This window comes from Festucalex cinctus, chromosome 3 (assembly GCF_051991245.1).
Source record: "Festucalex cinctus isolate MCC-2025b chromosome 3, RoL_Fcin_1.0, whole genome shotgun sequence".
Taxonomy (NCBI): domain Eukaryota; kingdom Metazoa; phylum Chordata; class Actinopteri; order Syngnathiformes; family Syngnathidae; genus Festucalex; species Festucalex cinctus.
Genome location: NC_135413.1, coordinates 16341177 through 16447769, shown reverse-complemented (window position 1 = coordinate 16447769; position 106593 = coordinate 16341177). Strand labels below are relative to the sequence as shown.

Sequence of the window (106593 nt, the reverse complement as noted above, 5' to 3'; positions counted from 1 at the left end):
TGTAAAGAATTGATTTTTGGCTTGACTTCCCCTTTAAAAAGGGGTCTCGAGTTGAGACCAAGACTGAACTGGAGAACTACATCACTAGTTCTGACGGTTCAAATCTGAGATTCATCTCACCTGCAACCCTGCTTGTTTCACTTTGTTGAAACGACTGGAGTGACATTAAACCAACAGCAGCATTGTGGATTGAAGGGATGGACAAGCTTGGTAACAATTGGTTGTCAGTTCCAATAGGCTTTGGTGCTTACAACTTCACAGAATTGGGACTGAATGGACAACAATGACTCTACAAAACCTCCAACCACTGATTGATGCTTTCATTCCATTTGATCTGCCAAACAGGGCGATTGAGCCCACATGTATTGATGTATTTATAATCTAACGTTTTGAACAGTGTTTAGTTTACATCTAAGACCATATTACTTAGAAACAGGACTATTAAAGAATATTAGTGTATGTTGTCCGAATGTGGAGAGCCCCATTACTTTAATTTACTCTTTTAAAGAATAGAATTGAGAAGAGACGCTATTACTGAGTATAGGTTTAGACTGACCAGATTTTCCAGATTAAAAACCGGGACACTACGATTTCCTTTTAAAAACAAATACACAATCAATTCTGACCAGGAATTATAAATAAAAAATTTAATAGACCCTTCCAGCTGACGTCACCGCTTAGCTCCAGCAGCGCCTCACGGGGGGCAAACGTCCCATAAGAAATGTAGAGAGCTTGATTTTCGGCAAGCGTTTTCGTTAAAGGAGGGAAATATGCAGTGTTTTAAGTGGAAAGAAATAAGTGCCGGTACTCCCCTACCTCATATACATACATACATACATACATACATACATATATATATATATATATATATATATATATATATATATATATATATATATATATATATATATATATATATATATATATATATATATATATATATATATATATTATTATTATTATATTGAATTTACAATCAGAGGTTAATGTTATGACCAACTGTATATGAAAAATAGAAAAACTACCTACTATAAAATGATCTGAGCATATCCTCGTACTTTTTGTGGGTGCAAAGCAGTTGCGTCGTAGTTTCGCTCGCAGTCGCACTCACCATCGTGCTTGTCTTTCACTCCTCACTGTCTTCCGTCTGGTTTAGAATCGCTGCCGGCAGCCGAAAGAATGATCTCATCTCTCTTTGAGCCATTAGAGCATCCATCGGCCGCGCACAAGTTCACCATAGCGTTGGTCGCTGATTTATCAACTGTTTGACCTATTTTCTAGCTCACACTGATTGTTTTCTAATTCACTCGCATTGACGTGCTAACCCCCACCGCTAGGGGCGCAATTCAACGTGACGTCACTCTAAAAGGGTCGATTGCGAGTCAGTCTGGTGGTGAGTGCTAAATGCTATCACTAAACAAATCAGTGTACTCACCATTATCCAACCTTTTTTGCTCAGTCCTGGCAGATATTGAAAGCTGCCTGTCTCGATTACCTCGAGTTGGTTCCACCTGGTAACATTGGAAATATGTCACCAGAAAAGCTCTGTTTGTGTTGCCTACCAACAACACTTGGCCATGCTAGGCTAATAGAACTCCCATAATTCTTAGACACGGAAGCTGGATGTAGTTGTATGCTGCCTTCATGTGCTATCGAAATTATGGTAATTACCACTTGTCGAATAGAAAATTGCACGTGAATGCCCCCTCGTGTCGTATTTCCCACTGGACAACTAGGTATTTATTTTGATACGCGAGTTGAGAGACCTATTCAAGTTTCAACATGGTGGAGAGCGCATAAGGATTCGTGAATGGCAAGAAATATGAATACTTAATAAGGGCGTTATCGTCCACTAGCTGGTTATTTTAGTATCTAAACAATGATGTAGCTTACACAATTCAATGTCCTTTTACAACTCAATATTTACTGTAAGTGTTCAGTTTTACGAGCAAAGAGTACGTCAGCTTCCATGTGTATTTTTTTTTCCCAACAAACGCACATAAACAGAAACAGTTAGGTGTTCCCAGTGGTAAGGTCCATCTTTCCCATAGCACGTGAATGCATATGCATACTGTCACCGCTGGAGCGCTCCATTGCAAGCCGGCGAGACTTCCTTGTTCACCGAGCTGCTCACTCGACCAATGACAGGCAGTTTACAACGGCGGAGTCCAACCCAAGACACGCTTAGGACCGCCCCCTCATTTGAATAACATTTAGCTGTACGGCCCAAGACTGCCAAAATTTTAACTAAATAAAAATACATAAATAAATGACGAAATAAATAAATAAATTACTAAATAAATAGATAAATAGTGACTAAATAAATAAATGACTAAATAATTAAATAAATGTCTAAATGTCTCAATAAATAAATAAATACATACATAAATTACGAAAAGTGAAAATAAAAACGGATTTATTTCCATTTATAGTTATTTTTTCAGATATAATTTTGGAATTATATTTTTTTATATTCATTTTTATTTTCACTTTTAGACATTTATTTATTTATTTAGTCATATATTTATTTCGAATTTTGGCAGTTTTGGTCCTCCATAGTTTTAGAATTTAACAGTTGAAAACTATAATCATCAGACCAACTGCTGATTCCCTCTTAAGAACAATTTATTATAAAGATTTGGACCCCCTTGCCGCTCTTCACTCCAGAGCCACACGTTGTCTCTCTTCTGGTCAATATGCTTTCAATTATGATGTTCGTGAATACGGGGGTGCTGCAAAGTATCGCTATGATTTATTGGTCACTTATGTCTTGCCGTGTTTGGCGCATTTGCTCAAGAAGCCCGCCTGCTGCAGAGCTCAAAAGGTCAAAAATATACAAACAGTCGACCTTTGGCAAACTGCACAATGATTGACAGGCAGAAATGAAAACTTGGCCGTGAGGGCCACAGTGAGAGAAAATTGAGTCAGATGTGTCGCTAAAATGATGCTTTAGCTCCCACCTGCGAAGAAAAAGTTGATGACATACAAACTGTTGGAAACATTGCATGAGCAGGAAACTAAGAGAGAACTAATGGAGATAGAACCTGTTTGCAACCACTATCATTTGGAAATCAACTGCATGCTAAAGATGATTTGTTTGTAAGCATGCAACATTATGCGGCCGTCACACATGGGATCATTTATTTGTTGTCAGCTGAATCCAAAATCCCAAAAGACTCATTTCCTGGCCTTCCCAGCTCACTTCCTGTTTTATATCGACTCATGGGCACCACATTGTGTGTCATGAATAGGCTGCCATGGGACAATTTATGAAGAATTTAGCTGACAAACTTTTGCGGTAAAGGGCCACAGAAGCTTGATATTTAAAACAACACTTGTGAATTTTTTTGAATGACAATTCATTCCTTTCTCCAATTTGTTTTATAATTAGTTACTTTTTATTTGATGATGATAATTATCCTTCAATATCATTATTATGTATTTGATATTCTACTGCTTTTTTTTTGGTAAATTTTAAAATACTGGCCAAAATAATATTTTTCTCCTTTAATTTCTACTTCCTTTTGACCGATTCAAACTGCTCCAACTTTAAACTATTGTTCTTATCACTACCGCATTTTTTCCAATTGAAGCCAAAAATCAAGGTTTTCTTGTTTATCCCCTGTAACTTCTACATTTTTTGACCAATTAAACTGTTCCACCATTAAACTGTTCAGCTTATAACTCCTGCAATTTTTTTTTAAAAATTAAAGCAAAAAAAAATAAATATTTTTTTTTAGTTTCTCTTTTCTTTTTTTTCTTCTTCTTTTTTTTTTTTTTTTTTTTTTAGCTTTTGAGCTCTATATAGTGTAGAGCGTTACATAAATACACTCCATTTGACATTGTATCCTCAACGCTGTTTAAAAAAAAAAAAAAAAAAATTATGATTTTTTTTTTGTTTTGTTTTGTTTTTCCTCCTCTAATTTCGATATTTTTTTAGCGATTCATACTGCTCCAACTTCAAATGTTTAACTTTTGAGCAATAGAGTAGAGCGCTAGAAATGCACTCCATCTGACAATATCTATTTTTTTGCGCAAAATTTAAAAAAAAAAGGCAAAATATTTGCTATTTTTTTTCCCCGCCTGTAATTTCTAGACGTTTTTTGCCTGATTCAAACATTCCAACTTTAAACTGTTCAACTTATCCCTACCACAATTTTTTTTTCAAAATTGTATAAATAGATGCCAAAGTTAATTTTTTTTTTGTTTTTGTTCTCTAATTTCTACATTTTTGACTGATTCAAATGGTCCCATTTGAACGAATTCCAACCGCAATTTGCTTTTGAAATAAAAGCCAAAATGAAGATTTTTGTTGTTGTTTTTTTCTAATTTCTACATTGTTTTATTGATCGATACAAACTGTTCAAACTTTAATTAATCCTTTGTTCATTTAACTGTGTTCCAAGCCGCAGGGTTCACCAATTCCGGTCCTCGAGGTCCGGAGTCCTGCAGGTTTTAGATTTTTCCGCATAACAACACACCTGATACAAAAGATTAGGATCGTTATCAGGCATGCTGATGAGCTAATTATATGAATCAGGTTTGCTAGTTGGCGGAAACATCTAAAACCTGCAGGACTTTGAATTGGTGATGCCTGGTTTAGCTTATCCATATCGACATTTTTTCAAAATTTCAAAAGCCAAAAATATGATATATATTTTGGTTTTCCTGCTTTAATTTCTTTATTTTTGACCGGTTCAAACCATTCCAACTTCAGCATGTTCAGCTCATTCCAGGTCATATCACAGAGGATAAAAAATATGTTGTAATAGTTTTTCCAATAAAAAAAAAATTGAGCAAATTATATTGAGCATTGAGTGGTGAACAGGAAACAAACTCTTTGGACGTGTGTTTTATGTTATGTTTGTTTTGTTGTGTTTCTGTAAAGCGCTTTGTGACAGCTAAGGCTGTTTGAAAGCGCTCTCTAAATAAAGATAACTTGACTTCCAAAGCAATTTCTCCAGAAATTGCATCCTCTAGTTGATAGGAAATTAACCAATGATCTAGACACAGCATTAAGTAGCCCCTTTTGTTCCGTGTACTGTCGCACATGCTGAATACTTACACTTTCATGTCGGCTTCTAACAATCTCAACAAAAACGATGGGAGTCGTCTTGTCTTCGGGGGCTTATCCGGGATGGCCAACACCTAACACCTTTCACACAGGATAAATTGCGCAATGAAGAGCGGTAAGTTTTATGTCAAATACATTCAGGAAACAGAACTTGTTCTAGTTCTCGTGGGAGTCCATTCGGTCGTAAATCATCAAGCAATGAAAGTTTCCTCTCCAAACAGGGGGCTAAAACAAACTGCCCCTCCTCTGCTCTCTCATCCGTTTTTTTCCTCTACTTGGAATTTTTATGAGGAAAGAAGAGATCTAGTGCGACAAGACTTCTCTGGAGCAAAGAGGTACACAAGTGGACATAAATCTTCTGTGTAAGGAAACAAAGTTAAACATTTTGACGACTGTTATAAAAAGGTCTTTTTAATCGGAAGAATTGTAGAAATGCTGTGTGAATCCATAAAATACATCCAATTGGGATGAGAAGCTTGTACTAGAGTTCCATGAGCATCAACTACAATACTTAAAATTAGTGTTAAATGAAGAGCATGAGCTCAAGATGAAAATCATGCTGAAAGTGATGGAGAAGGCCCGGAAGCAGCAGCGGCAGCAGCAGCAGCAATTATCCAGCAATGCCCTCGTTGACCTTGTGACTTTTGATCATTAACTCATTTGCTCCCAATAACGTATAAATACTTTTTTTTTTATGTTTTAAGTGTGCGAAAGACATATTTATTTTATTTTTTTGTTTTGTTTTGTTTTTTATGCTAGAGCATACAGAAGGCTTTGATGTAGCCTCTCAACTGCAAAGAACAGTTGCAGAGATGGTAGTTATAACACAAATGGCCAGCAGGAGGCAGCAGAGCAAAGGAAATCAAACAGGACATGTTGAAAAAAAGCTCAATTACTCACAATTTTAAATAGATTTGTGAAAATTGATTAAACTTAACTATATTCTAATGCTAATTGCTGCAAAACGGAAACAGATAGAAATATACTTTTGATGAAAGATGAGACTTTAATCTTTCTTTTGATAGGTTCCATGTTTTTATAGCAATAGAACACAATATTCTGTGGGCCTTGCAAAATCAGTCAAAATCCAGTAAAACAACCAACCGAGAGCGAACGGGATTACTTCTGTGAAAATGGCTGGGAGCGAATGAGTTGAAAATGTTCAAATGTGATACTTTTTGACCAACATTTATTCAGATATTAACCATCGTCAACATGTAATTCTACATATGAACGGGGGCGTCATTTCGACAAGCTAGGGTTACTTTAAATATATTTTCGGAGACGTTACTAACTTGTTTTAAAAATAAATAAATATAAACACACAAAAGAAGTCAATGCGACTTTTGGTTAATACAATTAAAACTTATTGACCCTTCCAGCTGACGTCACTTTACCCAGAATGCTTAGCGACCGCTTACCCCCTTATTGGTGGTCAAGCAAACCATAGAAAGACACGGAGCTCCCAGCCCACAACACGCACAAACACTTCAACATATGATGTAGCACTGACTGACCAACCAACCCCCCTCCCAATGTTGTAACAGTGCATGTGCAAAAAACAAACAAACTTGGTAACAGACTCAAAAGCGTGCACAGAAAATATGCCATTGAAGACATCCATGTTACATTCCTTCTTCTAAACAGCTGACGTACAAGTGTCACAATCGATACATTGACACTTGATCATCTCCATTTTGATCATCTTTAAATTCAAAATGTCAGCCTCCTGACATTTAACATTCTCATTTCTGAAGTCCTTAATGCAAGCAGCAGCTTTTACTTTGGAAACCTAACATTTTTTGCATTCAATTTTAAACAGTCTCAAACTAATCAAGTGTGCCGCCATCTTGTGGTCTATCGTGGAAATACACAAATGACGGCGACAATTATCCATCCACCCACCTACCTACCAATGTTCCTCTAATTTTCCGTGTGACTGTGCATTCACGCAAACTTCTTGAGCATTCCATGGATTACGGTGAGCGAAATCCACGGACAGACTCACAATGCCACTTAATCACCATAGTGAGAAGTGAAGCCACCGGCAGCCATCTTACATTGCCACCCACTAAACCGACCAAACTTGAAAATATTCGTTTTTATTTTTGGGACAGTGTGATTACGTACAGGAGACTGACTTTGAAAGTGAAATCTTGACTTGGTGTCATTTGTATTTTATGTTAATTAAAAAAACAAACAAACTCAACCAGTGCCGAACTGTCAAAGTTGTCCTGATTTTTTTATTTTATTTTTATTTTAAGTTGAAGTCAAGTCATCTTTATTTATATAGCACTTTCATTCAAGTTCACATAAATGTCATCTGAACCTCAAGATAATTCAGCAAGCTGGAAAAATGCGAAATGGCTCATCTTTTAATTTGATATCTATCTATCTATCTATCTATCTATCTATCTATGTATGTTTATCTTTGTTTCCATCCATCCATCCGTCCGTCCGTCCGTCCATCCGTCCGTCCGTCCATCCATCCATCCATCCACTCCAAAATATTGTTTTGACCACCTGGTCGATGTGACGGACCAGGAGGGAGATGCTGCCCCCAAGTGGTGAAAGAAACATTTTCTTACGTTAGCATTGATGAGGGGTTGTATTTTGAAAGTTAAACCAGTATCATGGCCTCCGCTCCCAGCGGACAATCTCTGCAAATAACATCATTTTGTTTCATGCTTTGTAAATGCCAAGCTTCATCACAGTAAACTTTTGTTTTCAGCAAAACAGTGCAACTCATTGCATTCTGTCCCTATCATAACAATCACAAGGCATGTACTCATTTACTTACAGAAAAAAACAATGTACGAGAAATGGTTAGATCTAATGCCATTTATTGGGATCAAATGCATACATAAGCATTTCAATGCCTAAAATCACAGCAGTAAGAGTATCAATATAGACAAATTACGTTAAGTCCGTGAGTGTCCTTAAAGGTGCACGATGCAAGATTAGACTCAAATTTCAGTGTTCAAAAAAACATATTTTTCACCCGCACGTTTTAAGAATTGTATTATGTTTGGAGGCACGACTGTGGCACAATGACTGTTGCCCCTATTTTTCTGTAAAAGGAAAAAATGAGGGAGCGTTTGGGCCGGAAACTTTAAATGTGGCTCTGAGCATGACTAAGCTATTGTCCCTGTTCTCGCGATTGTTCACGCAACTTTACGGACAGGACAGCTAATTCAAGATGGACTTGAACAGACCTGCTCCCGATACGTCTCAATCCCTTATGGCGACTCCACGGAAGACAAAGAGAAGTAAAAAACCTCCAAACCAGAATCACGGGAGGGCGCGGATAAATATAGGAGCAGCGTTCGTCAGGTGGAGAGAGCTAAGAGCTATCCTGGGGATGAAACGGGACCCACAGCTTGCTGACTTTTTGCTAAAAAGGTAAGACTTCGTAACAAAAATACGATAGGGTCTATTTATGATTAGCAGTGCAGAATAAAAGTACCACACGGCCGCTTACTAATGTCGCCGCACTTGGGCATATTAGCAACGCACTGCTATCCTCAATGTCATCGGATTGCACTATTTACGTTTGGAAGGTTGTAATTAAGTCAGCTGCTTCGTGCCCCTTTAAAGAGCAATAAGCTCACAAAATAGTTCACACACATTTGAAAAGTGCAGTCACTATATAGACACACTCAGGTTATACAATAAAATACATCATAATAGAACTATGGCTGTGAAAAAAATATGAGCATTTGGAAGGTTTGAGTTACTATATACAACAATAAATGGAAAGGGTAGCAGCCAGTGTACATAAGACATATCCTTAAAGGTGCCCAATATAAAATATTCTTCACTCATAGGTCAAGGAGAGTGCTTTCTGCTAAAGATTCATCTGATTCTTATGTCCAGTCTACTTTACACTAGAGCTGAGCAATTAATCGAAATGTTATTGAGGGCGATTTCGATTTTTGGCTTCTCACCATCTTTAAAACATTTGATCAAAGAATGAAGATTAACATGCATAACGGCGTGGCACTTTTGCAGGTTACCGACATTGAGAACGCACCAGGTTACTTGTGTAGCAAAGTGTCACGTTCTGCGATCCCGCCGTCCCGTACCCGGGATTACACCGGATGCGTGTGCGGTGGGGCTGCGGTGCGTCTTGACTGCGTGCTCCGGACACGTCAATTTTTTGGCCAATCACACCGGCTGCGCACAGCTGCGGTCCGGCAGCTCCGTCGCCGACCACTTCCCGCCGTATCGCGCGTGATAATGTGGCATTAAAAACGACAAACACACAGAAAGTCTGTGCTCAACAGAGAAGCGGAAAGAGAGGTGGACTTTTATTATTTTGTGGCTTTCTACCTCCAATATAAACCTCTCCTCGTCCATGTTCGCTGGTGTCTAAACCGTAAATGAGCACCTCGCACGTTAACTACAGGCCCGGCTACGCCCACATCACGTTTTGCTAACATGCTTGCCAAATAGGAGCTGGCGAGTCTTTTATTCTGAAAGGTAACCGGAAATTTATTTTGAAACTGTGTCTGTCTTCCTGTCCCGCTCGATGTGTTTTGTGCTAGCTTGCGTCATCCGTCAAAAATAGAAAATAGGTCTATCCGTGCGGGAGGGTTGCGGTACGCAGCAGCTGAGACACAGTCGATACGTAACGCACACGCACCCGGTGTAATTTGCACCATTCGAATGAATGGAATCTAATTGGTTGCGTCGCCGGAACGCACCGCAGCCGCATTCAGTGTGAATCCCGGGTGAGCGTGCTTTCAGCTGTTTAATCAACACCCCAGGTGGCGTTTACTGCAAAACTAAACACACAACAAAAATGTAATCCTTTTTTGTTGTGATTAGTTGTTAAATAATAAATGTCGCATTTAAAAACATTGCTTGTGCCAATGCTAAATCATTACATAATCCTACTGGCATGCTAATGGTGAATTAGCATTGATCTCCAGGAGTGATTCCTTCAAATACTGAATATTCACAAAGGCTGCAGGAGCCCATACACGTACAGGCAACATAATATTCAAAGGCAAATAATAATATACAAAGTTAGAGCTCAATGGCTCAAACTTTCTTCTACTCTGAACGCATTGTGTGAATTCCATGCATGCACGGTACCACACTGCCTCCAAGTGCCCAACATGTGCACAGCAGGAACAGCCGGTATTTATTTTTATGCTTTTCTTTTTTTTTTTTTTTTTTTTTCCCCAGTATATTCATATTTTACTTTGCTCCTATTTTATTTTGTGGTTTGTTCTTTCAAGTTATATTAAATGTTGCATTTTCAAGGATTCAAGTAATACAATCGAGGTCCCAGGTCAGCCCAGTCATGGGCGCAACACACGAGAAGTAATGTCACTCTCTCGCAATTCATTTCCTATGGAACAAGAGCAACAAGGCAAAAAAATAAAAAATAAATCGCCTGCCATTGGTGAATGTGAAATTTCACGCTCATTAACATAGACGTGAGGCCTTTTGTTGTCGTCGCTGGGAGCTACAACCAATCACTAAGATTTCATTGATGAGCCACTGAATACACAGCGCACGACCCAGCAAAATGGAGGAGCTAATTTTAGCAGAATCACATTTTTGTTCGATACTTCATGCAAAGATTTCTGTGACGTCAACAAAAAGGCCGCTGCATGGGCGCTTGTTGGTTCCAGAGTTTATTTGTCCTATAAGTTTTCTTTAGCGTTTTTGTAACAGTTAAAATAATAATACTCTCATGATAATAATATATTCTGAATCTTTATACTGGAATTATGTACTTCCAAGGAAAACGTTTTTCCCTCTGATTTAATCGCCAATCAAATCTGTTGAAAAAAATTGGGCGATGGCTGTCGCTGCCGTCGTGTGCCGAGTTTGACCTGGGATGTGATGCGGGACGTATTACGCTGACGTTTGTTGCCTCACATGTGTCAAGCCTTTAAATCCCAAGGCTTGCACAAATAAAAAATAATAATAATAAAAAATAAAAACAATGAAAATATTCCCAATTTAAATGTGAGCTAAACTACAAGACAGCAAAGGTATGTAGCAGAATAAAAATGGGATGAATGGCCAGCAGGGTGATGGTAGTTTTGAGGAGTTTTAGTAGGCCTAGTTGAATAAATGCTAAGTGGAATAATCATCACCCTGACAGTCGGAGCAAGACATGATCAACAAATGAACACACAGACTCCTTTTACATTAGCTTGTCCCCAATATCCCATTTCTTATTGTGTGCCAGTATGTCTCATACTTCCAGCAGTAGGTGTGTTCCTTCAGCCCAGTACATTACCGTATTTTCTGCACTATAAGGCGCACCTAAAAGCCTTTAATTGTCTCAAAAACCGACAGTGCGCCTTATAATCAGGTGGGCCTTATATGTGGCTCAATATTGGTTAAGTATGGCTACCATAGTCAGGGAGCGTCACCGAAATAACAGCAGTTAGAACGGTAGTACCACACCTGAACAAGGCTGGGAAATATTGTACATATGGATAGTAACGTTTGAACAATATTGAGTTATTGTTATATTGTTAATACGGAACCATATTTTGACTGCACTACCGGTAACTTGTTTTGGGAGTGAACAAAGTTGTCAGAATGCCGGTTCGTATTCAATTACCGGTCATAAATATTGACTGACTCATCTGTTTTGTTCAGATTCCCTTTAGCACAGCTCCATCTATTACAGGGGTGGCAAACTGTGGTCCTCGAGGGCCGGAGTCCTGCAGGTTTTATAGATTTCCCTACTCGAAGTACAGCTGATTCCAATTAACAGGCTCGTTATCAGGCTTCTGCAGAGCTTGCTGATGAGCTGATCATGAATCAGCTGTGTTGAAGAAGAGAAATATCCAAAACCTGCAGGACTGCAGCCCTTGAGGACCGGATCTACCACCCCTGATCTATTGTATGCTTAATGCAACCCCAGCCACTGCAGTAGCTTCTACTCTATGCGCCTTATGATGCGGTGCACCTTATATTATGGAAAAACGTTTTCATATAGGCCATTCACTGAAGGTGCGCCTTATATATGGAAAAAGTTTTAAAATATGTCATTCATTGAAGGTGCGCCTTATAATGCGGTGCGCCTTATAGTGCGGAAAATACGGTACCTCGAAAGTTCAGCTGTGAACATTTTTTTGATGTTTATTTTTTTTACCCCGACCAAACAAAATGAGTTCAATCAATTTACAAGTCTTGATTTTCTTCGTTCCTCACATATTCCCTATTTTGTTCTTGGGAATAAAACAGTCCAAACCAACTAGGCAGTCCGGAGTCCCCTGAAGAAGCATATGGACACGGATACAGCGAGAAGCTGAGGAAAAGAACGGATGCATTAGAACATGGGGATCAATTCATACACAAACATCATGAAATGACAGCTGGACTTAACCAAGTGAACTTTCCACACAAAAGTGAAAATTCATGCTGTCGACATTTTATCATTTGGAACTTTTCCACCGTGCATAGCAAGAGACAGACAAAAATAGCTCCATACCTGCAACATCATCACCAGAATTACCAAGGCTCCCACTCCGTAAACATAATATTTTTTATTTTCCACCACTCTCGAAGCACAACCCTGTGAACACACAATGAAGGACAGCATAGTCAAGTATCAAACTATGAATTGGCAGAATTGCTTTATTAGTGCAGTTTAATTTTAATTAGGAATATTTTGGCTACTGTGGCAGTTATCACTCTCATAAATCAGTCATATAAAGCAATTATTTTTTTCAACATCTGTCAAAAAAAAAACATTACTTTTTACCCGCTTCAGCCGAACACATCATTGTGAAATATACATTATTGTACTTTTTCCCCTCCAATGATGCCCATTTTTTTCTGAAACGTCTTCCAATTAGTATTGTAATAATTATTGTATCACAAGGTTCACATCGTGATATTGATTGCATTGTGACTGAATGCATAAGGTGGACATTTCTACTAGTGCTGTCAAACAATTAAAATTTTTCATCTGATTAATCACACTTTTTAATTTTGATTAATCACGACTAATCAGCTAAATTACTTGCGTATTCACGTAATATAAAATACAAAATACCGTAATATTTTGACATTAGCGCATTTTATTATCTGAATGTCATTTGCAAACATTGATTAAATGCATGTACACAATTGCATGCATGCGTGCATTGCTCAAAACGTAACAGCACCATATCAATTGGGTGCAATTCAGCAATTAGTAATTAATTAAACGCAAATTAGTTTTGTTTTATCTAAAGTCCCGTCGGGGTGTTTTTTAAAGCGAAATTTACCACCGAGCACACCAACCGGAGTCATCCCGCTCATTTTGGAACAACAGGCGTAGGAAATGCCGTGCATTGACCTGCGCAGCCTTCAATACCATCCGCGGTTACCTTCTAGGCTCAAGTGCGGTCCAAAAAAATAGTGCGATTAAAAAGCGTTAATACGTGATTAATGCGACATTTTTCTCTGATTAATTAATCTATTAACACTTTAACTTTGACAGCCCTAATTTCTACGTAACCACCAAAGGCGTGATGAGTTGAAGTCCGAGGGTGGCCCTAATTTGTGGCAAACTGCAGTCCTTGAGGGCCGGAGTCCTGCAGGTTTTATATATTTCCCTACTCGAAGTGCAGCTGATTTCAATTAACAGGCTCGTTATCAGGCTTCTGCAGAACTTGCTGATGAGGTGATCATGAATCAGCTGTGTTGAAGAAGGGAAATATCCAAAACCTGCAGGACTGCGGCCCTCCACTGCATAGACCTTCTTTTGCTTTAAAAAAAAAAATGCTTTTAATAAATCCAATCAAGTATGGTGCACCTTGATTTCATGGACCTGACACAGTGTTTATGGAGGTAAATATGGTCGCGCGTGTAGCGGCCCAGCTCAGATTAACAGACGGCTTAATCCAGGCTGGAGGAGGTCAAAATAGTTTTGAGAAATGAAACGTCACTCATTTCATGGAGTTGGAAACGTTTACAAAAGATGACGCCATTGTGCTCAATTACTCTGTCACCCCCAATGTCCATGTCATGCTTCATGTTTCAAGCGGGATTCAAATGATCATAGAAGTATTACTGTAAATTTTTCAGATGTCCCGCAAGGACTCTCCCTCACGGAAAGCATATTGAGCGTTTCATGACATATAGGTCAGATTTGTAAGGATGAGTACGACCTGATCATTCAATAACACTGCAGACGCATCAAATACAAATCCAACTGAGATGGAACATACGAAACAGGCACGGAAGTGTACTTTACACATTGCATGAAGGAAAAAAAAAAAAAAGGAGATGTATGTCGCATATTACGGAGCCCCTAAGGTGACATGGTAGAAAAAAAAACAACTTTGCGTTCCCTCGCAATCACGCAAAGATTGCGTGCCCTCGCAAAAAACTTTGCGTTCTCTCGCAAAGATTGCGAGGGAACGCAAAGATTGCGTTCTCTCGCAAAAAACTTTGCGTTCTCTCGCAAAGATTGCGAGGGAACGCAAAGATTGCGTGCCCTCGCAAAAAACTTTGCGTTCTCTTGCAAAGTTGTTTTGCGAGGGAACGCAAAGTTGTTTTTTTCGCCTACCATGTCACCTTCGCTGCGCCGTAAACACTTCCGGGTCATCTTCCATGTGAACAAAAGCGACGAGGATGGAACGTTTGTAAGCATGAAACAAAACAGTGGGAAAGCTTTCCCAAAGCAACTAGGATGGAGCATGTATTTTTCCACTGCTTTGTTTACACGTTGTTTTTGTTCACATGGAAGATGACCAACAACTTTGCGTTCGAACGCAAAGATTGCGTTCCCTCGCAAACTTTGCGAGGGAACGCAAAGTTGTTTTGCGAGGGAACGCAGTTTTGTTTTTTTTCCTACCATGTCACCTTAGGGGCTCCGTAGCATATGGAGAAAAGAATTGGAATTTACCTCAATTTCGGTCCCTTGTTGGTAATCGTTACATTCTGCTATCTTCTCGAGCCTGTTTTCCACTTTCTGATCATTATGCATCTCTCTGCAGCAAATTTCTAGAAGCCCAGTTTCTTGGAGTTTGTCTTTTTGGAGGGTTTCCATAGCACAGCATTTATGCTGAAATGAGACAAGAAGAGTTCTGTTTTAGAAGCATGCGTTGCTGAATTGTTGTCTTGTAATCTGGTTTGTAATCTTTGAAATACAGTACGAGTTCTCGTGGCGGTCAGTATGCAAGCACTGTCACATGCGCGATGTACTTACGCTTCTCATCACATCATCCCACGTTCCTCTGTTGGCTTCCGTGCTCGTTGGTGACCTATAGACTTTATCAAAGTCTTTATTTGACTGAAAAGAGACACATGTGAAGGATAAGGCACAGACACAGTCAGTATCACCATTTTATTAAAAAAAATAAAATAAAATAAAAAAACAACAAGTGATAGCGTCACCAGATACTGGAGCTTACCACATTAATACTGGTGAAGGCCCAAATCCCAAGAGACAGCTCTGCTATGAAGAGGATGCTGATGGACACGAAGAACTGCAACAACACGAAAGAACACAGCATCGGATCAAGACATTGATAGGATCATTTGAACTGAACTAACAAATCTGCTCTGACAATTATCTTCTTCACTCCACACTACAGCAACTACGGATGGCCAAAGACCCATTTCAGCATCGTGCGTATTTAAAAAAATTTTCAGAGAAAGAATTTTTGAAATATGAACAAACAGTGCATTGGAGTTTACATTTAAATCAACAATTCCAATAGATCTCTATAAGTGCAAATTTTTAAGTATAATCACAAGACATTGTCAAATAAACATGCCTCAAAACTACTACCAATAGTTGTTGTTTTTAACCAATTATGCCATGCCAATTTTGTAATCATGGAGTGTAATAAAAATCAGAATTGAATTTCACTTAGTTGCAGAGCCCTACATAGATAGTATTATGTAAAAGCTGATTTTTTAACATTGCCTTTAATTTTTAACAACAAATTCAATTCACAAAATTTACAAACCCAATTCCAAAGAAGTTGTTGTTGGATGTTGTGTTAAACAAATAAACACAGAATACATCCATCCATCCATCCATTTTCTTGACCGCTTATTCCTCACAAGGGTCGCGGGGGCTGCTGGCGCCTATCTCAGCTGGCTTGGGCAGTAGGCGGGGGACACCCTGGACTGGTTGCCAACCAATCGCAGGGCACACAGAGACGAACAACCATCCACACTCACACTCATACCTAGGGACAATTCGGAGCGCCCAATTAACCTGCCATGCATGTCTTTGGAATGTGGGAGGAGACCGGAGTACCCGGAGAAGACCCACGCGGGCACGGGGAGAACATGCAAACTCCACCCAGGAAGGTCCGAGCCTGGACTCGAACCGGAGACCTCAGAACTGGGAAGCGGACGTGCTAACCACTCGACTACCGTGCCGCCCACACAGAATACAATGATTTGCAAATCATTTTCGATAGGGCCCAGTGCAACCGATATGCATTTTTTTTTTTTTAGGCCGATGTTGATTCCGATTTTTGGCAGAAAAAAATACAGATTAACGAGTAATCTGGAAATTATTAAAAAAAAAAATATATGAATGTAGTTCCTTTTCAATGGGTGTCACTTACACTTTTTTTTTTTGGTATTAAAATACAAAGGCTGCGGTTTGGGGAGAGGGCTAAAACTGGTCTTGGGAGGATCCCCCATACTGCATTAAAACAGTGGTATCGGCACATTGGCAAGTACTAACAAGTAACATGCCGATGCCATTATTCTTAACGCTAATATAGGACTTTGGATGCAGCCATCTTGTGTCTTGCTCGCGCTGACATTCACTGACGTGTTCACTGCATGCTGAGCGAAGACATCCTATTGGCCCTCTGAACCAATAGCAGGTCAACTTTTTTATGTTGAGAAAAAAAAACAAAAAAAAAACGACTAGGTATAGGTAAACTGGGTATTGGAATCAGTATCAGGAGCCAAAAACGGTATCAGAACAACATTAGTTATCAGATCAAGCTGTTACTGTCAGTTCCTCCCCTTGCATTTCTTTCTCAATCACACTTCTCCCCTGTTATAGATTCAATGGAATTGGCACTAGCTACTGTTTAAGGTTAATCTTTTGGAGTAGCACTAGCAATAAAGCTTACGTGCATAATACATATTCTGTATGAATGCATATATGCCCGTCGGTGGCTCATTCATCCAAGTCATGTCTAAAAGCATGCTCGAGTCTTCACATGCACATAAACACAACTGAACAGGTTTAAAAATAAACTAATCAGTCACTTATCAAAACACCATATTGAGGAAGAAAAATCACAATTATTTCCCCCAAATCGTTCAGCACATAGCTACACGTCAGCAATATCAGTGTACTTACAATGACGATCATGCACCTATTTCCTCGGCTGGTTCCACAGCCGCCCAGGGTGCCCAAAATGAAGAGAATGCCTCCACCGAGTAACACAGCGTAGAGGATAAATCTGAGGGTCGGGTCGGCATGTATCACAGCACTCATGTCTAGGTCACCCGCAGCCACCAAGGATGCAAGACAAATGAATATTAACCCTACCCCCTAGAATAGGGAGACAAAAAATTTTTATACATTAGAAACTTTTGTAAAGTGGACAAAATATACAATGTACAACATAATATAGCTGGTGAAGAGAGTAAAAAGTTGGCCAGATGGTTGCTGTCCAGGTTGGGGACTGTCCACAAATGACATATTCCAGGGTGACGACAATGCAAAATGAATTCACAGGAACCCATGGTGTTCCGCAGGGTTCAATTCTAGGCCCTCTGCAGTTACTAATTTCAATGATCCGCTGTGACACATTAGCTGTAGTGCAATGCCTTTTGACATAAGTGATGACATCGTCATCGGTCCTACACACCCAGTGGTAGAAACGCAAGGCTGTGCCGTTCAGAGGTGCACATTTTGAAAGTTCAGTGACCACGAAAACGACTCTTATGCTCACTGACTGTGAAAGGTCCACAGGGGAAACACAAAGGAATGGACATCTCCATTGCAGAGGGCTGTTTGCCAGACTTTTACACAAGCGAGTCTCTAAGGCTTGATTGTGCCTAATAATTCATGAAAGCGGACAATCGTCTTAACTCTGCCCTCCTTCAGACTCACTTTCGTATGTTAACGTTGCAACCTGTTGTAATAATGTGTCCGAAAGGGAACAAACAAACAGACAGACAGTTTAATCAAATCAAGATTGTCCCAATGTAATTAAAATACAAATGTGGTCAATCTGTCACCACCATAATTGTCAGAATTCATATCAATGACACCAACTTTATGCAAGGCCACATAGAGAGATGAAGTACTTACAGCAAAGATGCAGGAGAATATCATCATGAGGGACCTGATGCAATGTAGACTGTCACCCGCCATGGCTGTTGGTTTGCCTCGCCCTTTATACCCTCCTAGTCCTCCTGCTCCTCCTCCTTCATGATCCTGTCAAACAAACAATGTGCTTAGTGTATCCAGAAATCACCTCCCAGTTGCAGGGATTTACTTTATTTTGTGCACTCCAAGTAATGAGACTACAAAGAAGATATTTACATCCATTAAAAAAAAATAAAAAATCTATCCGCTTTGATTTGATTTTTATTCATCTCAAACAAGCACGACAATAAATAAAAAAAAGAGGAAAGAAAAAAAGCACAATATAAGATGCAAGTTTGACAAATGCAGAAGGAAGCAAGCTTATCAAGTTTAGCCCCCCCCCCCCCCTTTTTTTTACATAATTTCAAATCCCTTTGTTTAATACGACAATTTCCAAATATCATATACGTTTTATTAAGGTTTAATGATAATTTATTTACCTCAAACCAACTTTTTAGTTTCAACAATTCCCTTTTGAACATGGATAATAGTTAGTGTTGTTCCGATACCAGTATCGGGAGAGGCGTCGATACTGCATTAAAACGTTGGCATCGGCAAGTACTACTAACATAATAGAACGATACTAGTATAGAAATTTCAAAGTGGCGCGCTCACTGATGAGTGATCATGTGTTCAGTGCATGCTTTTCCTGTTTCACAAAGGTTTTTAAGCAGTGCCTGAGCAAGCCATGATAGTAATGATTTGACATCCAAGTGAGTATGCAGTTTTTCAGGACTTAAAATAATAATAAAAAAATAAAAAATATCCAAATTATGTGGTATCGGTAGCTGGGAATCGAAATCAGACACAAGATGTGGTAATGGAACAACCTTAATCAATGCAAATCTCTTTTTTTTTTTTTTTTAAATATTAGACACTTTCCAAATATGTATAAAATAAAAATCTTGGGTCCCAAGTCAACCATCTTTGTTGTTTGCATTTGCCGCACACACTTTGAGGGCGGAACTTGAAACCTTCCTCAAATGCAGCATAAAACCGCCATTTTGACTCGTGAATTGTCAACTGATTGTCAAACAAGGCTGAAATCTAATTCTGGTTTGCTTAGAACATACCGAAGCCCAACGGAATGGATGACTTCGAGACATGCACTGCGGTTTGTTTGAAAACGTCTTACAGTAATCGTGAGGGTTTGTTTGTAGGTTTCATATGCGTTCTTACCCTTCTGTATTGCCGTGAGGGTGGGTATTGTGGTTCTGTGTAGTGAGACTCTGGCCGGCTTCCATAAGGGGCAGGCTCTACGCGGGTGCGCATCTTCTGTTGTTGGAAAGAGCCTTCCTCAGCAACCTTAAGTGCACTCTACTTTTCCTAATGTGAAAGTAACAATGGCATTTGGTCATTGGTGAGATTTTGGTTGGTCATTCATAGGCATGAGCTGATAATCGGATTGACGATTTACTGTGGTTTTAAAGAAGCCAAGGTTTCAATAACTGCTAATACTATCTCACCGGTAACCTCTGGTGAGTCTAACGCACGGAGCAGGAGGAGAGACGACGGGAGGAAGGGGTAAAACAAAAAATACACAACAAAACATGTACATGTGTATGTAGGTGCCTGCGTTCTAAAAATAGCTCACCAGTGATGGGACGCTGTCACTTGCTAAGGAGAATCCAAACATAAGAATAATGTTAACATTTGTTTATTTATTTATTTAGACTTAACATGGTACACGTTTTCTAATCGGGATGTAATGATAACAGCAATATCGCGATATGAAAATTTCCACAATATCGTCATGGCACAATATTAAAAGTAGCACATCTGTTCAAAAGGTGAGGTTGTATTACATTTGTGCATTTCTAGCACCCTCTGACGGTCAGCTTATTGCTGCAGTTTAATTTTAATTAGGCATGTTTTGGCCACTGCAGCAATTATCACCATAAATCAGTAGTACCAGTAGATAATTTTCATAATCTCTGTCAAAAAGTGACTTTTTGCCCTTTAGCTGAGCACAGCATTGTAATTACATAGACCTTGACACTTTGTGCAGCTCCAGTGGGAGCACATGACAGTAAAATGACTGGCCAAGCACATTTCTTTGTCACTGCTGTTATGTATAAATACATAAATGGGTGTTTTTTTCCCCCAATGTGTTTTATTTAACAATATTAGGACATTATTGGGATATTATACAGTATGGTATCCTGTATTTTGTGAAAAATAAAATGGATTGTAGTCAATGACAAAAAAAAACCCAAAAAACAAAAAAACAAAACAAAAAACAAAACGCCTTTTTGTTAAAAAAAAAAAGAAAAAGAAAAAAAAAGGACATTTTAGAGTTGTAATATTAATACTGTAGTACCATGATGTGTTTTCTCACGGTTATCATATCGTCAGACTCTAATATCGGCCCATGCCCAGTTATTCACAATTACACAACTTACTTAGAGCTGCGGTAGTTATGAAAGCACAATTGTAAAATAGAGTTGTATGACTGAAACGTCGGCTTGCCACCAACGAGCTACCTTAAGCTGCTCCCCCAAACACAGAAATCTTCAAACAAGGGTGTCATAATTCAGTGACATCAAAAACCTCTCACGTCAACGCGGAATCAAACGTCAGTGATTTACATTTCATGATGCCAATAGAAAACCACTTCACAATCACATATAATTTTTTGGGTGTGAGGGTATGATGTTGCCACCCTGGTTGTGCGAATTGTTCGCACCTGCATCAGCAGCCAGTCATCAAAAACATGATACGGAGCTCAAACAATGCTACGACTTTCTGCACTCACAGTGAGTTTAGTACAGGGCTGGACTGACGGGGAAAAAATAAAATAAAAATGGCCCTGGCATCTTGACCCGGCCCAGCCCCCGACTCTTGCCTAGAATGTAGGTCTACCAATGATGTTTATTGACAGTTTGCTATCTATATTCAAAACTGATTAACACTCATTCGCTCGCAGCCATTTTCACAGAAGCAATCCTGTTCGCTCCCGGCTGTTTTACTGAATTTTGACTGATTTTGCAAGGCCCACAGAATAGTGTGTTCAATTGCTATAAAAGCATGGAACCTATCAAAAGAAAGATTAAAGTATCTTCTTTCATCAGGAAAAAAAAGTATGTTTCTATCTGTTTCCGTTTTAAAGCAATTAGCATTAGAAGAGAGCTAAGTTTCATCAGTTTTCACAAATTATTTAAAATTAGTAATTTAGCTTTTTTCTAGAAGAAAAAATAAATAAATAAAAAACTTATTTACACATTATTGGGAACAAATGAGTTAACGGACGACTGGTCCCTCCAAATTGTGGGCCAGTCTCTTGGGGTAAAATGTAGGAAAATAATTAAAACGCACTGCATCTGCCCCAAAAGAGGCCGGCCCACCAGGCATCTGCCCTATATGCCAGATGGCCAGTCCAGCCCTGGTTTAGTAGCAAACAGAGCTGCCCTATATCTGACAATACAGTATAAGCGGCATCCTTGTCTGGAAGTCTTCTCATCATATTGAAGAGAAAGTCAACCCAGAGTATTAATTTTTTTTTTAACAATATTTTCAATGCAACCCCCACAAGTCAAAACACGGCTTTCTGATCAGTATCGCATTTGTGGAATTTGAGTTAAGCAGCAAAATCTACTCATTGTTAACCATCTCAGGGGGCGGCCATTTTGCCACTTGCTGTTGACTGAAAATAGCATCAGTTGCTCAGGGCTCAGGGAATGACCAATTACGACTCAGCTTGTGAACGTCACATGACCAAACTCAAAACAGGTGAGCCGTGATTGGTCGTTACGCTGTATTCGAGGAAGGTGGAAGTTGAACTTTTCCAACTTCACAAAGTATTAACTCGGACCTCCGACCGGATTCAATCTGACATAACTTAACAATGGTGACCCGTTCAACCCCCATAGAGACAAAGACCATCAATGGTAAACCATAGGATTAGAAATATATTTATCTATTTTTTTATTATAACATTAGTGTTTCTAAATAAGTAACAATACGCAACCCAAAGTGATTTGGACCTATTGCGTTAACCTGAACAATACATTTTTTTTAATAGAAATCAGCCATCTTTGTTGTTTACATTTGCCTCAAACGCTTTGATTTCGGAACAGGGAAAATCCAAGTGCAATGACTTCACGCCTTCCTCGAATGCAGAATGAGCCCTGAGCAACTGTGATGTCATTTTCAGTTGATAGCAAGTAGCAAAATGGCCGTCCCCTGAGATGGATGAAGACAAGTAGATATTGCAGCTTTACTCATAGTCCACACGTTAAGAGTGCTGTGATTGTACTAGTGGAGCAGCATAGGCCTACAAAATATTGTCAAGAAAATTTTGAGGTTGATTTCCTCTCGAAGGCTGCATAATTTTGACCAAAACAATAATCGCGATTATGTCTAGTTGCCTACCAATATTATAATCATCTATTTGCATTTTTGTCGCACAGCTTTTCAGCCAACATTGTGAAAAGTTTTCAGTTGATATTGAAACTCGCTTTCATATAGCATGTGATGGGAATTTGAGTTTCTCTATCAACTGTCTGTAATGCTTCAACTCAAGATCAACATTCAACGGTGAATCAACTGCTCGCAACTTTAGCAAAATTGAGAACAAGATTACTTACGAACAGGTCCAAACTCTGTCTGCAAACGTGCTGGCGTGTCGTACGCGTTAAAAGTCAAACACAATGTAACAACAGCTTATAAAAAATACTTTTCAACCGTTGGGTGCTACAAAAGACGTTTTACGCAAAGTATTTCAGAGGAACAGCAGATGCGGTCAATTCCATACAAGTATTGGCTCGGCCGGAGGACGTGGCGGCGTGTGACAAACGTCAGCTTTTGTGCTCACCTTTGTCGGCTTGGGGGCATTGGAAAAAACGCCCAATGTGCGTGACCACATCGTCCTTTCATCCATTCGACGTTCACAGCTCGTGTTCGCTTTGCTTGCTCGAATAATGGGTGGAAATACAGTCAACACGCACGTGCGTTTTTTTTTCTTTTGGGAGGGGAGAACGCGAACGTGCCAATTACGTCACCTGAACACCCATTTGTTTGTTTGTTTGTTTGTCGGTTTATTTGTTTTTGCTAGTTTCAGTTGTTTATTTTTTCCTCGATCGCCCATTTAAGTAGTCCAGAAAAAGGTCAAAACGGTGATATGTAAGAACAATTCACTATTTCTAGTTTCTCACAATATTAAAATTATTATGACATGAATATGTGAAGTTTGTAGTTATTACTGGTTACAGAAGAATTCCGAATGAATGCAAAATATATTTAGCAGGAGAAAAATAGCCTTCAAAATAATAAGTTATAAAACAATATTTAGTAAACAATGAACAAAAAGAGTTGTAGAAAAATAGGTCTTGTTAGATCTCAATATTGTCTCGGCCAAATCTTAAACTTGTTTCTTTATCTTGTGTTATAAAATTACCGACAAATTACTCCTTTAAACATGAATATAAGCCTAAAACTAAATAGATCACATTCACCAAGTCGGGACTCAAACCCACACTCTCCAGTTTAGGAGTGCAAATTGCTTACTGTGAGCTAAAATTCCAGGCCGCCGTTTCATAATTGTCCACCAACTCAGCTCAGCACCATAGTTTTACATAAAAAATAAATAAGATGACCCACTTTTTTTCTTTGGATTATTATTATTATTATTTATTTATTTATTTTTAACAATGCATGAGACTATGAGATTGTACATAGAAAAACACTAAAAGTGATCTCTTACAATTTAACCAATGTGACCAATCAAATGTGTGTTTAACAATGCAGTTTGTCACTCAAACCTCTCCAGACTGGGCAAGCACATGTGCCATGTCACCCTTCAGCCCACCTTCGGAATTCAGGCGCAGCAGGTACATGCAAGCCTAAAAACTGGAATGAAGATGGGCTCTTGTGGCGGTAAACAAGGCTCCAGTCTCCGGAGGCATATCACGTTGCTTAGTCAACCTCCAAGGCAGAGAGTCCGAGGCTAAGAAGCTTTGAAACGTAGTCAATGCTAAGCAGCAATAAGGGCATAAAGCCTGAAAACAACAGAGAATCACTAGGAGGAATATAGAGTAAGAGAGGTTTACAGAGAAGAAGAGTTATAACTAATGCTAATTCTCAACTCCTGTCCTCAATGTTGTGGAAGAGCCCAACTGGGGACTGGAGTTGAGGATTAGCACAATTGGCACTGTCTAATAACGATTTTTTATTATTATAATTATTATTATTATTATTAAGTTTTTTTATTATTATTATTATTATTATTATTATTATTATATGTACAAATGTATGTCTGTCTATGTGTGAGTAACGCATTCAAACGTTTCGCTGGGCATCTCATCAACTAATACCAAAGTTATTACAGTTCACAAAAACTAAAACAAAAATTGGAAAAAACAATGTAGCGAAATAAAATGAAAACAACGCTTTCACAAAAACAAAAGCCTACTGAAATGTAATCTTGCTTTTGGGGGGTTGAAGAGCATGCAAAAATGTCATTCATTTTTATCTTTGTCGATTTATATAGTACGTGATCTTGCAGGGTTCATTTTAATGTATTTTGTTGAGTATTGCTGTACAAAAAAATAAAATAAAAATAACCTAAAACTAATGAAAACTCCTAAAACATAACATTAAATTTTAAAAAATTAACAAACTCACTCTAAAAACAAATTTAAACTAACATACAGGGCCTGTCAAGTCAAACACTTTCTTTACAGTAAGTTCCATGCTGTCCTTTTAGTCTGAAATTTAATGAATTGGTGGAATGCAACTGCCTCAAAATTATGTCTTAAAGCCCATCGCCAAATTTTACCAACTAACTTGCAAAACAGATTTCAAAAGAGAGAAAGTAGTGAGTACAAATTACCAATACCAGCCAATACCAGCCAATACCTTGCTGTCATTCTGTTAATCGGTGCAGATGTTAAAAGTTTTACTTCTTTCTGCTCCTTTCATCTCTCTTTCTGCATTCTGATTAATGTTTGTGGAATATAAATTAAACATAAAATCCACCCATTTTTAATAATCTCAGGGCAGCCATTTTGCCACTTGTTGTTGACTGACAATGACGTCACAATTGCTGAGGGGTTAGGTATTGACCAAACACGGCTCAGCTTGCTAACGTGACATGACCAAACTCAGAAAACAGGTGAGTTCTGATTACTCACAACAAGAGCCTGAGTAACCATGATGTCATTTTCAGTCAACTGCAAGTAACAAAATAGCAGCCCCTGGAGATGGATAAAAAAGAGGTGGATTTTGCTGCATAGCTCATATTATACAAACGCAATATTAATCAGAATGCTACAGACTGGTGTCGGCATACAACATATTTTTGTAAAGAACATTTTTGGGTTGAGTTCTTTAACAATGTAAGGAGTACGAATAAGAAGTAGGATGATTAAAGATGCAAGTAAACGAAAGATGCCCCCAAATTTGTACTTTAGGTAACATTACTTGACATCTCTGAGACATGTAACTTTGAGTGACCCCTTTTTCAAAATTATATCGTAGAAAGAAAAATTGAATTGTAATGTTTGGTGAACTTAAAAGCTTGAGGAGTTAAGTGTGGTTATTTATTTATTTATTTTTTTTAATAAAACGTAGTATATTGGTGACGTTTTAAACAGCAGTAACAACTGTTCACCACTAGATGGCAGACATCGCTTAATAGATCTTCGCCGGGGTCTCCTCCATAGGGAAAAGGTGCAAATTTGTACAGTACATATATGGACTGCTTTTTATATAGCGCTTTAATAGGTGATTCGGTGGCCATTGAAGACGAGGGTTGCCAACTTTCTCATCCCGCAATAAGGGACAGGTGCACGGCACAGTGTCATGGTGGTGTGAGCTTGACGTGTGAAATCAGTGTATATTCTGATTAGATTCGAAATGCACAGTTTGTACATTCCCTTTAATCCTTACTGCAGGCCATCATTATGTAACCTCATACTAAACTTCAAAGAAACCACAATTTGTCTCTTTCCTTAAAAAAAAAAAAAAAAGGTGCAAAAAAAATGAAATGCAAAAGAGAGTCGTGACTCACCAAATTTATTTTTTCCATGGATACTTGTAACAGCACAGTCTTTTCTTTCTTACTTGTTTATCCATTCTCTCTAGTTGCCTCTCTTACCTTGCAAGATCTCCACTTAACGTCACACCCAGCGACTCATTTTATTGGCTACAAGTAACTTCCTTGTCCCTTGTCAACCTACGGGAGCAGCCGTGGTCCAAAAATAGCAAAGATGCCATTTGCTGCCTTTCGTGTAAGAATTATTGATAAATATTTTTAATTGACTTTTGAGGTCCCGTATTATTACATAACAATTTAGCCCAAAATACGGAGCGTCCTGGCTAATAGACCTACATCTGAAACTCATTGCACTCTACTGGTGAGAAGTGTACTGAATCTGCTCGCATGGCTGACCTCAAACCAAAAGTACACCAACAGCAATTTTTTGTTCATAAAGAACCGTTGCGTTTGTTTTAAGTGCATGAGGGTCACATCCTCATTAGGTTGACAGGTGAGCTGGAGCCTAATCCAGTAAATGTTAGTTTAGATGTGGCACATTGACTGCTCGTCCGCCAATCAAGGCAAGTTCACAGAAAAGCATACGAACCAAATGATAAAGAAGCACAATAGGTTATTTCGAATGCCATTTATTAAAGATCAAATGCATACAGAAACACCTCAACGCCTAAAATCACATGACAGTAAAAGAGTAGCCATAAAAAGAGAAATATAAATCACGACGTTCAAGTCCGGGAGGGTCCTTGGAGAGCTTTAAGTTCACATGCTCACAAAATAGTTCACACATCCAACCAAGTATGTACATTGTACACACACTCACCAACAGAGCTTATACAGTATAATACAGCATAATAGAAAGGTGGCTGTGAAAAGGGCATGTGGAAGGATTGTGTAACATCTTTAACACTTAAGCAAGGTTTACTTAATATAAATATTCTTCATCCAAAAGTCAGTGCAGTGCCTTCTGCTTTGGGTTCATCTGGGTCTCGTGTCCAGTCTACTGTGTGCAAGACCTGGTCCACAAACGACACGTTCCACTGAACATATCAAATCGTTTTACATCAGCTTTGTCTCCGATATGCCGCTTTCTCTGTTGTGCGCCAGTACGTGTATTACTTTGTAACCCGGTACCTCAAAAGTCCAGCTGTGAAGTACAACCATTTTAGCAAACAATTCAAAATAGAAAATGAGTTCAATGACAATTTCAGACTGTTGGTCTTCTTCTTTCTTCACCTATTCCCTATTTTTCCTTGGAAAACAAAAGGTCCGACTTCTAACAACCTACATAGACTGGAGTCCCCTGAAGAGGCACATGGCCACGGACATGGCAAGAAGCTGAAGAAAAGAACAGATTCACTTTAACATGGACACGTGGATCATTTCATACACAATATAATGAAATGGCAGCTGGACTGTTAATTAAACAAGTGAGCATCATCAAACGTGTTTGTGTACCACAACCACCACCAGGTGGCGAGCTTTCCACATAACAGACTGCTCAAGAGACATTTTATCGTTTTTTTTTTGTTTTTTTAAACTTTTCTCCAAGAGTCATTATAACAGAGAAAAAGACAAACGAAATATCTCCATACCTCAAAGGTCAGCACCAGAATGAACAAGGCTCCCGCTAAATAGAGGTAAACTTCATAGGTTTTGAAGCCTGCTCTATAACAACCCTGTGGACACGACAGACAACAACGCATCAAACTTGCAGAATTGACAGTTTGTTATCTTAAATGAAGAGCATCTACGGACAGAGGCAAAGGCCTGCATTGATGACTTTTCACATTGTCAGCTTTCATTATGGAAACCCATTAACATTTGTGCTTAGACACAAAGATGTGAATCAATGATTTGATTATTCTACTGATTAATCAAATAATTGGATACAATTTATGTTGCAATTTCAAAATATTTTTTTCCAATTACTGTTGTTTATTTGGAATTGCTTAATGATTAGAGATACTTTTTTGGGTACTGATTCATATGAAGAGTAATACAGTGTGGTACTACACATCAATTGCAGATTATTCATAATGCTGCGACAAAAAGCGATTACTTTCACAGCTTCTAAAAACTTGGGTCAAAAGTAACCCAATTATGGATCAAAACTGGACCGATCCTCTTTATCGGTCAATTGGACCCAATTTTCTTTTTTTTTTTCTTTTTTTTTTCTTTTTTTAAATACAAAATGACCCAATTTTTAACCCAATTTGAAGCAATTTTTAAAACGATTACTTTTTTTTTTTTTTTTTTTTTTTTTTTTTAAGTTGTTGAAAGTTGAGTGAAATTGACTCAAACAGAGGATATGACCCAACTTTGTTTTATACAAAACGACCCATTTATTTATTTATTTAATCCCAAGGTTGTGTCAAATGAACCTATAAGTAGAGGATCTTTTTTTTTTTTTTTTTTTTTTTTTTTTTATTTATTTATTTTTTTTTCTAAAGAGCTCAGAATTGTTCATTCGGTAGTCTTACCGATTCAACGTCTTGTCATCATTGCTCTTTTTTTTTTTTTTTTTTTTTTTTTGTGTGTATGTGTGCGTGCGTTTGCGTGCGTGCGTTTGCGTGCGTGCGTGCGTTTGCGTGTGTGCGTTTGCGTGCGTGCGCGTGCGTGCGTGTGCGTGCGTGCAAATACGTATAAATTTATACTCATTCATTCACCTAAAACCTTATAAATATCCCATTACCCTTCGCCTTAACCAGGTACTTCAGAATCTTGCCAGAGTCGTGAGATTTAAATGGTCAGGAGACCAGAGAAAAGGTCAGAAAAAAAAGAAATAAAGAGAAAAGAAAGGTAAATCAAAGTGAAATCCAGCACCGACCAAACACTTCCTGCCTTCCCCATGATTACAAGTAATAAGTAGAGGATCTGATCCAACTTTATGGGTTGCGATATACATTTTTTAAATACAATTTTATTATTATTATTACAATTATTATTATTATTATTATTGTGGGATGCTGAAGTATTCCCACATATGTTATTGTGATTTTTATTCTCCACACTTTTTGTTTGCCATGTAACAACTCCCACATAATACTTGTGATTTACACTGTTCGAATTTCAACTCGCTTCAAAAACTCACGTCTCCCAGGGTATATATCGTCTGATTCCACATTACTTACATGTTCGCACTATTCAACATTAAATATCAATGTTTCCCCATTTATTTTCAATGGGATAGACATTGAACTATTTCTAAGTGTCACTTTCCACGCCAACTTTCACACATATAACTTATCATCATTACCAGATGTTTGATACTGCTCGTTGGCAGAGTTTGGAAAGTGCATTGTCCAGTAACCAGCAGGTCATCATTTCATAATTTATTTCTCAATTGATAAGCATTCTACATGCATTCAAATCTTAGCATTAACCTATTAGCATTCAGCTGTCAGCATTCCCATGCAATTTCTGAAGAAATTGCACTTAGTCTAATTATTATTGTTGTTATTATCCATCCATCCATTTTCTTGACCGCTTATTCCTCACAAGGGTAGCGGGGGGTGCTGGAGCCTATCTCAGCTGGCTTTGGGTAGTAGGCGGGTTACACTGGGACTGGTTGCCAGCCAATCGCAGGGCACACAGAGACGAACAACCATTCACACGCACAAGCACACCTAGGGACAATTCGGAGCGCCCAATTAACCTGCCATGTATGTCTTTGGAATGTGGGAGGAGACCGGAGTACCCGGAGGAGACCCACGCAGGAACGGGGAGAACATGCAAACTCCACCCAGGAAGGCCGGATTCTGGACTCGAACCGGAGTCCTCAGAACTGGGAGACGGACGTGCTAACCAGTCAGCCCATCATCATCATCATCATTATTATTATTATTATTATTATTATTATTATTATTATTATTATTATTATTATTATTATTATTATTATTATTATTATTATTATTATTATTGTTGTTGTTGTTGTTGGTGCAAAACAACCAAGAAAGTTGGGTCAGATTGACCCAAATGGAACATCTGACCCAACTTATTTATTCACTGATGTAAAATGTATTTACTTATTAAAAAAAAAAAAAACCTGTATTCGCACTTCAAAATGTTTACTTTGTTCTTGTTTACTGCAAAACTGATGTTAATGTACAGCACTTAGTATACAGCAACGCCTGTTCTATAAATAAAGTTGAGTTGAGTTGAGAGGATCTGTCCATTTGTTTACCCATAATTGGGTTATTTTTGACCCAACTGTTTTTAGAGTACAATGTATTAAACTAACTTTTCTTTTATATGGCTCAGTTGATAAATCGTAAACCTGATGTGCCATCATTAAGGTGATATTAATGTGATGATTGAAATCTGGAGGGCAGGCATCAGACAGTACCTGTACGTTGATATGATCGTGTGAGCCTTTAAGGCATTTATCCCTGTCAGCATGCTCCAAATTCCCAGTCTGGCTGCGCTGCAGGCAGCAGGCTGTTGGAACCGTGTGATTGTATTTCCTCCGAAACAGACTGCCCTCAAAATCTTCGAAGCCATTTATGCCACAGCACTCATGCTGAAATGAGACAAGAAGAGTACAACACAAGCATTTATTACTGTATTGGTCTGGGTTGTAATCTACGACATATGAAGTCTCGTTGCACCATACACATGTATACACGTGAGCTTTGGACTTACCTGAACCATCCATTTGTTCCATATTGTTGTGTACTTATCATCAGGGGCGTATCCCTGATACTTTTCTCGCATCTCTTTTTGTAAATCTTCAACAAAGAACTAAAGCAGGCAGAGAACATGTACAGGATCAACCAAAGACAAACATTAGCAATATTTTACTTAAGAGAAAAAAAACAAAAACAAAACCTGATTTATATAGATAGTACTGTCGCTTACTTTTTGACGCTGTGTGTAGGCCCAAACCCCAGCAGCCAGCTCGGCTATGAAGACAACGAAGATGAGCATGAAGAACTGCAACAAGACGAGAGAGCACAGTGGCAAGTCACAATAGTGGTAGAAAAAAAAATTACAATTGAACTTCAGTAACACACACACACACACAAAAAAAAAACCTGTTCTGACCATATCTCCTTTACTCAGTGTCAACTATCCATGGCCTAACGCAAAACATCTTATCTGAAATCTGGTTAGGTTCAGATACCAGGTGTTATGCTTCAAAATTTTCCCAGTGAACCTGATTGGAGGTTGTGGGTGTTATGAATTGGTGGTGACTTGAATCAAGGTGCAAACTGGCAGAAAAATGAACACCGAATCAGAATTTTTGGGTTCAAATCAGAACGGAACAGAATATTGAAGGCAGTTTGCCAAATTGTATCCCAATAAATTAAATAAATAACACAATGTAAAAATAATTAAGTCTTTTACTGCCACACATTTTCAAAAAAAAAAAACACAAAAAAAAAAACACACGCCAGCCGATTTCGAGCATTTTAACTCATCTTTCAAATGAAAGATCGCCTTCCATTCTTCCATTAGAAAAAAAAAGTATGTTTCTACCTTAGTCCGTTCTTTATTAATTACCATTTGAAAATAGGTTATTTGAGTGACATTGAATGAAAACTGAAAATGAGAAAACAAGCTTTTTGTGAAGATACATTTTCTTCACAAAAGTGAATTTGACACTAATATTTTTTGTTTAGTGACGCTCTGTGAATTAGGTTTAATGCGACAACGCCTTTGATCATTCACGTCATCCTTGAAAACGTTCTATCGCATCAAATTTCATCAGATTCGGTCATGTTTCATTGTAATTCCATACACCGGCACCCCATTGAAAAGAGACACAATGCTGCCATCTGCTGGCCATAGTTAGTGGGCGTTTTTGATTCCACATTCCATTGACCAGAGAAGCACTGCACTTAGACGTTGCACTAACCCCCCCCCCCCCCCCCCAAAAAAAAAACCCTCAAAAAACGTAGATGACGTCATTTAACGTTTATGGCGGCATACATCGTGATTTTACTAACGTTATTAAATGTTTTTGGCAGTCAAAGAGTTAATAAATAGAAGTAGGTCAGTGATTAATAAATTACCTAAATAATAAATGAATAACACAAACTGCAGCAACATACAGCAGACACCATAAAACCGAAAAAAAATCTGGCTTTGTTTGTAAGCAAGACATCTTCAAAACTGAAAATGTGAAACGAGCACATGACAGTAATATCCGTAATATCAATGTACTTACGAAGAAGAGCAGACACCTATTTTCACGGAGGGCTCCGCAGCAGCCCACGAAGCCCAGAAGGAAGAGCAAGGATCCAATGCCCAGCACAGCGAAGACGGTTTTTGAGAGCACCGGATGTTGCATCAACATTTCACTCAACACTGCTGTGCCAAACAACACCAACAATCCCACACCAAGAAGGAAACATCCTGCCATCTGACAAAGAGATGTGAGACAGGGGCAGAAAATTGTAGCATTAGCAACTCATTGAAGATTTGATGTGAGTGGTGGATAAAAGAACAACAATAGAGGCTGTGTATTGGCCTCTGTTTTTTTTCTTTTCCATTTTGGTGGTGTCAATCTGCTCTGTTCCGGAAAAATGGCTATTCAGACCGTGGTTATGGAGGACCAAAACTGCCAAAATTCAAAAGAAATACATGACTAAATAAATAAATAAATGACAAAAAGTGAAAATAAAAATGAATATAAAATGGACAGGTCAGGAAATAGGCTTCTGACTCTGCCCCCAGACTCACACTTAACAGGATTATCCTGGATTGTATGATCAAGACTGATAAACTGGTAAACCTTGAACGTGTGTCAACACACCGGAATCTCATGAAAGTGGAGTTTAATAAAATCAAGATTGTCCCAATGTAATAAAAAGCAAACGTGGCTACTGACTGCCAGTCACCGGGGTCTTAAGTCACTAGACCAGGGGTCTGCAACCTATGGCTTTGGAGCCATATGTGGCTCTTTAGTCCCTCTCCTCTGGCTGCCCGTGGAGCTCTAAAAAAAAAAAAAAAAAAAACTACTAGAATTTTTTTTTTTTACCACATTTTTATTTTTTTTACATAAAATATTCTTTAAATTAATTAATAATTTAGATTTAAAAAATAATTATCCATCCATGGGCGGCATGGTGGGTGAGTGGTTAGTACGTCCACCTCCCAGTACTGAGGACGGGAGATCGAGTCCAGGCTTTGGCCTTCCTGGGTGGAGTTTGCATGTCCTCCCCGTGCCCGCGTGGGACTTCTCCGGTACTCCGGTCTCCTCCCACATTCCAAAGACATTAATGGCAGGTTAATTGAGCGCTCCGAATCGTCCCTAGGTGTGCTTGTGTGTGTGGATGGTTGTTCGTCTCTGTGTGCCCTGCGATTGGCTGGCAACCAATTCAGGGTGTACCCGGCCTACTGCCCAAAGTCAGCTGAGATAGGCTCCAGCACCCCCGCGACCCTTGTGAGGAATAAATGCTGAAGAAAATGGATGGATAATCCATCCATCCATTTTCTTGACCAAGTAAGCGGTAAAGGAATGGATGGATGATGGATGGATTATTTAAAATTTAAAATGTCCAATAAGTGGCCATAAAATGTCCAAAAAGGAAAAACAAAATTTGAATAAAGAAGAATTGAATAAAAAAGGCAGAAACGAACACATTTGAAAATGTAAAATTAAAAAAAACAAAAGAAGAAATCCTGAAAATTACCATTTAATGTCAGCGAATTGCCAAAATAGTCCGAAAATTGATTTAAGAAAACGCAAGAAGGAAAACATTCAAAAAGGAACCATAAAATGTCCAAAAACAAAAGATGGAATCCCCCAAATTACCAAAAATTATCCACAGAATTGGCAAAAATTGATAGCAAAAAAAGACAGAAAAAAGTCAAACAATAGACATAACATTTCCAAAAATGGAAGAAAGGCAGAACATTACCATATTATGTCCATAAAATTACCAAAAAATGACATAAATTTGACTGAAAGGCAGAAAATCTAAAAATGAATGAAAAACAAGTCATGAAAACGAAAGGTAGAAGAAAATGAATCTCTACGTATTGGATGCTGCATGATGCAGCTGTTATAGTGCATCTCTAATTAGCCCTCAGTACATTAGACTGACACTAAACAAACTGTGTCCTTCATCACAAATGTTTTGCGGCTCCAGACATATTTTTGAAAATGTCTCTTTTGACAGGAAAGGTTGCTGCCCCCTGCACGTGACTTCACTGAAGGCCACATGAAGGGAGATTAGAATACTTACAACAAGGAACGTGTTGAAGATCAACATGAGGTACTTGACGCACGATACACAGTCACCAGCCATGACTGTTGTTCCCCGCGCTGAAGCCTCGCCGTGTCCCTGTCAATCACAGAAACATGCCTCTATCATTTAGTTTATTGATACAGTCGTCACACTCAATATTACAGAAGTTATGAGAGTCGAGTGCTGATGTACAGATTGAGAGAAACTTGAAGGCTTACGACTTACTCTGAGGAAAGAGCTGCCGTTAAACGACACCTCTAAATCATAATGATATGCTCAGGTATTGATCACCTTCCTGGCGTTTCTCTGAGCGCAACCAACAGCCTCATTGCATGAGTTGGGTTTTAATTAACCCCTCTTGGTCCTAAGCCCAGCTGAAAAGCATAATGGGGGCACATAGGGGCTAAACTGAGATTTGCATACATTACACATTCGCACACAAAAGGTGTCAAAAGAGGGGCTTCTTTTATCCTTCCTGCTTTCCACTGTCAGTTTCAAGTGTGACTGTATTCGTTGTAGCAGGGGACGAGGGAGAGAGGAGGGGCTTTAATTGTACTTTCTGCCATCCATTGGAAGAGCATTTGATTGTTCTGTCACTACACGTCGCCGGCGTGGATAGACGAAGAATGATACATTATTTGTTAATTAGAAAATGTTTTCACTCCCAGACATTTTTCACTGAAGCAACCCCCTTCTCTCACGGCTGTTTTACTGGCTTTTGAGTGGTTTTGTAACCTTGCTCTCGCAAGATGAATTCTCGTATTTGTGAGTTCACAAACCCGGGAGAATACATCTTGTACCGCTCCCGCCGATAACCGCCATTCCTGAACCACTGCTGGTTCGGACCAATCACAAAGTGACATTGTGTTTGGGGGCGGGATCTGCAACTGTGACGAAACCAGGGGCTAACAACCAAATCCAACATGGACGAATGGATGCGACAATTAATTCTGTTCTCGCAGAATTACTCACCGTTTCCTTGTAGAATGTTGAAGAGCGAGAGGCACTTTGTGCATTTCGAGTTGGTAAGATATTCGTGCTTTTCCCCCCTTCGACAAGAACGAAGACGAAATTTTCACCAATGGCCATGATTGGTTAAAACAAACGTGTAGAATGTAGCGTCGTCCAATCAGCTCGAATTATTGCACTGAATGTCCCGCCTTTTCACGACGAAATTACTGTGGAGACGTACCAGATGGATCCATCTGGGTATTGCCAGGTTACTGATTTTGCATGGGCCACAGAATATTGTGTTCTTTTGGTATAAAACACGGAACCCACCAAAAGAAAAAAATAGAGTCTCTGCTTTCATCAGGAAAAAAAAAGTATATTTGCATCTGTTTTCATTTTGCAGCAATTAGCATTAAAATATAGCTAAGTTTCATCATTCTTCACAAACCTGTTGAAAACATTGTCAAAAAGAGCTTGCTGCAACATGGTCCTGGCTGATCTCTTATACTCTGCTGCCACCTCCTGGCCGTTTGTTGTTGTTGTTGTTGTTGTTGTAATAACTATCATTGCTTTATGCAACCTCTTCAAGTCAGAAGCTGCATCAAAGCCTTCTGTATGCTCCAGCATAAAAAAACAAAAAACAAAACTGTTTGGGGAGTGAAGGACAAAGTATTAAAAAACATAATACGTTTTTGGGGTTGAATGAGTTAAAGATAGTGTGTGGTCCATATCGCCATCTAGTGGTCAAAGAATAGCATTAGAAGCACGCAGGAACACGCACACTACGGTGGCTCAGAGAGACCACATTCGCAAGCCTACCACCAATTTTTATTTTGCGCTAGTTGTTCTTTGGGCATCCGTAGCAAGAAGATGGCGGCGAAACATGGCAGTTCTAGTCAGGTGAGACTACAGCCCTGTAATATAAGTGATTACAAGACCTATTTTATATATTGTAAAAAATATGTTTATGCGACAACATACTTTTTTTGCATTCTATTGTGTCATAAACAGTTTCTAAAGTGAATGAATTATTAGATCACCACTAGATGGCACTAGGGATCACTGAATGTCTCTTTAATTGTGTGGACGCCATGATTTGCTTCACGAAGAATACAAGCAACGCGTGAGGCCCTGGGTCAAAAACAAGATGCAGTTTTACCCTGGAGCTCCTGCTCTCAATCTGCTGCTTGTCCACCAAGTGCAGGCACGTGCTCCAATCAGACAATGAACACACAAATACTTGTGCCATTTGGTCTGGCTGCACTCAGTTTGGGCATTTCCCACAGTCTCTAGCGAGGACGCTGTCGGGGCTTTCCAGATAAATGAGTTAGTTAGAAGTCAATTGAAAATGAATGCCGAATGCTGTGATGCGTCATGACAACAAAGGGAATATTTGTCTGCACTTTGGCTTCTGCTTACTCCTTTATTTTTGTTTTTCTGAAAGTTCTGCATGGCCGCCCGCTATCCTGCTCTTATGCCATATACCGGCAGCCTGTCGGAGTCAATCAGGATACCAGAACTTCAACTCTTCAAACATAACTCACTGTTTTCCTGTCATTGTTTTTTTCTGAAGGAAAATACCATTTTACTCCTCAAAGTCAATGCGTCAAAATTACTGTGATGTCAAACATTATCACTTGTCCTAAAAACTTAAATAGCACAAATGTAACATAATTGGTGAGAAGATGTCTTGGGTGTACAACATAGATGGATGGTGGGCAGGAGGCGGAAAAAAAAAGACTTTGGGTTTGAATATAAAAGGTCAGTTAGGAACCCTGGACATGCTGAAGAGGGCAAACTACACACAAGCGCCCAAACGGGCTGGAAAGAGGCCATCTGCAGACAACACAATGTGACCACTGCCCTGGACTCTTACACAATTTTGTGAATTCCATCTACAATTTATTTTTAGGACATGTGAGAAACTATCCAGCTCGCTGTTAAAGAGGCTGGTCTCCACGGCAACCCGGATACGGCGTAAGAGTGGCCTTTGTCTGCAGTGCAGCGTTTGGCATCTCCACTTAGCACTAGTTCCTGTTGGAAAACAAAGGCGGGCCGAGTCAAACACGTTCCGACAGCTTCGGCAGCCACTTGTTCGCCTCCATGAAATCTTTAAAACATCACATAACATCTGAAACGTCACGTGTACAGCTGAAGTTCAAGGGAAGAAAAAGGAAGATGAACCATCAAAACAAAGCCTTAAAAGGAGAAAAGATTTAAACGTGTGCTTGTCTGTTCCTCAGGTTAAACTACTGAACAACTTTTAACCTTCCTGTTAGGTTGTCTTTTTTTAGTATAACATCAATAATGTTCCTGTGTCAATTTGACCCAGATGTTTAATGATTAAAAAACAATCAAACTAACAAGCCAATAAAAATATGCATCCCAATAAACATTAGCCTCTTTCTTTGCAAATATTTAAATGAATCGTTTTTAACAAGTTTCATCAAATACTACTATTTGTACTTCTTTAACTCTGAAATGGGTCGGTTTGACCCAGGCTATGTTTAATGTTACAAAAGTGTCCTCATAATGAATTGCATCATGATTAACTGTTTTCAATGCAAATGTTGAAATGAACCATACTAATTGTCTGCTGATGAAAAGTTGTGAAAAACTCATTTGCAGTTCATAAACATTGAAATGTTTCAATTTGACCTGGACTATGTTCAAGTTACATTCCAAAACAATTCTCATAAACATTACTAATCATTTTAATTGAATATGTCAAAGTGAACCATTTTTATTGTCTGTCGTGATAAAAATAAAAAATAAATCACCGTGACACTAGTCCTTGCTTTAAGCTAACTGACTAGTAAGAAACAATGAAACACTAAGGGGCATATTCACTTAAAACGCGCTGCGTCCGGTAATAGCACGAAATATTGCACTACAACTGCACCCACCTATTCACTATAAGGATATTGCTCTAATCATATACCGAAGCAAACACGACCACAAAATTGACAGCTTGGAGCAAATTTGCACCTGATTTACACACATGGCAATGGATTTGCGCCAAGAACATGGTTGTTATAGCAACAGTTGCGAGAAAGATGACATTATCAGAAAGCGAGGTTGGACCAAGAGTAAGCGTTTATAGAGCCATTAAGCTGTACAGAGCAGAGAGGACGACAACGACGACGTCATTCATTCATAAAGTACAAATTATTGGTGCAATCGTTTTTTTTAAATATATTTTCAGAGGTTGGAGTGGGCTACAGTAAGCATCTGGCACGTAAAAATGATTGGAAAATGCCTCCCCGCCATTGCCGATCAGTTATGTTGTCCTAAACCAGTGCTTTTCAAATAGTGGGGCGGGCCCCCCCAGGAAGGCGCGAGGGTCCATCAAGGGGGGTGCGTTTGACCTCAGGGAACATGCTTTTTTATTTTTTTATTTTGATTTTTTTTTAACTGTCCTAGAAAAAGTGCAATTGCACCTCCACTACATAAGGGGGCAGTGGCACTCTCATTATTGGCAGAGTGTGCGCAGGGAGCATTCGCTCGGTGGTGTAGGGGTTTTGTTTGCACTGAGCATGCGCGCTTTGCACACAGCAAGAAAAATCAGCATAAATTATTTTATATATTTGAATATACATATATATATATATATATATATATATGTATATATATATATATATATATATATATATATATATATATATATATATATATATATATATATATATATGTTTTCTTCTTACTGGGGGGCATGACAGAAAATAATTGAGAAGCACTGTCCTAAACCAACACGGGAAAATTCTCCTCTCTCTCTCCCTCACTGCTGCCATGATCCTGTTGCGTCAGGTTAATACATGCTTTCCAAAAACGTTATTTGCGTCACGCAAACGCAGTGTGGCTATTTGCGCTGGCGTTAGTGAATTAGACGCTGTATATCAATGAGTCTCATTTGCATTGGGGTGGGCATATTTTGCGTCAAATGTATGCAAATTACCTAATTTACATACGTGCAAATAACACCGGCACACTGTGACGCAATCTGTTTGGCAGGGCATTTAGTGACGAATTTCCCCATCTGCGCGTGTTTAATGAATTAGGCGCTCCCAGATTGCTCCATTTTTGCCTGTTAAAGGCAAAAGCGACGCAAACTTTTAGTGAATAGGCCCCTCATTGTATTGAATAAAGTGGAATAATACCAAAAGTTGAATATTAATGTGAATTTCATGGCACGGATCGGTGCAGCGTCTGCAGTGATGCGGACTCTGTATCGGTCCGTCTTGGTAAAGAAAGTGTCACGCCGCCACCAGAGTGGCGGGTCAAGCTTTTATTTGTCACAGTCAGGTTCCTGTTTTATTTTGAAATTACTAACTCTCATCTCATCCCAGGTCACTTACCCTTCCTGCAGCTCACTGATTACCGGTCCACGCCCATGATCACCACCACCTGTTCCCAATCAACCCGGACATAAAAGCCACCTGCATTCTCCCCTCCGTTGCCGAAGTGTCACATCTCAGTGCATGGAAGCGTCCTCACAGTCCTTGTTTCACAGTCCTTGTTCGATGTCTTGCCTTGCCTTGTCTTGCGCCCTTAGTTTGCCCCTTGTTTTCCTCCCTAGCGGAGCGCCTTTAGTTGTCCCTGTTTTTGAGTGCCCTTGTTTATTCTCCAGTTTGGAGCTCTTTTTGTTCTGCCTTTTTTCCCTCCTTGAGAGGTGTTTTTGGTTCGAATTGATTAAAGCTGCAGCCTTGTTGGCCAACTGTCACTCTGCGTCTGAGTCCTACCTCCTCGCTTCGTGTCAGTACACTTCGGCCAGCATGGACCCAGCGGAGAAGTTGGAGGCTGCACTTCGACGACAGGCCGCCCGCCTGTCGCAGACAGAGGAGCTCCAGCAGGCGATGGTCACCCGGATGGGAGAGCTCGCTGGACAGGTGCAGGAGCTAATGAGCCACCTGCGACACTCCACGCCGGCCATCACGAAACCAGAGACCGCAGAACCACCGAACCCAACTCCAGCCTTGACCGGGGCGGGGTTGAGACTGGCTTCCCCGGAGCGATACTCGGGAGACCAAGGACAATGTCAGGCATTCCTGACCGAATGCGACTTACATTTTGAACTTTCGCCACAGGCTTTCCCCACCGACCGTTCCCGTGTGGCCTTCATGATTTCACATCTGACTGGACGAGCCAGAGACTGGGCCACCACGGAATGGGCACGGCACTCCCCGACTTGCTCAACTGCAGCCGGGTTTAGCAGGGCACTTCGTCTTGTTTTCGATTCCACCAACATGGATCGGGAAAAGACTCGAGAGCTAAGTAATCTCAGACAAGGCCGAGAATCGGTTAATGACTATGCGATCCGATTCCGAACTCTAGCGGCCAAGAGTGGCTGGAATGAGACAGCCCTCTTTGATCATTTTTTGAAGGGGCTCTCCGCCGCTATGCAAGAACTCCTACTACCCGTGGACTTACCTAGCGACTTGGACTCGTTGATCTCGCTGGCCATCCGCATCGATCACCGACGGCGAGATCTCATGCACACCAGCGGTCACCATCGAAGGACCGGCTCCGAATTCTTTCGGCACCCCGCAGCAATGGAGTCACCACAAGGGGCGCCTCTCCAGTCGTCCACCATGGGGAGGTCCAGCGAGATTGGCGAGGAGCCGATGCAGCTGGACCGCGCCCGACTGACTCACCATGAACGCCAGCGACGTCGTCAAGAGGGGCGGTGCTACTATTGTGGAGAAAGAGGACATTTGGTGGTAGCTTGTCCTACCAAGCGAGGCCCTCCGGTGACTTCCGAGACTCCCAAACAGGTCAAGAACCGAAAACTCACGCAAGTCACGATTTCCGGCAATGCCATTTCCACAGACCTACTAGCTCTCATCGACTCTGGAGCGGACGAGAGCCTCATGGATTGGGGTCTGGTGGAAAGATTGCAGGCAGGCACGGAGCCACTTTCCACCCATATGAGGGCCAGGGCGCTCAATGGGAAAGACTTATTTCTCATCACGCATGTCACAGAGCCACTCGAGATTCACATTGGGCAGCACAGAGAACTCCTTCGTTTTCATGTCTTCCGCTCCCCATCACACACACTGGTCCTGGGACACCCCTGGTTGCAGTTGCACAACCCCCGCATCGACTGGCGATCGGGGCAAGTCCTGGACTGGGGAAAGGACTGTGAACACCATGGGTTGGAGCGGCCAGCGGCAGAGGCACCTCCCGCTGCCGTCCGACAGGTGACTCTTGTGAATGACCAGGAATACCCGGACCTGAACACCGTTCCCACCTGCTATCATCCTCTCAGGGAGGTGTTCAGCAAAACCAAGGCCATGTCACTTCCCCCACATCGATCCTATGACTGTGCAATTGAGCTGATTCCTGGGTCTTCCATTCCGAAGGGGAGATTGTACTCGGTTTCGGGCCCCGAACGCAAAGCCTTGAATGAGTACATCGACACGTCTTTGAAAGCAGGACTTATACGGCCATCGTCATCGCCAGCTGGAGCTGGTTTTTTCTTCGTGGGCAAGAAGGATGGTTCGTTACGTCCTTGTATTGACTACAGCCCTTTGAATGAAATCACAGTCAAGAACCGTTATCCTCTGCCTCTGATGTCCTCAGTATTTGACCAGCTCCAGCAAGCCAAGGTGTTCACCAAATTAGATCTTCGAAACGCCTATCATCTCGTCCGTATTCGTGCAGGGGATGAATGGAAGACCGGCTTTAATACTCCCAGAGGCCACTATGAATACTTAGTCATGCCCTTTGGACTCACGAATGCGCCAGCAGTTTTCCAGGCCATGATTAATGACGTGCTCAAGGACTTCATCGACCAGTTCGTATATGTTTATTTGGACGACATTTTGATCTACTCACCGGACTTGAAGACCCACCAGCACCACGTTACCCAAGTCCTGAAACGCCTGCTTGACCATCAACTCTATGTAAAGGCTGAGAAGAGCCTTTTTCACACCGACACCATCTCATTTCTGGGATTCGTGGTATCCCCGGGCAAGGTCGAGATGGAGTCGGAGAAGGTCAGCGCTGTCAGGGACTGGCCCACACCTGAATCCAGGAAGAAGGTGCAACAATTCCTGGGATTCGCCAACTTTTACAGACGCTTTATCCGCAACTTCAGCTCCATCGCAGCTCCACTCCATGCCTTGACCTCTCCACAGCAACGCTTTGCCTGGACCCCGGAAGCCAATACCGCATTCAACCAACTCAAGAAACGTTTCACAGAGACTCCAATACTCAGAGTGCCCGATCCTACCCGCCAGTTCATTGTCGAGGTAGATGCCTCAAATCTGGGCGTCGGAGCCGTCCTATCCCAAAGGAACCAGGAGGATGGAAAAGTGCACCCCTGCGCCTTCTTGTCTCGGAAACTCTCAAAGGCCGAGCGCAACTACAGCGTTGGAGACCGAGAATTGCTGGCTGTAAAGGTCGCCCTAGAAGAGTGGAGGCACTGGCTGGAGGGCGCGGAACACCCTTTCATTATATGGACAGATCACCGCAACCTGGAGTACCTGCGCCAAGCAAAAAGACTAAACCCCCGACAGGCCAGGTGGTCCTTGTTTTTTAACAGATTTTCTTTTTCTCTGACCTACAGACCCGGAAGCAAGAATATCAAAGCCGACGCACTATCACGAATTCATGATCCTGATACCACTGTGACCGAACCTGAACCCATCCTTCCCAAAGACTGCGTAATAGGCACGATGTCCTGGCAAATCGAGGAGGAGGTCAAGGAGGCCCTCAAAGACACGAGCCCTCCCAAGGAGTGTCCACCACGACGGCTCTATGTACCAGAAACCCTGCGAGCTCAGGTGATCCATTGGGCACACACCGCTCGTTTGTCTTGCCACCCAGGAACCCGCAGGACTCTGTTTGCCGTCGCCCGGAGGTTCTGGTGGCCTTCCATGGAGGCCTCGGTGCAGGAGTACGTCAAAGCCTGCCCAGTATGTGCCAGAAACAAAACATCGACACAACCACGGATGGGCCTTCTTCAACCGCTCCCTGTACCTTCAAGACCCTGGGCCGAAATATCATTAGACTTTGTCACTGGACTTCCCGTTTCACACGGTAAAACCACCATTCTCACTGTTGTCGACCGCTTTTCAAAAATGGTCCGTTTCATCCCACTCTCCAAGCTACCCTCAGCCAAACGTACTGCAGAAGTCATGATTGACCAGGTGTTCCGGGTCCATGGATTCCCTCGACACATTGTGTCAGACCGCGGACCTCAATTCGTGTCAAGATTCTGGAGAGAGTTTTGCAAAGCTCTAGGGGCCAAGGCAAACCTGACCTCCGGGTACCACCCGGAGGCCAACGGACAAGCGGAACGCCTCAACCAGCAGCTAGAGACAGGACTCCGGTGCCTGGTTTCCCAAAACCCATCATCATGGAGCGAAAATCTGGTATGGGTCGAACTCGCGCACAATTCTCTCCCCACATCTGCTACAGGTATCACGCCCTTCAAGTGTGTTCACGGCTACGATCCTCCCTACTTCGCGGACCTGGAAGAGGAAGCTTCAGTGCCCTCGGTCCACGCAATGGTCCGCAGGTGTCGCCGAATCTGGTCAGCAGCTCGACTGGCACTACAGCGTCAAGGGGACAGAATGAAAAGAGCTGCTGACCGGAAGAGGAGGCCCGCGCCACAGTACCAGCCAGGTCAAAGAGTCTGGCTGTCCACAAAGAACCTACACCTCAAGGTACCATGTCCAAAGTTGGCCCCTAGATTCGTGGGGCCTTTCCCGATTGCCAAGACCATAGGTCCTGCCGCCGTGCGCCTTCGCCTGCCTCGATCCCTCCGCGCCCACCCCACCTTCCACGTGAGTCAGGTCAAGCCAGTCCAGGACAGTTCCCTGGTCCCGCCCGAGCCTGCGCCGCCCCCTCCGGAGATGGTGGAGGGGGGCCCGGTGTATAAAGTGAGAAAGTTGTTGGACGTCAGAAAGCGGGGCCGGGGACACCAATACCTGGTGGATTGGGAGGGTTACGGGCCAGAAGAGAGGCAGTGGGTGCCCGCCCGGTTCATCGTGGACCCCTCCCTCATCGATGAATTCTATGATGAACACCCCGAGATTCCTGGGCCGTCGAGAGCCGGCCGTTGAGGGGGGGGTACTGTCACGCCGCCACCAGAGTGGCGGGTCAAGCTTTTATTTGTCACAGTCAGGTTCCTGTTTTATTTTGAAATTACTAACTCTCATCTCATCCCAGGTCACTTACCCTTCCTGCAGCTCACTGATTACCGGTCCACGCCCATGATCACCACCACCTGTTCCCAATCAACCCGGACATAAAAGCCACCTGCATTCTCCCCTCCGTTGCCGAAGTGTCACATCTCAGTGCATGGAAGCGTCCTCACAGTCCTTGTTTCACAGTCCTTGTTCGATGTCTTGCCTTGCCTTGTCTTGCGCCCTTAGTTTGCCCCTTGTTTTCCTCCCTAGCGGAGCGCCTTTAGTTGTCCCTGTTTTTGAGTGCCCTTGTTTATTCTCCAGTTTGGAGCTCTTTTTGTTCTGCCTTTTTTCCCTCCTTGAGAGGTGTTTTTGGTTCGAATTGATTAAAGCTGCAGCCTTGTTGGCCAACTGTCACTCTGCGTCTGAGTCCTACCTCCTCGCTTCGTGTCAGAAAGAACTGGTTGATCTCCTTTTGCTGTGCTGCCACCTGTTGGCCGTTTGTGTAATAACTACCATTTTTTTCAACAGTTCTTTGCAATTGAGAGGCTGCATCAAAGCCTGTATCCTCTAGCATAAAAATAACCTAAAAACGTATAAATACGTCTTTGGGACACTTAAAACATTTAAAATAGAATGTATTTATACATTTTTGAGAGCAAATGAGTTAAGCTCAGCAAAACATTGCTTTTTACTTTGATTTGTTGCTGCTATAAACCAAACCTCTCCGAGGGTGTAATGAAGGAAAGGTTTTTGATTCAGTAGGACTAAAATTGTCAAAGTTTGGTAGACATATAGCAGCGTACCATGTCTGTCTCTTGGTGCCTTGTCTTTGTTCAGGTGAAGTTGCCGCCTTCTCTTGGAGATCGCTGCTGCTCCTGTTTTCATGGACTGTTGGAAGCACAAAGAAAGAAGCAGAGGTCAGCACCATGAGATGAGATGAACAAGAAGAGACGAGAGCGAGACGAAAAGCGACACATTTGTAGACTGTGTAATTTGATTTGAAGTACAGCCAGAATGGGGGCTTGAGAAAACATAGAATCAAATACTGGGACACTTCAAATGATCGAGAATGCATTTATAATAGATGAAGGCTCTCACTGCCAGCACAGAGCTAATGTGGGACTGCAATGCTGTTTTATCTCGGGAAATAATTCACTCCTGGGCTGGAAGGCAAATTTACAATGGGATGTTATAATAGCACTAATCCAGACCTGCACAGGTGGAAGTTTCATATTGCGTCTTAAGGTGGATAATTACAGTTATTAAAAGACCCAGGTTACGTAGCTTCTGACGTGACCTTGATGTGAGTCTGAGCTCATGCATTATTCACCACAAGTAGACTGTCGTACTTTCTTCACACAAACCGCTCACTTGAACTGTCACTGTAATGCCACGTCTTCAACCGAGCGTCCCTAATGAGCATAAATGCTTTAAACCGTTCCCTGTTTCCAAACTGGGGGGCCACAAGTGTCTCCCAGAAGAAAATAACGATCTTGTGATGATAGTCAAGTTGCCTGCTGCTATTCCAGTCTCGTCGTGCAAAAAATAGTCAGCACCAAACGTCGCTTTCAAAGCATGGAGCTGTTGTCAGATTAGATGCCGAGATGCACTTATTCTCACACAGATTTTGGATGGAGTACATCTCAGGAGTATTCCGGTGCACGGTTTCTGCCACAGCATTCCGCCAATATCCTAACCGGTTCACCAGGACGCTGGACCTAACTGATCTTGGCAGCAGAGTACGCAGCTCTGATTACATCGAGAAAGAAAGCAATCAAAGCTGGGAATGAAAATATATCGGATGAACCAAATTCTCAGTGGCATGGGGACACAATAATTTATTTAAAAATATTCCCCATGCCATAGCTACCACACAAAAATTAGATACAATAATATGACCACTTGGACAATTTAATGAGATCCAATACAAGCGTAAATCAAACTAGAAAGGTATAATTGTACGAGACATTCAATATTTTTACAGTTGATTATGAAGAAAAATGTATTTCACATGAACGTGTAATGCAAAACAATTTCCCCCAATTACTGTTTATTCACCATTTTTTGCTACAGTTCCAAAAAAACAAACAAAAAAAACTAAACAATATCACATAATAGGGATTGACGTCGTAATCAACTGAAAATTCAAAGTACAGTAAAATCTAATGTTTCCATTTTCCAAATATTGATTTTGAGTAGAAACAAAAGAATAATGGGTCTGCTTTCACGAATCACAAGAGAATTCACAATAATTACTGTTGAGAGGCTGAAATCAGAGGAGTTGAACTATTTTTAGTTAAACAATGACTGTAAACGATTACTTGATTATTAAAATAGTTGTCAATTAATTTGGTAATCGATTAGTTTCCGACTAATTGATTAAAATTTGACATGCAATGTATTCACCAATTGCTTATGACACTGTAGAATTACCATCTAAAGTTCCATCCATCCATCCATTTTCTTGACCGCTTATTCCTCACAAGGGTCGTGGGTGGTGCTGGAGCCTATCTCAGCTGGCTTTGAGCAGTAGGCAGGGTACACCCTGGACTGCTTGCCAGCCAATCGCAGGGCACACAGAGACGAACAACCATCCACAATCACAAGCACACCTAGGGACAATTCGGAGCGCCCAATTAACCTGCCATGCATGTCTTTGGAATGTGGGAGGAGACCGGAGAAGACCCACGCGGGCACAGGGAGAACATGCAAACTCCACCCAGGAAGGCCGGAGCCTGGACTCGAACCTGAGTCCTCAGAACTGGGAGGCGGATGTGCTAACCAGGCTTCCACCGTGCCGCCCCCATCAAAAGTTGTTCAACAAAAGTTTCAGGTTGGAATACTAACATTTTATTTTCAACTTTATCAATCTTAGAAGTTTGGCCCATGTTGACATGTGACGTACAGCACAAAACACTTGAACAACATCCAAATAAAATGGACAGTAGGGCTGCACAATATATTGCAATATGTATATCGCAAAGGCACGCAATAAGTTTTATATTGAATTTTATGCTTTTTATATAAATTTGACCAGTCAGATGCTAACTAAAATGTGCATCGCCATTCAATAGTTGAAAATTATCAAGACATAATTACAATTAATTAGCTAAGATTACATTAAGGTTGCTTATTTTGCCCCATGAAAAAATGTTTTTCTTTCATTAGGTAATAAAAATGTAATTTCTTTAGGTACATGTTAAATATCGCAATAATATCGATATCGCATATATCGCATATCGCATGTTTTTCCAATATCATGCAGCCCTAATGGAAAGGGTTCAATAATCCACTGCTTCAACCTGTCAGCCCTTCTTTTTTTCGGATGTTGTTGATATAATAGCATGTCCGAAAGTAAAACACAAAACATTTTTTATGAATACAGATATCAATCTGTCGAAATCTGGAACAAAACATCACTATGAATCAAATTACTGCCTTCTAACAGTCGCCACTGAAAACTACAACCAGAATAATTAAAATCTCGAACCGTGTCAGTGGGTATTATATTCTATTTTCAAAAGCGTTTATTTTTTTTAATACAGCTTTTGTATTGAATCTCGTTTGATTGTGCAGCTGTTCATGATGTTGCAGCTGGTCCATTTATACTTAACCAATACAGCATGTAAGATTCCTTCCCATTCCGTGTTGGATTATGAGAAAAGCAGATAGTATGTAAATAATGATCATGATGTGCATAATCCAGATGCAAGCGCGAGTGCGGCCAAATGGCACCCTGAAGCCTGTTGTCGCGCTTCGTCTCTCCTCTGCGCCTTTTAGGACGGCTATTAGCTAGAGGAGAGCAACACTGGAGAGGGTCTGCATTATTTGTTGGTTCCCATGGAAACCTTTTTCACGGGAAAGTGGAGCACCAATCAGATGGCGGGCGCTTCATTGAATCAGTTATGGGGGCGAGAAGAAAGATCAGCGCAGACGGCTGGAAAAGCACAACAATAGGACGAGCCCCTCGAGGAAGACGATAAAGGCCAAGCTGAGGAGGGTCCGGCAAAGCGGCGTACGAAAAGGCTTCCTCTCCAAACGGCTTTTCTTTTCAATGAATCCCTCTCACCAAAGCTTCGCCTCACATCAGAAGCGCTTTGAGGAATTTAATCATCAAGGCGGTCGCTAATTGATTTCACTCTGGTGTTATTTCAAGCTCTGACATTACTATTACATCACCAACATCTGGTTTATGTATAAAACAGCGTCACGTTAGGCATCAGGATCTGTAGGGACGTGTATGGAGTCATATTATATACAGTTTGTGTCCTAATAAAAATCATCTGACATGCAAAGCGCAACAGAGTATATGATCAAAGCCACATGAATATACACTACATTCTGGCTTCATTCACTTTTTCTATATCCAAATTTGAACATTTCTCAAGCACATTCAATATTATTCAAGACTGTATTTCAAGGCTGTGACTATTAAATATTTCGGCATTATTCAGATATCCAACTGAAAATTCTATAACATAATCAGGTATTCGGATAAAAAAAACAGTTTGCATGGTTAATTAAAGAACAACTGTAAATAAATGTTTAAAAACAAACCTTGGCATTTTTTTTTTTTTTTGAAAACCCAGAAAACATTTACAAGCAAAATGTACACTCAAGTATAAACAAAAGACTACTAAAAGAGAACAGAAGTCAGTCTGTAATTGTGGTAATGCTTCAGCATTCCCACATATGTTATTGTGATTTTTACTCCCCACACTTTATTTGCCGGGTAATAACTCCCACATAATACTTCCAATTTACACTGTTCAAATTTCAACTAGCTGCAAAAATTGACAACTCCCGGGGTATATATCGTCTGAATCCACATTACTTACAGTACTCGCACAATTTAATGTTAAAGATCAACTTTTCCCCATTCATTTTCAATGGGACAGACGTTGAAATTTTTCCAAGTTTCACTTTTCACACCCACTTCCATGCATAAAACTTATCATCATTAATGATAAAGTGCATTGCCCAGTAACCAGGAGATCATAATTTCATAATTTACCTCTCAATTGAATTCATAAGCACTCCACATGCATTCAAATCTTAGCATTCAGCATTCCCACGCAATTTCTCCAGAAATTGCATTTAGTCTAGTTGTAAAAATGTATTGTGACATCATACTGTGACCCGAAGTCGAGCATTCTGCATTTCAACATTTTTAGAGCTGACAATATTTACCGATTAATCGACAATTAATCAATGATCAAATTAATCGACAACTATTTTAATAACTGTTGATCAATAAACAGTAATTGGGGAAAATTTTTTGTAATACACTAATGCAAAATTAAAATTAATCCAATTAGTAGATTAATCGATTAAGAAATTGATAGGCTTATCAATTAAAAAAATATTTGATAGTGACAGCAAAAATGCAAAATGTTGGGACACATATCCATGAAACTCATGCATGAACCTTTGTGCACTGGGCACGCAACCATTCTTGCAACAGTAAAAGGGCATTTTACAAGCTATTCCCACAAAGTTAGAAGCATACATAAAATTGTCTGAAATGTCATGATAAGATGAAGAATTAAGATTCTGGCAAAAATAAGTGGTCTCAGCCACATAACCCGTGATTGACTAATCAGTTTATGAGCATACCAAGACTTGGGTCCAAAAAGTGTATTTGCCAATCATTCCCCCACAGAGGAAGTTGAACAAGATTATGTGAATCACAGTCCGCATTGTATTTGTCACTGGCAGTCCCATCAGGGCACCAGTGTTTTCCCTTTGTCTTCATTCAACACATCCTCCTCTCAATTTGGCAGTCAACCTTGACAGTCATATCAGAGGTTAGAGAACAGCAAGTATTTGGATCCGCGACTCTTCCTCCGCGGGAAGGAAGTGGACAAAATGTAGATGACGCGAAAAGGAAGCTCATTTTCCCATCAATGCCTAACACATGACCTCACCTCCGGTGTTGACAAGTCTTTCAAATAAAAGCAATAATTACTGATGTAAGAAACCTCTGTTTAATGTAATTTGAAGTGATAGTACAAAGGAGAAGTGTCGGCTCTTCCCGATGATCTCCAGTGGCCTCCTGACACAGTTTCATATACATCATGCTCTCATTAGAGGAATAAAGAGAGCACATGCCAACAGCCATATATCTTCAGCCCGCTTAATTTAATGAGATTGATCACGATGCCGAATCATCGCCCTTCCCTGGAGGGAGTCAACTACTAAAGAGAAACCACCAAGCTAACAATTATAGCTCACTGTTAAGTATATGGAAACAGTAAATGTAGTTGATTTGTTTGTCCTATATTTGGAGGTTGCTGTGGTGGTTTCATCATGTTGATAACATGACACGTTTTGGAATGACAAGTGTTATTCCGATTCTTTATTTCACCTCTTCTCCTCACTTTTTTGACGCCTTTCAACTTCCATACACATCATCCGATTTACGATGTTCCAATTTCAACTTACTCCAAAAATTCACACCAACTGGGCTCATTTTTTGTGTGTAACATTGCAAAAGTAAGTAAATGAATACAATTACTTAAATATTATATCCAATTTAATCAATATTCCTCAGAAATGGTGTGCTTCAAAAGTCGAAAACAAAATTTGTTTTAACATGTTAAAGTTGAAGATATATATATATATATATATAGAAACGTATGCAAAACTGAGTCAGTTTCTGGCCTAGACAAATGTCTTACACAAGTAAAAGTAAGATCCTGAGTCTTCTTCGCCTTAAGATTTCCGTATAATTCCCCGCCAATCTTATGAGGGGCTCCCCCTAGTGGCCCGTCAAGTAATTGCTCAATAAGTAATGAACACTGAGGCCGTTATAGTGGCTGTATATCAGGGGTGTTAAAAAAAATCGATTCGGCGATATATCGCGATACTACGTCGCGCGATTCTCGAATCGATTCAATAATCGGCAGAATCGATTTTTTTCAGATTTTTTTTTTTTTTTTTTTTTTTTTTTTTTTTTTTTTTTTTTTTTAGGATTCACACCTTGAGCATGGAAGAATGTTATATGAACGGCACATTAAGCCTTAATATTTTTATTTTAATGCTGTTCAGATGTGAAACAGATTGCAAACTGTTTGTGTACAGTGGCTCACGGTTATAAGCCTCAAGTTTTAGATAAATATATTCATACAAATCTTACAGTGTACATGTACAAATTTACTGATAGTATTTTCTAAATTTGAATGGAAAAAAATCGCAACAATCGACTTATAAATTCGTATCGGGATTAATCGGTATCGAATCGTGACCATTCGTATCGGGATTAATCGGTATCGAATCGTGACCTGTGAATCGTGATACGAATCGAATCGTCAGGTACTAGGCAATTCACACCCCTACTGTATATTAACTACAAATATCGCGATACTTGCGTAGGCGTATCGATAATCTATCGGGAGACAAAGCATCACGTTTTATTGCGATATCGATATATTATCACACTCCTATTCCCAGGTGTTTCATACTGCTTCGGTGGAGCAGTTGGTAAAGTGTACTGTACAAATGTGTCCATTCACACAAGGCTCTAAATGATTATGCATATATACTAAATACCACAAATGTAGCGTAAACCCATAAAATATGCATTTACCTTCAACACCAGCTTTCAACAGCTTTAGTTTCAGGGAGTTCTACTCAAACAACAAGACGGAAAGTAGGGATGGGCGAGTACAGATACCAGGTATCGGTATCGGGCCAATACCAGCCTTTTTTCAAGTACTCGAGTACTTGTGACGGAGACAAGTACAAGCGACCGATGGCAGAGGGGGAAGACGTTAAGTGAGTCCTCCTTGCCTGTAACTGGCGCTAGCTTGCAGCAGTTTTTCACCAACACTTCACCGGTTTGGAAATACTTCAAAATTGTGAATCTTAAACTAAAAGAGCATTTTTGTGTTTTATTTTGAGCGTTAAGACTATTGAAGAGTGACTGTGCTGTTTTTTTTTGGTCAAAATTAAAGGAAATATATTTGTTTAAAAATATCTTTTTATGAGTTTTTTTATTTGTCAAAATGTACTACTGGTATTGGCAGTTGGTATCGGTACCGGTGAGTACTGAGGGTCTGAGTATCGGTATTGTATCGGTCTGAAAAAAGTGGTATCGAACATCCCTAGCGGAAAGTTAAGTTCTCTTCAATATCATTTTCCTCATCAAATTTTTGAATCCAGTACATTTTATTAAAGAGGGGATTAAGGGCATTAAGAAAGTGGACTGCTGCAGCAAAGTGGAGACTGTGGAGAACAATACTGTAGCATTCGGAGCACAACAACAGGCTAGGCTAACTTTAGCAGTTAGTATGTTTACTATTTAGTGTCTATTTTACAGGATAATTTTGCTAACCTCCTTCAACCTTTACCAAACTTGTCGAGCCCACAAGTTTAGCCTCTTGTCTGAGAGGAACCAGGAGCCTGAGGAAGGAACTGAGAACCACACACTGAATCTGAGTAAAGGGGAAAGACCTGTTGAATTGGGGAGGATGGGGTTAAGGCTAAAGGAAGGGGTAGCATCAGCGAGAGGGACAGGAAAGGTTGTGAAAACTGCAAGCTGGGGGCCCGTGGGACACAATTAAGAGCAAGGCTTTTTAGTGAGGGTTACAAAAACACTACAAGGATACCAGCGGTGCAGCCTTGCAAACCAAGGTAGGAGTTCGTTCTTGCATACCCAAAGGGGGGATGGGGGTGTAAACTCCCAACAGTTTGTTCACGGACTTCCCCCGCTCGCAGCCCTACCAGCTGACGTGCAGCCACACAGCAACTATTTCCATCAGCATTACATCTTGAAAGGCCTGGAAGGCTCAAGACTCAGGCAACGCTCATCCAGGTTCCCTGCTTAATGACGTTAACAGACGATCTTCCCTCGGGATGTTATTCACTGCCAGTGTAGAGAAAATAACACGGCGGTGGCGTAGAGCTTTGAAATGAGGAGACTCGTAGTAATTGTTTCTTTCTGTAGTGTTTTCATGTAGCCAAAATGTTTGGTGCACCCAACACTAACAATATTGCACAAAACATATCGTTAAATTATATACCGACACCGTCAATCAAAACTAAGTTTTTTTGTTGACTCTTTAATGTACAGTACACATTTTTAAATTTAATTCTGATGCATCATTATTATTTTTAATGCCAATTCAGACTCAAAGATCCAGCAAGTATGTAGTATCCAGTAAGTGTCAGTAGGTTCTTGTTTTTACCTGTACGTTGTCATGAAAATCTAAATGACGACATGTATCACAGGGTTAGGCGATTACATAATCACGATGTCTAATCACAAACAATTTTAGGTTGATCGTGGTGCTCAGCTTTGAGCATGTTTACTCGAGGTGCGTCACAATAGGCAATCAGTCGACAATCTCCTGCTCCACCATAGGAATTGTCTCACTTTTTAATTTAAAGCGACTATATGGAGGATTTCCCCAAAAAATATCTTAATAGGCTTTTTATTTGACCATTTATGACTCAAACATATTCTAATTAGTAGATTAACATCTTAGCTGTTCACAATAGATACTCCTACAAGCCTCTGGCCAATATTTTTCAGGAAGCAGTCAGGTTCGATTCGTTTGAATTTCCCGCCCTCCGTCTGCGGATGTGACGTCAAGCGCGTTCTCGTTCATTGTTTCCTGGAGTTGCGAAGTCGCCGACTTCGAGTTGGGTCTAGTACAGCATTTTGCTGCAATGGAGTCTCCTGAGAAGAGACCACCATCTGCATCTCGCGTGCCCCAGACACCGGCAGTTACTCCGCGGAAGGGTAAATAAATGAAAACAATGCCAAGTGCCACGAAAAAAAATCCCAACTTGATAGTGACCGACGCCGGGCAAGAATGAGAGTGAACATCGGTTTGGCATTTCAGCTGTGGAGAGAGTTGAGATCGGACTTGGATTAGAAAAGTGAAGCACAACTGGCTTTCTTCCTACTTGAAAGGTAAGAAGCAAATATCTTGACATTTAGAAAAAAAATGTGTTGTGTTCGATTAGCAGTAACTTCAAGATCGATCGCTTCTCTGTTGTAACTTGGGGTGAAAGTGAGTTGGATGGCAACGTTTAGCGGGTTCCATTCCATTCCATTCCACGGCGTTTCAATCTGGCTAAATGTTGCATTATTTTCCTCTGTCACGTTAGCCTATTGTAGCTACATCATGCTAGCGGAATGTGAGCGAGTGCTACTACTGAATGACGATAACATTCACAGCCGTATCACACTAAGCAGTGAATGGGTCTATATGTTTTACTCAATAGTCAATTTCCATAAATGATGGCCCACCTTTCGGCTAATGCACAATGACACTAGCCTCGGAGCGACTAATAATGACTTGAATCAGGTTCACGTCCGTCAAACCGGGGTGGCTACAATATGTAACTGCATATTGACGTCGGAATGAGGTCCAGTTAATTGGCGTAATTTAGACGTCGTTTTGGAGTACAGTACAGAACCGGTCTTTGACCGACCAATGCAATATGATCTGCATGTCCTGTGGACATCAATTGTTTAGTGGCGAGAGTCTCATTCCGTGAATTGATGACTGACAGAAGTGGCCAGCTTTGTATAACTTTAGAAATCATTTTACCTCTGAAAATACCTCTGAAAACTGGGGTCTGCCAAAAAATCGATTCATAAAAGAATCGAGATTCTCATTTATTAATCAAATCGATATTTAATATCCAAAAATCGATTTTATTTAAATTAGCCCACATGCTGTTTTTGTGGAAAAGGCACTTTCAATACGAAATGAATAAATGTTTAAACAAATAAAAAAATACACTTTAATGTCTCTATTTGTCATTTTGTCTTGCAAAGCAGACTGGAGTAGATCATGACAATGTTGTGCATATCTGTAAATTGAAGCAGAAATAATTTGTCAATCAAATAATTTTAAATCGAAAATCATTTGAATCGAGACTCGAAAATCAATTCTGAATCGAATCGTAGACCCAAAAATCGTAATCGAATCGAATTGTGAGTCAGTCAAAGATTCCAAGCTCTACTGAAAACATAGTTAATTGGATAGTAATGAGGTCGTGCGTGCGGTTTGTTTTCGGCCACAGGTGGTAGTACCGATTAAAAATTTAAAAACTTCTCTATAGATGCTTTAAATTGTAAAACACAAAACTAATGTTTATAACGGTTGCGGTGACTCGTCTTCACTTTCAGAACGAGAGTCTCTCGTAAGACAGTGAACGCTGTCCTCTGCTGGTCGGAGTTAAGAAATTGCACACTATTATACGTTCAGCCCACCCCCCCCCCCCCCCACCCCCCACCCCTTTGTCTTATAAAATATGCTTCTACATTTGTTGGAATATTAAGTAATAACATCTCCATATACTGTAAGCCACAGGAATCTGCAATACTGGCCAATAACAGTTGAGTTCAAGTATTTATCACACATCAACATTTCTGGTCATAAGCCTGCAAATGTCAATACGTGCATTACGTTATATCTTTATGATCTGATCATAAACACAATGTGCTGTGCAGAAAAAGTGCTAGAACAAGTAGACAACAGTACAAGCAAGATAAATGGCTTGTGTACAGAGGCATGTTTTGCGCATTGTGCAAGAGTGGGCAGTCGAAGGGGGGGGGGGGGGGGGGCTGCACAGGAGCAGACAGCAGGTGTCCCACTGGGGTATGAGAGCCAGAAGCTTCGCATCTGGATCATTTCCTCAACCCAGAGGGGGCTCCAGACTGCCACTTCCTCATAAAGCAACACAAACCAGACCACTTATGTCAGCTTGTTTGTGGTGTTGATGGTGATAGCAGCTAACCAAGTGTGACAAACTCATCAGACACAGCAGTACAAATAAGTCTTAAGCATTGTCAAATATATGACCTAAATGGGTCACAGTGACCCATATTTCAGATACTCAAAAAGAGAAGGATGTACTTGTAGGTTTCCAACGATATATCAACCATTGTGCTACGTTATTTATTCAATTATTACTACAGATATGAACAGCCATTTTTAATACAGTCTCAGTTTTAGTCATGCTTCTTTTTATCATAGTTTTTCAACCTCACCCCGTTTTTATTTAGTCTATTTTTAGTCAACTATAAATCTAGCATTTTAGTCCATCAAAACATTTTCTTCGTCCAGATTTAGTCAACAAAAACTGTCAACATTTTAGTCTCATTTTAGTCAGGACAATCATTTATTTATTTATTTTGTCAGTAGATTATGCTGGACATTTCGGATCTAATACTATTTCACATAAAATTTTCGCTCATCTTTTTGATGCAAAACAACAACGCACAATTACAGTATATCAACAAGTGGCTACTATGGTGCCATGCTATAAGATAGTAAATTAGCTAGCATTAGCTAGTGGTCATATTAACGTTATTGTTGGAACATTATAGCTGTTATCTTACTTAATGAACTATAATTTCCTTTTTTTTTTTTTTATCTTTCACCGTGAATCCACCTCCTCTGTCGCATGTGTTTGTACATGTTGCACTCACTAGCTGCAGATTTGAAAGGGGGTGTCACATGACATCATATTTTTCGTCTCGTTTTCGTTCCTGAACTAAAATGTCCATAAATTTTAGTCCAGTTTTTATTAAGTGAAGTACATTTTTATCTCATCTCCATTAGTCGACGAAAATGTATACTGATTTAGTCCCAGTTACTGATTATTAATGAGGGTTTCAGTCTAGTCTAATCTAGTTTTAGTCCGGTGGAAAATGTGTGTTGACGAAATTATTTTTGTTTAGTTTTCGTTGACGAAATAGTAGACATGACATGTGCCTACGACGACGCTAAGCTAGTTGGTAATGAGCTGTTCACTCCAAAAATAACCTCCGTTGCAATGTCTCTCTCAAAATGAACTGCACCCTGGACAAAGAGCTCAAAGATATTCTCTGACGAGATACCATGGAGTCCCGGGAGAAAGCCAGACGGAAAGAAATGCAATGGGACATTTTCCATTGTACAAACTTGCTAAAACGCAGTGCATCAGGCGAGCAGGGAGAGCCAAGAATGGTGGAGACGTCAGGAGAAATCATGCTTGGCTCGACATAAAAAGCACTCAAAGAAATTAGATCTCATCTGCTGATCTTTAGAGTGTATTAGTCAGATGTAAACAGGGAGCAGCAACTATGAGAACCTCGACGGGCTCTTGGCTTGAAAGGAATACATCAAACGCCACCAAATCAAACAGTTTGCAAAGAGAAATATTTAGGTGTCTAAATAAAACCTTCAGAGTGGGAGTTTGGTCTTGGGAATCGGACGGGTTTTTAAGGTTAACCGGCCACACTGAGACGCTCTCTCCTCGAGATTCCCCCGTGTCTCCGAGCTGTGGGAAAGGGACTTCATGCAATTACATCACATTGATTTATGTGCGAGACGGCGGAAAGATAGGCGAGCGGATGGAAACTGAGCTGCTTGGAAGCCATCCAGGATCTTGTCCCCGAAGAAACGCAAGTCAATAGAAGTTTACGCCACAAAACATGATGGATCGGTGACAATCGTGTCACGGTTGGTTGTGGTCTGAGAAAGCCCACGAGGCAGCCAAAATGTAACAAAAAAAGATTACCTTTGATTGACAGCAGCCGTAATCGTAATGAAAGTGCTTCATGCGCCAAACACGCCAACACGTTGCGAATAGTAATATTGCATCCTCTCGGGGAGGTGATGACAAGTGTCTTGCTTGAGTGGATTCCTGTCTGGAGTATTAATTGGAGTTAGCCATGAAATTGCGAGCAAAGAACTCGGCCGCGGCAGTTGTAAATAAACAGTACGTTTCACGACTGCAGCAGGGCCGACCGCAGACGGATTATTTACGATGCTCCTATGCTTATTTAAGCATTCACGGGTGTCTCGTGTGCCAAAAAAAAAAAAAGAAGCTAATGTTACTTCCATTTTGTAGGAAACACAAATCCAAATGCAGCAGCCTTGCAAGCTGAAATGTGAGGTAAGAAAACTGCCACAAAAGTACAGTAGCAAATGTTGATTATCCCAACATGAGAATTAGGTTATAATCAGCAAACAAGAGGAGGAGATGGAGAATAACTATTCCAATAAAATGCTCTGTGGAGGCTCTGAAGGAGATGCTATGTCATGGTTTTGATTTTTTAACTTTCACAACTCTCCATCTGTCTGCAATCTGTCAAAGTTCTTGGAGGAACAACAGACCTGAAGTTGATGCCAAAGGCAACAGAACAAATATGTACACACACACAGAGCCAGAGAATCATCTGAAGAGGTTTTCTGAAAGCTTGCGCTATGGACTGCAGGGGGAGGGTGACGTACGTGCTCTAGATGTGGCGAACGTAACGAAAGCTAGCTTGAAAAAAAATTGCTTGGAAGGAGAACATCTGTTCCTTGTTAAAAAAAAAAAAAAAAAAAAAGGGCTGTCCAATTCCAAAGTGCCTGCAGAGATAAGCAAATGTGCTTTTGGTAATGGCTCACAAACATTTGCTCATTGTTACTTTTGTGCTTTGGTTTAGTGACGTGAGAGACCCAAAGGGATCACACAATATACAAGGATGGCATTCGATTTTCTACTTTTTAACTATTATGTATTGCAATTGCAATGCAATTGGCACAGTTACCTGTACCTGGTCATCAAAATGTACTGTGCTAATATTATGTGGTAAATGGTATTATTTAATGCGCTATTAACATTTGAGCTATTGAGCTAAGGATGTCAAGCTTACAATGACAATGGTTTATCCACCGTATACAACAATCACTGAAAAATACCAAAAAATCATGTGCATGATATGCACCCGTGTATAATAAGTCACATAGAAATCACTCTTCATTTTTTATTTCCCCTCAACTCCAACCCATACCTGTGTATTATTCGGTCCCCTGATTTGCTGGCATCCTTTATTATGTTGGCCAACATTTTTTGTTTTGTTTTGTGTTGTTCTTTTTAGTGCCAATGAGATTGACCAATTATTAATTTGTTAATAGTCAATAAATAATAAGTACCGGTAATCAATAATAAAAAAAAAATCACTAGATATTAACAAATTAATTTGTCAATTCATTGATTGAGAATTCATTTTGGGATATCAAAAAGGCTTGTCGTTTATTCGTTAATAAAAGTGAAACTAGCCTGCTAATATTGACTAATTTTCTAAATTTTTTCCGTGTTTTTTTTCCCCCCCTCATCAGGTTTTATATACAGTGCTCAGCATGAATGAGTACACCCCAACAAGAACACCTTTAGTTTCCTTTCAGAGTCAAGATATGCTAGAAAATACTCCCACAAATGTGGGACATTGATTGCAAACAGGATTTGTTAATTAGTACACGCACACACAAAAAGTAGTCTCCTTAACAAATTTATTAAAGAACAGTTTTGCAAAAATTAGTAGACCCAGAGAAAAAGACTAACTTGTTAATCCCAAGCTTAGCAGACATGCTAATCATGGAGGTCATAGAAATATACTTGATGTAGTTGTTATTGTTGTGAGATGCATTCATTTTTTGCATTACTGTAGTTCATTTGATTAAACTAAGGGTTTTGTAATCTACGCCTTCTATTATCAACTTTACTTTCATGTCGTGAGCTAAGCGCATATTCCACACAAAACATTTTGTCAAACGTTTGTGAAATTGTTCTTATGTTCACTGAGAAGATATTGAATAAAATCTTTAAATTTTTCGAAGGGGTTGTACTTATATACGCTGAGCTCTGTAAATCTCACCCCGTAGATTTAGATTTTTGAAACAAAGTGACTTCAATAGCGAGTTTGCCGGCTTCAACGGCACATTTGAGTGAGGCCGACTTGCTAAAAAGTAATCAGTTAGGAGTGGCAACTGTGTCAAGCTGTCAGCATCAAAATGTGCAGTGATTTTTTTTTTCTCTCAAATTGTTCTTCATTGTTATGATATGAGGATGTGACTATACTCACACTGTCTTGATGTTGAACCACGTGAGATAAAAATGGAAATTCCTAATCTTGGTCTATGTTGTTGAAATCAAGCCATCTCACTGTCATCATGAAAGGCGACCTTAGCCCATTTTTGCGTTCATCTCTTGGGGTGCTGCTTGAGCAGTTCAAAGGTGCTGAAAATGAACGAGGATGACTTTGCAGCAGCCTCCTCGTCCTCAACTGGGACAAATGACAAATTATTGGAAGACATCCAGGATCAGCATGAGAGCATCCATCCTTCCGAAAAGATATCACACAGACGGGAGACGTCCAGTTCTTCCGCTATCCAACTTCAGACACACACTCCAATACATCAAGCTGACTTTATGAGCGTCAAAGGGTTAAACATTTCCGGTGCGGCAATTTCTCATTTGCCTAAGCTTCAAAGACAAGAAGGTGCAGTGAGGTAAGGGTTGAAAGAAAAAAACTCATTCCCGTGTTCACGATGATAAACACAAAAAACATTTTGCAGCTACTTCCTTCCAGGAAAATCAAGCCTTTTCACAATTCCTCGTGGAAATGAACCAGTGCCTTTATCAAATGCCGCACATTTCCTCCACAGCGGCGAGTGACACACGCACACACACGATGACCGACTTGCTTGCCCAAAGCACAGGCCTTGTTTTAGTGCAGTGACCCATGAATGTTGTCTTGACTGGCGAGCTTTTAAAGCAGCACTGCGTTGAAACTTTCATAAAGAAATATGAAAAAATCATGAGGCAGCGGGGGGCTTGGGCTTTGCCAGCTAATTGTTCCCCCTTTTGAGGAAGAGTACAACTAAATATCTGCAGGATGTACGTTTGGCCTGCTAGTAACAGGGTGGAATGGAGCACTGTGTGAGACGTAACAGCAGGTTTCCAGAACCATCAAAAAGTGTGTTAAATAATTAACTCATTTGCTCCCAAAAACGTATAAATATGTTATATTTTAAATGTTTTAAGTGTCCCAAAGACGTACTTATGCGTTTTTTTAAATGTTTTTGTTTGTTTTTTTTATGCTAGAGCATACAGAAGGCTTTGATGCAGCCTCTCCACTGCAGTGAACGGGTGAAAAAATGGTAGCAATTACAAAAACGGCCAGCAGGTAGTAGCAGAGTATAAGAGATTCAACCATTGTTGAAAACAAGCTGTTTCCTCACAATTCTAAACAGATTTGTGAATAATGATAAAACTTAGCTATATTCTAATGTTAATTGCTGCAAAACCGAAACAGATAGAAATATACTTTGTTTTCCTGATGAAAGACGAGAGACTAATCAGATTCTTTTACAGCCACTGTTTAAAGTGTCCATCACTGAGCTGCTTTGCTTGTTTATGTCTGTTTATGTTGTTTATGTTTATTAACAGTCTTGTACACAAACTGCTGTATGGATGGACCTTTGATTTATTTTTGAAAATAGAATGCTTTTTGTAGCGGAGCAGCTTTATGATGGTATAACAGTGTTCACCACTAGATGGCAGACATCGCTCAAGAACGTATCCAACCACAAGACTGTACTTCTGCATCCCAGCAGAAGAGAGAGCGGTTCCTGGATAAAAGCCAGAATCAAATTAGTTTAAGAAAATGGTGTCTTTCAGGTCAAATATCAAGTCAATTATATGTTAACCATATTTGAACACAAACCTACATACGTTAGGGATTGACCGATTATCGGCCGAGCTGATTATTTGTGCCGATTTTTGCCATTTTGACAAATATCGCCATCGGTCTTTTTACAAATCTGAAGGCCGATAAAGCTGGTATCTCACTGAGTTTTGAATGCTTGCGAACGTATAGCAAAATTTTGCATTTTCTTCTGGATTTGTAAGATGTTACCAGACAGAATTTGTTGTCGCAAAGACATTCTGAACATATTTGGACTTTTGTTATTTTTTGTTTTTTTACTGCAAAGATCTTTTACAAACCATGACGAAAACCCTAAATTAGCTACATCTGTATGCATTTGTCACTCAATGAGATACAGGAAACTTTTCATTTATAGATTTATTTAAATTTCCACATTTTAAAAAATGATACTGACACTGGGAAATTCCTGCATTTTTTTATTTTTAAAAATTAAAAAAAATACTAATTTAAGAAATTATGTTCACATTTTGAAAAACTAATTACAGTAGAAAGCTTTGGGGAACTATTTACTTGCTTAGTTTTTAATTTACACATGCTGATGACCCTGGAAGCTCCCCGCAATTTTTGTTAGAATTTTTAAACAAAGCTGTCATATCTTTTCATGTTTTAAATTAAAATAAAAAAAAGTATTTTTTTGGTTTAAATTTTGACACTAATATTTTGTCTTTTACTGGAAATAAATATCAGTTATTGGTGTCTTAGACTACTAATAATCGGTATTGGAATTTGTCTTAAAAAATACGTATTGTGTCTACTGTTTATCAATAATCTACGTAGTTTGCTTAGAGACGCTATGAACCACGAAAGATTTCAACCTAATTCGCCACCACAAATCCATCTCAAAAGTAAACAATAAGAACCGTTGCCAGTTCGTTTGAAGTGCATGAGGAGTTACTAAAGTTTTGTCCTCCAGAAATATGGACATATTCAACAGCTAATAGTGTTACAAATGCTCGAGGGTGGCTTAATTGGACAAACAACTGTTACGAATTTATGATGGATAACACACTCGGGAATCATGCAATAACAACGAATCAGGGATGTACTTTTATGGTCTACACTGCACAATGAGTTCCATAAAACCAACATTTACTATAGGAAATATAATAAAATAAAAAAAAATCAGAGGTAGACCAGTGTCTTGAAATGACACCATACAACCTTGACGTAGTTCCAAGACGTCACAAACCAGTTCCTGTGTAAACACACCAACGTGTGTCATTTTGCATCATTAGTTCCTATTTCTCATTTCTTGATCCTTGAAAGAGAAAAGAACAAACTGCTTGCTCCCAGGCTTGTGATCCTTGCAGGAGCGAGCTCATTAGTCGGCCGCTCCACGAAGTTACCACAGATATTATTGGGATCATGCTGTGGATTTCTGCCAAAATCAAACCCTGGTCGTCTCCCTTGATGCAGTTGCTGCTGACAATGAACCCGCATTGTATTTGAGGTGAGTGTCTTCCTGTGGGAGGCACTGGTACATTGCTGGGATCTCACCGGAGCTGCAGGAAGTGACACCGTTGACATGGTGTGTGGGCTTAAAAAAAAAAAAAAAAGTGGCACAAAGAAGCAGGCCTGGCCTGGGATGGTAAAATGTGCTTACTATGCGTGTGCATCTCTCTCTTAATACATATGTTTGTTTGTTGTTTTTCAAAATTGCAGCTTTGCAATGCCGATACCTAAGTTTTTTTGTTTTTTTTTTCTCAACATGAAAAAGCTGTCGTGCCATTGGTTCAGAGCATTCAAGGGCCAATAGGATATCTTAGATCAGCATGCAGTGAACATGTCACATATCAGTGAATGTCGTGCACGAGCAAGACACAAGATGCTGGATCCAAAATTCTATATTAGCGTTGGAATTAATGGTATCGGCATGTTACTTGTGAGTACTCACCGATACCACTGTTTTAATGCAGTATCAGCGCCTCTGTCGATACCAGTATCAGTATCGGAACAACACTACTTTTAGTTAATTGATACAGTAATTTTATAGGAAGTAATTTATTACAGTAACAGTTATGGTTAAAAAGAGTGTTAAAGAATAAACCAGAGATTTGTGGTGAGGTAATTTTCTTCCACTAGGTGGTATTAGTGTTTCATGTTGAACATTGGTGACAGCAACAATACAATTTTCTTTTCAAATTCAGAGCAATTGGTATTTGGAACATGAAGCAACATGTGGACTCCAGACCATTTTGTTCATTGTAAATCACCAGTAACCAGACCCCACAAATACATACAGTATATTTTTAAAATCACATTTATCATTATTCCTAAATTGTATTATAGTGACTCCTTTGCACAATGTTTTATGTAAAATAAAGAATGAACAATAATTGTATTTAAATTTTTAATTCCTCTTGGCATCATATTTAATGCTTCATAATGCAAGACCTTCATTTTGCAATGATAATTGTTGAGTAATTGAATCGTAACACCCTAAACATAATGGAGTTGAATTGTGAGTCCTAGTAAACGGGGGTTGAAAAGAGCCCAGTTGTGTCCATTAAAGTTCCAAAAGGAGGTTCTGTGTGCAAAATTTACTGTTGAATGCATAACAGTTTCAGATAAAAATTAAGGATATTTATATGTACACTCATCTCCCTAACATATATAAGTCACCAAGGTATATCAATATATACATAAATATAAAATATACAAGTACATACATACAATATATACTAGGGTTGTTGATGGATTACAATTTTTATTGCGACACACAGACATGCAGGCAACGTCATGTGCTCGAGGTTTGTATGATTATCACAGACTGCAAAGGCAGCATGTCATTAGCAGACTGGGTTGAAAACCCATATCATGCTCAAAATAAATCTCTTCGAGGTACCCTGTAATTCAGCCAGGCTATAAGCGCAGACATAGCAAACAGGTTTGTGTCACACAGACCAACAACAGACCGCTCTGTGCCTGGCCATATATCACGGCACCATCAGCATCTCTAAACGACACGTGCTGCCATTCACTTCCGACACATAACATGCATTTCATTCATTTGTTTAAAATGACAATTATCTCATACTGTCCTTTGAATATTATCGGCATTACCACAACAGTGTAGAGCAAGTGAATGTGGGTAATATCCATACGTCATGACACTACATTATATAATGGAGACTCATTAGTGATTCTAAAAACAGGACATTTCCAGAGGCTCAAGTCCTCTTCCAGGCAGAGGAAGTGAAATGCAGAGTGTAAATCCCAAGCGACTGAGCGTATTCACACATACACGTAGCTACAGTATTAGGGGTGTAACAAAAAGCAATTTGAATGGGAAAATTGGCTTTGATTTGAAAGATGTTGAGTCATTCCACTTTCACGAATCGAAATACAAAATGAGAATAGCCTTTGATTGGATAGATGCACACCCCTATCAAGATTTTTTCTCTGCTATTACAGTCATTTGCAAAGAAGAAGCAAGAGAGTTCTCAGGAGTGTTTGGAAGCTGCTGAAAATGAGAAAAAGACCAGAAACTGGGAGAGAGTTTCCCATTTCATGAGTGAAATGCCTGAGTCAGGAAAGGAGAAAGGCATCATGGGCCAGTGAGTCACGGGGAGAGGCTGCATAAACACACCCGGGCCTCCTACTATCATCAATAACTAAAAGTCTGACAACCCGAGACAAAGAAGGTGCTGCAACAACTGAAAGGACACAGGAGTATGTTTTCTATAGTCTCAAAACATGGAAACAGAGATTTTCCAACTGCACTCTTCAGATGACGCTTTCTTTATCCCAATTCACAAATAATTTGCCACATGGTTTCAATAAACATAATTGTCATAATAATGGTATGTTTGCTCTCTCACCACCACCATAAAGCAAACTATAAGGAACACGCTGCAAAACACCTGGCAGTCGTGTTTTTTGAAGTAGTAATAGTAGTAAACGTTTATACTTTTTTCTTTTTCTTTTTTTTTTTATAGTAACGGCTGTTTTCTGAACCTGAGCTGTGATTAGTCATTACCTGAGCCTTGAGCGACTGTAATGTCATCTTCAGTAGACTGCTGGTGGTCATTCACTAAATCATTTGTGTCCATATATACTCGTCTTGCTGTATATCGATGTCTTCAAGCTATCTTAGCTTGCTAGCTGCTAACAAACAGACCGCACGTTTACTACACATTCCTCAGCAGAAATTAAGCCCGAGTTAAAGTGTTAATTGTGATAATTGTGTTAAATCGTTAACACTAAAGATAATATGGCACATTAATCAAGTATGCCTCGAATTTACAATCAGAGGCTCATGTTATGACCATCTGTATCTGAAAAACAGAAAAACTACCTGATATAAAATGATCTGAGCATATCCTCGTAGTTTTTGTGGGTGCAAAGCAGTTGTGTCGTAGTTTCGTTCGCAGTCGCGCTAGCCACCGTGCTCGTCACGTGTCGTCTTTCACTCCTCACTGTCTTCCGACTGGTAAAGAATTGCTGCTGGAAGAATGATCTCATCTCTCTTTGAGCCATTGAAGCATCCGTCAGCCGCGCACAAGTTCACCAGCATTGGTCGCTGATTTATCAACTGTTTGGCCGATTTTCTAGCTCACACCGATTGTTTTTTAATTCAGCCCGCATTGACGGCCTGACCTCCACCGCAAGGGGCGCACTTCAACATGACGTCACACTGGAAGGGTCTCTTGGGGGCATTTGAGTGCTGCTAGTTAGCACCGCTATCCGCTAAACGCCGGAACCGACACTAAACGCTGGCAACAGGTGTCGTACAATACAAATGATAGCAGAATTAAGACTTTTGTGTAGCATCCTTAATTAGCGATTGAACGTACATTTAGGACGAAGTTGTGTTTTTGATGTTGGTAGCAAATGTTTGTGATGGTAATATATATGCCCCAAATACTGAAAGACGAGTCAAGTCAGCCATTACACCATGACATGCTCAAAATAAATGTTTCAAGGCAGTGATCTCTATATATTATTTCCGAAAGCAAGGTTTATTCTTAGATCATTTGCTCCCAAAAATGTATAAATACGTTCTATTTTAAATATTACCAGGGTCCCAAAGATGTATTTATACGTTTTTGTTTTTGTTTTTTTTATGCCAGAGGATACAAAAGGCTTTGATGCAGCCTCTGAACTACAGAGAATGATTGAAGCAATGGTAGTTATTACAAGAAAAGGCTAGCAGGTGGCAGCAGAGTATAAGAGATCAACCAGGGCCATGTTGCAAACAAGCTGTTTTCTTCACAGTTTTTAACGTATTTGTGAATAATGATGAAACTTTTATATTCTAATGCTCCTTGTTTCAAAACGTTAACAGATAGGAATATACTTTTCCTGATGAAAGAAGAGACTAACCTTTTTTTTCTCGGTTCCATATTTTTTATAGCAATAAAACACAATATTCTGCAGGCCTTGCAAAATCTGTCAAAATCCAGTAAAACAGCCGGGAGCGAAGGTGGTTGGTTGCTTCAGTGAAAATGGCTGGGAGTGAATGAGTTAAGTTCGTCTTCTTCTTCTCCAGCTTGACCAAAATGATCGTACTCCCTCTGATGTATGTCGATGGTTAATCTGACGTTCGTACTGTACCAGTGCCAAATGCAGAGGGCACACTAAACCTCCATCTGAGCTCTGGCCACATCAGAAGGAGGCACACCTTGCAGTATCTCAACTCTCTTTCGTGGTGACCAGGGTAACATCCCTAACAGCCTTTAGCACTTCTTTTTATTAAACTGGCCACTCAAAAAACTGCATTTGGTGGAAATATGGCCGTGTGGGATTGCAAGATAGAGGCTGTTTCCACATCCTTAGGCGAGGTGGAATGTGTCCTCCACTAAAACCTCGCTGTAGAAGCTGCTATCTACGAGAGCCAGCTTTCTAAAACCCACCTTTTACCTCATTACCTGCTAAGCTTGGCCATTATTGAGGGAAATAGGACGCAGGCTAGATAAGTCCAAAGAATTTGTAGGTCGAGCCCAAACAGACGACCTGTTTCCTTGTGATAAAGAGGAAGCGGCAGCACAGAGGCTGCTCAGCTTCCTGCTCTGCGTCAACTCAGTGTCTGCCAGCTGACCTCTACTGAGGTCACAACGTTTCCTGGTTCAGATACTTACACGCAAGGGGAGAATCATGTAGTAGTGTGTCAATATCCTTGCATTATGTTGCTCTTAAAAAATAACCAAACTGCACCACTCCCTCCTACTGCTCGCTGAATCAGTGGGTGCTGGTGTCTGTGGACCTCACTCTGTTTCATCTATCCCTCCTCCTTCCTCTCTTTAGTTTTTCCTCTGGTCTCTTGAGATCTCCTTAATTTGTTGGAATATAGAGGTTTCTGTGGTTGGCGTAAGACTCTGGTTTTGTAACCATGTGGGTGGCAGGTGGTGTTTAGATGTTAGATGTTGAATCGGTAAGACTGACGAATGAACAATTATGAGTTCTCTCTTAGAAAAAATATAAATACAAAATAAACTGGTTCAATTGAGCCAATCACTTGCCAGTTTACTAGGCACGCCTATAGGGAACAGTCGCGAAGCATGCTAATCGCTAATGTGAAATGCAGTCAGGAAAAACCCAAATACATGCTTAGATGTACAGTAGACTTTTCACAGAAGTCTGGTTAGAACTAGTGTTGTTACGATACCGATACTGGTATCGGCAGAGGTGCCGATACCGCATTAAAACAGTGATATCAGTATCGGTGAGCACTCACAAGTAACATGCCGGTACCATTAATTCCAACGCTAATATAAGATTTTGGATGCAGCATCTTGTGTCTTGCTTGTGCACGACATTACTGACAACACCCTGAGATTTAGTCTGTTCAAAATTAATTGAAGTGCAAAATAATGATGCTACCAAGCTGAAAAATTAAATTATCCTAATGTACTGTAAGTACAATATTTTCACATCAGCCTGTATTAATAAGTATTGATATTTTTTAACCAATTTTAACAGAATTAAAAAAAAAAACACACATTACATGGATTAAAGAGCAAATACAAACATCAGTCCATCCATCCATTTTCTTAACCGCTTGCAGGCACGGGGAGAACATGCAAACTCCACCCAGGAAGGCCGGAGCCTGGACTCGATCTTGCGTCCTCAGTACTGGGAGGCGGACGTGCTAACCAGTCAGCCACAGTGCCGGCCGCCCCAAATACAAACATCCAGGCGAAAATACAAAAAAATAGCTACATTCAAGGACAACAAAAAGGCTGCAATGCATTCAAGAAAAAAAAAAGGCTGCACTGCATTCAAGAGGAAACATACACAAAAATGGCATCTTAAAGTATTGGCCCGATACGATACCCGGTATCAGTACTCAACCATCAAGCCTAAGCTGGCAGCAGTCTGTCAAGAAAGTGCTGATGGCCATTAAATATTGAACATACATCTTCATGTCTTTCACGCCAGCAATGGAAATTTCACCTTTCTGAGAGTAAATGAATTCTGCCAGCTGAAAAGCAAATTTCATTTACTCATGTCTGCGGACAACAAAGATGCTGAAGCCATTACTGGCTGTGGCCTGTGCCTCGCACGCATTAAAAGAAGGGTCCTCTAGCAATCAAGAAAAGCAATTTTCTCATTGAGCCAATAGATACTCCATTTAGGTCTGTGAGCGACTGGCCGAAGCAACCGAGTGCAAGCGCAGCGTGACGGCCTGGCTGCCATACTGCTCGAAACCTGCGCTCCGAGCCAGGGCGCAGACACGGAATGGGGACAAACTGGAGGACGGAATAATAGATGACTTCATCCAGGAGGACAGGCTGATGGATGTGAAGTCAGTGCCGGCGATCAGATGACTTGCCAAGTCTGCAAGCTCGTTAAGAAAGCAAATCACATCAGGCATAATTTTAACAAAGGATGAGGATGAGGAAAGTGCTAGCAAAGCCTGTATCATAACCATTCAAGCATGTGGAGCTGCAGATTGATTAATTTCAGGCCTTTTAGTGAAGATGATACGCTGAAGCGACACCCTCAGCAGGCTGAAAACCGCATTAACACTATCGAGTCGAGCAGCGAAGGCGCATTTTCCTCGCCGTGCGTTTGTTTTCACTGCGAGTGACTTTCCACACTTGTGCTGGGGAATGTGTGAGGGGAGAGCAACACGATATCAAAGGGACTATTAAAAAGACTCACACCAGGTGTTCTGCATCTGTCTGGAGGCGTAACAAATATCCTTTGAAAGGAACAACAACAACAACAACAACAACAACAACAAGTACTGTAAATTCCTGTGAATAGAACAAATTTTTCTATATAAAATAATCCAAAATCATTCCACTGTACTATACATGGATTCATAAAATTAATTAAAAAAACAAACAAAGAAACAAACACATTTTAAAGACTTACTGGTACCTATAGATAGATATAGAAAAATGTTGGACATATAACCACACATGATATTTAAAGGCAAAGCCAAAAATGTTTTGACAATAATTTGTTCTATGTAGCCCCACTATTCTAAATACGTTATTCTGGTTGACATTGTGTTAGTGGAATATGAGTTAATAAGCAGCAAAATCCAGCCTTTTTTTTTATCCATCTTAGGGGTCTGCCATTTTGCCACTTGCTGTTGACTGAAGATGACATCAATGTTGCTCAGGTCTCAGGTAACAACCAATCACAGAGCAGCTTCAGAGAACAAGTGAGCCATGATTGGCCGTTGCCTGAGCAACTGTGATGTCATCTTCAGTCAACAGCAAGTGGGAACATGGCCGCCCCATGAGATGGATAAAAATGGCTGGATAACCTATATTCCACAAATGTAATATTAATCAGAATGTCATGTTTAAACTAGCGAGGTCACATATAACATATTATTGTCAAACAAATGTTTAAAGTTGACCACCCCCACCCCGCCCCCGCACCCCTAAAAAAAACAACAACAACAACAACAACAACAACACAAGGCTCAACTACACAGGAGAAAATAGTGGACTTTTTTGACTCATGCAATTTGCCACTGACTTCTGAAGGTATGTGCTTTCATTGTATTTGCTAAGTAAGGGAATAAGCGGTCAAGAAAATGGATGAATGGATGTCCTTTAAGCAGTTATGTTATAATTCGCAGAGTAAATACTATCTGGCCTGTTTTTATTTCCATTTTATTCCATTACAGTTGGCATATTTGCACTTTGTTTGCACTTCTGGAAAAAAATGGTGGCTTAAATATTGTTGCTACAATAAAAGTGCTATGATTCTGAAGTGTCAATCACAAATATATTGTTCAGTAATTATTACCAATATCGTCAAAAATATCGTCACTGCAAATTTCTTTGAAATATCGTGATATGATTTTTCGGCCATATCACCCACCTCTAGTTACTGCTAAAGTCAACAGAGGATCCCATTGACATGCTAAGCATCGGTTTTCTTTTCATTGTGGGTACTCCATGCATGAAGCCAACACGAGTTATTTGTTTGTTTGTTTGTTTGTTTTTTAACTTTTTGTCCTTCAAATTGTATTTCAAGTTGTGTTTTCAATTGGCATGAGGCTACAATCGTTTTTAGTAGAGTTTTAGTAGTTGAATTAATACTGATTTGAAATCCATGAAAAATGTCAATCTCAATCAAAATAACTGTGATTATTTTTTTTCCATAATCATGCTGTGCTCTGTGTACAGTAACAAAGCCATAATATTGTCGCTGCGATTCTTTCATATGAATGACAATGCAGCGTTCCAAACATCATCCTTTGTATTTGGACAGCACAACTCATGTGAATGAAGCTGATGAGGAAAAAAAAAAAAAGCTTCAGGCAGAGCTTATTCATCTGCGTTGGCAGCTGCTTCAGGAGCATCAATACGGCTGCTTCTTTCGCATTTTTCTTCTGACAACGCAAATGTTCTAGTGAACAAACACGCCTCTGTATGCAGTCTATGAGTTTCTGACGCCACGGTTGTCTCCTTGTCGCTGAGGACGCCACAGAGACAGAAAGTGGCAGCACTAAAGCAGATTTGTTGTGACAGGGAAGTTGGTCCAATCTGTTGGGCCATGTTATACGTGTGCAAGTGACAAAAACACAAACTCACACACACCTGGTGGTTCCCATGTTGCTAATCTCCGCTGGTGAAATGCGATCTTATTTCCAGCTGTTAGTGCAACTTACATACAAACATTTTTACTGCAATTCTCTAACATTCTTTCAAATATTACACTTCATTAATCATTCCTAACAGCTACACTATTGTCTCTCTAATAATGTGATTTAAAAATGGAGCAAATTCAAAGACAGATCTTTGTGCAGGCCAAGCTAAAGCATCCAGAAATGTAAACACGTGTCCCAGCAACATAAACCATAACAGGTACAACTGACATGATTTGCAGCGTTAAAGTTCCCACGATGTGTTTATCACTCCCTCTGACCACACTTTGCTGCGGCTATTTAAATAAACATTTAGCTCCAACTCCAAAAACAAACGCTTTGGTGTCAGAAGTACATAAAAGGACAAAACTGGCTTTGGCAAGAGCAGCATGTTATCATTTCATCATTGAGAACGCAGAACAGAATAGAATCACTCGCTGTTTTCCATCACGTAGTGTCATAGACAAAAGTATCCATAATGAGTTTACCTTACCCACAACTGTGGAGATCAGAAGGATGTCGTGATTTTTGGGGTGTGTGTATCGTATAATGCCTGCTTCGCTGATGGATGCAAAGTGACACTTGTGCCAATGCCCTCAAGCTAAACTAGAGCATCACAATCATGCACGTGATGACCCCGAAGATGTCAGCAGACATCTTCGGGTCAGGCTGGAGCCCGTGGGAAGGATGCCAGCTTGGGGCGGCGTACGGATGGATCCACGCACAGAAGCAATTCCACATCACACAATAACAATAGCCAACACATATATTCTACCTTTACAAAGATAATGCAATGCTGCTTAATTTCGAGTAGTTTATTATGTATTGTGGTTGGAGTTTATAGTGGTGTAGAATTAAATTAGAGTTAATATTTTTTACACTATGCCCAATTGGACTCTCAAAATATTCTAAAAACTGTAAACAACCATGGTAAGAAACGTGATTTAAGGCTGCAACTAATGATTACTTTAATAATCAATAAATCTGGAGATTATTTTATCGATTAATGAATTAATCGGATTTTAAACGTCCCTTATTCAAAAACCGGACACTATTTCAAAATAAATTATGTATGATTGTCACTTGGTGCGTAAAATGTCTGAAAATAGTCAAAAATGTAAATACATATAAAAGAAGCTGTTTTATTTTGATTCCACACAAAGACAATCAGTCCCCTTTAATGGAGGAATGATACAAAAAAAAAAAAAAAAAAAAGAATATAACTGTTGAGATGCTGAAATTCCGATAATTTGGAAAGATATCCAAAATAATTAACAATTAATTTGAGAATCGATCATGTTATTAATTGCACCTATAAAATGTATTGTTTATATAGTACAACTGAGTGCAAGGTCGGTGCATACAGCACATTTATCCACACAGAAATAGGTCAACAGTTCTTTCTTTCAACACGTCGGACTAAACAAAACAAAACAAAAAAACAAATGGCCCTTTTATGTAACCTTAATCATTTCCCCAAAAGAAACAATAAAGTTCGTGGGACTGATGAGGTGGTTTCAGGTTTGTGATTAAAAAACAAACAAACGTTGTGAGTGAATTCGCCCACACACAAAGGAAGAATTTGACATTTCCATACACAAGAGAGTTGAGAGAGTCACTTTACGATTCAAAAACACATTTCCTACCTTACAGCCGAAACATTGAGCAGCGGGTCTCTTTCGGGTAAATATCACACAACAACCTCCTGTTTGCACGTCACTGGATGAGATGACTAAATAATGCCAAACACGCAAGTTGAAATGTTCAGCGGACTTGTTCAGCTTATTCACGCTGCGAGATCCGTTGCAGACACAGCAAAAGCAGCAGCCGCGGCGCGGAGAAGCAAAGTGTTGGTATGCAAAGTGTTGCTTGCGAAGTCACGGCGAGCTGAGAGGCTGTGAGGATCATCCAGCCAGCCCGAGCCAGTCCCGACACAGTCTCCGCCCCTCGGGCCACCTTCCTCGGCTCAGGGGGAGTGGAAGACCGACACCCACCTGACACTTCTTTCGGTACCCTTGAGCGCTCGAATCGCATCCAGTAGCGACTACAAGACTTTCAGAAGTTCTGCCCATGAGCAGTATGTGTGCTAGTGGTCACAACGTCTGCCTCACAGTTGAGAAGTTCTGGGTTTGAATCTCAGCTCATGTGTGGAGTTTGCATGTTCTGTCTTTGCACGGGAGTTCGCCACATTCCCAAAACTTGCACCTGAGGTTAATTGAAGACCTACTTTTTTTTTCTCTCTCACAACCATCCACACTTAAACAATTCGGAGCGCCCAATTAACCTGCAATGCACGTCTTTGGATTGTGGGAGGAGACTGCAGGAGTACCCACGCGTGCACGGGGAGAACATGCAAACTCCACCCAGGAAGGTCGAAGCTTGGACTCGGTCTTGCGTCCTCAGCACTGGGAGGCGGACGTGGTAACCGCTCAACCAACGTGCTGCCCCCTGACAGTACAGATCAAGACAATAATGTTCGGACAATTACTATAAACTCCTTATTGTCACACTTTCTTCAACTGCAATAGCCATCATTCCCTTATCAGACCCAAATGTGTTTTCGAAGAAATAAGAGCTTTATATCCTTCATACTTCAAATTCTGTTCCAAGTCAGCTTTGTTGTTAAAGGTAGACTATGTAAATAAAAGTAGACTGCAGTATCCAAATGTATATGTGTATCCAAAAATTTTATGTTTTTCCATAGTACATTATTGTAACTTTTAATGACATGTTTTGATATAAAAATAATGACAGTCCCAAATGAATATTACATTAAATTGGTGATTTGTATTCTGAACATTGTTTGAGGTACTGAACCGTTCTGTATTGAAAAATATGATTTTTATTTTTATTTATTTTTTAATTCAAGAGAGGTATAGGCTTTACTGGTGAACATTCATCCTTGACCCAATGGCACCGTTTCCCACAAAACTCCAGATAACATGAAACAAAACCAAATCAAATCAAAACAATGAGAAGTAAATCCACAATGTTGACAAGTTCTCACTTAGAACCTCTACTACGTGTGACGACTGTTGTTAACATTCCATTACACTGTTCTCCCTCTGTGAGACGGAATGGTGGGATCTTGGAATGTTTCGCAACATCACTGGCGCTATGTGCAACACTCTGATTAGAAAATCTTTTCAAGTTTACATCTTGTGCTGCCTTTGGTTCGGTTAAAACAAACAATGCTCACACACATTGTTCTTAAAGGGGGAGCCAACTCAAACATTTTCTTTACAATACGTTCTATGTGCCCCACTAGTCTAAGACGGTATTCAAACATGTAGTTTGAACATCAGTTCATCAATCAATTTGTTGCACACTACATTATCACAGTCTGTGACTTGCCCAAACTCAGTGTTAACCACACACACACACAGACATATTAAAATACATACAGTATATAAAGTAATGACTAACATATTACCTTTCTCAGTGGAGTAATCTGCAATGTTTACAGCTTGAAGTGAAGCATTCTAGGACTTCACTAGCGTTCTAGCCTGCGAGAGTGACATTACGTATGCGCCATGTCACATTTCAACCAAAGGAAAAATAACAACGGAGGAAGGAGAGAGATTCACATGCAATAGCGTCCCTACTTTGGTTTGCGTCAGGGAAATAAATCATTTCGTTATGTTGCAAACTCTGTACTGTGTGTGGACAAAGTGTTATCTAGCCTCGAAAAACATGACCTGAAAAACAACAACAAAAATCGGGTTGCCGCACATTCATGTTTAAAGAGAAAGACCCACAAAGCTGTATGTTATCCAAATTTAACCAATATATTTCTAAACAATATATATTATATAGTGTTTTTAACACGTCAGTTCAAAACAGACTGGCTTAAAAAAAATTAAGTGAAGTCTAGAAAGACTTATTTTAATATACATATGCACATGTAGTCCGTTATGTGAAAGACTTTTTTTTTCTTTTTCAAATAAAAATAATTTGTGTTAAGTCAAAAAAAAGGTTGTCTTTGCTTTATTTTTAATTTAAAAGGAAACTATTCTTTAAAAAAAAACATTGCTGTAAAAATGCACTTCCAATTAAGTATTTGTTGAATGCACCTAATAAAGTAACTTGTAATCTAACTCACTTTAAAATCAAGTAATCAGCAAAGTAATGAAGCTGCTTTAACAAGGTAACTATGGCAACACTGCTACCACATACCCACACCAGACGATAATCACTCAGGAGACTCTTCTTGGGTCCAACAATCGGACCTTTGCTGACTTCGAACGGGGCTAAAATTCAGCCTGATTGTCATCGGTATGTGTGTCACATTTGAGGTCATGTTTTGAGGTTGGAGCAGCTAAGACCAGAAGCGTTGTGTTTGCACAGTCAGTCACCACGTGCTGACTTTGATCAAAGTCGATTTTGTTTCAAACAGTAACTTAAGCTCTGGTGAGGCTGTTTGTGATGCTGACGACAGACACATTTTGTCTCGTGTTAATTATTCATGCTTGCACAAGGCGCAAAATGAGAAATGGTTTTGTTTCTGCTCTTTTTTTCCTCCCTCATGTCACAAAATCTACTACAGATGGAGCGCGAGATAAGCGCTCCACAGACTTATCCTTTTGGCCTCTCCCCTAAAAGGTCCTGACCCTGACATTCCCAGCGGCATACGCGATCCGGCCAACATATTCCTTCTACCCGCGATCCCTTTCCCAATTGGCTGTGGATTTTTGTAGGTCTAAGATTAATGCAAAGATGAAATAACAAACAGTGTCTTCGGGCGAAATAAAGGAGAAAGTTTGTTCAAAGCTAGCAATCAAAAGGTGGCGGTTTTGCACAGAACGTATCACATGAACAGTTCGGCTGCCCAAAGAACAGCTGTGAGGTATTTTCTTTTTGGCTCCTCTGGTATTTTCAGAAGGAGCTGAAAGCAAAGAAAGGCTGAAGCGAATCCTCAAGGCGACTCCTTCCTCCTCTTTAATGCTACACACAGTCTGAGTGATGGTTTTGTTTGTTTTTTATCACGTTTTCTTTCTTTGCAAGTCAAAGGAAAAACATGACCACTATTTAAAAAATCCTTTGGAATGGTGTGCAGAAGTGTAATTTTTTAAATATAATTTCTGAAAATACGTTAAAAACTGAGAAATGCGTAGTAGGGCCTACTGTATTGTGGAGATTTTGTGATCTTTTTGGGCGTGGCTAAAACAGTGCTATTTACAGAGTCGTTAAAGGCGAAGTCAACCCCAAAATGTTTTTGTTACAATATGCTATAAGTGCCCCCACTATTGTAAAAATGACATTCTGATTAACACATTCATTTCCAGACCAGCAAAAAAAAAAAAAAAAAAAAAGCATCATTTGACGTCTTTTTCCGTCAATGGCAGTGAATGAGTTAATATTGAATTTGTGGAATAAGAATTTAGCAGCAAAATCCAGCAGTTTTTATCCATCTCAGGGGGCTGCCATTTTGTCACTTGCTGTCAAGTGAAAGTGACATCACATTTGCACAGGGATCAGGCAATGACCAATCACTGCTCAGCTTCATAAAAAATGGGAGCTGTGGTCGTTACCTGATGTGATTCATCGTGATATACCTGAGCCCTGAGCAGCTGTGATGTCATCTTCAGTCAACAGTAAGTGAAAAAATGGCCGCTCCTTGAGTTTTATATATATAAAAAAATTAAATAAAATGGGTGGATATAATGCAATATTAAGCAGAATAACATATTTAGACAAGTGGTGTTGCACACACCCGTCACCATGGGTGGGCCGTAGGGTCCGTGCCTGCCCACCAAGATGATTGTGCCCGCCCATTTGAGGTATGGATCTCTAAAATGGTTCTCCCTTTTTTTTTTATTATTATTATAGTTTTCCATTCATTCTGTTTAGCACTCTTACGTCCGAGTGTCAGCAAACACACCACAGGTCTCGTGGTGTAGGAGGGACGTTACATTTGTGTTGGCTGCTTCTGTTCAGTGCTTCTAATGCTCGCCGCTCATGAATTCCTCTTGTTTTCGGCGTCGGCTACGGCCAACGGTAGCCGTCTGTTCAAGACAAATAAAAATTCCCAAGCAACATTTTCCAGCGACATTCTTGCAAGACGTCACAATATGAAGAAATAGTGGTATTGTTTTGTTTGGCTGATAGATGGCGAGTCTTATCTGCAACAGCCATCACAGTCTTACTGAAAATAATGCTAGATATGGCTTACACTGACTTATACGCATACGCGACGAATACGGCAATGTTGGCGTGCAATGCAAGAGTCGTACATTTTGGAGAAGTGAAGCTACACGTTTCTGAGGACGCTGGCGCATAAGACAAGTAAGGAGGGACATACTACAAACTACATTCGTGTCGGCAACTAAAGAGCCACTTGAAAAAAGAAACCACGGGACCCACATATCATTTGGGCATCTAAAATGAGGTAGAATTTTGCTTTCCTTTTTTCTTTTTAATTCTGCTGCAGACACCGTTCAAAGAGGTGGCCCGTTCAAAGCGCATCCGCCCTATTGGATGTGGCAATTGGATTTGCCATTATATCGGCAAATAACGAGTAAGATTGACTTTGAATGGGAAAATATAATCAAACGTAATAGTTCCTTATTAATCCAATAAGTTGTGGCTTAATGATACATCTCTTAGGAGAAACGGAACGAGGGGCATCTTTACAAATACCTTCACTTTGCCTCATCCAATATGGCTGCGGCGTCAACGTACTCACAACGCCGCTTCCATCTACTGTATGTGTATGTACTGTAAATGCTCTCTATGATAATACTGTAAGTGGACGCCATTCACTGGATAGATGCATATGCACGGCAGTGCTACATAAATTTATCTAAATATTTTGGGCAAGTTAATGCTGTCTTTAGGGTATTCATAATAATTGGGCCCACCCATGCATTTCATGTCCCCCCCCCCCCCCCCCCCCTGTCACTGTTTTACTGTTTTTTGACTGATTTTGCAAGGCCCACAGGATATTGTGTTCTATTGCTATAAAAACATGGAACCTACCAAAAGAACGATTAGAGTCTCTTCTTTCATCAGGAAAAATGGTATATTTGTATCTGTTTCCATTTTGCAACAATTAGCATTCGGATATAGTTATGTTTCATTATTATTCACAAACCTGTTGAAAACACTGGGAAAAAGAGCTTGTTGCAACATGGCCCGTGCTGCTCTCTTATACTCTGTTTCCACCTGCTGGCCGTTTTTTGTAATAACTACCATTGCTTTAAGCTACCTTTTCAGGTCTGAAGCTGCATCAAAGCCTTCTTTATGCTCTAGTATTGGAAAAAAAAAAAAAAAAAAAAAACGAAACAAACCGTATAAATACGTTTTTGGGAGTGAAGGGCAAAGTATTGAACAATGTATTTATACGTTTTTGGGGTTGAATGAGTTAAGCCTGGGCTCTGGTGACGGGTTTGGGGCTGCATATTGTAAATATTTTGTTGTTGTTGACTTCTCGTGTTGTCACTGCCTGTTATTGATGCATCTGCAAACGCATCATCCGTCCATCTTACTTTCATATTCTATTGAGTGTTTCCCAACCCTTCGTGTGAAATGTGGAACAACACAAAGGCGACATACGCGCAGGAAGTCATGACTTATTCTGTATGGCAACAGGTGGAGGCCCAGGATTACCTTCTGCCAATTAATGGATAGAAAATATATTTTTACACAAATAAAATGTGTTCTTCCCCCTCATGGCACCCCTGATGATCTCTCATGACACTTAAATTGAGCACATCTAAAGATGGACGTTTCTGTGTCGGTTCCCAGCTAAGGCATACGGGTGTTAAATCAACCAATCAAAGTGAATGAATGAATGAATGAATGGTGCTATTAATATATACAAAACAATATTGTAAACCATTCTTTCGAGCAATTTTGTGCTCAAACTACCCTACACACATGGACACGTGGATAGGAAAAGCTCGTATGCATGCCGTTGATCACGTGCATTCTTTATCACACACCCAAACCCATTTAATCCAATTTACACAGCCCGTACCATACTTTCACACACATACCATCTAACCATGCGCTATCTTATTAAACAGACCATAACGCTGCTTCACAAGCTCTCACAATGTGAGCCTTGTGCAATGACACACACACAGATACACATACACACGGGATGCAGTCTTAAGGAATTTCCTTGGCAACAGGATACAAATATTTGAATACAACATCTGATGTGGGGATGGATTGTCTTGTCTGTATATATTTATCACATGAAAATGTATAAGCTTCATAGCCAGGAATTAAACGTTCTTGGTTTTTGCTTCTTCGGACAGTTTAAGTTGGCAATGATAAATGCATGCATTCTGATTTGAGTAAATGAGTAAAAGGCAATTAGCTCGCCAAGACTCATTAATCCTGAAGAGATGATTGAAATTAATATGATAATGATGATCAAAGATAATCCTACGTGGTTGAGGTCAGGTTTCTCATTTGTTCCGCGCCATTGCACTGCATGTTGAACAGCAACACGGTAACGAGAAGAAGCTTCAGGCTCACAATTTTTTATTTATATATTGTTGACAAATCTGCAAATGATTTTAATGGGAATCTGACAGTTGTCAGCAACATTTCCAGCACATATTGGCAACCTCAATCTGTCAACAGGGTATCAGAGCGTTTTTGCTGGGTGGGGACTAAATAGTCAGGTGTCATCGGGAGAACTGCTCTCTAGGTTGTAAAGCGTGTTTAGAATCCCACCACGTTTGATGGTATGGCCTTGTGTTTCTGTAGTTCTGTCCCTAATTATAGGGCCACTTACAATGTTCACCTTTAACTGTTATCTTAACAATATAATGCATGGTTGGAACAAGGAAACACTGTCATTGAACCCCCCATCTTTATTGTGTAACCCAGATTTCTTCAACAGCTGTACTGTCTGGAGACACAATTCTGATCCTTTTATGGAAAATCCGTCTCTTCACCTCAATATTTCAGCGGAAACATTCCGAATGAGGCACCAAACCCCTCCTTGATGGGACCATTCAGCGAGTAGTCACAGAGAAGTCACATAGCGAAAGCAGACTGGAATCCCTGAATCTAAGCTGGCAGCTAATGAATCTTTTTTTTTTTGTTTGGGAATACTTGAATCCAAACAGCTCCCGTGCTTATGCTGTGTGTGTGACCTGCCTGTAACCTAGCAACAAACTCCTAGTCTTGTTGTTTCGAGAAGCGCTTCCATATATGTATTGAGTGTTAGAATAGGCATATTTATATCCTGTTATCAGGGCTCAAGACCAAATTAATTAATTATTGCACATTACTCAAGATTAAATTTATTTATTTATTTTTTAATTTTTGGAAAGGATTATCAAGTAAAAACTCACATAAGAGTTGCAATTTTTGTTTTTCAGAGCCATTTTGTCTTCAAAAAGCTACCCTGCAGAGCTCCAGTCTGCAAGGCAGATGAGACAGAAAGTTGGTGTTTTTCTATTGGCCGTGTTGTTTATGCAATGTTCCAAATAACTCACTGTTGCTCTTCCCACCTTTATTCGAAGCTGATAGAAAGGAGGGTCAGTGTGTGCCCCTTGTGTTCTCCACATCCTGGAAACATCCACTTGACATAGCCTACAATCAGGGGTGGCGAGATCCGGTCCTCGAGTGCCGCAGTCCTGCAGGTTTTGGATATTCCCCTTCTTCAACACAGCTGATTCATGATCTGCTCATCAGTAAACTCTGCAGAACCCTGATAACGAGCCTGTTAATTGATATCAGCTGCACTTCGAATAGGGAAATCTATAAAACCTGCAGGACTCCGGCCCTCGAGGACTGCAGTTTGCCACCCCTGGACAACTTTATTATTATTATTAACCAAAAAAAATAAAAAAATTTAATAAAAAATGTGTTTGTATGTTTTTATTTTTATTCTTGTCAAGAACGAGGTGTGGTGGTGGACCCAAATGCAGGGAAGCAGGGCGAGGAGGTAAAGCATGAGGTCAAAAAGAAGTTTTAATAAACAAAAACGAGGAGGCAAAAATGAGCTACAAACTAAGAAACAAAAACAACAAAGTCCAAAAGGGTAAAATAAAACAAGACGTGGAACAAAACTAGCAGCATGACATGAGGAAAATGACAATGAATCCACGCAGACAGAGGGGAGACAAAAGATTACATACACACACTAATTGACACAACGAGACACACCTGGGCAAGACACAAGTGGCAGAGGGTGCTGATTGGTTGACACATTAGGAAGGGTAGGGAAACAGAGGTGGACATACTCGGGTTTGACGAGACTGTGGAAATCCACAAGGACAACATAACAAAACACATATCACAACAAGAACTCAAAGGACAAAATCAACCCAAACCCAACCGAAACCATGACAATTCTTACCTTGTGTGTGTACATTTATGCACACTGCAAAGCCCCTGCAGGCATGCAGTCTCCTTCACCCTAATGATTAGCGTCTACCTGCTGCGGCTGGGCCAGTGACAGCTGCTTGAGAGGAGGCAGTGGAGCGTGGGCGGCAGGGATGTGCACGGAGGTGAATCAGCTCACATAGTTCTCATACCGCCCTTTGACTGCAACTCACAACAATAGCACCCGCTGGACCTCACTTTGACCGAATAGAAGCGAAATGAGCCTCAGGAAAATTTAGTCTTCAGTGAGTCCATTTAGCTTTCAAGCTGTCTTTTGTCTACGGAACGCTTCCCGGCCCCTCCCCCCTCCTGTCTGGAGGTGACAGGCCAAGCGTGGCTGGATTCCCCGCATGTACTGTATTTTCAGTGTTCCCACAAGGATGAACTGCAAATGCACAGTGGAAAGTAGGCCAGTGGACTTACTGCTTTCTCCTCCTCCCCCTCCTTCATCCTCATCCACCTCCAGAAACCCGATTCACCAGGAGAGAATGATCCATCTGTCTGTTACACTGAGCTCCTGTGGGCCCAGGCAATACAAAAAAAAGCATGAAAGAAAAATGCCTTAAAATGATAAACACTGTTTTTGTAGTATAGACTTTTGTAGCATTTTTACAAAATTGTGTTTTGTTTCATATAACATGAATGCGCTATATAAATAAACTTGAGTTGAGTCTTGTTTTCTTGTTCTTTGATAATATCCTACAGATTATTGTGACTCATCGCTTGCATTTGTAGATCATACACATGGTGTTTAAATAAATAACTTCAACCTCAAAACAAAATCAAAATAAAATTTTGACATCTTAGTCGCTATTATTTTGAAGTTGTTGCAGCGTATCGCGGCGTGACGTTGACTTGACTCGTGTTTTCAGTCACTTTGGTTGCGACGCAGCGACACCAACAACACAACATTGTCCTGAAGCGAAGTTCAATTGCTAATTAAAGATACCAAAAAACCTACTTAATTACAACGACATTGTATTATACAGCGCCTGTTGCGAGCTTTCAGCACCGCCAACTCCAGTGTTAGCATTTCCGGCATTAACCGCTAGTTGCTAGCTAGCCTGCAGCAAGCAAGACGGCGAGAGCTGTCAGATTACTTTTCAAAGTCAGTTTAATAGACAACAATGACTCTGCAGCGTGCACACGTTGCTGCTGACAAGCTGATCACTTTTTTTTTTTTTAAGAAACCAGGCTCACTCAAATGTGCTTGTTAGGTTTACACACCAAAAAATATTGAACACACAGAAACAAGGATGAGAAGACAAGACTTTTGGTTTATACTCGCAGCGAGGAGAGCAGAGTTGTCAGTTACAAACTGGCAAAGATGCTCTGACAATTCTCTTGCTTCCTCTCTTTTTATTTGGGATTGTTCCCTATCAGGTAACAAAAAAATGGCGTTGCACTACTAAGGGGTGGGGAAAGTGCAATAGTGCAACACTACCTTTTCTTAGATTAACATACTGTCTGCTTGGATGTAAGTGTGTTGCAAGTAAGCATGTGATTATCCATTAGCAATGAAAGTTCTCGTTTTTGCCAGCAAATGACCAAATCACTATATTATACACTGTACAGAGAAAAAAAGATTTTTAAGTAAGATTTTTGGGGGGCGTTGTATACATGTGATTTTATAGTAGCATAAACTGAAAGTAAAGCAATTCAATAGTCAACCAAAACTTTGATCATGTCACTTGTCAATTTTTTTCTTCCATAGTAGGCTGCGGCGGCGCAGCGCCCTTGAACCCTGAAAATTGCTCCCAGTGTACTAAGTGTAAAAGTTATGACGATAAAGATTCTTCTGATTCTTACATATAGCCACAGATTGCGGCACTCTTGTATTGCAATGGCCGCAGACTGATTGCAGGCAGAGCACTCCACACAATCGTCTTGTCCTCCTTGTCCTTGTCTGCTCATGATGGCACAAGAGTGCTTCTGCTTCTCAAGATAGGCCATTCCAATCCATCACACAACGCCAGCGGGCCGCCATCAAGGCCTCCAATACTGAGGCACAGGTCATCAGCCATTGATTGTGTGTCACTCACTTATGAAATAATGTGAATAAGGCCTTTCGCTTGTCCTCATTTGTAGTTGATGGTGTCTAACAAAGACATGTCACAGGTCAGTGAGATCACTATAATCAGATTTATGCATTTTCTATAGCACTTGCTCCCATGAGAACAGTGGACAATGGATTAAATGCATTTTAATAATTTTAACACACTTAAAGTGGAAGTCAACCTTAAACACATCTTGACAATAATATGTTGTGACCTCACTAGTCTAAACAAGACATTCTGATTAATATTACATTTGTGGAATATGATTATGAAGCAAACTCCAGCCATTTTTATCCATCTCAGGGGACGGCCATTTTGCCACTCGCTTCTTGCTCAGGTCTTGGGTAACAACCAATCATAGTGCAGCTTCAGAAAGCAGGCGAGCTGTGATTGGTCATTGCCTGAACCCTGAGCAACATTGATGTCATCTTCAGTCGACAGCAAGTGGCAAAATGGCCACCCCCTGAGATGGATAAAAACGGCTGGATTTTGCTTCATAAATCATATTCCATTAACACAATATCAACCAAAATACCATATTCAGACTAGTGGGACTGTATAAAACATATTATTGTCCAAAAATATGGACATTGGGGTTGACTTCCCCTACAACGAAACTTTTAGAGTTCAAGTTTTGGATTTAAGCGCCCTGACTGGCCATGTAAATAATTGAAAATGACAAACTTACCAAAACCCAAATACGATAGTGTCCCCTCTGCTCGAGACATCGATGTAAAGTACAAAATTATAAAAAAAAATTAAAAAAAAGTGGTACAAAATGACTTCCCTGACATTTATCACTTGACAATATGCGGTTAAGAAAATGGATGGATGGATGTTAACTGGTTCATTGTCGCTTACGGAGCATTCATGCCTGCCAATTCCAACAAATCTGTCAATATATTCTTGGAGTTTGACAGTCTAGAGATCAAGCTCTTGCTGTGTTTTATCTCGGCTAAAGAGTTTGAGGTATTCCCCACCTTGTGTGCTTGTCAGCGTGAGCATGCCGGTACTTCTGTGTTGTAGCAGCACGAGGGTGAAATAAGCTTTGCTCATTTAGGTTGGTATCGGAGATGAAACTCCTCGCATTGTTTGCTCTGATTTCTTCTCACAATATTGGACAGGTGTCTCCAGAAAAGCGGGCATGATCTCATTACTGGCCACAGTGTGCACACACGCATGGGGGTCCCAGGCGGTTTCCTTTCAGCCCAGTGGATCTCACACCACGCAGCAACAGTAATGAGAAAAGGATAACTGTGTAGCACCGGCAGCTGCGCCCAGCACTGTCCGTCACCATTAAACGCACATATATAGCAACAGTATCATGTTGTTGCTAGGAAGTGGTGGTATCCAAGCAGGAGTTTGCCCAGAAAGTTTGATTCGAGTAATGAGACGCCAGTAGAATTTAATGTCGAGCTAACCCGGGTAAGAAGGCGGCAGCATTTCAGTAAGCAGACATAGTCCAAAATAAACTCGGGTGTGATTATGCACCACAGGACACTTTCAGTCACTGTTCATTCATTCATTCAACTGCTGTATCAGGGACAGCATTCCTTATCTTCTTACAGTTACCACTTATTTGTCAGATGATCTCAGTGGTGTAAGAAAACATTGTTTGGCACAAAATGTCATCCGTGACACAGCACAAGTATGACTCAAGGACAGATATTTTGGGAAAACACATCAGAGGAATGTTTCATTGTCAAATTGCCATGAAAACCCTTGGGAATGCGTGATTCAGCTAAAAAATTGAAGGACTGTGAAATAAATCTATCTATCTATCTATCACACCTAAGTCATATCCATAGATCCAGAAATAACCTTTTTATCCAGACACTTCATCCATCCATCAAGCTATCCCATTCATCCATGATCTACTATCATCCATCCACATAGTCCAATCTATTCATAGACCCACTCCATCCATCCATCCATCCACCTGTTGTTTTTTTCCTCTCTGGAGTTAAAGTTAAAGCTTTTAAAAGCTTTGACAGCACTTGTGATGAAATTTCGAATATTCCTGAACCATCACTTTTTGTCTTCTCAACCGGTTTATTTATTTTTATATTTCTCCCGCTTCAACCGGTTTATGGAATCGTATCCCAAAGGAGTCTGCATTGTTAATTAGCGCTAAGGATGAAGCTACTGAGCGCCTTGGGCCCTTGGTTAATAATGAAAACTTCATGCTGTCTCCTCCTGGCATACAGGCCATGTAAAACACAACACAGTACAAAGTGCAACAAATTAAAACCCCAATTTGTTATGTGGCTAAGACGCACAAAAGACGTCGACCATTAAGTAAAGGTAAACAAAGATGTGAGTGCAGTTTTTAAATAGCCTTCAACTTCCATTAGCATCGCCTAATGTTTGGGAAAGTGTGCACTGGTTGCTTCACCTGCATGGTTGGGTGACTTCATCTTTTTAAATCAACACTTTTGATGGACACTGTTAGAGGGCCACGTAGTTGCAGGTGTAATGTTGTATACTGTAAATGCACGGCACCTCAATCAATTTCTCTTAAATTGGGCAGTTATATGTTAGTATTATGCTTCTATTAAGGGTAGGTAAATATTAAATATTTTAAATTCAGACCAGAAAAGTCCTTTAGTCCTCTTGTTTGGTGAGGACCAAAAGCGGACTTTATTTTTTTTGCGTTTGTTGCGGTTCATATTCACACTGTGCTTTTTGCAAATGGACTATATTGCGGAATCACGTCGACCCGCGTGACAATCTGTGCTCCCCATTGGACAAAAATGACGAGGGCTGAACGTGCAACGGAACCCGGAAATAGAGGAAAACATGAAATTCTGACGTGGCTGCGATTGGTTAAAACAATGGTGTTGAATTTCGCATCGTCCAATCAACTCGAATTATTGTACAGAATGTCCCTCCTTTTACCGACCAAATTACTGTGGAGTGGTACCTCTGGCTATTAGCAGGTTATGGCTAAACAGAATACGCATAATTATGAATGAATTTAGCACAATATTAACTACCGGCCAATATTTCCTCCACGCGACGCTTGGCTACGGTGGCTTGTTAAGCCCCAAATGGCGCATAGGTCCTGCACTTGGAGCGGATCAGCCGTGGTTTGTATTCAGACTGCGAAGCGAACCGCAGCAAGCGCGTTTGGTAGCGGACCGAGACCACCTCAAAAAGTGGATCTTGGTCCGCTTGTTTGCTCCGCACCAGGATTCGTTTGCGTTTGACAAAAGGTCAGTGCGGGAAATGAACTCTGGTCGGTTTAAAGCGGACCAAAATTGCAGTTCTAAAAAGAACTATGTAGCACTCAATGGAAATATTGTATTACATTGTTTTTCAACATTTCAGTTTTCCATATTTTTTAGATGTGGCTAAAATGATATGAAAAATGTTCACTTTACAAATGAACATCACTTTAAAAATGAAAATTGAAAAGAGTTAGGGGGAATCAAACAACGTGTGAACTTACTGTAATTGGATTTTTTTCCCCCTCCACTCTATGATTCTAGGCTTTTTCTTGTGCCGGAAAAACCCCTTGGGAGAGGAAAGCTTCTGCACAATGTTCAGAAGGTTATGTGGGGGCCAGTGTAAAAAGGTCACATCATAAATAATCGAAGAACAACCACAAGATACTCAGAGCAGCTAATGATTTGCTTTTAGCGTGGCAATTTCCCCCTTCAAACGCTTTATATTTTAAAGGGAAAACTACATTTCTGAGGAGGAGGCATATAGGCCATATTGAATTAATCTCTCTCCCAGAGAACCTTTATCTATCTAATGGTCAATTCGCAGTACTAACGGATTATCAAGCCATTTAAATGAGCCATTATGGATATGGATGGATTGTGAGGCAGCCACAGGAGTGAGTCACACCAGCCGAAAAAGAAAAAGCCCGAAGCAAAGATGGAGAAAGTATGCAAATGAAATAGGGAGGGGGGGGAGTCGGGGGAGAGTCTTTTTTTTTTCCGCCCCTTCTCACGCAGATTCCATGAGCTTTATTTATGATTTAATCTTCTCGAGTATGAAGCCCTCAGGAAACGAATGCGCCTGTATTTTACACTTTTAGCAGAAATAATTATGTTACGCATTCAAGATAGTAGCGAGCGGAGAGAAGAACAAAGTGGCAAAGAATAATGTCGACTAGAGGAGAATAAAATATAGAAGTTAAACATCACTCAAGTTTCAACGTGACCTTGTAGCCCGATAGAGGCAAACAAAGGCAACGTGGATAGAGTAGCCAAAAATCATACTCTAGTATGAATAATGTTGTCTTACTCCATATTACTCCAGTAAAAGTACATTTATTTATTAATAATTGTATATATATATATATATGTGTGTGTGTGTGTGTGTGAAATGATCTTAATGGTGAAGTGGCATTTAACTGCTATGCTGTACGCTAATGGAATAAGTTGACAAACACAAGTGAAGTCAGCACCAATTTTAAATTCTTTTAAATTCAGGTTTCAAACTATTAAATTATTTTAAACAAATTTAAAATCAATTTTAGTAATTTCATAAAGCTACGTTTTATTTATTTCCTTTGCTTTTAAATATCTATGTTTTTAAATGTATGTTAATGCTATCAATCTCCATTATTTTAGTAATTTTAATAAGGCATTTTTGTTCACTTTGTTTTGCCTTTGACTGTCTTCAGTTGTTCCAAATGGATGGATGGATGGATGGATGGATGTTTACAGACATAAAACAGCACAATAGGCTCCGCGGGTGCAAATAATTAGGGATGTTCGAGTCACCAACATTACGTATAATTTGATTATATGAACTCCGACAGGTGGCTTAGAGCCCATATTTCTCAGCAATGCTAACATTTTTTTTTCCATTACTCAAAAACAATATATATCCTGACAACTTACATCTTTATCTTCAGTGTCATGCGGGTTGCTTTTTCTCCTAGCTCTATTTAAATGTGCACCACCCTTTCATCAGCGAGCAACAGAGAATTCTAGAGAGTCTGATTGGGTTGCAGGAACTGCAATTTGCATTCGTACACTTTGGTTGACATGCAAGAGCAGTGGTGTCCAAACTACGGCCCGGGGGCCATTTGCGGCCCGCCGTCCATTTTTTAGCGGCCCGCGACGTATGCTAAAAATGGCATTTGACTCAGTTCAAATAAAATAAAAACAAAAAATGTTTGGAGATGGTCAAAGTAATAAGGGAGGGTGTCAAATACACACAGGTGCTATTAACTCTTTGGCCGCCATAAACGTTATATGACGTTTAGTATAATCCTAGGGTATGCCGCCAAAAACGTTATTTGACGTTAACTATGTTTTTTAATGGAAACGAGTGGAGGAAAGCCTTGGGCAGCTGTGCTCCAAATATCAAGCCGATCGGGTTACTATAATGGGTATTCCTGGCCACTAGATGGCTGTGATGAGTCTTTTGGACAAGATCGGGTAGGAGACAACAGTAGAAGAAGAGAGGCTGAGCTAGAGTGTTGAGGGGGAGAGAATGGCTAACTTGGCTAAGAGGGTCAAAAAGGCTACACATGGCAATCAGCTCACGCTTGATCCTTATTTTCAAAGTTCAAAAGCATCGACCAGTGCTCAAGTGCACAGTGATGACGGGGTTAAGTCATAGTTGAAGCGGTGACGCGGCCGTTTCGACCACGTCCTAAGGCCCCACCGGCTAGCGATGCTAATAACGTCCTAAGGCCCCACCGGCTAGCGATGCTAACACCGGAGAAAAGTGGTGCACAATGGAGCACTCTTGCACAGATGACGTTTCATCGGAAGATGACGACTACTATGGTTCCGATGCAAGACAGTCTTGGACTGTCTTTCGTCCTCCAAAGAACGTGAAGGTAAGCGCTAACATGCTAAGAGATTGCTAGTAAGATTACTTTCCCAACTTCGATCTGCTAGCAGCGTGTGTAAATGTGCTGATATACACTAGAACATCTATTACAAACGTGAATGTATATTTTATAGATCGTGCTCACAGCAACGTCCGACCGCTGGTTCTACGACAAAGAAAGGTTAAAAAAAAAAAAAAAAAAAAAAAAAAAAAAAAGTTTTCAATACACCGCAACAATAAAAGGAAAGTCTTTCGATAGTATTGTAATTGTATATGTTTCTTTCAGCTCCCCCTCATAGGGCCCAAAGTGACCCTTCTCACAGTGAGCAGAACAAAGGTAAAAAGAAAAGATTCTCCACAGCACTAATAAAATATTTGATGGTAAACGTCTTCTATAATTTACAGAATGTGCATCAACCAATACATCCAAGAAAAAAAGGTAAACATATGCACACGCACGCATTGCATCACAGTGCTCTAAAATAATATGATATTGAAATGTATATTTGCAGATCCCAAAGATTCTGGCTGGCTTGAAGTTGATGAATTCGGCTGGCAGCCAACCATCTTCCCCTTTGCTGCAAAACCAGGACCAAGGGATGCTGCAGTAGAGCTGAATTCCCACCTGCCAGCTGACATCCTGGAGCTCTTCATCACGGATGAACTTCTCCAGCACATCGTTCATCATACCAACCTCTACGCAAATCAGTCCATGCAGAAGCACACCGACAAAAACTGTGGTGCAAATCCTGCTGCATCCCCCTTGCACGCAAGGGATTGCTCCACAATATACCACACAAAAAGAAAAATTGTGTAGTTGAAACATCCACACAATTGTAAATAGTAACACGTACACACACACCACACATGCGCAGTTGCGCACGTGTAAATAGTTTGCAAAGAGTTTTCCAAATTGTTTGTTTGGATTGCTACTGTTGAATGTAAATAAACTTATTTTGCAATCAAAAACACTTTTTTATTGTTGGGGTAGTGTTTTATAGAAGTTTAGGTGTTTGTAGAATCACTCATGCAAAAAAAAAAAGTGCCAAATTCACTAGAGTGCATGAAATAACATCGTTTCACAAAAAGCTTGATTTCTCCGTATTTTGGAAGAAAATAGAGGATTTGGGTGAAACGAAGCTGTTTTCTATTGTTGATTACTGAAAATATGAATAAGGTAGAAACAAACTGAAAGATGAGACTTCAATCTTTCATTTGGTAGTATCCGCGTTTCCATAGTCCTAACTCAACATTTTCTGTGGAGCTTGAAAGATCGGTAAAATTCTGTAAATCAGCTGGCACTATGGGGTTACCTTTTCCGAAAATGGCTGGCAGTCAAAGAGTTAAAGGTTATTTTAGTTGGCGAAACCTAACGAAGAAATTAAAATTCAAAAAACAATTTTGTTAAGGAAATAAAATAAAAACGAAGATGCTTTTAAAAAAAGAAAACTAAAACTACATTTTATGTTTACAAAACTAACTAAAATAAAACTAACTATAATTATAGCACAAATGTCCTTTGTTTTAGTCTTTGGAAATTCATTTAATACATGAGCCTTTGGGGATGATTTTAAATGTGATTTTTATTAGATTTATTTTGATGTCAACCGGAATAATGACGCCGCGCCCATCGTGTTTTTTAAATATTGTGTACAAGTAATACTCATTAAAAAAAACAAAAAACTAAAACTAAAACTGAAACTAACCTAAAACTCATTAAAACTAATTAAAACTAACTAAATTTAAAAAAACAAAACTCAAAACAAAATAAAAACTCAAATGAAAAATTCCAAAACTATAATAACCCTACTGACTGCCATATTACAAATAAATTGGTTTATATACTGTAGCATTTTTCTAAATATGCAAAAGCACAAATAAATTATTTGTACAATTTGTAGGACTAAACACAATTTCGCTTCATAACATTATGTGGCCCTTGCGTCCTTATGATTTTCTGGATGTGGCCCTCAAATGAAAAAGTTTGGACACCCTTGCGAGCATTACATTTTCTAGTATATTTTAACTTTATAAATGGAAAAGATGTTTTGCCTTCAAGCCATTTTTCCCCCCATTCGATTGTCCCGTTACACAGCTACTGTGGTTCAACCACGAATTGAAGGCAATTCTGCAATAATGCAGCTGTGATACAAGAGGTGCCACCCACACAATGACAAATGTTACAGAGCACTTCATCAGCTCATGCCTCTGCTCACTGCGGGTCACCGCTTCACCTCCTTCAGCAGCAGCACAACTATCTTATAAATATTGATGTCCATTAATAGTAAAGAGTTGGATGCATAATGCTCTGCCTGCTCTTATTTTCCAAGGAGATGCCCTCCAAGTGCCGCTTCGTCTCCGTCGCCATGACGACAGAATTGAACAATGGACCCGGAAAGGACCTGCCCCCTCCTCCCCCCCCCAAAATATACATAAACACAGCTTAGGCAAAAGTGGCTTGACTGGAAAAATATGAGTGGTGTGCATTAGTTTGTTTTAAACTAGGTGCCATTTAACTGTGTAGTTGACAGACAGTAGTGTCTTCAAGGCTCTGCATGTTTCGGCAGAAAAAAAATGCTTGAAGATGCATTAAAGTTGTGGAATGCTGGAATAGTTACCTGTATAGTCATACTGTCGCCACCACAAATTTTGAATGGGCTCTTTGCACAAATCCACTACTTCATGAACTCAACACCAGTCCTTCATTTCCTGTCTTTCATGAGTGGACAAGCTGATTAATCCAGGTGTGCCTGATCTCAGTAACGACAACAACATTGGCCAGACACACCTGGATTAATCAGTTTGTCCACTCATGAAAGACAGGAAACAAAAACGTAGTATTCAGTATTTTGTTTGTTTCCCCAAACTAACGAAATACTGTACTCATCTCACAATATACATCAACAATCATGACCAAAGATGTACTTTATAAAATGAACCTACAGCCGTTTTTTTTTCTGTAGGTGCAAAAAGCAGGCTTGAAGATGATTGACACTCAATATTCTTCAGCAAAAACTACGCTGAGCTTGAAATACTTCCTGTTTTCATTCTTCTTCTTTCAAATTGACACCGGTCAAACAACACAGTGTGCTGCCATTTTAATGGTCAAAAGTATAATTGCACCCAAAATAAATGTGATGAGGAAAACAACAGTGATGGATGGCTCTGTACAATAAATATTCTTCATGAGAAAACCACTAGAAAACGATGACAATCCAAAGAATGCACACACACAAACACAAAGTCCTACATGTTTTAACTTTAACAAGCAGCCACACACATTTGATCCCCCTGCTGTCAAAAACACAAAACAAAATAGTTTCTGGGACACAAAAAAAATAATCTGTCAAAGCTTTGACATGATGACACTGCCTCTGGGAGCGCTTGTGCTTACGTGGGAGAGGACAGATGGAGAACAAAGGTATGGGAAGTAAATGAAACACATAACAGAACTCAATAAGGGTTGAGGAGGAGAACTTGTCTCCTCTCCATATTTGAATATTGAATTGAAAAACATTTAACATAAACATTTACATATCAAGCTTGGCATGTAGCCTACCCCCACTGGTCGAGATCCCAGACAATCAGTCAAACTTAACAGAGAGATCTGCCGCATTCCCGTTATCGCGTCTGTCCTTGCTGACCTTGGCTACAATTTGATTCTGCATTTATTTATACTCTGAGAGGTCCAACCACCCCCACACTTTCCAATCCGCTGTGACAGCCCCACGCCCCCAAACACACAAGCACAGAGCCTGCGGTCCCCTTGATATCCCCGAAAATAACATAAACCCCATAGAAAAGCGGGTGGGGCCGAGCAAGAGGCTTTTGGAGGCCTGAATGAAGGCAAATGGTGGGGGGTGTCATTTATCCGCACCTCGGGACAACATGACAGTGAAATCCGGACATCCATACACATGCCACTTACTGTTATTAACACTGGTCATCAAGAGTGACCCAGAAAAACTGAGTGCACGGAAGACACCCAAAACAACACTCCAAATCCCACCACTCACTTAAGTCACACACCTTGTTTGGAATTTATGAAGCCTCGATATGCCATTCCGACGTCAGACTAATGTGACCGACGTCTATACTGCCTGTTGCGGTGGCCTGACCGTCGGCACGTCACGCAAGACAATAAATATAATGGAAATACACACCGCAACTAGCAGACACCGACGCATACTATAAAGTACCTTCGAGATCCCATTGAAATTCTCACACACTTAGACAAGTCTCACTGTACTAAAGTCACTGCATTTCCCAAAATAAAGCAAAAATAAGCTGTGGTGCTTGTTGACATAATTCCCCCATGGAGCTTTTGATTGTTGACTGCATGTTGATTGTTTTGAGGGGTTGGTTTGGAGTGACGTTCCACAAACTTAAATGTAATGCGATAATCTGCCTGTGTCCAAATTCACAAGGCTGGGTCCTCCGAAAGGCGAATTTGTCGGTTGCATGATGTCACTCCCGGCGCGACTGATAGCACGCGCGGACGTACACTTCAATGAAGAATAATTACCCAGTTTTGCACAGGGCTTTGTATTAAAGAGCAATTTGTCCCCAAAGCAGATGTGTCACCAGGAAACAGGTGAGTCGGAGCAAATGTCATAATCCCACGTCTCATATGGGCTTTCAATAGTTTCAAATTGTCGCCAATACATCTCTGTAAACCTCATCTACCCTTCGGCTGTTAATGTGCTTAAATAACAGCGATTCACCCACTAACTTTCTTTGTGTATGGTGTTTCTAGTCCGCCATGTATTCTGCCACACAGCCATCCGTGCATGCGCTAAAAAATGTCAACAAAGGATCCTCCTATAACTTTTACTCGAAGAACAGCGAGTGACTCCTGGAGTTTAGAGTCTGTGTTAAGTGCTTTAACAGAGAAAGGGGACCGGAGTGAAAGTGGTCACCTTGTTCCAGACATGCACTCTCTCTCACCCAAGGGCAAGCAGCTGCATTTGACTCACTTTCAAGCATGTGTTCCCATGTCTGTAGAGCTTTTTCCACCCTCCGTAGTTTCATTAGGCCTATCTAAAGGCTTTACGCATCTGGGGTGTCAGAGATTCAGCTCATCACAAACCCTAAAAGCTTTTTTTTTCCCCCAGTCATGGCTGCTCTTATTGTTTCATATCCAACCCCACCCTTTTCCTTGTCCTCTGAGCCACCCTCCGCCACTCACGCTCAGCTTCATCTCTTAATGCCTCTATCTCTTCCACGGCCAGACTGTGACGGCGGAGCGCAGACGACAGGCGAGCTCTAATCTAAGCCAGATGAGGCAGAAACAACACAGGCCTCCTGCACTGCTTGCTCTCGCCAGGAGTCCCATCGTCGTGTGTGGATGTGTATATGCGTGCGTGTGATTACAGCTTTCCCTTCTGAGATGAACCACAACATCTGAACATGTGCATTTGCAAAACAGATGTCAGGTGTCAATCATTGTCGTAACTGCTGAAGCCTACCGTCTCCGTGACATAGGGAACACCCGCACAAGTGCCATGCTCAAGCACTTCACACTTCCCAAGAGGTGCATGTGTCCTGTAATCAATGCGATCAATTGGAACCGTCATTCCAGAATCCAGCCAGTCAGGAAAATTGCAGTAACGCAGTGTTGAATCACAGTGATTTGAAAGTGCAATAACGCAATCCCTGGTGATCGAGTGGCTAGAATTCTGTCCATTCACTCTTGTAACCTGAGTTTGATTCCTTGTCAAGGGATATGACTTTTGTGAATGACAGTAATTCAGGTCATAAAGTCATGGGGGACTGGACTTGGGCCTTAGGTGTTTGCCTTTTGTATACACCGCATACTGCTCAACAAGACTTTTTCAATCCCCCCCAGTCCAATTTCTATTTCTGCGATTGGCTGGCAAGCAGTCCAGGGTGAAGAGAAGTTGCCAGCAGCCTCTCAAATATAGAAATATAAACACCATCTTGAAATCTGGTCAGAAGATTGAAGAATGTCATCCATCCATCCATTTTCTTGACCGCTTATTCCTCACAAGGGGGTTGCTGGAGCCTATCTCAGCTAGCTCTGGGCAGTAGGCAGGGTACACCCTGGACTGCTTTCCAGCCAATCGCAGGATTGAAGAATGTCCCTTCATGAAAATGTATCTTGATGTATCTTTTACCATCAGTCTTTCCATCCTTCATTCCTCTCTTTGTATTTTCTGCTGATTCTACAACTACAGCAGCCAGGGCAAGCAGCTCCTTCCTTGACAAATGCTCCATGTTGTACGTCAATAAAAGAATACAGTACAGTGACACTTCAGCTTCTTAACAAGAATGCTGGGGGTTGTTGTGGAGTAGGGGGTTGCTTAAGCACCCAGGGAGCTTGCTCAATGACACCACAAACATGGGTCCAGGATGCTCTTGAACTGGGGTCCATCTGGTGGCAGGGAACAAGTCTCAGATCTTGGCCAACACTGTGTGAATCTCTCTGGTCCAACTTCCATATGGTTTAGGCATCCAGGGTCAAAGCATACAAAGGGTTCTCAAATGAGTTGTATACTTTTTGGCAAAGTCAGAGGGGGGTGGAGTTACAGCAAAGATGACAGTGAAACAGCACCACCAGGACCACGTGGTCTAGTGGTCAGTATTTAGTGTTTTCACTTCTGTGGCATGGGGTCTATACCCAGTCAGGAAATTTGAGCTTTGTAGGTGATAGTTGCTCAGTTCATGTATCTATGGGGATTCTGGTTGGGGCAAGGTGCCATCCTCTGATGACACACACGTCACGTGTTTGAAACTCTTCAGTCCAGCTTTCTTATGGTTTAGTTATCCAGTGACAAATGATGCAAAGAGTTCCCAAATGACTTCTTTTGGTACCTTTCTAGTGGGAGGAGTATCAATGGATACAACAAAACAATGGCACTTAAATGCACTTGCAAGTCCCTAGTGGTCTAGTGGTTGGGATTTGGTACTCTCACCACTGCGGACCAGGTTTGCTGCCCAATCAAGGAATTACTTTTCTAGAATGTTGCTTAGCTTGCAAGATGAGGGGGATTCTTCTTGGGGAAAGGTGACATTCTACTATATAAAGCTCAAGTGGTTTGGTGGAATGTTGCAAAAATACGTTCCAACCTGCAGATGCGAAATGTCCACTACACAAAGTATGTCGTGCATGTACTATGCATTTCAGAAGGAATTGAAGTCCTCACAGGGAAATCAGTTCAATGATCAATACAAGGCAACCTCAAAGAATGTTTACAATTTGCTCTGTGAAACTGAGGAAAATTCAATCAATTATTTTTGGAATCTGATTGGCTGGCAATCAGTGAGTTCACAAAAAGGCTGGTTGCCTTTGATCCTGGTTGGACTTGGAATTAGCTCTACTGAAGCTACAGTATGTTGGTCAATCTCCAAATTGTACAACAGTCGGGTAATTTGAATTTAGATATCAGACCAAGTGTCCTTCAAGTTTGACGAGAGGATTGGTTCTCAGTCTGGATTTAGGCCTTTTTTTGGAGAAATAATTCCATTAATCTATCAGCATTTTAAGAGTGTTTGTGCTCATCAGGCTCACAGGTGAGATGGAGCCGATCTCAGCTGAATTTGGACACCCACTTCTTCAGAACACTCTGGGGATATTTATCTTCCTCCCACTCCAGTCAACAAAAGGTGTTAATAGTTAATTCCAATGACTTTCAACAAAACTAGATGCAGTGACTGAGATTTGACCTTTTTTGTTAAGGAATCACAACATAATTATCTTGGAGCCAGATTGAACTAATTGCCGTTTATATCTGCCAAATCAACATAAGACAGTGCAGCCGGCATTCAATCACCACATCTTAACAGACAAAGGTGACGAAATCCGCCAATCCATATCTAAATCTCACTAATTAACATTTTAGAGCTGTTTCATCTGCTGGCTCCACTTCATCGTTTCACTTTTTGAGAGTGGCGTTGATATTTTCCCCCAAAAAATGTGCAGCGACGAACATGGACATTTGCACACGTCTCATTGTAAAGTGTTGGTAACAAACCTACAAATTGTATTAATTATGTATGAGCATGTGTCACTCTGTGTCGAGGGGAGCCAATAAGTTAGTCTTTCACAAGCTGCTAATCAAATCTCCACTGTGTTACTTCCAACCTCCACATGCTTCCTCCTCCATTATCCCTCGTTAGCCCTTTCATCCTCCCACCTTCTGCTCAAAATAGGCGCAGGTTGAGCAGGGATCGCAATGATTCACGATACTTCATGATTAAAAGTCCAAAGAAGTCAAGAGTCACTGAGCTTTTAGCATTGAGGAGTGAAGGAATTAATGTCCCGCCAAAGCCCAGGTGCACTGGGAGACTTTTAACAAGGCCGAGATGGATACACACATCCCTCAAGTCAATAAAAGTCAGTGTTCCTCTGTTCCACTCACTCATGTCTGTCTGCTCTGACCTCATAAAAAAACTTAACGGGTCTCCCGTGGACCCTCAGTTCACTCGTGACTCCATTTTGCGAGCACTGGGATTTGAGGGCTTCACGCTGTCAAGAAGCAAACATCCTGAGCAATGGAGATTCCAATTTGTCCATAGGTGTGAAAGGTTGTCAATATGCCAGAACCCCAACATGGCCAGGGATGTGAGGGCCCTTTTTCGAAGGCCATGCTTGTAAATCAAATGGGGCGGGGGTTGCTGATCTATGCCTGCTTGTTTGTGCTGGCAGTAAAACATGGATGTTGTGACCAGGACGCACAAGCAGCACCACAGGAAGCTAGCCTTTGTTTGACCTCTGGTGACCTTTGTAGCTCTGTCACGACGCTACGCCACTGAGAAAGCGTGTGGCCTGATGGAGGCTGTTAGCCCAGCTGAGCGTGGCAACTTTTTTATTTATTTTTTCTTCTTCTTCTGGAGTTGTCACAGTTACTTTGAAAAAGTCATCTGATTTCATTGCTGCTGTTTACATCTTTTAAAAAGGAACTGTTACATTATTTGATTTGAAAAGTAAGTGAAGTTATAGTATTAGCTACTTCATGAGTCATTATCAGTAGCTCCATGAGAAACATTAACCAGGATACATACATGTTATCAGATACAACTTAAAGGTAGACACAATTGTAGGTGGGAAGAGTAGTTTAAAATAATGTGACTCAGATACAAGTAAAAAGTAGTCCTCTTAATTTTTTTTTTTTAAAAAGTACTAAGTTGAGTAAATTGTTGAGGGAATTCTTTTTTTTCACCAGGCAGAAATGACAGAACCATTCTTTTTTTTTTTTTTTGCCAGTTATCAGGAAATTTAGTCACACTGAAAACGTTTCTTCTATGAGAGACCACAAAGAGTTCTATTGTGGTCATGTGACTGCCTGGCTCCATTTTGTTGTTCAACTGGAGTTCAACAGTGACATCGCCTAAATCTGAAATCTTTCTGACAACCAAAAACATAGCGATCACGTAAGCAATAATAACAAAATAAATAAAAGTAGAGATCTGAAGCTGTCTTATTGTAATGGCGTAAAAGTATCATATCTTTTCCACAGAAATACTGAATTTAAAAGTAAAAAAATAAATAAATACAAAATAAAAACAATAAAAAAAATAAAATAAAATAAAGGATGTTGCATTTACCTACACTGACATGTACAATTTATCCCTAAAATACTTCTGGAGAAAATGTAGCTTGTTAGCACCCACCTCCATACACAATAATACAAAATGAGCCCTACTAACTAAATAAACCATAGTACTTGCTTAGCTAACATACTTGGCACCGTACTTGACATAGCATGCTAGCTATAAGATAACTATGTCACTTTCAATATCATAACTTATCACGTTCAAACTGCTCCATTCTTTTTTCCCAATCGCTTTACATTGATATCATTCAAGCTACGGACAAGCTATGAAAATGTTTTTTTTCCGGGCAAAATTCACCTTCCGAAAAAAAAAAAAAGATTAAACATCTTTTGTACACATTAAATTTTCATTGTGTTCATCCATTTTCATTGGCTTGCTAAACCACTGAAAGACTGAGAGAGTTATGAGTCTGCCGATTGCTTGAATTTTAAACTAACTCTTTGGTTGAAAATAACAGCATGTTAGATTACTCAATACCGGGGGGAGAAAAGTGGTCATACCACTCTCATTGTTCTTCAAATGCTCTCTTTCTCACACTTCGCTTATTTGTTAACATGTACGGTACACGCTATTTTCTTCTGTCTGTGTGTTGTTTTTTTTACTCTACATCTTTGTAAAGTAAAACAGGTCATCATTTCTTCTAAATTTCCTCCCAGTCTGGTATATACCTATCACACATAGTTGAACCAGCCTGGATTAAGACTTTCCTTCTTGGGTCAACAGAGCAGAAAGCCTCAGATGTTTTTGCCATGAACTCATCCTTAAGCTTATTGAACTAAAACATCTGGGCTCCCTCTACTCCACACTGAGCCTGGGGATGGTTCTTCAGGAATTTGCCACGCGGATTTGGACACACACATAATGGAGCCATCTGGTGAGTGACAGCACCTGAGTGGCTGACGCTTATTCTATAAAGCGAAAGGACCTCCATCAGCGTAAATTGTACTGCGGTTGAGATCTTGATTTATTTCTTGGGATTTTTAAGGCTGAAGTGTGCACCCACTAGTCTAAATAATTCTGAATATTATTGCATTTGTGGAAAAAGAATTAAGCAGATGAATCCATCCATAGCCATCCAATTCAGGGTCCTTATACGACCCTCTGCTGTCGATTGAAATTAACGTCAAACTCCTTTGGCTCGAACTGTGAAAGTCACAGATCACCTGTTTTTTTTAGGGGGGTTGGTCTTGTGACGTTCACAAAGTGAGCCCAAGTCCACTCTCATGTCAGTTTTGTGCAAACGGTGTCTAATGGTATGATACGTTTAGATCAGGGGTATCCAAACTTTTTCATTTGAGGGCCACATACAGAAAATCAGAAGGACGCTAGGGCCACATAATGTTGTGAAGAGAAATTGTGTTTAGTCCTAAAAATTGTACAAATAATTTATTTGTGCTTTTGCATGTTTAAAAAAATGCCGCAGTATATAAACTAATTTATTTTTTAATATGGCTTTAGGGTTATTATAGTTTGGGAATTTTTTATTTTAGTTAGTTTTTATTAGGGCCCGAGCAGCGACCGCTGCGAGGTCCCTCTTGTTTTTGTAAGAATTATTTCGTTTTGAGTTTTGTTTTTAATAGGAATAGTTTTAATTAGTTTTCCGGGTAGTTCTGTTAGTTTTTATTATATTAGTTTTAGTTCTTTAATAAATGCTTAGTTTTAGTTTAGTTTGTTAGTTTCGGTATTAGTTTTATTTTATTATGATATATTTTTTATATGTGTATTACTTGTGCGCAATATTTTAAAAAACACCATACTTTCAAACGTCATTATTCCGGTTTATATCAAAATAAATCTACTAAAAATCACGTTTGAAATCATCCCCAAAGGCTCATGCATCAAATTAATTACCAAAAACTAAAATGAAGGACATGTTTGCTATAATTATAGTTATTTTTAGTTAGTTTTGTAAACATCAAATGTAGTTTCAGTTAGTTGTCGTTTTTTTAAAAGCATTTTCGTTTTTATTTTATTTTGGTAATGAAATTGTTTTTTGAATTTTAGTTTTAGTTATTTCATTAGTTTTAGTTAACTAAAATTACCTTTAAGGGCACCTGTGTTTTTCAACACCCTCCCTTCTTACTTTGACCATCTCAAAAACCTTTTTGTTTTTGTTAATTTATTTTAATTGAGTCAAATGCCATTTTTAGCATATGTCGCTGGCCACTGAAAATGGAGGGCGGGCCGCAAATGGCCCCCGGGCCGTAGTTTGGACACCCCTGGTTTAGATTATATTCCCGGTGGCCACGGCAAGTGTATTCTAGGTCACCGTGGACAAAATAGGATTGACGGCGGTGTTGGTAAGGAACCAATTTGGCTGCAGCAAAATGCAGTACAACTGTAATTTTGTTTTTTTGTTTTTAAACTGTTTTGGCACGTTTCTCCTGACAAGCTAAGGTGTAGGCTATATGCTAGAAGTTTCACCAATTTTCTTTCCCCCTCATGGGTGGGGGTCTCCCAGTTCTGATGCTAAAAAATCAGTACGTATGATTTATTGGATGAAAAAAGGTCAGATTCCTGGATCGGAAAACCCCCAGCGACTTATGTGAGAAAGAGGCAGACAAAGACGAAAAGAGCAGACAGGCCCAGCGGGGGGCACGCTGTTCTCCGTATTAGGCTGTCAATGCATCTCATTAACATGGCTCCTCTAATCAGCATGTGAGAATATTCCACGGAAGGCCATCCGCTCTGCTCTCGCCTCCTTCCGCTCTTTTTGATTACGCTCTTGCATAAATGAGCACTACGTTCGTTTCACCAAACGATTTGTTCTTCCCCCTCTCGCTATGTTTTTGCCATCAGCCTGCACGGTGACTTGTGAACCACAACAGGACGCCATGCTGAAAGATGTCCACTCTGCCCTCATTAAAAGAGCAGACTCGTTGAGGTGTTTTAAAAAAAAAAAAAAAAAAAAGATGCAGTCTCTGTGGAAGAGCTTTAGTAGGTTCCATGTTTTTATAGCAATAGAACACAATATTCTGTGGGCCTTGCAAAATCAGTCAAAATCCAGTAAAACAGAAAGGGATTGCTTCAGTGAAAATGGCTGGGAGTGAATGAGTAAACTGCATGTAAATGTAGTCATAGTGGTAGATGGAGGTCCGCAAGAGCAGCCATCAACACTGAGACCGTGACACACCGTTTGGAGGAATCACCAACAAAATCGACCAGATGTTTGTCATTGGAGACTGTCGAGACCTGATTTGATTGTCAGTCTTAGGGTTGTGCAAATGAATTAAGCAAGCCAAATAATAAATATGTTAGCATGAGCGGTTGTAGAGTCCAGTCAACAATTTAATTATTCGACTCCACAATTATGTATAGAGCACAACATTGACTAGTCGCTAGTAATGTGTTTTTGAACAAAATTGATCCGTCACATGAATTATTTGAAATTGTCTAATTCTGAATGCACAGCTTTACTAAGTGGGCAGAAGAGAAAAAAACAAAATAAAAATGACGTTATCGGGAACTTGTCAACATCAAATCAACTCCAATGACTAACGATCCCGTAGTCAGTATGTGTGTGTTGTCAAATTTTTTTGGTGCAGGCTTTTCCTGTGCAGGAACAAAGACATGTCAACCACCCACGTCAGTCTCCCACGTCTCTTGACAAAAGCCCCCTCAGGAAGCAGTCGTTCATTAAACAGGAAGGCCCGGTCGCATCCATGTGTAGGTGTTCCTCCTTCTTTTATTTGTCTATCCTGGATGAGAGCAGCTGCTATCCAACTGAAACAAACAGCGGTGATTTTCCACAGACATGAAGACAGTCAGATTTGATTGTCCTCAGCGAGGGTGCTGCAGCATGGGATGAGAGTGACTGACGAGTCGGGCCCGCCCGGCACCACACATGCTCATTCTTTAATCATGATCAAGCACTGCCAACACTGGAAAATGTAAATTCCAAAGGCTGCTCAGCGTCAGATGGGAGCGGCTCAGCGTCTCCCGTCTCTCGACCATCTGACAGAGTGAATAACGGCAGCTACTTGTAAAGCTCCAAACTAAACAGCCTCAAACGTACCACAGACCTCGTGTCCTTCTGCTTCAAACATAAGAGCCCCAGACTGATTTACCATCTCGTCACAAATCCTCCCTCGTGGCTCCAGACAGACTTCCTAAAGTTCTCTGCTACGTTCCTGGCACTGAAGGCGCAAAGATAAAAAAAGCTGATGGAGAGCAGGAGAACCGAGTGGAGGTACGGAAGACATTCTGGCAAAAGTGGCTGTTAATGTTAACGTTTAACTGCCGTCCGACTGCCGAGAGCAACCTCGTCTACCTGAGTCGTGCCGTGATTGCACCTCTTGCCAATTTGAAGTGGCTGCCGCATTTGCAGTCCAAATGCGGCCCTGACCCAACGAGAGCTGGAACACTCAAATCAGCCCAGCTCCCAGTGGGCCAGGGAACACTAGATCCTATTAGATACTGCCGCTCGAGGAAAAGAAGGACGAGGAAGACGAGCCATTCGCTCACCTCCATCTGCTGTGGTCAACATTGGCGCACACAAACGGCAGCGTGAGATAGATGGAGCCTCACGCGACAAATGGAGCACCGAAGCCGTTCTGTATGGGGGTGACAAGTGCATTACCATCGGTTAATGATGAGCCTGGTACTGCACGACCACCTCCATCCATCACAATGACCGCAAAACTGACTCTGCTTGCGCAATCTAATGCGAGACAATACAAGAAGTGAATGGAGAAATTCAGCCTTTACACAGATAACAACGCTCAAGTTCAGATGATTTGAAGTGTTGAGGCTCTACGGGATGTTCTACTTTCACAGAGAGGATTCACAAAGTGCTTCGTATCGGACAGTGGTGTCAAAACTACGGCCCGGGGGCCATTTGCGGCCCATCGTCCATTTTTCAGTGGCCCCGCGACATATGCTAAAAATAGCATTTGACTCAGTTCAAATAAAATAAAATAAACAAAAATGTTTGGAGATGGTCAAAGTGAGAATGGAGGTTATCGAAAAACAGGTGCCATTAAAGGTTATTTTCGTTAACTAAAACTAATGACAAAACTAAAACTAAAACTAAAAAAACAATATCGTTACCGAAATAAAATAAAAATGAAAATGCTTTTTAAAAAACAAAAACTAACTGAAACTACATTTTGTGTTTACAAAACTACCTAAAACTAACTATAATTACAGCAAAAATGTCTTTGGTAATTAATTTAATGCATGAGCATTTGGGGATGATTTTAATGTGATTTTTAGTAGATTTATTTTGATATAAACCATAATAATGACGTTTGAAAGTATGCCACACAGAAGTGACGTCATCTAGCAGCAGCCAATAGAAACACACCTTCAGATGACGTTACGCCCATAGTGTCTTTAAATATTGCGCACAAGTAATACACTTAAAAAAACAACAACAACAAAAAAACTAATACTAATACTTGATACAATGCAAGATTGACACACTGTATGTTCTTGAATCATACATGCTGCATCTCTTATGAAGTCTACGAGTAAATATTAAACAAGACGTATATCATAAATCTATTTTGCCAGTAACGCTGTTTATACTCAGTCATAATTGCATTAAATATCTATTGGAGGAGATGGTGAATGTTAAATGGGATCAAAAATCCCACCAGGAAGACAGCTTGTCTCCTTCATGCATTTATTCATAGGACACAATCAATAATGAGATTGGCCTTATCATTTAGCAGTCTCCTCTCTTTCCTAATTGCTGCCTTTAGGTTTGATAAGCATGTCTAGAGAACAAGTACAGAACCGCCTCCTTCTTCTTCCAATCCGAGATGGAGGTCTGAGCCAAAGGATATGATGAAAATGTGAAAATTGGATGTTTCAAAAGCTATATTGAATATCATAGGCGTAACGAGCCCGTTTTGGGGGGGTGCTCAAGCACTCCCAAATTAAACCCAAGCACCCCCAAAAATTATAGCATTTTTAAAACTCTCTTTTCCATAATAAAGGATGGGATAGGCTTAAATAGGTCGCTTGCACATCGTAATGCATCATGGGAGTTTTTCCTTCGGGCGCCATATTGGGTGTCCGCCGGTTCACAAGGTACACTCGCGAGTTACACGGTAGAGCTCATCAACCTGATGTAATTTTCGCAGTATTTTCACGATTTACCGGAAGATCAAAAACAACGATACAGGCAGAAGGTGTCTCTGTGTGGCGGGATTGATCCTAATTACGTCCTGACCAAGGGTGATTTTTTTTTTGACGGAGAAAGCTTGCTGGCCAAATGTGACATCTCTGGACATCTTTCCCTACCTCGTGTTGACAACATGCTCCATAACACGCCAACAAATCCCTGGAGGCTTACAATTATTTTGTAAGCGGGTGGATACAGAGTGTAAACTTTAACATCGCATCAGAAGAAACGGTTGCTGTTGCACGTAAGTAAACCACATGGTGTTGGTAATTCTGCACACAAAAATGTTGATTTGTTCTCAGGCTTCCTGTTATCATTGTGTTTACATGCACAGCTGGCTTTACCTGATGTGGTTTTTCTAATAATTTTATAACAGGCAAATATGGCAGAGCGTATAAGAATAAAAAGTAACTATGCACAGCCTCCCCGTGGCTTAATTAAATT

The 106593-nt window shown here is 40.3% G+C and overlaps 2 protein-coding genes and 1 long non-coding RNA gene across 4 annotated transcripts; 1 reads left to right on the top strand and 2 right to left on the bottom strand.

Annotated features, from left to right (window-relative positions):
• Window positions 1–7900: 7900 nt before the first annotated feature.
• On the bottom strand, window positions 7901–23351 carry LOC144015794 (tetraspanin-18B-like). Of its 2 annotated transcripts, none has more exons than XM_077516132.1 (9): window positions 23215–23351; window positions 19581–19727; window positions 18345–18470; window positions 17385–17579; window positions 15457–15531; window positions 15252–15335; window positions 14949–15107; window positions 12543–12626; window positions 7901–12359 (listed from the first exon to the last, which is right to left on the bottom strand). In XM_077516132.1, exons 2-9 carry the CDS (start codon window positions 19671–19673, stop codon window positions 12306–12308), a joined length of 870 nt encoding a protein of 289 aa, XP_077372258.1. In that variant the 5' UTR covers window positions 19674–19727; window positions 23215–23351; the 3' UTR covers window positions 7901–12305. The 2 variants fall into 2 exon arrangements, with proteins under 2 accessions (XP_077372258.1, XP_077372256.1); XM_077516130.1 differs by lacking the exon at window positions 23215–23351 and adding an exon at window positions 22988–23205.
• Window positions 23352–27003: 3652 nt separating this feature from the next.
• On the bottom strand, window positions 27004–74182 carry LOC144015793 (tetraspanin-18B-like). The gene is made up of 9 exons (XM_077516129.1): window positions 73881–74182; window positions 45478–45562; window positions 34587–34685; window positions 32564–32758; window positions 31252–31326; window positions 31036–31134; window positions 30740–30913; window positions 27987–28070; window positions 27004–27729 (listed from the first exon to the last, which is right to left on the bottom strand). Exons 2-9 carry the CDS (start codon window positions 45478–45480, stop codon window positions 27676–27678), a joined length of 783 nt encoding a protein of 260 aa, XP_077372255.1. The 5' UTR covers window positions 45481–45562; window positions 73881–74182; the 3' UTR covers window positions 27004–27675.
• A 15895-nt stretch (window positions 74183–90077) lies between these two features.
• On the top strand, window positions 90078–91293 carry LOC144016788 (uncharacterized). Its single transcript, XR_013283007.1, has 5 exons — window positions 90078–90450; window positions 90578–90624; window positions 90730–90780; window positions 90849–90882; window positions 90956–91293. It is a non-coding gene; the product is annotated as an uncharacterized LOC144016788 (long non-coding RNA).
• The last annotated feature ends 15300 nt before the right edge of the window (window positions 91294–106593 follow it).

Excerpts from the sequence above, each read along its gene's own strand:
- LOC144015794 (XM_077516132.1), bottom strand. The coding sequence starts at position 19,673 with ATGCGCACCCGCGTAGAGCCTGCCCCTTATGGAAGCCGGCCAGAGTCT. Across the intron at positions 15,108-15,251 it reads GGGATGATGTGATGAGAAGC|CATAAATGCTGTGCTATGGA; the intron begins GTAAGTACATCG and ends GTCTCATTTCAG. Across the intron at positions 12,360-12,542 it reads TTCTGGTGATGATGTTGCAG|CTTCTCGCTGTATCCGTGTC; the intron begins GTATGGAGCTAT and ends TCTTTTCCTCAG.
- LOC144015793 (XM_077516129.1), bottom strand. Across the intron at positions 31,135-31,251 it reads CCTACACACAGCGTCAAAAA|TTCTTTGTTGAAGATTTACA; the intron begins GTAAGCGACAGT and ends TGCCTGCTTTAG. Across the intron at positions 27,730-27,986 it reads TTCTGGTGCTGACCTTTGAG|CTTCTTGCCATGTCCGTGGC; the intron begins GTATGGAGATAT and ends TCTTTTCTTCAG.